This window comes from Taudactylus pleione, unplaced genomic scaffold (genome assembly GCF_031769625.1).
Source record: "Taudactylus pleione unplaced genomic scaffold, aTauple2 ptg000019l, whole genome shotgun sequence".
NCBI classification, from domain to species: Eukaryota; Metazoa; Chordata; class Amphibia; order Anura; family Myobatrachidae; genus Taudactylus; species Taudactylus pleione.
The window spans coordinates 39,541,471-39,685,649 of record NW_028284421.1 but is presented as its reverse complement, the minus strand read 5'-3'; the positions used below and the strand labels follow the sequence as shown (position 1 = coordinate 39,685,649).

General features: G+C 45.9%; 1 protein-coding gene across 1 annotated transcript; it reads left to right on the top strand.

Annotated features, from left to right (window-relative positions):
* The first annotated feature begins 41,175 nt into the window (after positions 1–41,175).
* MIOX (myo-inositol oxygenase) lies at positions 41,176–113,325 on the top strand. Its single transcript, XM_088444440.1, has 10 exons — positions 41,176–41,240; positions 43,457–43,513; positions 49,218–49,298; positions 82,402–82,564; positions 92,400–92,467; positions 93,305–93,414; positions 95,363–95,430; positions 106,219–106,268; positions 109,632–109,744; positions 112,552–113,325. The coding sequence occupies exons 1-10, from the start codon at positions 41,223–41,225 to the stop codon at positions 112,658–112,660; spliced, it is 837 nt and encodes a 278-aa protein (XP_088300566.1). The 5' UTR covers positions 41,176–41,222; the 3' UTR covers positions 112,661–113,325.
* Positions 113,326–144,179: the final 30,854 nt, after the last annotated feature.

Genomic DNA, 144,179 nt, shown 5'->3' with positions numbered 1-144,179 from the left:
TGAGATAGAGGATATCAAGATATAAGGGGCTGTTTTGATACACTCTTCCCATGGTGCATTACCTTTCAAGTAGCGGACCTTAAACCTTTCAGATGGGGCAAGCATAGTACATTAGTACAAACACTAATATTGTCATCAGTTTTTACAAGTTTTTGAGTGACAGATTTTGGCCTAAAACTTTTACATAACAATTACATAGTATTTGTTTTTCTTTTGGGTGTGGGGAGGGGGCTGATATCAAACTATACATTATCCACACTTTTCAGTCTACCTCAGGATGACGTAGTTAGAACCAGTTTTAACCAGCAGGGCCAAAATAGGGGAAAAATAAATTGACTAAAGGTGTTTGGGGAATTAAGTAACTCATGAGTGTTCAGGAACAAAGTCCCAGTTTTATGGACTGGTGGACAAAGTCCCCCATAAGCAGAAACTTTCTGCAGAATAGGAAACACAAATTTCACCTGAATTTTAAAACCATTTAATTATGAAATGCTAACTAGAGTCAACAATATACAAATTTGTCGTAATTTGTAACTTAATTACAAAATCAAGACATCCAAATGTGTTGGTGCCATCTCTTGTGAGAAGACACGTCTTATAGCATGCCACAAGTCAAGAGCAGACGGCCAGATCAGTCAGTCTTGATGGTCCAATATGTGAAGTTAAGTTAAGTTAGATTCAGTATGCCGTGGGGTTTATTGTGATGGCCTGGAGATGGAGAGATACTGTGGGGCTAAAGAGACACAAGAGGTCTGGAGTGACATGGGTTGGAGAGACATGTGGGTGAAGAGACACATGGAGACTGGAGCTGCAGAGACTCTGTGGAATGAGGCTAGAGAGGCACAGAGGAGCTGGAGAGGGAATAAGGCTGGGGAGACACAAGGGGGGGTATGAGACTGAAGAGAACTAGGGGGAAGTGGTTGGAGATTCTCCACAACTTGCAGGATTAGATGGAAAAGGCTCCGGGACCATTATCTTCTAAAGAAACATTACTGAAATTAGCAAATAAAGTTTTATAATATAAAATTGTTTTATTAGAGAAGTTCACATTTTGTCCTGCACCAAAACTTATGTTACTGTGTATTATCTGATATACAATGCTGACATTGGTTATATTCCTACCCTAAAAAGGCATCTTCCAGACCGTGTGATCTCCTATGTGAATAGTGAATACCGAACTGGTGACCATCTGCCCAGGGAGGAACAATTTCTTCAGAGGTTGTCCATTGCGGAGAAGATACATATAGGTATGAAGATTATCAAACAATTGGCCTGTACCTGCTAGGGACCCGGGTATGAGGGGTCCCCATAAAATATGGGTGTACCGGGCCTCTTGATTTCTGTTGCAATGTCAGCCATGCTGAGTTGCTAAAAGCAAGAAGTTTTTTGAGGTTATGTAATAGGTTCCGAGACTTCAGAACCGGTGTGATTTCTGTGAGTTTGCTAATTTTCAAGCGACAATCCGTTATATGGCTGGTCTTGTCATAAAACTGATTGCCATTTTAAATTTATTAGCAAACTTGACAAAATCATGCCGGTTCTGTAATCTCTGAACCTATTACATAAAGCCATTGATTTTTAAACTTTTATTTCAAGATCAGAGTTACTACAGACCTACACATGTCTCAGAAGTAATTATTTGAAGAAAATTTTTATATAATTGATAGGTTAACTTGTTTCTAAAATGGAAAATTAATCAAAATGTATCAATATTTTCAAGTAGTTAGATCACAGCAATATTGGAGCTTTCTTAAATGCTGTTAAAGGGATTATTTAGGTAAAAGCACAAACTAACTTGGTACTTACTGCTAGTAAGCAATTACAGATGTATCCTACACCTATCCTTTTTGTACTATAGCCACCATAGGTAGTGATTTTCTGGCCTTCGTACTGTTTCCTAAATTTAGCATCTTATTTGCATCAGAGCCCCTAGGAATTAGGATTATTGTTTTTTCTGCAAAGGAATTGGTACAAAGTCGCAGATTAAGGAAAACAATACTTATGGGTATATTTACTAAAGTGAGAGTTTTTAGAAAGGGAGATGTTGCCCATAACAACCAATCAGATTCTACTTAACATTTAACTAGCACCGTCTAGAAGATAATAGCTAGAATCAGATTGGTTGCTATGGGCATCATCTCCACTTCTAAAAACTCTCACTTTAGTAACTATACCCCTTGGAGTAAAGCATGACATGGCTCACTTGTATCAGACCTCCATCATTTACCTTTTTACACAGGTATCAGAGTCGCACACAACAACTGCAAGCTATGCCAGCACCAGTGTTCAGGGTACCAGTACACTGTAAATTTGTTGAATTAGCAATGTAACTTAGGATGCATATTTTGTCAAACAGTCTGTGGTGAGATGCATGGCGTGGCTTAGTCGCAATGTCTGTGGTAAACTGGCTATTTGGGTGGATTTGAGGATAGGTGTATGTGGACATATTTGTAATAACGAAAATAGCAATTGTCACCCCTATTGTACAAAGCTCTGAGATATGGTGAATAAGTGGTTCCTCTATAGTTACGTTTTCCTTAAATCAGTCTCCTTGCTGCCTAGTACATAGAAGACATCACCGTAGTCTGAACTACAATTAACATCCTATCCACAGGACAGTGTAGAGACAATTCTCCAAGCACAGAAAGATGAGGTATGGAAACTTCTACCAGGAGTGCTAAAAGCACTGTTTTATTACCATAAGTGGAGTTTCGGGTGCAAGGCCCCACTTGGGGGACCATTGTTAGTGATGATGGTGTTGGATGGGAATTTAGTCCTGTTCACCCATTTATAGCCCCAACTATGATGGATTATTGGTGTCAGTCACACCACCTTCCTAAACTGGTCACACCTTCCTAACTGCACACACAGCACCAGATTTTGCCCAGGATGCCTTTGCAGCCTAAAGGTGCCTGACAGAAGCAACCACAATGAGGCCCAAGGTTGGTCTTGTCCAGTCTGGCCCTAATCAGGAGTGCAACTAGATATTTGGGGGGAGGGACATTATATTATATAATTATATTATAGGAGGGCTCAAGGAATCTAGGTAGGGACAACCTACTGCCTTTTAGCTGTGGCACTTTACCTATGGGAACAGATAGCGTGACTCAAACAGTGTTTTTCCCTGGGTGGGATGCATCAAGCATCGCTCATCCTACTTATGATCGCATGCATACTTACGTTTAGGAAAGGACAGCTCTTCCAATAAAAGCTGTCATTTGCGGTGCAGGGACGTCCAGGTTTACGCCATTTGGCCAGTGCATGCTTGAGCCACGGGGGACTCTGGGAGGGATCCTATTGGATCCCTCTCTGGGAAGTTTCCTGTTAACAAGCCAATAAGCTTCTATTATACAATCCATCTATGGATGGCATTGCCCATCAGGTCCAAGCTGTTGGTGCATATGGAAAATGCAGTCAAACCCCTGAAAATGACATTTCAAGGGTTTCACCGCATTTTTAGCTTTGAAGCATCATCTAAAGTTGTAAAAGTTTATGCAAGCACTATAGGATAGTAGCTTACATACACTAGACAAGTCTTCAGATACTTATTTTATACATTTATGATTTCTACTCAGTAATTAGCTGTTCCCTGGGTATTACTAGCAATCTGCATTGTCATTTGGTTGGAGTACACAGAAATTTGTTTCAGGTTCAACATTACAGAAAAGAAAGGACAGAATATATATTTGGCACAAATCAGATTAATGGAAACAACATCCTGCTGCTATATTTTCATCTTGTCTAACAGAGAATAATATTACTCATATCTTATAATGCTTAAGATGAGTGTGGAATAATAGATTGTCATTGTCTAGAATAGATTGACAGTCAAGAGGTCGGCACCAGATGGTCGACAGGCTATATGTCAACATGGTCTAAAGGTCGACAGGGACAAAAGTTTGACTGTCAACAGTCCAGAAGGTCAAAAGGGTTAAAAGGTAGACAGGTTCAAATGGTCAACACAAAAATGGTGAACACTTTTTTTAGTAATTTAACCCTAAACCTAACAATAACCTTCGTGCTTATTCCTAAACCTCCCCCTAGTGCCTAAACCTAATTTTAGCCTAACATTAACCCTCCCCCATAGTGCCTAACCCTAACCGTCCCCTCTGGCTGCCTAGCCCTCCCCCAAGTGCCTAACCCTCACCCTAACCTTAAAAATGTTGAAAAACCATGGAAAAACATGTCGTCCATTTTGTGTGTTGACCATTTGAACCTGTCAACATTTTAACCCTGTCAACCTTATACACTGTCCACCATCTGTCAGTTGACTATTTGTCTTCTTGTCCCTGTCGACTTTTCGCACATATCGACCTATTGCATGTCGACCAACTGGTGTCAACCTATTGACTGTCGATCTTCCATCCAGATACCCTTAAGATCATGTTAGCATATTACGTTATAAGAGCTCCAACTGCAGTAACTTTTACCTAATTATAACTTCAGCATTACCCATGTCTGTTGGCTTATTAATGATAGCCGCAGCATTATTCATTTTAGATAGTACAGGAAATATAGGTGATTATGAATCTGCGCAAGGTCCTGAAATTAAATTAAACACATTTGCTTTGGATGATGAGACTTGAGCATGCATTTCTTCTGTAATTGCAGTTCTACACCTACTGTATGATATGGCATTGATCATTTAGGACTTCTTTTATGTTACATTAAATTCTGCATCTGCCAGAATTTTGAGTGATAAAACAGCAGAATCATTGACTCCAATTTTTCTCACGAATCGCTCCCCCCATAGGCATAGGAGACTGCTCCGGCTGCTTTATCAGCAGCCACGAGCAGTCTCCCAGTGCAGCCCAGCACACAGCAGCATGTGCTGTGCTGCTGTGACTTAAGAGGAGGGGGAGCGGTGTCGGACCCGGGCCCCCGCCGGGCCCCTGCAGCAAGCACGGGGCCGGGTAATTTGTACCCGCTTCCCCCCCTCTCGGCGCCCGTGCCCAGGTCCGGGCTGGCTGGAGGGCCCTGGCGAGTCTGACTCCAACCTCCTCCTCCCTGTCCCTGACAGCTGAGCAGCCCAGCACACGTTGTTGTGTGCTGGGCTGCAAAGGGAGACTGCTTGCTGTTGTAGCAGCAGTCTCCTCTGCATGTGGGGGGGGAGCAATCATCCTGCGCTATGCTGGATATGCACTGGGCTGAGGGGCTCACAGCTCCCCCGTCCCCAGCGTGTGGCGCTGAAGCAATGTTTTGTTTTTTTCTTAAGGGGGCGTGGCCACACCTCCAGCAATTAGGCCGTGCTCCCCTTCACCCGGGCCCCCCTCTGCACCCTTGTGTATCTGAACAGTTCCAGGGCTTGATTCAGACCCGCTTGCCAGCGGCCGCTCGTTCGCTCTGAGCGATGGTCGCACAACTGCACATGCATATAAGGTGCAGTGCGCATGCGCAAACTAGTGTCTGCGATGTGAACACGTCCGCTCGTAGTACACAGACTGGATGCTACTTTGAGTGACAGATTGCGCCGTTTGTGGGTGGTAACGGGAAGGTGCTTGTGAACGCGGGAGTGGTGCTGCGAATGCAGGCGTGTCTGACCGTCAGAATGGAGTTTAATGGGTGTGCATAATTAGCAAAATAGCGTAATTGAACACGTGACTTGGTTGGTTTTACCCTGAACTGCTCGCAGTGCTTGCTGGAGGGTAGGGTCTACCTCAAGCGCTGCGAGCAGCTCCGATGGCTCCTGATTAATCCTAAATTTCCTGGAGATGACGTGTGTTGCGAGTGTCAAGGGGGTGTCTTTAAACTGCCGTCGCTTTCTTAGACATAGAGGCGTCCTTACATCGCAAAGAGCGAGCGCATGATTTGCCTAGACGGCCCCTTTTTGACAGCGAGCGGACGCAACTTGCGAGCGGGTCTGAATCAGGCCCCCAGTTCGTACATTCCAATTCCAAGTCTGGTAATCAATTCTCCTTTTCCATCTCACACTCCAGCCTAGTTTTACCACAGAGACTTGTTATTATCTGCCTCTATCAGTTCCAGCCAATAATTCCATTCATCGGTCCCATCCAATATATTCACCATCAGTCTCAAACCGATCCAGTACTTAAATTCATCATCATCATCAGCTTCAAAAAGAACCAGTTCTTCAAATCATCAACACCGGTCTCAAAACGAACAAGTTCTTCAATTCATCAAAATCAGTCTCAAACCGATCCAGTTCCTCAATTCATCAACATCTGTCTCAAACCACTCCAGTTCCTCAATTCATCAACATCGGTCTCAAATCGATTCAGTTTTTCAATTCATCAACATCGGTCTCAAATCGATTCAGTTTTTCAATTCAGCATCACCGGTCTCAAACCAGCACTACTCATCAATTCAGCATCATCTATCTCAATCTGATTCTGCTAATCTTTCCAGTATCATGATCTCCAGTTCTCATTCCAACCTGCTGTCCATTACTGTCCTTGCCTTCTGGCTCATCATCCTCTACAGTTCATCTACCTCTTCACAGTAAGAGGAAGTCCTGGCTCAAGCCACCCAGCTTCATCCACGCCTCCCAAGTCTCCGCTTCAGCTTCCCATGCCTGTTCTGACCAATCCCAAACCTCAGGAGTGATACACTACCAACCAGTGGCAGATAAAGAGGTGGGGCTGCAATGCAGTTCAAACTTCAAATAGGGGAGCCACACCTACTGCCAGTGAGTCCCGGCCAGCGATGCTTGGCAGTGTTTGGGGTGGCAGTTGGTGTGGCTCCCCTATTTGAATTTTGGGCTGTGCTGCAGCCCCACCTCTGGAGCCACCACTGATACCAACACCCCAGTCCTAGCAGCAATCACACACACTACCTGTAAACTACGTTCACTACTAATGTCTCAGCACCACCACACACACTCTGCTCCATCTGCATTCACTTCCAACACCCCAGCAGCACCCAGTCACATACTGTCAGGGTCTTCCGTTCTTGCTATTTGCTGCTCCCACAGCAAAAGCAGTGGCAGCAGGTCCCGCGTGTGTAAATACCCAACAAAGGAGGGAGGGGCCATGCGATCCAGCCTCTGCCCTGCCCCTTTTATGTACATTGGTGCTGTTACCTTGCTGGAAATGCATCCCTAGAAACCGGACTCCATGGCGGGGGCCCTGGAAGAGGGAGGACTGCCTCACATGCCCCCTGGATTCCCTGCTTATTCCTGCTCTAGGGCACATAAAGTGGAACCTAGAACAGTGTAGGAGGTGCCCCCCTCAGGGCTGGAGCCTGGAGGCGACCGCCTTCCATTGTCTCCTGTATTTACGCCTCTGCCTAGCATCAACTCTTTTAATAAAATGCATGTTTCCATTTGTCTCCTAAAATACTACTTGGTTTAGTTTTATTTATGGCTTATATAAATCCTGAGAGTAAAGCAGAATTCATGATTGCCTTTATTACATCAAGCTTTTGATTACATTGTTTGTAGCATCCTGAGAACCTATAAAATAATGGGATGAAAATTAAACACAAAGACAGCCAGCACTAAGCGGCTGCAGAAAGAAAAGTGAAGCCTTCTGTGTAGAAGAAATGGTTGAGTGACCCTCTGTGATGCAAGCAATATCCCTAAACATGGATGATCTTCGAAATCTTATTTCTGTACTGCTCCACAAAGCGAGGTGTACAATGTGCCTGTTCTGTACTAGTAACACCTACACTCTGCCCATCTCCTCCCCTCTTCCTGCACACACTACTGCTCCTACACAAATGTGTCAACTTGTAAACCTATGCAGGCTGGTGGAAATAAAGATGCACTTACAATAGAGGTTAATTGTTAAATATACTCCCTCAATTATGGTATGCCACTAACCCTAGTTTCACACAGCACAGCAGACTCGGCCTGATTCACTACTGATCGCAACTGAGATTGCAATAGCGATTACACACGCAGTTTAACTGAGATAGTATGCTAATCCATTGCGACCACTATGCTGCCGTAGCACTACATTAGGACGCCCACTTTACCTTATACACATACGTAATGTTTAGCAAGACTGCAAAAACATTGGTACAATCGAGTACCATCGCAACCTTATGTACACTTGCATAAGCTCTGACCTTACTCAGAAACTATTCCACCCATACTATCAGGCCTCAGGCTGTATAGGGCATCGCAGTGGATAATTTATGCACCTCTCTGCAACGGCTCCTGGTCATCTCTTCTGCTGGACACACTGCTGCCGGCAGTGGCGTATTAAGAGAGACGGGGGCTTGTGTCTCCGTTCAGGGCCTCCTCCTCTCTCTCTGGCGACTGGCAGTGCACATGGTGCAGCTCTGCAGCAGTAGACTCTGGGCACTAGTCTGTGCTCAGAGTCTACTGTGTATGCGCAGTTCACAGGGAAAATGGTGTGGTAGCCAGTTTCTCAGCGATTTCCCCACCGCGTATGCGCAAAATGCTGTGAAAATGGCCACGGTGGCCATTTTCAAGACGATTTTTACATTGCTGGTAGTGCCCACATGGTACTCTGGAGAGGTAAGTAATGCACCCATTATAGATCTTCCTCTGTATGTTGGTACATTGATACCCGGCTCTCCTTCCCTCCAAAGCTAATATTCTACTTCCTCATGCCTGCCTCCAAATGAAAAGAATCTTCTGTCATTTTAGCGCTGCACAGTGGGGATGGGGCTACGGGATAGCAGCATGCAATTAGTGAGGCTCCTGACATCACGGTTGTACCACTCGGCATGAAGAATTGTTGCCGACTCAAACTTAAACAAATATGAAAATGTGAGACTGAAATATATATTAGCAAATACTGATAGCTAAAATAGGCTGTTGCAATTGCTATCATGTATGACCACATCTGACACTACCCAACAGGGACATAACGAGAGAGTTGCGGATATTGGGCCTGATTCAGACCCACTCGCGAGCGGCTGTCCGCTCGCAAGTGGGTCGATGTTATGGACTGAGCATGCGCATGACGGAGGGAGCTCCGTCGTGCGCATGCGCCAGACGCGATGAGCGAAGGAAAGTCCTTCGCTCGTTGTGTCCGATCAAAGGGGGCGTGCTGTCAATGTTGATTGACAGCACGCCCCCTTTGGTGGGCGTGCCGGGGGCGTGCCTCCCTGACGGGGAACGCCTCCCGTCAAAAGCCGGCCCACTGACATCACTAGCGATGTCAGTGGGAGTGATTTTGGCTCTGATAGAGCCAAAATCACTCCAGAGCTTGCGGTTGAAAACCTCAACCGCAGGCTCCGGCTCGCAATTTCGATGGTCGCGATGGTCTCGACCATCGCGGCCATCACAATGCACGCTCGTATAGCCTGTGGGTGGTGACCCACAGCTATACGAGCGTCCAGGAGGACGCTCCATTTTCATGGAGCCCGGCCCTCATTCAGAGCGTGCGCTCTGCTCAGAGTGTACGGCTCTGAATGAGGGCCATTGTTGCTGCCCAGTGCAAAGGGCCATGGAGGCACCAAAGCTGTCACTGCTCCTATTTGCCCAGCCCTACATTAGGTGACACATAACTGTGCTCCACCTTTTACCCATTCTGACTTTTAAATGTCACGTCAGTCAGTGGAGGAGTGGGGAGCACTGACAGCGCTGCATAGCCGACACACAGTGGAGAGGAGTTGGGAGCACTGGCAGCACTGCAGAGCTGACACACAGTGGAGAGGAGTTGGGAGCACTGGCAGCACTGCATAGCCGACACACAGTGGAGAGGAGTTGGGAGCACTGGCAGCACTGCATAGCCGACACACAGTGGAGAGGAGTTGGGAGCACTGGCAGCACTGCAGAGCTGACACACAGTGGAAAGGAAAATGAAAAGGAGAAACTGGTGAAACAAAAAAGTCAGGAGAGAAGCTGAGAGGGGTCAAAAGATAAATAAACTACAGTGGTTAAAGAGATCAGGTAGGTGAGTTAAGGATTATATTTAGTTTTGTATGTAAGGAAATGTTGACGGTGTATATTTAAGGTAGAGATTGTGGTTTGTTTTTTTCTGAAAACTGAACACACCCGAACTTAGGGTTTCCAAGTGAAAATGAGTCCTGACTCGGTTCTACTCACCAACTTCAGATCTCAAAATAAGGCAAACGCCATTTTCTCAGAAATCTCAGATCTCATGCGTTTTTGGATTGCATATGAGAGTCCTTCCATTGTTATCAAGTGCCATGAGAGTGTAGAAGGAGGCTGTGGGCTGTAGGTGCTCATAGCAAAACGTCATTAGTATGCAATTAGGACACTATAGTGGGTAGGAAGGGTGACTGCAGGCATCTTTGTATGTGAGTTTGTCAGACACACTAGCTAGCAACTGCAATTCAGTGCTCTACAAAATGGAAACAGGCTACTATGTGGTGCTTCAAATAGGCTCTTGTGTATGATTGTTTGTTAATAAGTGCACTTTTTTCCACATGGATATCTGTCTATCTATCACCTGCAGTCTGCACCGTATATTACTGTACTTACTGAGTGCAGTGGTATCCCAGTAATATTTACCCCAAAATAATTATTGCAAAGAAGTAATCTTCTAATCCTTGTGTGTAAAAAATATTACCACTCTTTAATAAATAAATTTATAATTTGTATAGTGTGTTTTTGAGATGCAGCGTATTTTACTGTACTTAGTGGGTGCTGCCCTACCCCCATTAGCTGCACAGCAAAAATCATAAGTGGAAAAAAATAATAATTGTTTTGCAGTCTTTTAATAAAACTGCATGGTAAAAGTTACAGTCTCTCCTTTCCATATCTCATTGTACGTTCACTTGGTGTTGTGGCAGTTAAGTTTCTTTACTCCTGTCATGGTGTAAAAAATAAAACCAATCATGGATCAGTCAATAAAAGAGCATGAGCAATCCAGTACTAGTGCTGCCAGGCATAGTACTTCTTCAATATTTACAAAAGGGGCTTAAGGGGAAAGAAGCTATAAAAGCAAATCTAAGCAGTATTTCCAAATCGTAAAGGAAAAATGTAAAGCCAAAAACTTAAAATTGCCAACATGACATACACAACATGCAGTGACAAGGAAAGGCATGAACCATGGCTTTTCTTTGCCAGTGTTGGTCCTGCTACTGCTGTTTTATGCATTAAAATGCCTATTGCAAAAAACTGGGTACAAACACAATCAGTCATCTTCTGTAACCTTGCATGTCTCACCTTTGAAACAGGCAAAATAACACTAAAGCTGAAGAACAAACTGTGGTTCTCATTCATACCTGGTCGCAAGCGCTGAGCGCTCGCAACCGGGTCGATGTTAAGGCCCTGTGCACGCGCAGCGGCTGCACTGTGCGCGCGCAAGACTCAGAGCAAGAGAGAAATTCTCTCGCTCCGGAGCTCACTACAAAAGGGGCAGCTGTCGATGTTGATGGACAGCTCGCCCCGTTTTGTAGGTAGGGCGGGGAGGTGGCTACACAAACGGAGGCATTCCTGATGGAACGCCTGCCATTTTGTGGGCGGCCGCACTGACATCAGCAGTGATGTCAATGGGGAGCTTTCTGCTTGATCAGAGCAGGAAGCTCCCTGGTGCTTGCGGTTGCCGAGACCCAACCTTAGGGTCTCGTCGCAAGCCCCGATGGTCGCGATGGTCTTGACCATCGCGAACATCACCCTGGTTGGTCGCTGAAGCTGTGGGTGGTAACCCACAGCTTAGCTAGCGACCAGGAGGCCGCACTAAAAAAAACAAGCAGCTGCCCTCATTCAGAATGAGCGCTCACTTCTTGCGAGCTCCTCTGAATGAGGGCCTGTGTGCACAAATTTCAAAAGTCCCTAAGGAGAATCTAAGGGTGTCTATGAGTGCTATGTGTGGGTCTCACATTTCTGACTCTGGGCCTGATTCAGCAGCATACGCAAATGCAACTATGTACACAGATCGGCCGATTGCTGAGTACTGCGCATGCACTGCACTGCTCGTCCACTGCAATCGCACTGTAATTACGCACACACACAGTAATCTACCGCAGAGTGAGTGATGGCTGTGAGCGCTTGAGGGTTGTGACGGGGAAATGAATACAGAAATGCAGTAGTGGTAAAAGCAATGATGATGACATAGAAATGGTGAATACTACTGGGCAAATGCAACTGGATGAGGGAGATATTTGTGTTTCTGACGCTAATAAGGATGATGATGATGATGATGAATGTTTTGAGTAAGAAGAAGTTGATAAAATTTAGAAGAAGGATGTTGTTTCAAAGTAAGTCAGCCACCAGTGGCAGCAGTACTTGCCAGTGATAAGAAGAAGGATGTTGTCATGCCTGGGCATAACACCATAACAGCCACCTTTTTTGTGTGGAATAATTTTTCCCAAAATCCTGACTACATTTGTCAAGCCATCTGTACCATTTGTGAGGCCAAAGTAGAAGTAGGGGCATTAACCACCTAGAAAATTACATTGTACTGTGGACAAGCGGTACTGATCAAACTAAAAATTACATGACTGTGACAGCACACTGGGTAGGTGTATCACCAGCAGCAGCAGTATCTAATCCACAACAACAGCTCATTCACAAGCAAGCTAGGGTACTCTCTGTATCACCGGCTTCACATAGAGGCATACCAGTGTTAATCTGATGAAAAAACTCAAAGATTTTGTAGCAAAATGGCTTACCCCGCCAAGGCTCTCCCCAGGAATTGTCATTTCTGTACCATGTTTTTTGCACACAATAAACTTGGTGGTTCTGATTTTTTAAAAAACTGTCAGTTGTGTGCAGCACATGCTGACTGTAACCCCAAAAAATTCTGCCCATTTTCGGAATTCGACCGCATGTAGAAGATTGCAGATACTGCAAAAACAGTATAATATGCCATGCCACCAACTGAAGCAAGAGGTAGAAACCAAGTGGAATTTCACCCTTTATATGCTTCAGCTTCTGAAGGAAAAGCAACAAGCAATTCAAGCATACATAAGAAACCATGAGATAGGGAGAGGGAGTGTATGTTACCTTAGTCCAGCACAGTGGAGAATACACTCCGTTTTATGCAAGCTACTGAAACCATTTGAAATTGTAACCATGGAATTCAGATACTGTCAGCCTGAGTCAGGTCATACCCTTAATCAAACAACTGAAAAAGCAGCTAGAGAAACTAAAGAAGGAGATGAAACTAAGCAATTCTGCCAAGTAGGATGGACTTTTAGATCAAGTTTTCTTTTCACTTCACTGGGAACAAAGGGTTTGCAACATCTTGCATTTGGATTAGTACATTCTGGCAACCATACTTGATCCTAGGTTTAAGTCACATGTAATGTCTTTCTTTCCAACTGTCACAGATTTTTAAAGATGCAAAGTGCTACTGGTGGGCAGCTCAAGTGCACATGATACAACATATCCTGCTTCAGTTTCTCCTGCAAATGCTGCAGCCAGGAAAAAATTTACCATTTCCAAAACACTCACTGGTGATGATGACGAGTCAACTCAATGCACATTATGACATCTGATCAGGCTTAAAAGAATTGGTCACAATTATTGACACCTCTACCATTACTCAATCTGATACAGTAAGCATTAGTAGAATGGTGGAGGATTATTTAATGATAATGTACAAATAAGCATGTCAGATACAGGGGAATTGAGAGCTGGGCCCTTGCCCAGGGGAAAGGGGTGTGGCCTAACTGCAGGATGCATGCAACACCCCCTGAGTAAAAAAATCTTTTTGCGGAGTGGCGCTGCATGCTGGGGAAGGGAGCACTGTGAGCCCTCAGCCCAGCGCAAATCCAGGGAGGGGCATGATCAGCGTGATTGCCCCCCCACAGGCAGAGGAGACTGCTGATGCTGTGAGCAGTCCCCCACTGCTGACAGGTAAGAGGGAGGGGGGGCAGCATCAGACCCTTCCAACAAGCCCGGGTAATTAGTACCCACTCCCCCTCTCTCAGCGCCCCTCGTCAGACAGTCTATTTGAATACTGGGAGGAAGCAAAGAGGCAATTTGGAGTCCCATGTACAAACATTTACTGAAGCTGCTCTCCCTCCAGTGTGTACTCCAAATGATTGTTTAGCACAGCCAGGAACCTTGTGATTCGGTGTAGGAGGCTACTACCAAAAATGTGGAAAAACTGATGTTCACAAATATGAACTACAAATTCTATGGGGAAGACCTTTAATAACAAAGTACAGGAAATTCATAACGGTGGATTCCAGTGGAGATCAGGACCAGTTCTAGCCCAAGTGGAGCCCAGGGCACCCCTGCCCCCCCAACAATAAAAGAACATATCGCAGGACAGTGCTTTCAGTATATCAGTTAATATGTGTATTATGTATTTTATCACACTGGTCCCTTCAACACACTGATACCAAAGTAACTTCAATCACATTTCTTCCCGATTCTAGTGTTTGGTCTGAGCATCAACTGAACCACTATTCTGTATGCTTGTATGTATTGAGTTATTGCCACATGACTAGCTAATCAAATGTTTGCATTAAGAAGCAGGTGTACTGATGTAATTAGTAAGGTGGACACTGAGTCTGTGTTTACAGCAGAACATTGTGCAGGGCTTGTTTATTGAACAAAGTTACAAATGTATTTTAATAATTAATTCAAATGGAAAACTGTCTGGAGGTAGTGACTCTGCACTACTGTATTAGAATGAATGCAGAGTGATGTTTTCTCTGTCCATTTTAAGGAACTACAGGTTGAGTCTCCCATATCCAAAATGCTTGGGACCAGGGGTATTTTGGATAACGGAATATTCCGTATTTTGGAATAATTGCATATCATAATGAAATAGCTTGGGAATGGGACCCCAATATACACACAGAATGCATATATGTGTTATATGCACCTTATACACATAGCCTGCAGCTCATTTTATACAATATTTTCAATAATTTTGTGGCTCAAGCAAAGTTTGTGTACATACATGAAATCATTTTATGTTTCATTTACACCCTATACACACAGCCTGAAGGTAATTTTATACCATATTTTTAATAATTTGTGCCATAGACAAAGTTTGTGTACATTGAACCATCAAAAATCAAAGGTTTTATTATCTCAGTCATGACAAAATTATTCTGTAATTCGGAATATTCCGTATTTCGGAATATTTGGATATGGGAGACTCAACCTGTATTTATTTGCATTTGGAGACTTGGATAGTAGCTTCTCCTTTTATCTATGCTGAAGAATGTGTCATTTATATGGCTCGAGGGTTTTGAATTTTACTCCAATAAAATCAGTGTAGGCTATTAAATAGACACAAATGTGTGAAGTCATTGCAAGGCCACTAGCACCATGGGCGAGAATTTTTGTAAAGCCCAAACCCCCCCTCCCCCTTAATCCAGCTGCATCCCCTTCACACACACACATTAATCCCCACAGGAATTATGCCACAGTGCCTCATTTTTATGCCACACAGTACCCCATTATTATGTCGCACAAAGAGCTGATGATATAAACGATTGTAAGTCCCCTGCCTACCCCCCATTTCTCACTATGTTTCCTAGATGTCTTATATTCATTTAAACTACCGTGTGTTTGCACCACTGCTCTGTCGCTTAGTTTAGCCAGCCAGCTCACTGCAGCCTTTGGCCAATATTATTGAAAACAATATTGTGAGTTGTGAGGTGGTCAAAATTTAGTAGAAATTGCAGGAAATTAATGTTATTGATGTTACTAATACTGTAGGAACAAAAATAGGTCCAAATTATATGAGTTTAGCTATTTTTGTAAATTTTAAAGAAATCCAAAATGAAAACATTTCAGGATGGTCTTGCCAAAACCAAAACACGATGAAAATTTAGAACCAAGACCAATACACAGGGGTCTGCACACATCTCTACTTTAAAGTTATGTCAACAATCCTCATTGAAGCAGACTTCAGTGACGACTCCTAACTTCATTTGTCGGGAGTCTGTAAATGTGCACATACGCTGGATTTGCAGTCCCTAGGTAATATTCGCCACTGGTAGACTGCCTTACAAAGATGACTCATGTTATATCAACCAAACTACTGAATTTGTAAAATATGTAGACTTCATGGCATTCCCAATGAGATTTCTGCATTTTAATTCACCTCCACATTTTGAAACAATATCTACACTGCTTTTGGAGTGAATATTAATCTCTCTTATCCTTTCCATCCACAGTAAAATGTGCAAACAGAAAGCACTAACCAGACTCTTGAACAAGATAAATGATGTTTTACTAGATGATCGGAAGGACCCTTTACCCTCTGCTGAATTCACTTATAACAACTCTGCACACAACTCTATTTCCTAAAGTCCTCTCATTGCCAATTTATTAAACCATTTAAGATTTTATCTCATACTAGCTGATGTGCTCAGTTTCACCTGGGTAGACCTTAGATATTTATTATTTCCATTTCCTTCATCCCATTTTAACTTAACTTATATGCTTAGTTCATTTTATGCCTCTGGGGTAAATAAGCATGGAAGTATCCATTGAAATTAATTAAGTTTTTTAAACTTTCTTTTAATTTTGGAATTTGCTGCAGACACACCTCTGGAGTCGCCACTCATCCCAGACAATGAGCTTACAGTCTCGCAGCACTTGGGCCATGTTGCTTTGTCACCCAATCACCTTGGTCGAGAGAAAACATTTTACCCCTATTCATCCCCTTAGGAGTTGAATTTTGAAAAATACCTGCTTAGTGGGTGCTTAGGTCATGGAAGGCATATACAGTACTCTCCAAAATTCATGTTTCTAGGTCCAGGGGTTTGGGCAGGGCGTTGATGAGTCAAACAGTCAGGACATTGCATAGGGGGAGAAAACATTTTGCCCCTTTTCACCCCCATAGGAGTCACATTTTTAAAAATCCCTTCTTAGTGGGTGCTTAGGACATGGAAGGAATATACTCCCTGAATTTCATGTTTCTAGGTCCAGGGGTTTAGGCTGGGCATTGATGAGTCAGGACATTTGTTTTTATATAATAAGATTAACCAAATTGCTTTCATCTTATAGCTTTCACATTTTGCTGCTTATACCATTTCACAATAGTCCCTTTCTGGGTTCAACTTTAACTCAACCATCAGGAGTCAATCTTGAAATGGAAGAACTATTTATTGTGGATGTTAATCTGTGTCTAATAAATTGTATTGTGTTGTCTACCAGCGCTACACTTCCTTAACACATAAACAATTATGTTACTAGGATGCACACAATTTGGAGATAGAATATGTCATGATTGGGCTACAGTCAGAACTCCATCCAAGTTGGATTAGTGCTTTGCAAATAACTGTTAAGGTTACCTAAGGTACCCCGTGTAAACCCCTAGAACTCAATGGACGAGCTCTTCCACCACTAACAACCGCCCGCTGTTCCCATAGAACTAATTACATTCACCGGTACTTAGGCAGCCACCTTGACTTAAACTCGGGGTAGTAGAGGTTTACACAGATCCCCTTAGAAGACCGGAGTAAATGTGACACAGCTAAAGAACCGATGATCTAAGCACAGTAAATCCAGCCAATGGAGCAGCTAGAGAGCCGGAGATGCGGCTTTGTGCTGGTGGTGTGGCTAGAGAGCTAGTGGTGTGATGCAGCTTCGGGAGCCGAAAGTGCAGCTGAGTGCAATTATTGTGGTTTGAGAGCAGGTAAAGCGATGCGGCTTTGAGAGCCGGAAGAGCGGCTGAGTGCTGGTGGTGTGGTTTGAGACCCGGAGATGTGATGTTGCCTTGAGAGCCAGAGGTGTGGAGAAATGCCGGTGGTGTGGCTTGAGAGCCGGTATTGTGATGTGGCTTTGATAGCTGGAGGTGCAGCTGAGTGACGGTGGTGTGGCTTGAGAGCCGGAGATGTGATGCGGCCTTGAGAGCCAGAGGTGTGGAGAAATGCCGGTGATGTGGCTTGAGAGTTGGTGATGTGATGTGGCTTTGAGAGCCGGAGGTGCGGCTGAGTCCTGGTGGTGTGGCTTGAGAGCCGGAGATGTGATGCAGCCTTGAGAGCTGGAGGTGTGGAAAAATGCCAGTATGTGGCTTGAGAGCCGGTGATGTGATGCGGCTATGAGTGCTGGAAGTGCAGCTGAGTGACGGTGGTGTGGCTTGAGAGCCGGAGATGTGATGCGACCTTGAGAGCCAGAGGTGTGGAGAAATGTCGGTGATGTGGCTTGAGAGTCGGTGATGTGATGTGGCTTTGAGAGCCGGAGGTGCGGCTGAGTCCTGGTGGTGTGGCTTGAGAGCCGGAGATGTGATGCATCCTTGAGAGCCGGAGGTGTGGGAAAATGCTGGTGATGTGGCTTGAGAGCCGGTGATGTGATGTGGCTTTGAGAGCCGGAGGTGCGGTTGAGTGCCGGTGGTGTGGCTTGAGAGCTAGTGATGTGATGTGGCTTTGAGAGCCAGAGGTGCGGCTGAATGTCGGTGGTGAGTCTTGAGAGCTGTTGTGCGGGTTGAGAGCCAGGAAGGCAATGTGAAAGCTGGAAAGAGGGAGTCCACTTAAAATACCAGGTTCTGGGACACTCATAGACCATGCAGCAAGGCCGGGTGATAATCACAGATAACGCTGAATCTAGCAACAGAAACCAGAAAGGCACCCATGGAGACGCTATAGCCGACAAAGCCATGAGGACACTGCTTGGTATAAAAAGGATGAGGAACCAATCATATTAATGGACGGTCGTCCTATGTTCCCGTCGTCCAGCGTCCAGGTTGCCTAGAAACCGTTAGTGCAGTTTGCACATGGAAGGCGGATGTAGTGGATGCGATGTCTGCAGTGCCTGAGAGTGACAAGTCTTGCCGGCGACTTGTAACAATAACCCTAACAACAAAATACAACTCATCTGCCACCACCAAGGAATTAGTGTAGGAAGAACCTCCTCCCTTTGGTTCCGATCACAGTATATATGCCTTAAAAATCAGTAGCATGTGCCTCACAAGGCCGTAGGACTATGACCACAGAATATTAGAACTAGAAATGTAGTTTTAATCCAAGAATACTTCAAAGCTTATAGGTACAAAAAAAGAGTTACAAATATTGAGACAATTATTAAAAGTACACAAAGATTACAGACAATTTCAAAGAAAATAAAAAATGGTAAAACAAAGTTCAGATATCACCTTCGGAATTAAACTTCAAATGGAGTAAGGTCTCTCCTAAAGGAATTGGTGCATCCCAGCCAGTGTGGCTACCTTAAAATATTGAACGACTGCTGTCCAATTTGCTGGGCTAATATGCCCATTCTGTCATGCATTCTATCTCACAAAAATGGATTCTGAACTTCATAGCACATGGGAGAGGAGACAACAACAACTGAGATTTAATTACCTCCCTGGTGTGATGGCCAGACCCTGTTCTCATAACTCAGTTCCTGTCCAGCAAATGGAGATGACAGTGGGCAGCGTGAATAGGACATGGTCTGGCCTACTGCGGAGATAGGCTTAGATTTCAGACAACCTACAAGTGTGAATTCCTATTTCCCGTTTGGCCCCTTGTGGTGCTAATTACACAACTTACACAATACACGGCACACAGGACGTTTGGTCAGCTCTCAGTCACATCCTCTTAAACTTAATTTGTTTTTGCATAAATGTAAACATTCCAGCCTGCTGGGGATTTTGTATAGCTGAACATACAAATCTTGTGGTTAGCTAATCCAAATTAAACATATATACAGTGGATCACATAGAAGTAATAAGAATGATGAAACCACAATAGCGCTAGTTACAAGAAAGTGATGAAAAATTCACACATGAAGGGAAGGAATACTTCACTTCCCGTTCAGTCGTAGCAGGATTGACTGGTGGGTCTGATATTCTTTTCATGTCAATCCACAAGAAGGTACGAAGCAAGGTTAGATGGGGAGGACAGTTTATCCATCTAACCTTGCTTCGTACCTTCTTGGGGATTGACATGAAGAGAACATCAGACCCACCAGTCAGTCCTGCTATGACTGAAGGGGAAGTGAAGTATTTTTTTCCCTTCATGTGTGAATTTTTCATCACTTTCTTGTCACTAGTGCTACTGGGTTGTCATCATTTTTATTACTTCTGTTTTACACAGGTGTTATAGGGTGAAACCATAGATTACCCAACTGCAGCTGTCACAGTGTCAATGCGCCCAGGTTGTGGCATAATATTTACCTTTTAAGTGGATCACATAGTTTATAACACATACTGTTACTAATATCATAGTTAATAAGTCAAGCCGATATGAAATGGGCTTTATCACTACAGAATACAAAATCAATTTTGTTGTATATTTTTAATGCAGATGTGATAAATATTTTTCACACAAATTTGCAAAGCGAAGAAGAATATAAATTTACTAAAACCCTCTTGCCAGGAGACGGGCTCCGATAAGAGCCTGCCCCGGTGAAGAACTGGACACAGTGTATTGCTATCGCACATCTTCCTAGTTTAGATCCCCGGCGCACATTGCCAACAGTAAAGCATCCTGAGACCATTCATTTGTGGGGTTGCTTCTCAGCTAAGGGAGTGGGCTCACTCACAATTTTGCCTAAGAACACAGCCATGAATAAAGAATGGTACCAAAACATCCTCCAACAGCAACTTCTCCAAACCATCCAAGAACAGTTTGGTGACAAACAATGCCTTTCCAGCATGATGGAGCACCTTGCTATAAGGCAAAAGTGATAACTAAGTGGCTCGGGGAACAAAACATCGCAATTTTGAGTCCATGGCCAGGAAACTCCCCAGACCTTAATCCCATTGTGAACTTGTGGTCAATCCTCAAGAGGTGGATGGACAAACAAAAACCCACAAATACTCATAAACTCCAAGCATTGATTAGGCAAGAATGGGCGGCCATCAGTCAGTATGTGGCCCAGAAGTTGATAGACAGCATGCCAAGGTGAACTGCAGAGGCCCTGAAAAAGAAGAGTCAACACTGTAAATATTGACTCTTTGAATAAACTTAATGTAATTGTCAATAAAAGCCATTGACATTTATAAAATGCTTGTCATTTTACTTCAGTATACCATAGTAACATCTGACAAAAAGGTCTAAAACACTGAGGGGCCTATTCATCAACACTAAAATAACGTTTTTAAGGACATTTTCCTTAATTAACGTTATTTTAGTATTCATGAAGATACTTAGCACAGGAGATAACACTGATATCTCCTTGCTAAGTCCCCCTGCGTTAATTTCACACTCCCCATACATTAGTATGGGGATATGGAAATTATGGTATTCATCAAATTCCGAAAATTATGTATTTTCGGAATTTGATTTAGTTACTATTCGCCACTGTGAGGTGGCGAATAGCAGGTAACACTTACCTGCTTACAGCTGTGCAGGTCCCCCGACATCTCCCTCCGGCACTCTGGTGCGTCCTCTGGCTCCGTCTGCTATGCGGTCATGTGGTCTACCAGCAGAACACAATAAAATTTAGAAAAAAAATATATATATCTTTTTTTCTAAACAGTACTGTGTGCTGCAGGGAGACCACATGACCGCATAGCAGACGGAGCCGGAGGCTGCTGCGCGGGCAGGTAAGTGATGAACGGGGGGGAGGTGAGCGGGGGGGGGGAGGTGAGTGGAGGGGGGGACACAAACTTACTGCATCTGTAGGCAGTGCTGTGCATGCGCTGGTTTTACAGATGTAACCATGCATGCTCAGCACTGCCTACAGATGCGATAAGTTAGAGCAGGCAGGGATAACTATCTATTTCCTGAAAAGCTGTCATCGCAAAAATGACAGCTTTTTGGAAGATAGTTATAGGGAGAAGGAATGATGAATTCCTCCGGTAATTAGGTAGAACTCCATGCGAGTTCTAAACCTAATTACCTCCAGGGAAAGTTTAGTTATGATGAATAGGCCCCAGAATCCGCAAACTTTGTGAAAATCAATACTTGTTATTCTCAAAACTTTTTGCCATGGTTGTAGTATGTTAATCAAGAAAATTAATATCAATTTTGTACAATCCTCAACGTAATATAAACATTAAAAAGTAGAAATGTGATACATGTAATAAAAACATTTAATAATGTCATTCTACTCTTATCTCTGCTACTTACAGTAATTTAAAATACCTGACATACCTGATGTTTCAACTAGTTCATGGTGCAATTGCAGAAGGAAAACTGCTAATCTTTCCTTGCACCTCTATGGAGTGTGATAAAAAATGAATGTTCCTTTCTGGATGACCTGCGTTATATGAATGACCTTGCAGATAACTGAATCTCCCCATAAAAATGATACAGAATGAGGAAGCCCAAATTTAAACAACAAATACATTTTTGTTGTTGTGTAGTCACTGGTTGGTCAGAAATGACACTGCAACAGTATGAACAGTATATGCATGTCCTCACTGAATTTAGCTTTTGTGCGAACACCTCATTGCTACTCAGTTACTCCCATTCAGCTGCAAGCGAAATGCGGCTGATATACCTACAACTCTGAATCACTCATAAATGCGTGTGCCTGGCTCTGGTGCATGCGCAGTTGATAATAATCGTGAGATCCATCTGCAAAATGCACTTGTGTGCATCTCTGAATCAGACCCAAAGATGTCATATTGTTCACTTATAGCTCAGAAAGTCCAAGTTAGGGATCAATCCAATTAACTCGCTCCCGCACGCACTGGAGGTGAGTTGTCATTGCACAGGCATGTAAACGTCGGCAACAGAACTCGCCCTCTTGTGGTCCTATCTCGTCCCAGATAGGTGGAGCTGTGAACAAAAATCTGCCAATCCAGCGGTATCGTAAGTGCGGGCATATAGCTGTGCTTACTCTGGAGGCGAGACATCACAGCTAATAGCAGAGCCGTAGCTAGACTTTTTGGTGCCCTGTGCCACAGAGAGAGCATTGGCGCCCTCCCCATTTTTTAAACAGGGACATAAGATAGTGCACCTGAAAAAGGGCATTGGCCTCATGGGAAGGGCCAGGGAAGAGATAGGGGAGGCCAGGAGATGCTGGGGCTACAAGTGAGAATGATAATAAACAGGAAAAGTGACAGGCCCAAATAGCGCCCCCTGCCCTGCAGTGCCCTGTGCGTTGGCACTGATCGCACTACCCTAGTTACGGCCCTGGCTAATAGGATTGAGCCCTTAATATGCATGTGAAGGATTATTAAAATATGATGGTGAAATCTATGGACATCTACAATGAGTTAATGCAAAAAGCCACAACTTGATGCCCACAACCTGATGCATATCAACATCACATTGACATTATCAGAAATGCTATTCTGCAATGATACAGTGACTCAGATTTAAAATGATTTATAGCACCATCCATCTGTCTGGGAGCTCAGTAAGGGGCAGGAAGATTTTGCACAACTCATATATTAAAACAAACAAGTACAAAACAAATAAGTACATGGCCAGACATTTGCCTGATGTCTCGTGTTCTTTCAGAGTATTGATATATCTATATATTTGTTAATGTAACAAGATACTTTTAAAACCAGAATAACATTATTTTCAAAAACTTACTAAAATTAAAAAGTGTTGTTAAGACAAATAAACTCTTGTAATGACCTCATCATCAATTTCCCAAGTGCTACAGTGTTCATGATGAATCTGTGCTCTCCCAAACAACCAGCACACAGAAGAGCCGTGCAATGTGTACAACACAACTGGCAGATGGGGTCACCAGATGACAACATTTTCTCTTCTTGCAAAAGCAGATTTAAATAAAGTCTCTGTAGGATGATCAGGCCAATGAACCTTACAACAACATTTGACTAATCCGGTGGGAATCTACCATACTGGCCAACCCTATAATAATCATTATCCTTATTACAGAAACATTTTTTCCTTATTATATCTGTAGTAGCCATTTCATTGTGACCAATATACTTGATATTTCTGACTCATGTTCTATCTTCCTTTTCTGCCTGATCCTTTGCACAAATATATACAGTATATTACATTATTGATTCATGTACATTTAGTTTTTCCTTATGTGTACTAGGTAAGCAAAAAAAATTAACCATTATACCAGGGCTAGATTAAGGGTCACATGGACCCTTACCCTAACCCATCCCTTCCGCAGCCTAACCCTAACTATCCCATCCCGCAGCCTAACTCTAACCTTCCCCTCCCGCAACCTAACCCTAACCCTAATACTTACCTTCAGAATCTGTTGGGATTGTGACCCTGGGGATGCCACTGTCAGTATGGTGACTGTCGGCATCCTGACACTTGGGATCCTCACTTCATCCCCATCTACACTATAAGCCCCAATTTCTCACAAAATACATAGCAGTAGATACATTTCATCAGTTTGTGAGGACAATAGAAATACTATTTTAATACTTATAATTTATGGCCAATCGTGTGGCCAGCTGAATGATGATGGGCCTATTTTTATGCCGAGGCCTGGAGTTGTGGTTCCATCCGCCCCATTGTTAATATGGCACTGTATTGAACTACATAAAGGGTGTGTGAAAGTGCAAAACCACATTTCTTTTTTATGTGCACAAGAGCACTTACATTCTAGCCGGATACTGATTGAAGGTGTTTTTACATTGGTCGAAGTGTTGATTGTCTAACATTTTGTTTTGGTTTGTATCATGCTATATGTTATTTGTTTTTTTATTGCAATTGTGTAAACTTTATGTCCAGTTATGTTTGTACTGTATCTGTACTCTGTAAAATGTTGCAGAGCCCTTTGGTGCCCCTATGAACAAAGGGCACCAGTCCTGAAGGGGACATCTCTACTCCGTTGTCCCAGCCAGCTTCCTCTGTCACCTAATTAGTGCCCGCAGTTGCCACTACCCCCTAATTAGTGCACACAGTTGCTCCTGCAGTCGCTGGGCACAGTGCAACTGCTTGCCAGGTAGTCAGCCGCTGAGTGACCCAGTGGTGGCGGCTGCAGACGGTGGGAACCATCATTGTGTTTGCATCAGTACGAAGTACCACCGACTCCATTTTCTGGAATCAGAGGTGACATCACGGAGGGATGAGCCAAGCTGCTGCAGGAGCTTAGGGCTCCTGCAGCAACAGGGACAAAGGAGCCGAGGCAGAAATCCCCCTTAAAAACATCCAGAACCCCCTCGTACAAATGTCCAGAAGCCCCTCTGACAAATGCCCCACCCTCACACTGTTCGCATGGGGCTGCGACAGAAAGTAGTATGTGTGTGTGTGTGTGTATATATATATATATAATTATAAACCCCTCCCCTGCCAAATCCTTCATTTGCCCCTGGAGCCAGATCCGTCACTCTGGGAGACAGAGCCTCCTTTTGGACAGGTGCCATTGGAGGTGTTAAAAATGTTTTAAAGTTACCTTGGGGGGATGATATATTTATGCAAGGGGGGGGGTTGTTTTTTTTCTGGGGGGTGTTTTAATAGTTTTTGTGGAGGGGTGATGTATTAATGTTGTGTGTGTTTGTGTGGGGAAGTATTAATATTGTGTGTGTAGGGGGGTTGTATTCATATTATCTGTGTTAAATGTGGGTCACTGTTGATGATTTCTGCAATATATGGCAGTTACTGCAACACTCTGCATTACATTGTAGACAGAAAGGAGAGATTCCGCACAGAACTATGTTCAATATGTACCAACCATATCTTATTTTATTAACACATATTGTTACAATATATTTTTGTTGGTTGTGGTCCCAAAGCCCCCAAAAAATGTACCATCAAGGAAAACAAGAAAAGAAAGTAGGGCTTGTCGTTGGGGTACTCTTTAACATAAATTCATATATACTCTAGAATAAAATATAACTTTGAATGTATAGTATAATTAAAATTTGTCTTGGGGGGCACCCACAATACACATAAATGTCAAACAAACAATTAAATAGTAGTATACAATATATGAAAATTATATTGGATCTAGATGTTAACAAAATAGGATATGGTTGGTACATATTGAACATCCTTTCTGTCTACAATGAGTATACCATGCTGATTTGATTTTCAGTTTCTGATTCCAGCACGAACTTTATATAACATATCATATAACGATTTGAGCTACTGAGAGGGCTTTCCCTTACAAAAACACACACATAATAGGTACATTTACGAATTTCCATTGCCTACGAAATGAATGCAGTAATGGTAAGGTGAACAAGCCACCACGTGTGACGAAACGCACGTCCCGCTGTTCTGTTTTCGGGCTCCGGCCAGTGCACAGACCGGACTCCTGCTGCAGTAATCCTGGTAGAGTATGTACATTTATAATTATTGACAGGCCGCTATGTCTGGTCAGCTGCGGTGTTCCGCAATATTGGAGGATGTTCTCATTAGGGAACACATAGCAACATTGTGCTTTGCTTACTGCTGTGATTGCACTGCATACTCCTTAAGAAGACATGGTCAGAGAGCACCGCTAGTCTTTGTTCAACTGTTTGACTTGATGGTTTTTCTCTACATGTGGATATATTACTGTTATATATTATCTGTGATAGGCCTCCAAACATCTATTTCAAGCCACATATACATGTAATTCTACAAATCATTGTGGTCAGACAAATACTGGTAGATGGAATAATTATTTCTTGCTGATATTTCTAATATATTTGTACATGGTGTATTTGAGAAGACTTGCCCCACACAGCATGTATACAACAAATGTACACAAATTAAATAATCTCTTTTACCTATAATATGCTATAACTGATCCATAAAGTTGTTTTTGTTGACCTAAGAAATTTAGCGTGAGAGACACATATATATCGATTGAGCACTATCTGATCACAGACTATAGTGACAGAATTGCATTGTGTCTATTTATTTTCCATCAAGATGGTATATGATTTTTGATAAATATAGGCCAATGCACTTCATATGATATCTCTTTACCACTGTGTTGTAATTATGTGAACACCAATTGAATACTGTATGTATAGAGATATCAAATTACCTATGCGGTCTCCATCATTGTGTAAGATTACGTTGTCTATGCTGTCACCATCAGGTGGTCAGATGTTGAAACTAAACACTATTATAAATTTAAAAGCCATGCAGAATACTGTGACATGCCATATATCGGTAATTAAAAATCCGATATTTATGGCTTGATTAATGTTGTGACATTTCATAAGTGTAAACAAATAAAGTACACTTATGCATTACTTTTTGTGAATTGCATTTTATTAGTCTCAAGCAGGAAGCTGGATGATCCATCAGCACATATATACAAGCGGCTGTGACTCAGAACAGTTCACTTTGCTTGGGATTGTGTAATACCCAGGTAAACGGTGGCAGAGTAATTTGAAATAGTAATGTTCTCACTTTACCTGGTAGTTGAATTTCTCCACCCGGCACAGGTTCTAATGTGCGATTCAGAGAGATAAGGAAGATGGGACTACATGAAAGGTATTTTTAACAGATGCCTTCATTGAAAGCTGGTTTATTTGAAGAAGATGTTTGTCTGTAAGAATCAGCAACTGTATACTCTATTTTGTTAATATGCAGATTTCAACATTATTCAATTACACTCTGTTAGTTTCAGAACAAAACATATACATACATCCTTGCATCAAAGATTAGTAGTGCAAATCAGATTCAGGGGTAAACAAATATCTTCTTATTCAAGAATAAGGCACTTTAGTAAATCACAGTAGCAATCACTTTTCAGACATTAGAAAATGTACATAAAAGAGTTCAAATAAGTGAAGCAAATAACCTCAGTTAAATATTTCCTATAAACATCACAGCACATTAAATGATTACAGTATACCTTATAGTATAAGTGCATTTATAACCAACTTTGCATAACTCAAAGAAATGTTTATCAAGAAGCTGAATGTTCCCATCAGGGCCAGATTAACAATGGGGCGGATGGAGCTACAGCTCCAGGCCTCCAAATAAAAATAGGCCCATCAACATGACAGAATGATTACCAGCTGCCTAACTGGCCATAAATTTTGAAAGAGAATTGCAGTTTCCAGAACACTATGGATTCCAATATATATATATATATATATATATATATATATATATATATATATATATATATATATATATATATATATATATATTATTCTTGTATTTGGTCAGTTACTACTGCAGTATTACAAATTGAACTAGATACCTTGCTGTAATATTTAATCAGAGTCACTATTTCAGTAAAGGAATATTGGCCTTTAATCCTGTGTAAGGTTGCTTGCTAATTATTAGGCTGTACTGTAAGGTCACTGCTGCTTCTCCCAGCCCAGTGTTTTACAACTATGGGGCATGTCCCTTGGCAACAGGGGTGATCAGAAGCAGAGGGGTGATTGTCTTACCCGAGTCCACAGACAGTCGCTGTATGGCTCCTGTTTGCAGCTTCACGGGACGGGCGGATGCCAGTCTTCCCAGCAGTTGCCTGGACCACCGCTACCCAGCGAGTCTCAGGGCTGCTTCGGCCACTTCTGCAGGTCTCATGCTGCAGGGATAGTGCTGCTGTGCTGTTGTTCTGGTGCAAGCGGCTGACGCTCTGTCTCCCGAGTCCTTGGTTCAGCTGCATACACGTCACTCACTGCTGATGCGGAAAGTACAGGCTTCACGCTGAGCTGCCGCCTTGGCTGTACACACCGGCCAATGGTTCACACAAACTCTCCTTCTCAGCACTCCTCGCTGATACACTCCATGCTGGATCTGCTCAGCTTCCAGCCTATGCAGCAGCTGTATATATCCCTTCTGCAGATCCAGGGTAACATTCTAAATCTGGGCTTCCCTTAGGGTACCCAATCAGCTGCAGGCAATGTGCAAGGTAACTGGCAACATTGTATTGACTGGAAGCCACATTAACCCTTGGTATTCCTGAGAGAGTAAAAAAGGCTGTGTTATCCCCTTTTCAGTCTTGGGGTTATTCCTGGGGGGTTACATCCCTCCGTGCTTTAAAGATGCATGTCCTTACGTGCATCTTTAAAGCACGTAAGCGTAACTTGCAAAGTCTCACATAAACAGTCTTTAGATTGTTAGCAATAATATCAAAAGCAGGGACAGAAATGAGGATCAAATTATTGGTCAATCAGTGCACACAGTATGGCAATAGTAAGAGAAAACAGCTTCAAACAAAATCGCATTTCAATAAATTGTGCTACAAATACATAATGTCAAGGCTATAACTTTAGTATCCTATGACAAATCAAACATAGGTAGGGTCACCCCTACTCAGTGGCATCACAAGGGGTTGTAGGCTGCTCCCGGGTGTCACACGCCGAGGGGTGACACCAAGGTGCAGACTGACACTCCCCCACACTGACAGGAGCCGGGTGCTGCACTGTAGTACTAAGTGCAGCACCCGGCTCCTGACACTGTGAGGGAGCCGGCACTGCAACACAATGCAGTCAGCACCCCCTGCTCCCCCTCCCAGTAATATTTAAAAAATGGGATGAGAGGGATCGGGCCGCGAGACCACGCCCCTGTCCCGTGAGGCCACACCCCTTTGCATGAGGCCACATCCCCTTTTTGGGGAGCACGCGCTCACAACATCCCTCCCCGCATCAGGTGACACCACGGGGAGGGACACAATTGCCCCTACTGAACACTCTATTGTCTACAGTGTACAAATGGAGCACCTCTGTTCCTTTTTCCTGACTTTCTTGTCATCGGTTGCAATAGTAAGACAAACTCTTCACCACTCATTGAGGTGTATTCGCTGTCTGGGTGATGCCGCTCTAGGAAAAGCCATTTTACTTCCTTGGTGTCCTTTTTCTGGTCAGCTGCACTTGAATCAGCCTGATTAAAGTCGGTCATATTAGAACCAATGTCCTCCATTCTAGCCTTACTCTCACATGCTGGATCTGGAGGAAGTTGCAGTCTGGTTACATCCTGCAGGGTCTGCTGCACTGTGTCACTTTGTTCCTCCACAGTTTGCACATCTATCGGTCCCAACAATTCACTTTCTTCTGGGACATCAAGATATCGTGTGCATTCATATGGTCGATATGAAAAGTATTGTGGGCAGCGACTCATTAGATAAGGTTGTGGTTGATGTACACTTACTGCCACATTTTCCACTTCCACGCGCTCCTCTCCACTTACCCAGTATTGGCAGTTTTGCTGGTAGTAGTGTGGAGGACCTCTGCGATGTGGATAGCACCAGTAATGCTTGTGATTTGCTGCATATCTGCTTCCTTTAACTGGAGCACCACAAGGACCAGCAACGTTTGTTGCCTGTAGACCTTTTTCCCCATTGATGACATCAAATTCCACAATTTCTCCATCTCCTAGGGTACGATGGTATTTTTTCGGGTTATTCTTTTGAATGGCTGTATAATGAACAAAAATATAATTCTTGGTGTCATCATGTTTTATGAATACATAGCCGTGTCGCACGTGGAACCATACGACTTTGCCCGAAACACTTCTTGCTATGGCTGACATAACATCGCTTGGAGGTGGTGTTCTCACAATTCCTATTTGATTCTATACTATTGAGCCCAGACTCACATCTCTCGGCTGCTGTTCTTCCATCTGTGGACCTATTCTGCTCGTCCCTCCTGAGGGCTGGTCCTTGGCCTCAGGACTTCTGTGTTTAAAGGCTCTCTCTGGGTGCAATAGCATTTGGTGTGACCGCATTGGTTACATCTTCTACAGATAGGTTGTCCTTGTGAATCAAAGCGATCGGTAGCTCTGCTCCCTTGACCCCGAGGCAGTTCCCACCAGTCATTGGCCATTTTCCTCTGTGTTCTCCATCTTGGCTCCGTCGAGTTCTGCGTTTGGGATTGTGATATGCTGCATACTTCTTTCCGCATCTCTGCCATCCCTACCATCAGCTTTTCCAGCTGCTTCATAAATGTTTGTATATGGTCGTTAGTTGGGATCTGTCCTCCTTGGATCACTGTGTCCTTCTTCCGCACCAGTTATTCTGTACTAGGTGCCATGGCCCCCTGTGAGTCGTCGCATTCTCTGAATTCTGGCACTTCAGGAAACTCTTCGTCCCGGTTGGTATTGGTGCCAAGTACTGTAATGGCTGCTTCCTTAAAGTCCCAGAAAGGTTGGTCTGGCATCTGCCTCTTTTATAAGCGTAGTTGCATTCAGACTCCTTCACCTAGTGCCCCTTCGACGAACCTGGTGGTAAGCATTTCATCTGGTTTTCACACCTCCTCTTTGTCGACTGCCTGTATTGTCTTTAAGATCTCCTGAAGGCTCAACGCGTAGTCTCATAGGGAATCCCCTGGTTTCTGTTTCCCTGCGTAGAATTTAATTTTAAGCTCTGGGATTGTTCGTGTTTCAAACATCGCTGATAGTCGTTCCAGCATTCTCGTTTTTTCCTCAGCTGGCCATGAGGTCACCTCCCTGAGTGCAGATCCCTTCAGTTGGCCTATCAGGATCTCAACTTGTTGTTGATCACCCAGGGGGTATAGTCAGAACACCGACTTGATTTTGCTCTGTAACTCAGTGAAGGTGTTCCCCTCGGACTTCAAGCCATCCCCGCTATATGTAGGCATCCAAGGGGCTCCAAAGTAGTATGGTAATGTTATCGGGTTACCTTGCACTGCTGGGGCCGGTGCTAGCACTGGCGCAGATGCTGGTGTTCCCCCTCTATTGTCACTGGCTGGCATGTCTCCCGCTGCTGGTTGTTCTTGCAACATTCTCGCCTAAGGTTTCGATCCTCTTCGGTATGATGCCAAATGTAATACCCAGGTAAATGATGTCAGAGTAATTTCAAACAGTAATGTTCTCACTTTACCTGGAAGTTGAATTTCTCCACCCGGTACATGTTCTAATGTGCAATTCAGAGAGATAAGGAAGATGGGACTACTGTTAGTTTCAGAACAAAACATATACATACATCCTTGCATCAAAAATCAGTAGTGCAAATCAGATTCAGGGGTAAACAAATATCTTCTCATTCAAGAATAAGGCACTTTAGTAAATCACAGTAGCAATCACTTTTCAGACATTAGAAAATGTACATAAAAGAGTTCAAATAAGTGAAGCAAATAACCTCAGTTAAATATTTCCTATAAACATCACAACACATTAAATGATTACAGTATACCTTATAGTATAAATGCGTTTATAACCAACTTTGCATAACTCAAAGAAATGTTTATCAAGAAGCTGAATGTTCCCATAAATTGAGTCCAGTAGTAATAAAATGTCTCTTGAATCTTCACTGTTCAGCACACAAAAGCAAAGGAAGTTGAGGATCCATTTCCAGAACAGTATGGATTACAATATATATATATATATATATATATATATATATATATGGTAAAGTGGTCTGTGGCAGGTACATTTGTCCCAGATTCCTGTCTTATGTGTTCTAAACCCCCAGGAGAAAGTCTGCAGTGTAGCAGGCTTGAGTCTCGGCTTTTTGAAAAGCCGGTTTGGGACCTGGGGGTTGTGGGTGAGAGGAGAGGGAGGGCTCCACCCATGGCCACTCCAGGTTTTGGTTCTCGCAGCCTGGTAACAGGCTTGTTAGGGTTCCCACCTGAGACACCATGTGGTTCTGCTATAGTTTCTGTGGGTTTGGTGCATGGTCTGATGTACGATGCAATATTGGGGAGAGACTTTGCTCACTTCTGGAAGTTGTGGGAAAGCCGTTTTGTTCCAGAGGTGAACAACCCCGATCCATTTGAGAAGGTTGTCGATGTAGTGGAGGAGGGAGTTTCTTTTGAGTCAGAGTTATTCCCTTTTTCTACTATGATTGGCGAACTAGAGAATGCGGAGCATGACGGTGGCCCGCCAACTGATGTGCCTCCCATTGAGGTGGGAAGTGTTGTTGGGCCAGGTGATCGTCTGCCTAATTTAGAGGTCAGAAGAGAGGTCTTTGCCGTGGAGCAGTTGAATGAGCCTACTTTGGTAAAAGCCAGGGAGAATGTAAAAGTAGTTGATGGTAAACCCGTAGACCCTGATAGTCCTTTGTCCTATCCCCACATGGCAATGTGGCAGGATTTGTTATATCAGGTGACTAAGAAGGGGGAAGATGTTGTGGAACAACTAATAGTTCCCAAAGCCTACAGAAGAACAGTGTTGGATCTGGCCCATGGTCATATAACGGCAGGCCATCTAGGGGTAGAGAAAACCACTGAGCGAATAATGCAGAGGTTTTTCTGGCCCGGGCTTCATAAAGAGGTATCTGACTTTTGCGCATCCTGCCCTGAGTATCAGTATCATGCTCCCAGGCCACATTTTAAGGGTCCACTAGTTCCATTGCCTATTATAGAGGTGCCGTTTGAAAGAATAGCAATGGATTTGGTTGGACCATTAATGAAGTCTGCCAGGGGACACCAGTATATTCTGGTCATAATGGATTACGCTACCAGGTACCCGGAAGCGATCCCGTTGCGCAATACGTCAACCAAGACCATTGCCAGAGAGCTAGTTCATGTCTTTAGCAGGCTGGGTATACCTAAGGAGATACTAACTGACCAGGGTACACCGTTTATGTCAAAAGTCATGAAAGAGTTATGCCGCCTGTTCAAAATCGAACAGTTAAGAACTTCGGTTTATCACCCCCAAACGGATGGGCTGGTCGAGAGGTTTAACAAGACGTTAAAACACATGCTTAGGAAAGTGGTCGACAAGGATGGTAGGGATTGGGATTACTTATTGCCGTATTTATTGTTGGCCATAAGAGAAGTTCCCCAGTCCTCCACCGGGTTTTCACCCTTCGACTTGTTGTATGAGAGACACCCAAGGGGGTTACTAGGCATTGCCAAAGAGACATGGGGGGGCAGTAAACGGTGATTGAGTATGTTTCTCAAATGCAGGAGAGAATTGCTGCGGTAGTGCCGATAGTGAGAGAGCACCTGGAACAGGCTCAACAGGCACAGCAGAGGGTATACAACCGCAATACTCGGTTACGCAGCTTTGCTCCTGGGGACAGAGTGTTAGTATTGGTTCCCACTGTGGAAAATAAACTTTTGGCTAAATGGCAAGGGCCCTTTGAAATCTTAGAAAGAGTGGGGCAGGTCAATTACAAAGTTTACCAGCCGGGGAAAAGAAAGCCGGAACAGATATACCATATAAATCTGTTAAAGCCCTGGAAAGATAGAACGGTACTGTCGGCCGTCCGAGCCCCTCCAGTAAATCCAGGGCCCTTAGTTCCCGAAGTGACAGTGGCAAAAACCCTGTCGGCAATTCAACAACAAGAGGTCAAGGAGTTTCTGATCAGCAATAGGGTGCTGTTCTCTGACGTACCTGGGAAAACCTCGGTCATTAAACAAGACATCATCACAGTTAGGGGTTTTTGAAGAATCACATAGTGAATGGTCAAGTCCCATTGTGTTGATTCCAAAGCCCGACGGGAGCATGCGTTTCTGCAATGACTTCCGAAAGTTGAACAGTTTTTCAAAATTTGATGCCTACCCAATGCACTGATTGAGAGACTAGGGACAGCAAGGTATTTAACCACTCTTGACCTAACCAAAGGGTTAACCGAGAGCGCCAAACAAAAGACAGCTTTTTCAGCGCCAGAGGGCTTGTTTCAGTACAAGATGTTGCCCTTCGGGCTACATGGGGCACCTGCTACCTTCCAAAGAATGATGGACAGGATTCTAAAGCCCCATAGACGGTATGCGGCTGCTTATCTGGATGACGTGGTCATTCATAGTCCTGATTGGCAGTCTCACTTACCCAGGGTACAAGCAGTGTTGGACTCCATCTATAAGGCAGGTTTGACAGCCAACCCAAAAAAGTGTTGTCTAGGCATGGAGGAAGTAAAATATCTGGGATACACCATTGGCAGAGGCCTGATAAAGCCTCAGCTCAATAAAGTTGATGCCATACAAAACTGGCCCAGGCCTCTGAATAAGAAGCAGGTGAGAGCCTTCTTGGGAATTACGGGGTACTACAGGAAGTTTATACCCAACTTTGCCACCATGGCAGTCCCACTGACTGACCTGACCAAAGGCAAACAAAAAGTCATGGTAGAATGGAGTCCTGAGGCAGAGAAAGCTTTTCAGGAGTTGAAAGTAGCGTTGTGTTCCCAACCAGTCCTGATGACTCCTAATTTTGAAAGGGAATTCATAGTACAAACCGATGCATCACAAGTAGGTATAGGAGCGGTCCTGTCCCAGAACAAGGAGGGTGAGGAACAGCCTATTTTCAATCTTAACAGAAAGTTGAATGTACATGAGAGAAACTATGCCACAGTGGAGAAGGAGGCGTTGGCCATAAAGTGGGCGTTAGAGGTTCAAATTGATCACTGCCCATGCCCCTTTGAAGTGGATGTCCGAAAATAAGGACAGTAATGCGAGAATTACGAAATGGTTCTTGGCGTTACAAACTTTTAAATTTGCAGTGGAACACAGGCCAGGAAGCCAGCTGGCCAATGCAGATGCGTTGTCACGCGTTCATTGTTTGGGGGCTTCAGTTGTTCCGCCCCACAGGTCGAAACAAAGGGGGGGGATATGTGATAGGATCACTGGTAAAGTGGTCTGTGGCAGGTACATTTGTCCCAGATTCCTGTCTTATGTGTTCTAAACCCCCAGGAGAAAGTCTGCAGTGTAGCAGGCTTGAGTCTCGGCTTTTTGAAAAGCCGGTTTGGGACCTGGGGGTTGTGGGTGAGAGGAGAGGGAGGGCTCCACCCATGGCCACTCCAGGTTTTGGTTCTCGCAGCCTGGTAACAGGCTTGTTAGGGTTCCCACCTGAGAGTGGCCAATATAAGCCTTGTGTGTTTAGGGCTGAGTGTCTCACCTGGGAGAGCAGGCAGGGAGTTTGCTCAGAGACACTTGAAAACCTAACTGTGAGTGTTGTGCTGTGCCTTTGTTGCTGGTGAGGGCATTAGGCCCTGCCAGGTTCTGGTAGTGAGGGAACCACCTGTGAAGTTAGTGCCCCAACAGGGCTAGGATTTATGTTTATGTTTTCTTTATGTTATTTCTGACATTGTACAATAAAGACTGGCGCCGACCAGCTTGTACTCGCATCCAGACTGGTGTGCTGCTTCCCTGCTGCTGTGTGTGTGTGTAAGGAAGGAGACCTCTACCCAGGAGAGGGACCCCTAATCTGACTGTGTCACAATATATATATATTATAGATTATATATAGATTATTCTTGTATTTGATCAGTCACTACTGTAGTATTACAATGGAACTAATATTTAATCACAGTCACTACTGCAGTAATGGAATACTAGCCTTTAATCCTGTATAATGTTGCTTGGTAATTATCAGGCTGTAATGTAAGGTCACTGCTGCTTATCCCAGCCCAGTGTTTTACAACTATGGGGCATGTCCCTTGGCAACAGGGGTGATCACAAGCAGAGGGGTGATTGTCTTACCCGTGTCCACAGATGGTCGCTGTATGCTCCTGTTTGCAGCTTCACGGGATGGGCGGATGCCAGTCTTCTCAGCAGTTGCCTGGACCACCACTACCCAGTGAGTCTCAGAGCTGAATTTGCTGCTATTATTTATAATATTCTATTCATTGATTAGCACCCAGTCTTTTTGTTTCTTTGTTTATAATAAATGAAGTACTCATTCAAGGAGAAGGAAGGCTCTGGCTATCCTGAAAGTTTAAATTGTCCCTGTAACTGCCTGCTCTGCATTTATTTATCTCACCTAAATAACCATGTCCTGCAAAACAAAATGTTGTGGTGTAAGCCCCAGGCACACATACCTCACCTATAATCTCTCACTTTGTAATGTCCCTGATCAGCCCAACTTCTCCCTTCAGCCCATGCAAGCTTTTGCACCTCTGCAAACACCAGCATTTTGGCCTGCATATCCATACATATATGCATAAACACTGTCAAGGTTGGACTGGCCCACAGGGGTACAGGGAAATCCCCGGGTGGGCCCACTGCCTGAGTACCCACCCCCTCCTCTCGGGATCAGGTTCCAGACTGTGCACTTTAATTATACATTATTCATATGTTACATTATATTGCACAGATCTATGGTGTATTTTCTACAATGCATTGCTGTTATTAGTCTCATACATTATCATGCATGCACTAGCAGTATTTACTTTACATATATTTTTAAAGGGGCCCAGACCATGCACTCTCTAATGGTTAGCCACACCCCCTCTGAAGGCTGGCAATACCATTAAGTATTGGCCCATATCACAACATTCCCCTGGTGGGCCCTATATGCCTCAGTCTGACACTGAACACTGGTACTTTTTACTTAGTCACAAGCAAATAATGTAATATATGCCCCATGTTCATGGAGACCGCCACTTGTGACATAAGCAATAACTGTCAATAATCTACTCCAAACCTGTGTTCTATTTATTTGTGTTGTGAAGGGGACCTCATTGTTACAGATAACAATGTTGATATCAGTTAATCAGACTTTCAGCTATAGAGTACAAAAAAATTTAAAATAATGTGTTGTTAACAAGAGAACATGCCAGACATTTTTTTCAAGCAAAATATATGTTTCTACTCTTGAAGTAGTAACAAGACAAAAAAATATGAAATGAAAATCACAGAATGATAGTGTCACAAACTGCTGCAGCTGCCGGGTCACTTACCTAGTTCCTAGCTCCATGATCTGACTCTGTGACAGACTCCCTCCAGCTGCAGCTTCTTGTCACCTCCTGCAGTCTCCCCAACTTCCATGTGCAGCATTCCCCCCAGTGCTGGCTGCTAGGTACAGCCATGTGTCAAAGCTGGATAATCAGCTGAGACAGAATCTGTTTACAATCGGAATCTGCGCGACGCCATCTCACGCATGGCGACAAGACTCCATCATAGAAATAGATCACACAACGCCATTTTGTTAAAACCACAGAGTAACAATCTTCCCCAGACACATACCGACAGTGTTTAACATACATAAAAAATGATTTATTATCATTAGAACACTTTTTAGTAATCCTTCCAGAAATCATGCCCTGATGTACACAAAGCCCATTCTGGGGACAACCTTGATACCAAAACAAACACAGTATCAGTTAGCAACTAGAAAAACAGCTTCCTGAGAAAAGGAATTAGAAAAGAACAATACACCAGAATACTGTGGGTGTTTTTGCATGTAAATGGAGAGACTCCACATGTGGACAGGTGTAGCTGTGGCAATTGTAATATGGCCCAGACACTTGAATTAAATCTGCTCTTTTTCAGACAGGCTGGCACCAACACGGTTGGGGGTCTCCACCCTGTTTTGAGAGTGAAGCTCACTGCCCATAACACATATGCATTGCAGTTTGAAAATGTTAGTAAGAAATTAGATTTTATATATATATATATATATATATATATATAAATATATATATTAAATCCATCATAAATAGAATCTCATGCATAAACACCGCACATTACGCACAGTTGCGCTGCTAACATGACGCACATTAGCGAATGCACAATATCCTGCATGCAAACGCTGTTTATTAGCTGCATGCGTGCACCTCTGCCCCAAATCAGATAAACCTAACTAGCGTCTTTTCCCATATCCCTAATACTTACATAATGCACACTCACATAAAAGGTTCCATAGCTTTAAAGTATAAGATCCAAGTTTTATTCATTTATTACAAATGCTGTGAAATAAAGACTATTTTGGTATCTAAGGTTTAATACGTGATAAGTAAGCCGTGTTTGGTATTATACTGATCTGCACTTTCTCAACAGCTTCCCGGTATCATCGGTGTGAAGATCGCAACATGCATTCTCAACTTATGGACCATAGAGATATAAAGCACCAAAATGTATTTTGTGAAACCAACAGCCTAGATTTGCATGCAGGGAGAATAGAGGAGGCAACAAGCTGTTAGAGGCTGTTCTGTGTCCATTTGAATCAACCTGTTAAATGCCCTGTAACAGATGCACCCGCACTGGGAACCAATGGGATCAGCAACAAACCTCTATTGTGTTGTCTGTTTCTGTGAGGGTATAAATGTGTGTGTTGTGACCCCAGTCTGGAGTCTTCTTGCTGATTGCTGATTGACGGAGGTTTCTTGCTGATGCCGGTATCTGGTCCAGAGCGCGTGCGTAATGTATAACTGTATCTTGGGTCTGTATAATTCTTTGCTCTAAATTGTACTTAGATCACAGCGTGTAACTGACTGTACTTTACTTGAATAATACTTTGTGCTTTGGAAACACATGTTCAAGGTCTAAAGTCTTGACTGCGTACGCAAATAGCATAAATTTTAGAGGTTTATAGGCAGGGTTTAGAAGGTATAGGTAGGTGCGTATAGAGGTTGAAATCCAGTATCCTTACATGACAATCTGAATCAGGTGACTGTTTATTCACCAACAGGAGACCAGTTTGCTGTCACCTGACATCTGCAGACAATCCCTGCTCTCCCAGGAGTATATAAGGATTATCTGAGCACTAAGCGCTTGCCAGTGCAATGTTGTCTTCAGCTCAGTTGTCGAAGCATTAGAGAGAGCTCCTGTGGATATTCTATCATACTCAGCCACTCCTGTGCAGATTTTCATCTCTAGAATGGGGGGGAAAAGGGAAATTTGGGAAAAAGGATTCTGCACAAGAGAAAAAGTAGAATAGAAATATAGATAACCAACTATAGATACAAATTACTGGAGAAAAACCTCCTGTTGAATTGAGATTGTTGGCGGTGCTCCCAAAAGTCAATTATTATAAACAGAAAAAATGTCCCTACACAGGCAGGTTAAGTGGACTCTTTTACTGGGGCACTCTTGAATAGTAGTTTGAAATGATATGATGAATAATGGATAAAATAACAATTTTAATTCACTTGTTAAAATATTGGTGCTAACAGCACTGGAAATACTGAATACCAAGACAAGACAAAAAGACGAACATAAACATATAACATATAATATAATAAATCCTGCCTGAAGTATCCAATCAATATTCTTATCGCAGGGAAAAAAGGTTAGGGCGAAAATATAGCCTATCTTTTTGAAGAGATGGTGAAGGCTGGCAGCCGCAGACAAGATAAGTGTGGAAAAACAATAAACACAAAGCAGGTATCCCTTACCAATGGTGACCACACATATCCCTGTTGTTTAACAATAAGCTTAGGTAGGAATGTAATCACATAATAAATCCACTTATTTCTAAATGATGGATAATAGTGCCTCTGTGTCTAAATATCATAAACCACAGTCAGATATTTATCAGGCTACTAATTGAGGCCTAGCATGCAGTCTGCAATCAGTGTAAAATGATTCTAGGCTTGGCACAAATGGATAACAGCTTTAAAGATCATCATTTGCTAGGTTTGTAAAGTACACATATTATACAAGTCTCAACCATTAACATTGAGATCACATTTATGCATGTCATCAGTGTAAATAATAAACACAAAGCAGGTATCTCTTACCCCTCTGTGTCTAATTGTCACAAAACACAGTTTAGGTGTTAGACAGGCTCCCTGTTAAAGCCTAGCATGCAATCTACAGTCAGTGTAAGAATGGTGCAGGACTTGACACAAATAGACAACAGTGTTGAAAATCATCAATTGCTTGTTCTGTGAAACACATAATACACAAGTCTCAACCTTTGATATTTCATCTCGCTGCACTACTGGCTCCAGTATCTGGTTCCATTCCAGAGATCCTATACAATTGGTTCAAATCTGATATCCTATACCATCGGTTCCAGTCCGATATCCTATACCATCGATTCCAGTCTGATATCTTATACCATCGGTTCTATACCAGTGTCGTCCAATCCGGTTTCTTCCCAGAGATTCAGTCTTCGGCTGCCAGTATAGGGAAACCCAAACAGAGGATCGCAACCTGCACGTCGTGCACAGCTAAGCCCAAACTCCCTTGCGGGGGTCCCTGGTGAAAACCACTGGTGTTAGACTCCACACCTCTGTTCTGGGTCTCAGCCAATTCCCCAGTACTGTTCAGCTTCATTCAGCTTCAGACTACATCTCATGAGCCGTAACTATATCAGACCAGCCAGTTTCCAGACATCCACTCCAGAACCCACTCCTACCAGAGACTTAAGTCTGGATCCACAGACAAATCCGAATATGACAGTGACGGATATAATAAAACCTGTCCCCATATTTGGTAGGATAAGATATTACGGTACACTATTTTTTCTGTATTGGCTTCTGTCTGTGTTGAATAGGCTGAAGAGGCATATGCCTATGGTGCAGTAATATTTGTGGGTGCAGGTCCAAGACTGGTGTAAAAGCAGGATGACTGCATCCTCATAATGAGGACTGCACCTTTCCACTATCAGCAAGGGTTCCCCATGGCTTGCTACATACATTTATGAACATCGGAGCTACCAGTGCTGTGTAGTTGCTGTGTAGTTGCCATGTGATTATACCAGGCTTACCATCATTGGATGTCAAAATATCTTGTATTGATACTGCTGTGTAAATCTGTTTCATGTTTATGCGGCAGTCATTTTTAATTGTAACAAGCGAGATATGAGGCACCTCATGACCGAGTAGAAGGTAATTTGTACACCATTGATCCAAGACGGCCTGTAAGAATCAGCAGAAACTCCTCTACCTCTGCCCTACTCTCTGGTTAACAAGTCACTAATTGATAGGCCACTGTCACTCTTACATAATCATACAGATAAATTACAACCACTCGCTCGCTCTTCCCCTGTGCATCTTGGTCTTCTCCTGGACTTTATTCCTCTCACAGGTAACCCTGAGGATGAAGGTACTTCATTTGGTAAGTATGAGTGTCACCTATATCTGCATAGAAAATGTGGTACTTTCAGGATTTCTCTTTACCCCAGTTCGATGTGCATAGCAGAATTACAGGCAGAGGTACTGTACCAAATATGAATGGTTTTTTTTTTGTAAGACATGGAAAAAGTACATTGATAATCCAGTAATAGATATACATTTAAAAGAATAAAAAAAAGTGAAAAAAAAAAAGTGAAATTAGACTACTTAAGCATGTTTAACTCATTTTAGGTTACTGTATGTTTCCAATTTTACTAGTGACATTGAGAAAATGGTGATAATATCCTCCAGCAACCAATCAATTAGACATTTTCTTTCATTATGTAACCTGCACTATGGCCCTGATTCAGAGGCGCACGCTATGAATCACGGCGTCTCTATTTTGTTTTTTGACCAGCCTCCAGGCCACTTGCACAGCTGTGGGTGATCACCCACAGCGTGTGCGTGCGACCTGGCGATGGGCGAGATTATCGCGACCATCGTGCTAGTGAGGAGACCCTGTGGTAGGGTCTCAGGTCTCGCAAACCCAAGTGGACTTCCTGCTCTAATAGAGCAGGAAGTCCACTACTGACATCACTAGATGTCTCTGTCTGATGACTGCAGGCAGCAATAGTATATACAATCGTTGACGTTGGTGTCCACAGATGAAAAGCGGCCCCACAGACCAATCGGCCCACTGGGAATCTTCCCGCTTAAGGAAACGGACAATCTGCAAAGTAGATTTCTGTAAGGGGAAATAAAGGATCAGTACGGTTCCAGCTGGAACACTCTACACTAGAACACAGAAGCCCTTTTAGAGTAGAATGGAAAATCATCATCAGCACTTTTGGCTTCAGATACAGGGGTCTATATACTAAACCTTGGAGAGAGATGGGGATAAATGCCAACCAGTCAGCTCCTAACTGTCACTTTACAGTTTGTGTTTGAAAAATTACAGTTATCTCTCTGCACTTTATCTCTCTCCAAGGCTTAGTATATAGACCCCCAGAATTTTCAATTATAGGTGCTTGCGCACTAGGTGGAAAACTGCAACCTTACACTATTAGCAGAGGGATAGCACCAGTGGCCTGGTGCTCAGAATCCATTAACAGGGTGCTGGCGTTCTGGGTTGGATGCACAGTGGATGTGTGAGTGGCGGTTAGCAAAACACAACAAGGCAATCCGAAACTAGGTGGAAGGTTTATTTAATCAAGTAGAAACAGGTGGCATTAGACACAGATTTTATCACAGGTACAGGTTGCAGATTTGGTGCCAGATAATGCCTGGAGCGTATAGGCAGGGGTACTGAGAGGAGGGGGGAGTGAGTCCGAATTGCCTGGGCTTGTTGGGGAGTCCGACGCCCCCCCTCTTACCTGTCAGCAGCCCAATACCCGCTGCTGTGTGCTGGGCTGCAGTAGGAGACTGCTCACTGCTACCGCTGAGCAGCAGCAAGAGTCTTCTCTCCTCTGCCTGTGGGGGGGGGAGCGATTGCACTGATCGCGCCCCCCCTGGATTTCCGCCGGGCTGAGGGGCTCACAGCGCCCCCCTCCCCAGTGTACAGCGCCGTGATAGAGTATTTTTTCCTTCTAAAGAAGCATGGCAGAGTATTGGGGCACACTGTAGAACCTTCTATGGCTTTGTGGAGTGGATAGTCTCAGTGGCGTGTCCTTACAACATGTTTTTACCTCTCCAGGAGAGGCCTATAGAGGGCTTTCAAGTGGGCAGTGATGGGCGGAGCCGAAGTATTAGTGTCATTAGTGATTCCACGAGTCACGCATGTTTAAATAGGGGGTGGGACCAAATTACGCAATTAGTTTGCGTGTGTATATATATATATATATATATATATATACACGAGTATCATAGAATTGGGTCACCCTATGTGTGGACAACGCATCGCCAGTAAGATTCTGCCAACTTCCTGGTGAACTGGGCAGGTTGCAGGAGAAGTGCCTACTCTTCCGAGGGTGCAGGGGCTACCCGAAATATCAGGAGCCTCCCGCAGGTACCGGGAGAGTAGGCAAGTATGGTGCAATTGTGTCACAATCATGTGAACACTTCTTATTACACTGCCACCGTGTAGGTGTAAAGAAAATATATATGTTCATGTTCAAACTTTTGGTACACATGTAAAATAACTGTAAATGAGTCCCAATGTGTATAAAATATGATGCATATGAATTATTTTCTGCATTGTCTTTAGTAATTATCTGTTTGCAGGATCCTTCCCTGACCTACCGTCCGGAGACTGAGGGTTACCAGTACAGAAATTATAAAGTGAGTATATTTTAAGACAAACAAACATGCTGAGGGATGAAAATAAGGCAGATGTCCGAGAAGAATTAAGATGTATATGGAAATAGAAGAGTGATCAGAGAGCCACAGAAAAATTACATATGGCCTCTTATGAAGGGCATTAAATTTACAAGGCAACACACTCGAGGGGGAGGGGATGGGTACGGGATGCCAGCAATAGGGATCCCGGCGGTCAAAATTCAGATGCTGGCATCCCGACAGGGTTAGGATACCGAAACCTGTCGGACGGTATCCTAACCACCCCTCTCCCTTCCCTAACCCTCCCTCCCCAATGACTGAACCTAACCTTCCCCAATAGTGCCTAAACCTAACCTCCCCCTCCCAGCACCCTAAACCTAATCCTCTGCCCCTAGTGCTTAATCCTAACCCCAACCCTCCCCCCAACCCCGTTACTTACCTTCATCCTTGTGTCCCAAGGGAAGGATGTATCAAAGCTTGGAAAGAGATAAAGTGGAGAGAGATAAAGCACTAACCAATCAGCTTCTAACTGTCAGTTTACAGGCTGTGTTTGAAAAATGACAGTTAGGAGCTGATTGGTTGGTGCTCTATCTCGCTCCACTTTATTTCTCCCCATGCTTTGATAAATCTCCCCCTATGGCTTTGTACTGGTGTATTTAGATGGTCTTCCCAACATACTTCAAAGTGGATGTCTATTCTCTACTCTTGATAGACACCTCTGCAAATTAGATGCGCAACTAAAGTGTAAACATCAAAACAATGTACAACCTCCTACCATATTACAGCCACCCATTTTATTAAATAAAACATTGGAATTTTCCTCTTAAAATACTGTTTAGTTTCTTCTTATTTCAATTTTGTCCTAAAATAATTACGAGAATAGCAAGACCAGGGCTGCTGCTAGGGTGTTTGGCGCTCTCCTGCAAACTATAAATTTGAACCCTCCCTCCCTTTTTAAAGGGACAGCATGCACCAAAGAGGTGTGGTCACACAAGTGGTGTGGGCATGCCCAATTTAAATTACTCCAAACTGCAGTACAATCTTATTCACATTACACTGCACGCAGTGCCCCTGATTTAAATTACACCACATAGTAGTGTCCTTATTCACGTTACGCCACACAGCAGTGGCTCTTATTCACATTATGTCACACAGTAGTACACCTTATACACGTTACGCCAAACAGTAGTGTCCCTTATACACATAATGATACACGGTAGTAGTGCCCCTTATACACATAATGCCACAGTAGTAGTGCCCCTTATACACATGCCAAGGTAGTAGGGCTCCTTATACACAATGTCCACAGTAGTGCCTCTTATACACATAATGTCCACAGTAGGGCCCCTTACACACAATGCCCACCGTAGTAGTACCCCTTATACACATAATGATCACAGTAGTGCCCCGTATACACATAATGTCCACAGTAGTGCCCCTTACACATAATAACCACACTAATAGTGCTCCTTATGTCCACTGTAGTAGTGCCCCTCATACATATTATGTCATCAGTAGTGCCCCTTATACACATAATGCCCACAGTAGTGCCCCTTATACACATAATGTCCACAGTAGTAGTGCCCCTTATACACATAATGCCCGCTGTAGTACCCCTTATACACATAATGTTCACAGTAGTAGTGCCACTTACATATAGTGCCCAAAATAGTGCTACTTCTAAGGCCTACAGTGGTAGTGCCCCTTACATGTAATGCCCATAGTAGTAGTGCCCCTTATATACATAATGCCCACAGTAGTAGTGCCCCTTACACATAATCCCTACAGTAATGCCATTTTCACATTAGGACACACAGACACAGCCAGGGCCGTAACAAGGGTGGTGTGGACGGTGCTGTTGCACAAAGCTCTGGATGACATGGGGCGGAACCAGCCGCCACCGCATTCTGTATTTTCCGGGCACAGCAGTGCGCACAAGCAGTTCCTTCCTGGCTCCTGCCCTGTGTGTTGAGAGAGGCATCATGACATCTCTTCCCACAGTGCAGCCTTCTCCTCCTACCTGTGCCGCATCCTTCTCCTCTCCGTGGAGTCTGTGCTGCCATCTCCTCCATCTGCCTGGTCACGGTGTGCCTTTGGCAGGGGCAGTTTTCATGCGGCCACAGGCCACGTATGTGCGGTCAATTTGGGTGATAAGTCCCAGTGTGGCACAGTAAAATGACTTTAGGATATGAGCTTAAATAAGCTGCTGGCACCTGCACAGCTTCTGAAGTGATTAACTTCCAGATGTACCGGCCTGAGCTTGCCTTTCATAGGACGCTGGTCACTGCACCTGCTCCCTGGTTCACATAAGCTCACAGACTCCTCCCTCATAACATGACTATGTTGACCAGCTGGACCAGAAACAGGGACCCATCCCTGCTGACATCTATAATGGTGGCTTCTGGTTGAGAGAATGTAAGTGCAAAGGGTAGGGAGAGAGGAAGCCTCTTAATTCAGTAGGGGGCAGGGCTATTTATTTATTAGTGTGGAGAAAGCTTTTCATTAAATGTAACAAGGGCATTTGCTGGTAATGAAGACATGAAGGTTTCGGGGGATGCAGGCATGAGGGTTCCAGGGACACAGACATAAGGGTCATAGGGGCAAGTGTTTCAATGTGGGTAAAAAAATGGGAGATGATGTTTTCTGAGATAATGTCTGGTTTCTATTTCGGTATTCATTATATTGGCAAGGACGTCTCTACATATAGGCTAAATGGGCAGCTGCCCGAGGGCCCCAGGATTCCAAGGGCCCATGGCCGATAGCAGGGTGGTAACTAAGGTGGTGCGGAACAGCCCACAGGGCGGAACAGGCCGCCCACCACAATGTTCCAAATGCAGCATGAAAGCCAGCGCAGGCTCAGTGTCAGGGGCGTATCTATAATGGGTGCAGGGTGTGCGGGGAACACGGGCCTCTGGGTCCAGGGTGGCCCCGCACCGCACACCCTGCACCTATAATAATACTTACCTCTCCAGAGTCCCACGTCGGTGCGGGTGTCTGGTGCTGTAAAACGACTGGAAAATGGCCACGGTGGCCATTTTCCCGTCGTTTGCGCATGCACAGTACAGGGAAAATGGCCACGGTGGCCATTTTCCCGGTGACCTTTGCATACACTATAGACTCTGGGCACACTCTAGTGCCCAGAGTCTATAACTCCGGCGCTGGCTGCGCACAGCTCAGTGCACTGCCGGCCTCCGTGTGGAGAGGAGCCGGCCCGTGTCGGAGACTGAACGCGGGGCCCTTCCTCTCTAGAAATGCCCCTGCTCAGTGTCTAACACTGGCCGTGCTGGCTGAGGGAAAGAGGGGAGGGCCGCACTACTGCTGTGCTGAGTGCTGTCATTCACACACACACTGCCACCAATGGGCTGCGGGGAGGATGGCTCTACTCCGGTCTGAGACTCCGCCCCTCCTCTGAGAAGCCCCTCCCCTTTCACTCCTCTACCCTCTGCATGTGCTTCTCCTCTTGTCTAGTCTCCCCACCCTATCCTCTCCTCTACCCTGCCTGTGTTCTGTCTCTCTCAACTCCCCTGGAGCTCCGCAGCCTGCAGAGAGAGCAAGCAGATGACTTCCTGCTCAGGTAAGTATATGGGGAGGTGTGGGGGGCATATTGATGCAGTCTGGGGGTGGGTGTATTAATGCTATCTAGGGGCAATGTTAATATTAATGGGATGGGTGTGTAATAATATGGGGGGTATATTACAGCTATCTGGGTAGTGGGTGAGAGTGTAGTAATATTATAGGGGGTATATTACAGGTAACTGGGTAGTGGGTGAGAGTGTAGTAATATTATAGGGGGTATATTACAGGTATCTGGATAGTGGGTGGGGGTGTGTGTAGTATAATATTAGAGAGGCATATTACTGCTATCTGGGTGGGGGTGTAGTAATATTATAGGGGTATATTACTGCTATCTGGGTAGTACGTGGGGGTGTAGTAATATTATAGGGGGTTTATTACTACTATCTGGGAGGTGGATGGGAGTGTAATAATATTATAGGGGGTATATTACTGCTATCTGGGTGGTGGATGGGGGTGTAATAATATTATAGGGGGTATATTACTGCTATCTGGGTGGTGGGGTGGGGGTGTAGTAATAATGCACCTGATTCAGAGGTGGATGGATCTGCAGTAGCAGCTGCAACAAATATATTTATGCTAATGCCCACAAGCACAAATACATCAATGTGCGTACAAAGACGCACCACCGATCAAACATCGTTTTTTTCCCTGTAAATGACTTTGGTTTTTCTGCCAATAGCCAATCACCCCCCGCTCCCCTCCCCCCGGCACAGCCTCCACCGATAGCACCAAATTGTCTAGTTATGGCTCTGGACACAGCACTGTACTTACCTTAAGCCCCAGTCCTGCGCCCACTGCAATCCGACAGCTCCTCAAGCTCGGCACTATGGGAGAGACTTCATGACGTCTCTCCCTACACACACTGTAGGAACTGGAAGGCAGAGCTCAGGAGAGAGCCCCAGCCTCTGGCTGCAGGGAAGGAGCCGCCACTAGTAACAAAATCTCAGCAGGTGCCTGGCAAATGGAGAAGACGGCGGTGCCTCTCCAGCACGACTCATCCCTGCATTGCAGAGCCCGCTTACCGCATCGCGCCAACACTGTTTTTAAAGTGACTTTTTACTTTGGAACATTGCACCTAGAAATGTACTTCTCCACTGAAATACAGTTGGAAGGGACAAAGTGTGTCCCATTTAAAGATTTGGCCAAGACTTTGAGTTATTCCCTTTCAGTAGCGCATGCAGGGGGGGTTCTGACTACCCAGAAACCACCCTGACAGAGGGGAGAGCAAGCACCACCATGTTATTAAGCCCCGCTCCCTCGCGCAAAATGCAGCGATTCGCTGGTCAATGGGGAGGCTGAGCCAATATGATGCAATAGAATTAGAACAGCATCATTTGGGTCCACCCCCTCCCAATTGACCCACGAATTGCGGCATTTTTCCGCAAGTGGGTGGGGTTTATTGACATGGTACCTGCGGCATGGTAAGTGTGTGTACATGTGTGTGTGTGTGTGTGATGTATGTGTGATATAATGTGTGTGTGTGTAATGTATGTGTGACATATATGTGTGTGTGTGTGTGTGTGTGTGTGTGTGTGTGTGTGTGTGTGTGTGTGTGTGTGTGTGTGTGTGTGTGTGTGTGTGTGTGTGTGTGTGTGTGTGTAATATATATATTTGATGCTGCTCCTCTGCAGTTTTGCCTTTCATAAATTAACTATGCAAGGAGAAATACAGGGCAACAAATCTGGTAAGAAACAATAAATCACAAAAGAAAAAAAAGATACAGGAAGGATAAAAGGTGGTATATTGTGTCAGGTGTTTCTTTATTGAAAGGGTGGGAGGTTTACAGTAGAAGGACATAGATCTTGTCTTAGTGGACCTTGGAGCACTACAATCCCTAAGATTATAATGTACTTTTTTTTGCATTGTAAATACTTCTCAATAAATATTAACTTAGAAAGTATAGAGTATAGGATTAGATATAAGAATTGCATCTAACAGGGAGATTAGAGGTAATGTTGGTAAAATGGAAAAAGAAGACAATTGGCATGTACATTCTATCAACATATGAAGTTTTGGTGAACTGACCTACACATATTGAGTTGAGGTTAGACTATAAGAGATAAAGTGGTTGAGAGGGCTAAAATTGTGGATACATATTGTGCATATTGTAATTTCAATCCACTTGTCCTAGGATGGCCCTCTGGTGGACAGAGTGAAATTGACCTACAGTCTTATGCATACCTACCAAACGGTGGAGTTTGTGAAAGAAAAGGTGAGATCAACCTCATGCTAACCACAAATACATGAATATACATGAATATATACAAAGTGTAGGGTTTATTTCATCACAAACAAACCATTAAGAAAACCATCAGCCTATTCCGAACCACTGTCTACGGGTTGAATTCAGGGCCCCATTTAACATCCGTCCTAAATACCAGTGGCATATTTCGTTTAGTATTGCAGTGATACAAATGAATATGTCACTGGTATTCATTATTACTTACACCGCTGGCGAGGTCCAGCGTAAGTCCTCCTCATCGGCGGAGTCCTACATTCACCTGCTGGCAGCCTATCGCTGCCAGTGACAGGCTACTCTGTCATGCGCATGCAGGACGGTCAGTCAGGCTGCGCATGTGCATGACTGATTACCCTACTGGGGATCCAGCAGTACCTGGAAGGCTTCACTGAGGCCGGAAAACTGCTGCCGTGTTCCCATTGCCGGCAATGGGGACCTCATCTCTCTCGCCTTCTAAAGATGGGGAGAACGATGCAGTGGCAAACAGCAGTAATCTTAGATTACAGCTATTTGTTACATAAAGTATGACATAACCCCTTTAGCAAATGCTAAATGGTGCCCTCAGTTCTTGCGAAAAGGCTGCCGCAATGTTCAGCTGTGCACGTCCAGAAGAATTACAATAGCCTAACCTCTCTCATTTTCCTACACTGCAATCTGGGGCGCAATGAAGAATTGGTGATGGTGGCTGGTTTTCCAACTGTCCCAATGACAGGGATGGGTATGGGATGCCGGCGCTCGGGATCCTGCCAATCAAAATCCCGACACCGTCATCACTACAGGGTTAGGATACCAACACCTGTCGGTAGGTATCCTAATTCTCCCCCTCTCCCTAACCTAACCCTCCTTCCCTGGTGCCTGAACCTAACCTCCCCCTCCCTATGGGCAACATCTCCACTTCTAAAAACCCACCTAAAGTCTGAGTACAGTATTATCTAATAACAGGATGTTCTTCTGAGGACCAGACATCATTTAAGAAGAATATTTATTATTAGGGGTTAACTTTCTGAAGACCAATTGACCTTTTCTGTATCACACAAACAGTTGAATGACATGGAAGTAGTAATTTATTAACTTAGGTATATGAAGTTCAACATAGCATAAACACTATTAAACGATCATTTGTAATGACCTGATCAATAAATGTGACACCTTCTCCTCCACGACACAAACAGAAAATATTATCACGCACCTTAAGTTGTCTTAGGACATGAAACTTGTAGCACATATCTCTGAATTGCTGCCATCACAAATTGTGGGGTCCGATACTGACAAAATAGGCAGCCCCCCGTGTTTCTTTAACTCCAACTCCGCAGTGTCTCTGAAGCTCCAGCTAGCCCCCTTTTGTCTCTTCAGTCAGCATAATTTCTGTCTCTCTAGCTAATACCCCTTCCGTCTCCCCAGCCAGCACCACTTCTGTCTCTCTAGCCAGTACTCCTTCTGTCTCTCCAGCCAGCACTCACATCCAGCTGCCTGCAGCCCACAGATATTTACTTTCTTTTGTGTCTTCTGGCTGCTCCTCTTTGCTCTGCGGCCGGCTCCTCAGTCAGTGGTGCGTAGTTCGTGATGTCATGACGTCAAGCGCGCCTTAGCTCAATTTTCAAAAACAAACTTTATTGTACTGCACAATCTTTATATGGACCCCACAGTAATGGATAGAATAGATCCATCTATAAGCGAAGGTTGCACCACTGCTTCCATGACCTCCAGGAATCTGCCACTGTGCAGCTCCCCAGGTATCGGCGGTAGGAGCCACTGGTCGACCCCCCCCTCTGTCCGGGCCCTGGACTCCAGTTCCAGCAGTCCCCCCCCCATGATGGCGGCCCTGAGACTCTGCATCATTCATAGTGCTAAAAATCTCCCCAGGTATCACAGTGTGAAATTAAAGTACAAAAAAGAGATCTGGATCAGTTACAAATGGATGGCACACCTAAAATTAGCAACAGATTTTACATTTTTATTAAATAATAATAATAAGGCCTGGTAATAACACAACCACATTCTATTTGCATTTCTTCCTTTTTTTGCTTAATTTGAATTCTCCAGTTTTCTATGAATACACAGCTTCTTTGACCCCTACATTTGTATTATTGCCTAGAACAATAAGTCGACGTCTGTGCTGCCTTTAGGCCTGATTCAAAGGTGCACGCAGTTCATGCACGTCTGCGATTTCTTACGGACTTGCAAGTGTGTGAAAATATGCAAATGTCAGCATGAAGACTGAGCAAACCCGCAACGCCCACTTTACATATCTGGGCAATGCTCAACTGTGCTGGTGGATCCCATCACTTCACCGTTAGCGCACCATCGGTCACAACGTAGACTCCTACAGTAGCCCCTGCCTGGCGCACAGCCTCCCTTGTAACTTTCTCAAATATGGCCACTGTGGCTACGGTTCTGCGAAAGAGAACACAGCCGCATGCCGAAAGTCGGCCATGAGACTCCCTTAACACTCCCATTCCACCTCCACTTTTTGCATTTACTTTAGGTCACCTCCCAGTCTCCACTCAGAAATGCCCGTAGATCACAGATGCCATCTCAAGTAATAGCAATGTTGTACGCAAATGGTTTGCGCGTGCACAGTAAGGGTTTTCTAGACTTTTTGCTCATGCGCAGTACCAAAAAAAATGGCTCAACTGCTTAAACATCGGTACTGCATACAGATCTGAATCAGACCCTTTATTTCAAGCATAATATATTTTAATTAAGTGATTTTGAATTATATTTATTTTTTCTTTACTGATCAAATAAGTGACTGATCTGGGATTTGTATGCATAATCTCTAGACTAGAGTTTGCTGACTATTGTGCATAAAACAAATAACATCCAGTGAGTCTCAGTTCTGTATTGGTGAAAATGCCTTTGTTAATTATAGAAGTCAGAAGAGGATAGCCTGACTGGTTAAAGTTGACAGGAAGATGATAGTACTGTAATTGAAATAACCATGTGTTACCATAGGCACAGGAACGGAGGGGGCGACTCGATCCCCCCTAAAACATTTGAGAGGCGCAAGTCAATGTACTGGGTTGCAGGATAATCCCCTTTCCGACTGCTCCACCTCCTCCCTCCACACAAAAGTTTTGCAGCACTGCTGCGCGCTGGCGAGGGGGGCACAGTGAGCCCCCTCAGCCTGGTGCATAACCAGCGGGGGGGCGCGATCGGCATGATCGCTACCCCCAATGACATCGGAGACTGCTGTGGCTGCTTCTTAGCAGACGCGGGCAGTCACCCAGTGCAGCCCAGCACACAGCAGCGTGTGCTGGTCTGCTGTGCTGTCAGAGTGGGGGGAGCGGTGCCGGGCCCCTCCAGCAGGCCTGGGCCCGGGTATTTAGTACCCGCTCCCCCCCCTCTCAGTGCCCCTGGCCACAGGTGAAATGCTATGCCCGCAAGCTACTCCCCTTGTTTTCATCATGCTCGGGGCATGCCCACTGCTCCTGGAGCTGATGGATATGCCCCCAGATCCTCTCTCCAGTAAATAAACACAGCATGTGAATAAGTAAATAAGTATTTTCTTACCTATTTGATTTCTCTGCAACAAGGAACCTCTGAAGAAATTGATCCTCCCTGGACAGGCAGTGTCTTCAGTCAGTATTCACTATTCATACAGGAGATCACATGGTCCGGAAGCTGTCTGTTAGCGTAGGAATAAAGCCAATGTCATCAACATGCAACAGAGGTTCTCGCCAGTACCATCCTCCTGTATCACGACAGCACCATCCCCCTGTCACTCTCCAATACCATCCGCCTTGGTATCTCCAATATATCCCGCTGTCCAGATCCAGTTCCTCTTTGCCCCCAAGGCCATCTCCTTTTTGCCCCAGCAGCACCATCTCCTCTGTGACCCCAGTGTCAATCCTCTCCCCAAATCACAGCATCCTCCCACAGCACAGCAAAACCCTCTCCCTTCACAGCACTCCTCACAGCTCCCTTCAGCACAGCCCTTCACACCACAGCCCCCCTCATCACTCTTCCCTTCATAGCACAGTCCTTCACAGCTCAGCCTTCTCAGTACAGCCCTTCACACCACAGCCCCCCTCAGCACAGTCAGGATGCAGTCAGGAAGCCGACGGTCGAAATGCTGACCGCCGGCTTCCCTACTGTGCAATCCCGACAGTGGACTAATGATAAGTGTCGAATCCTGATGCCTATCATTATCCCTAGGCCGGGAGCCCGATGCCCGATGCCCAGCATACCGAACGAAGGTAAGCGAGGGGGAGGGTTAGGTTAGGGCCTCCTGGGGGGACTTAGGGTTAGGCTAATAGAAGGGGGGTTAGGGTTAGGCACCCCCGGTGGGGAGGTTAGGGTTAGGCATCCCCCCGGGAGGCTTAGTGTCAGGGTTCAGCCTAGGATCGGCCTCTCTCACCTCCTTGCCGGCTTCTCCTGACTTCCCTGCGGTCAGACGTCTGGTGCAGTGATGGATGTGAGGCTGAGTATTCTGCCTTGGGTGCTTTTTGCAAGCTTTCATGGTCGGCTGTGTGTGCTGGGGATCGGAGTTCCCATCATGGGCGCCGCCATGACAGTTCCTCTCATGTGACAGTACTCCTAACCTATGGTAGCATGATTTCAGTCAGCTGATGCTGTGCTCCAGTAATCTGCTACCTGGGTATAAATCCGCCTCCAGAACTCCAGGAAGTTGCTGTTCAACTTCGTTATTCCAAGTGCCTGTGTTACTCCCACTGTTGCTCTCTGCTAAATCCTTCAGCGTGTTGCTTCAGCCTGCTCACAGTTTCCTGTATTAGCTTCCATGCTAAACCTTACTCTGAGACTTTAGCTTTCTCACAGTCCTTCGGTGTTTCATGTCCCTTCCCTGTGTGTCTTTGTATATGTGCTGCTAATTCTATTGCAGCTTTCCTGCGGCTATTACCCGTTATCACTGAAGTGTCAGATTACCTGCTGGTATTAATTAGCTCACAGCTGGACCCCCCAACACATGTCTGTGTCAATCTGCTCTGTGTCTTGTCAGTGCAAATCTGCACTTGCAGTTAGCACTCTCCCAGTGTATGCCTATCTTCTCTATATGTCTTGTCTGTGCAATCTGCACCTGCATATATAATTATTCCCAGTATTTTGCCTTTGCCCAGTACCAACATTTCTAGCTCTCCCAGTATTTGGCCTTTGTCCAGTACCACATTTCTAGCATTCCCAATATATTCATTGAGTCCACTCTACTCTTGTATGTGCAATCCCCAGTATATGTTTGTGTTTTCCTGCATATTTAGCAAACTCCAGTACCTGCCTGTGTCCACATCTCCCTGAGCTGCTGAGCTAGTCAGCTCCTGGATTTCTTAGTGATTCTTAGTACATTCTCAGTAATCTCAAGCAAGCCGGTGATCAGGATTTCTAACTGTGTTCCAGTGTATCTCCAGTGTTCTAGTAATAACTTAACGTAATATAGTTTCCGGTCTTCTGCCATTCCCAAGTACCTGTCCAGAGGGCCGCGACCTGCCCACTTGGTGCAGTGGAAAACCAAATCCCAATTGGAGGGGTCACTGGAGAAAACCACCAAGTGAGTTAGACTCCGCGCCTCTGGGCAGGTCTAGCCAAACCTGGGTTCGGCCGCAAATAGGAGACCTAGCCACAGTCACTCCAATAGTCACCTGAACCCCCCGGCTCACCGTCCTCCACAGAGGTCACTTTCACCAGATTGTGACAGTTTGAAAAGCCTAATATGCAAGCCGCCGGGTTCCAGGTTGAAGCAGGTTTTCAGGATTTACTCTTTCGTGTGTCTGCACAGGAGACAGCTTTGCAATCCGTCAGACAGCAGCTGCAAGAACTCTCTAGTCAAATGATGGTTATTCATTCAGTTCTAGCTGCTTTGCCCCCAGACACACCACAAGTTCTGCCAGTGAATTCTCCACAGTTTCGTTCCGAAGTTTCAATTACCCCTACAGATGAAAAATTTTCTGTGCAAGCTAGTGAACCTCTCAAGTGTCCTCTGGTTCCCCAATTTCCTGATATTCGTGACCCTGAACCTTTCAAGAGTTTCTGCTGGCTTCTAGAACAACTACAAAATCTCCGTCCCAAAATTTTTCAAGTTATTTCCAAGCTTTCTAGTGCTACTCCTGACTTGACTAACAGCTTTTCCAAGCAAACTAAAGTAAAGCATCAAAGTTACCTGCGCCCTAAACTTACTGAGGTTGAACGTCAGCGACGCCGGGAACTGCATCTGTGTTTATATTGCGGTTATGACGATCACTTTCTTAAGGACTGTACTCTGTGCCCACTGAGAAGTGGTGACAAGTGTGTGACTCCTAATGTCAATTCTCCCCATCATCCATCAGTGATTCCCGATTCTTCAGTTACAGATAAGGAGGTGATGTCCACTAAGCAAAAGAAAGTTCAAGTTTTCGATTGGGGCCCTGCTACAAGATGCTTCAACCCTCGTCTAAGAAATATTGGGAGGATATTTCAACCCTCTAAAGTCAGGGACACTACTCATTCCACTTCTACTGGTCACGGCCCGGATTCCATTTCCATCAGCCCCAGCCCAGATTCTGCCTGTTCCGGTCCCAGTCCGGATTCTGCTTTTCCCAATACGGGACTCCAGTCAGTAGCCCCAGGAGGGGTCTCAACTTCCTTACCCCAGCAGGGGGTCTCAAGTCTCACACCCCAGCAGGGGGTCTCAAGTCTCGCACCCCAAGAGGGGGTCTCAAGTTCCATGCCCCAGAAGGGGGCCTTCATTTCAAGTTTCATGCCCCAGGAGGGGGTTTCAAATCTCTCACCCCAGAAGGGGGTTACAAGTGTTGTACCCCAAGAGGGGGCTTTCATTTCAAGTTTCACGCCCCAGGGAGGGGTCTTCGTTTCGAGTTTCATGCCCCAGGAGGGGGCCTTAGTTTCAAGTTACACACCTCAAGAGGAGGCCTTCGTTTCGAGTTTCACGCCCCAGAAGGAGGCCTTCGTTTCAAGTGTTATACCCCAGGAGCGGACCGTAATTTCAAGTGTTACTCCCCAAGAAAGGGTCTCAAGTTTCATACCTCAAGAGGGGGTTCTGAGCCACTCACCCCAGGAGGAAGTCTGTGTTCTTGCATCCCAAAAGGGGGTTTCATATTGCGTACCCCGAAAGGTAAAGCCAAGTCAGCTTCACCAGAAGGGGGTTTTAGGTCCCATACTCCAACAGGGAGTGTCAAGTTCTGTACTCCAGGAGGGGGCCTTGAGTCTCTCACCCCAAAAGAAGGTTTCAAATCTTGTTTCCCAGGAAGGGGCCTCAAATGCTATCCCCCAGGAGGGTGTTTCTAGTGTTATACCCCAAGAAGGGATTTCAAGTGTCACGCCCCAAGAGGAAATCCTCATTTCAAGTTCTTTACTCCAGGAGGGGGTTTCAAGCCTCTTACCCAGAGAGAGGGTTCCTAGTGTCCTTCCCCTAGAGGGGACTTCAAGTGTCTCACCCCAGGATGGGGTTCCCAGTGTAATACCCTAGGAGGGGATTTCCAGTGTTACGTTTTAAGAGAAAGTTCTTGTTTCAAGTTCTTCACCCCAGGATGGGGTTCCCAGTGTTGTGCCCCAAGGGGGAATTTCAAGTGTTATTCTCCAAGATGGGACCTCAAGTGTCTCACCCCAGGATGGGATTCCAAGTGTTATACCTCAAGATGGGATTCCCAGTGTTATACCCCAGAAGGGGATTTCAAGTGCCTCATCCCAAGATGGGATTCCCAGTGTTAAACCCCAGGAGGGGATTTCAAGTGCCTCATCCCAAGATGGGGTTCCCAGTGTTATACCCCAGGAGGGGAATTCAAGTGCCTCATCCCAAGATGGGGTTCCCAGTGTTATACCCCAGGAGGGGATTTCAAGTGCCTCATCCCAAGATGGGATTCCCAGTGTTAAACCCCAAGAGGGGATTTCAAGTGCCTCATCCCAAGATGGGGTTCCCAGTGTTATACCCCAGGAGGGGAATTCAAGTGTCTTATCCCAGTATGGGGTTCCCAGTGTAATGCCCCAAGATGGGGTTCGTGGTGTTATTCCCCTGGAGGAGACTTCAAGTGTCTCACTCCAGGATGGGGTTCCCAGTGTCATTCCCCAGGAGGGGATTTCGAGTAGTATACTTCAAAGACCAACTTCCGCTAATTTGTCCATCCCAGTTATAAATTCTTCTGTTCCTATGTTCAGGGGATCTTCACAAGCCTCACGCTCTTTTGAATCGGAGTCTAGCGTTTTTGAACAGACTTCCCAGGAGATTGATAACCACTTGAAAAATTTGACTTTTGTGATCTCAGAGGTCCCTGGGCTTCTGGGGAATAAAGGACTCAAGTCTCCAGTTGAGGCAGTTGGAGGTAGAGTTGTGGAAAATCTTAGTAAAGAAACCAATGACCTCATCATGAGCCCCAACGGTGATAAATCTAAATGGAAAGTGGCAGAAAATCTTGGTGTCAAGGTCATCGACGAGGACCAATTGTTTGAATTAATGTATTCTTCGTCCAATGACGTAGTAGGTACTGACCATATAATCCCTGAGAATAACAAATTTTTAAATTCTGGTGCAGATAAAGAACATCAATTAATGCCAATTACATCTCCTGTTTATCAATCGATGGATCTCCAGTATAGTTCCATGTCCACTCCTAACTGTGTTTTGTCCATTCCAGTATGCTCAACTAAAGTGTCTGAGGTATCTTCAATTCCAAAAGAGAAAAGCCCTAAATCAAAGACCAAAGAAATTTCATGCTCACAACCAGTTCTCCTACCTTCCTCTGTGGATAAAACCAGTTCTTCAACTAAAGAACTTATCTCTGAGCAAAATTTTTTGGGAACAGATAATTGCCTGAAGGACTTGTCTTTTGTGATCTCGGGAGTCTTAGAATCTGTTGAGAATAATGAAGCCAAATCTTTAATAGAAACTTATGGAGGCAAAGTTTTTCAGAAACTCAGCAGTAAAATCAATTATCTTATTTTGGGCCGTGATGGTGGGAGATCCAGGCGAGCAAAAGCAAAAGATTTGGGGGTCAAAGTCATTAATGAGGATACATTTTTTGAATTGGTGGACATTTATTTCAGCAAACAGTTACTTCTTGAACAAGCCTTCTTATGTAGTATTCCAGTACTTCCAGTCTCTAAAAACGGATACGAAAGTTGGGTGGATATCTGAAAAGTTATTTTTTCTAGTCTGCTGGAACCCAGTTCTTATTGTGTCTTCAAGCAAGATTTTTTTTGTTGTTGATGTTTTCAAGTCGGATTTTCGAGTTTCCTGTGTTTTTCAAGCCTATTTTTTGTGTCTTTCTGAGGAGTTCCAGTTGAGCCTTTATGGGTGTTCAGTGCCCACCCTAAAAGGAGGGGGTACTGTCAGGGTTCAGCCTAGGATCGGCCTCTCTCACCTCCTTGCCAGCTTCCCCTGACTTCCTTGCGGTCAGACATCTGGTGCAGTGATGGATGTATTCTGCCTTAGGTGCTTTTTGCGAGCTTCCATGGTCGGCTGTGTGTGCTGGGGATCGGAGTTCCCATCATGGGTGCCGCCATGACAGTTCCTCTTATGTGACAGTACTCCTAACCTATGGTAGCATGATTTCAGTCAGCTGATGCTGTGCTCCAGTAATCTGCTACCCCTGGGTATAAATCCGCCTCCAGAACTCCAGGAAGTTGCTGTTCAACTTCGTTATTCCAAGTGCCTGTGTTACTCCCACTGTTGCTCTCTGCTAAATCCTTCAGCGTGTTGCTTCAGCCTGCTCACAGTTTCCCAGTTTCCTGTATTAGCTTCCATGCTAAACCTTACTCTGAGACTTTAGCTTTCTCACAGTCCATCAGTGTTTCATGTCCCTTCCCTGTGTGTCTTTGTATATGTGCTGCTAATTCTATTGCAGCTTTCCTGTGGCTATTACCCTGTATCACTGAAGTGTCAGATTACCTGCTGGTATTAATTAGCTCACAGCTGGACCCCCCAACACATGTCTGTGTCAATCTGCTCTGTGTCTTGTCAGTGCAAATCTGCACTGCACTAGGCATACACTCTCCCAGTGTATGCCTATCTTCTCTATATGTCTTGTCTGTGCAATCTGCACCTGCATATATAATTATTCCCAGTAGTTTGCCTTTGCCCAGTACCAGCATTTCTAGCTCTCCCAGTATTTGGCCTTTGTCCAGTACCACATTTCTAGCATTCCCAATATATTCATTGAGTCCACTCTACTCTTGTATGTGCAATCCCCAGTATATGTTTGTGTTTTCCTGCATATTTAGCAAACTCCAGTACCTGCCTGTGTCCACATCTCCCTGAGCTGCTGAGCTAGTCAGCTCCTGGATTTCTTAGTGATTCTTAGTACATTCTCAGTAATCTCATGCAAGCCAGTGATCAGGATTTCTAACTGTGTTCCAGTGTATCTCCAGTGTTCTAGTAATAACTTAACGTAATATAGTTTCCGGTCTTCTGCCATTCCCAGGTACCTGTCCAGAGGGCCACGACCTGCTCACTTGGTGCAGCGGAAAACCAAATCCCAATTGGAGGGGTCACTGTAAAAAACCACCAAGTGAGTTAGACTCCGCGCCCCTGGGCAGGTCTAGCCAAACCTGGGTTCGGCCACAAATAGGAGACCTAGCCACAGTCACTCCGATAGTCACCTGAACCCCCCGGCTCCACAGAGGATCACTTTCACCAGATTGTGACACTTAGGTTTAGGCTGCGGGGACAAGGGGGTTAGGTTTAGGCACTTCCAGGGGTGGGGAGGGGTGGGTGTTAGGGTTAGGCACTAGGGGGGAAGGTTAGGGTAAGGCACCCCTAAGGGAAGGTTAGGGTTAGGGGGGAGAGGGTTGGTTATACTTACCTTAATTACCTGTCGGGATCTTCACTGCTGCCGGTCTTCCATCTTCCGTGTCCCCCACAGACAGATCATATCCCCCTAGTTCAGCAGAATCCCTCTCCCCACACACGGATCATCTCCCTCTAGTTCAGCAGATCCCCCCTCCCCCACAGATCACCTCCCCCTATTTCAGCAGAACCCCCCTCCCCACAGACAGATCATCTCCCCCTAGTTCAGCAGAATCCCTCTCCCCCACAGACAGATCATCTCCCCCTAGTTCAGCAGAATCCCTCTCCCCCACAGACAGATCATCTCCCCCTAGTTCAGTAGAATTCCTTTCCCCCACAGACAGATCATCTCCTGACAGGCAGCCGGGCTGCCTGTGTATAACACACACAGTTCGTACAGGAACCAGGTGACGCGAATAGGGGGCGGGGCCTCAATTGAAAAGCGGCCCCACAAGCGATTGGCCCACCAGGATTTTTCCCGCAGAGAGTAATGGCCAATCCGCCCCTGCCAGTACACCTTTTATAAAATCAGGCCAGGCATGTGCACTATGGGCCTCATTCAGAGACGGATGCAATGCTGAAGTTTTTGCAAATGGAAATTTTTTCTGCTGAGCATGCATGTAAGTCACACTGCGCATGTGCCGCGATGGTCTTGTGATGGCTGTCGCAGTGAGGATTTATTTGCAGAGTGATTGACAGGCAGGTACCATTTTTCAGCTGTAATGGGGGTATTGAAAAAGATTCTAATCGAAACGCATTGGATATGGGGATATGTACTGCTTGGAGAACTGAATATTTTGGATTCCTTACATACTGGAGATATTTATGTGGCTATATGACTAATCTGTACAGCTATATTTAAGCCACTTATAAGATCTGTACCACAGTTATTTGGAGACCATTATTTGGGACTTGTTTTACTTGGATTTTTTAGAACTTTGTTCTAATTTTTATGTTTTACCTACTATATGGAGTAAATCATATTTTACCACAAATTAATATCATGAAGATCAAGTACGAGTTATTGAAGATCAATTAATTATGAAAGTTACCTTTATGTGAAAGATCAACATTTCTATTTTGTGCGTAGGGTACACATTATATTCAAGACATATTCTGTGTGTAAAGATAACTTTATGTGTATATAACTACACCTTTCAAAGTGAGTAGGATACGTTGCTGGATGGTCCACACCGGGTGTTGTTAATCACGCTGTGGGTGTCAAATATTGGGGGTTCCTGTGGTCAGCCGTCATTCTGCTGCCAGCTGCTGGGGAAAGAGGAGGGGGCATGTGTGCTTTCTCTTAATACACCCCTGCACGTAATTTATATTTATGGTCATGCTGGGGCAGTGATTTTGATAAAGGCTGTCCCACCCATGACTTTGCTCCAATAGAAGCTAATTCACTGATACCTTAAACAACTGCTTCTGCATAATTTTAACTTAATAAATAGGTCACCCGATCTGGCATGTCTTGTTAGCTGTATAATACTCTGAACAGTTCCAACCCGCTTATAGGGGTATATTTACTAAATTGCAGGTTTTTACAAGTGGAGTTGTTGTTCATCCTAACTGTGTGGCGTTTGTATATTCTCCCTGTGCTTGCGTGGGTTTTCTCAGGGTGCTACGGTTTCCTCCAACAGTCCAAAAATATACTGGTAGGCTAATTGGCTGCCATCAAAATTAACCCTAGTGTGTATGTGTGTGTGCATGTGGTATGGAATATAGATTGTATGCTCCCCTGGGGCAAGGACTAATGTGAATGGTAAAATATTCTCTGTAAAAGCGCTGTGGAATATGTGTGTGTTATATAAATAACTGGTAATAATAATAGCAACCAATCAGATTCTAGCTATTATCTTCTAGAAGGTGCTAGATGAATGATAAGTAGAATCTGAATGGTCGCTATGGACAACATCTCCACTTCTAAAAACCCGCACTTTAGTAAATATCTCTGTGCAGTATACTGTTCTGTAATCACCTAAAGTCTGAGTACAGTATTATCTAATAGCAGGATGTTCTTCTAAAGACCAGAGATTTAAGAAGAGTATTTATTATTAGGGGTTAAGGGGAAGATTTAATAAAGCTTGGAGAGAGAGAAAATTGGAGATAAATAGCACCAACCAATCAGCTTCTAACTGTCACTTTACAGGCTGTGTTTGAAAAATGACAGTTAGGCGCTGATTGGTTTGTGCTATTTATCTCCAATTTTATCTCCCTCCAAGCTTTATTAAATTCCCCCCTAACTTTCTGAAAACCAATTGACCTTTTCTGCATCACACAAACAGTTGAATGACATGGAAGTAGTAATTTATTAACTTTAGTATATGAAGTTCAACATAGCAGAAACACCTTTAAACGATCATTTGTAATGACCTGATCAATAAATAACTATGAGACACCTTCTCCTCCACAACACAGACAGAAAATATTATCACACACTTTAAGTTGCCTTAGGGGAGAGGAACCTTGTAGCACAGGACTCTGCAGGGCTGCCATCAGAAAATGTGGGGCCCAATACTGAACAAATAGGCAGCCCATGTGTTTCTTTAACTCCATCTCCACAGGGTCTCTGCAGCTCCAGCTAGCACCCTTTTGTATCACCAGCCAGCACCCCTTCTGTCTCCACAGCCATCACTCCTTCTGTCTCCCCAGCCAGCACCCCTACTGTCTCCCCAGTCAGCACCCCTTCTGTCTCCACAGCCAGCACCCCTTCTGCCTCCCCAGCCAGCACCCCTTCTGTCTCCACAGCCAGCACCCCTTCTGTCTCCACAGCTAGCACTCCTTCTGCCTCCCCAGCCAGCACCCCTTCTGTCTCCACAGCCAGCACCCCTTCTGTCTATCCAACCAGCACACCTTCTGTCTCCCCAGCCAGCACCCCATCTGTCTCCCCAGCCAGCACTCCTTCTGTCTGCCCAGCCAGCACCCCTTCTGTCTCCCCAGCCAGCACCCCATGTCTCCCCAGCCAGCACCCCTTCTGTCTATCCAGCCAGCACCCCTTCTGTCTCCACAGCCAGCACCCCTTCTGTCTCCCCAGCCAGCACCCCTTCTGTCTCCACAGCCAGCACCCCTTCTGTCTCCACAGCCAGCACACCTTCTGTCTCCACAGCCAGCACCCCTTCGATCTCCCCAGCCAGCACCCCTTCTGTCTCCCCAGCCAGCACCCCTTCTGTCTCCCCAGCCAGCACCCTTTCTGTCTATGCAGCCAGCACCCCTTCTGTCTCCCCGCCCAGCACCCCTTCTGTCTCCACAACCAGCACCCCTTCTGTCTCCTCAGCCAGCACACCTACTGTCTCCCCAGCCAGCACCCCTTCTTTCTCCACAGCCAGCACACCTTCTGTCTCCCCAGCCAGCACCCCTTCTGTCTATCCAGCCAGCACCCCTTCTGTCTCCTCAGCCAGCACACCTTCTGTCTCCTCAGCCAGCACCCCATCTTTCTCCACAGCCAGCACACCTTCTGTCTCCACAGCCAGCACCCCTTCTGTTTATCCAGCCAGCACCCCTTCTGTCTCCTCAGCCAGCACACCTTCTGTCTCCTCAGCCAGCACCCCTGTTTCCCCAGCCAGCACCCCTTCTGTCTCCTCAGCCAGCACCCCTTCTGCCTCCCCAGCCAGCACCCCTTCTGTCTCCCCAGCCAGCACCCCTTCTCTCCCCAGCCAGCACCCCTTGTGTCTCTCCAGCCAGCACCCCTTCTGTCTCCCCAGCCAGCACCCCTTGTGTCTCTCCAGCCAGCACCCCTTCTGTCTATACAGCCAGCACACCTTCTCTGTTTCCAATCAGATCCCCTTCTGCAGGTCCAGATTAAGGCTTGTGGGGGCCCTGTGGCAACTAAATTGCGGGGGCCCCACCAAACCACACAAAGCATAGCCCCCCTCACTGCCGCCACATGGAGCCTACCCCTTTACCCCCTCCCCCCCAATTACTTACCTTCTGGCTTTGTGTTGTGAATGAAGTAGCACAGTCAGCAATGCTGCATAGAGCACAGAGTGGCTCCTGAGGCCCGACATCATTGATCGGCGTCACGGACATGATGTGTCACCTGATGCTGATGAGGGGACTCGGGAGCCTCTCTGCTGCTGCATTCAGAATACTGGAGACCTGCTTCTCGGTGTGTCACACCAACCCTGTGTGAGCAGGGGCATATATAGGATTTTCTAGGTTGGGGGTGTTATATATATACGTGTGTGTTAAACACACACATATATAGAATATATATGTAGCAAATGTATATATTATATATATCATACACACTAACACACACATATGCAGTATACACATACTGCATGTGTATACTGCATAAGGTGCCTATACACGTAGCGATATTTTAAATGATTGCCCTATTCCGACACATCGTGCCGACAAATCGTGTGAAATATGCCCAAATTGTGAGTGTCCACTCACGATCACGATGCCGATGCGCATCCCCACAGGTCGTACATTGCATTTTCAGATCTGCCATGCTGTAGGGCAGATTTTCCAATCTCAGTCACGATACACTGGAATAGTTAGGAGGCATGATAGATCGTTTGTCACATTGGACAGTTTTTAACACCAAATCGTGCCCACGACTGCCGGGGAACTGCTGGGGAGAGTTCAAGGGGAAATCGGACACAATGGCAGATCGTGAGCACATCGCCAAGTGTGTAGGCACCTTAACACATACACAGTATACACACATACATGCACATATATACACACTAAATCATACACAGTATATACACACCAAAGGTGCATACACATGGTCAGACTTTATAGGACGATATAAATGATATTGTTTATCAATATATCATTCATATTGTCAATTTTTTGACCCCTTCCAACCCCCAAACGATGCACGATGCGCGGGCATGGATGGTCGATAACGATAACGACCATCGCCCGTGTATGGAGTCCAACATGGTCGATAGCGACCAGGTTACTATAGGGACCTGCAATCATTGATTGCGGGTCGTTATAGTTATTTGGGGGTTGGTGGTGTGCTGGATGATCAATATCAATCATCCAGCACATGCAGGACGATCAGACAACGATATCGTTATCGATGTCTGATCTGACCGTGTGTATGCACCATAACACATACTTTATATACAATAACACATATATAAATACACACTAACACATACATACCCAATAAATTAGTACACATACACTTACATTTTAATGCAGCAGCACCAGGATGATAATCACGAGCACCTCACCTCATTAGGCCCCGTATTGGCTCCACCCCCACTTCAGCCGGCAGAGGGCAGTGATGGGTGCCCAGGGGCTGGCTGGCAACTTTTAGCCTGGGGGGCAAATGCATGCAGGTGGCCCTGGCAGAGAAGTAGCGTGAAGCCATGGTGCCCGGAGCATGTGCGTGCTACGGCGCCCCCCCCCTCAAGTGTTCCAGGGAGGTGGCGGGTCCATATGGAATTAATGTAAAGTAAAAATAAAGATTAAGGGCAGCCCCTTGTAGTGGTGCCCATATGCAGTGCCCCAGGAGAGTTCCCCCTTATGCAGGCCTCCAGTAGTGCCCCCAGTAGTGCACCTAATACAATGCCTCCAGTAGTGGTCCCCCCTGTGCAGTGCCCCTTGTGCCCCCAGTTGTAAGCCTGTTATATAGTGCCCCCAGTAGTGGTCCCCCCTGTGCAGTGCCCCTTGTGCCCCCAGTAGTAAGCCTGTTATATAGTGCCCCCAGTAGTGGTCCCCCCTGTGCAGTGCCCCTTGTGCCCCCAGTAGTAAGCCTGTTATATAGTGCCCCCAGTAGTGGTCCCCCCTGTGCAGTGCCCCTTGTGCCCCCAGTAGTAAGCCCCTTATGCAGTGCCCCCAGTAGTAGTCTCCCCTTGTAGTGCTCCCAGTAGTGGTCTCCCCCTTGTAGTGCCCCCAGTAGTAGTCCCGCCCCTTGTAGTGCCCCCAGTAGTAGTCCCCCCCTTGTAGTGCCCCCCGCAGTAGTCCCCCCCTTGTTGTGCCCCCAGTAGTAGTCCTCCTTGTAGTGCCCAGTAGTGGTCTGCCCCTTGTAGTGCCCCCAGTAGTGCTCTCACCCTTTTAGTGCCCCCAGTAGTGCTCTCCCCCTTTTAGTGCCCCCAGTAGTGCTCTCACCCTTTTAGTGCCCCCAGTAGTGCTCTCCCCCTTGTAGTGCCACACGTAATGACAAAAAAAAAAACCATTTACCTGAATCCCCGCTCCCGCCGCCGCCATCCGCTCCTCCATTTGTCCTCCCGGGCCGCTCTGCATTATGGGAGAGACGTCATGACATCTCTCCCATTACCCACTGCAGGAGCCGGAAGATGGAGCGGCTCCTGCAGTGGGCGCAGCGGCAGTCAGTGAGAGTCTGACAGACTCTCATTGGCTGCCACTCAAAACAAACACACAGCTGCCGGCGCCGGCGGCTGTGTGTTTGTCAGTCACTGTGTAGCGCTGACCGAACTCCATCCGGTCAGCGCTACACGCGCGGTGCAGCCTTTGTCACAGAGACACAGACTGCCCGCGGCCCGCATGGCACTGCGGCCCGGGGGGCACATGGCACCCTGCCCCCCAGCCCAGCCTGCCACCGTCATGCCCCTTTGTGTGTGGGGGCCCCGGATGACTGCCCCTGTCACCACCCCTTAATCCAGCCCTACCCTTCTGTCTCTTCAACCAGCACCCTGTCTCTTCAGCCAGCACTCACATCCAGCCCCATGCAGCCCACAGATATCTACTTTCTTTTGTATTTTCTGGCTGCTCCTCTTTGCTCTGCGGCCGGCTCCTCAGTGAGTGGTGCGTTGTGCATGGTCAAGATGTCACACAGGTCTTGTCTCAATTTAAAAAACAAACTTTATTGTACTGCACAAACTTTATATGGACCTCACAGTAATGGATAGAATAGATCCATCTATAAACGCTGCCTGCACCACTGCTTCCATGACCTCCAGAAGTCCACCACTGTGCAGCTCTCAAGGTATCGGTTGTAGGAGCCAGTGGTGGATCCCCCTCTCTGTCCAGGGCCTGGAATCCAGTTCCAGCAGACCTCCCCATGATGGCGGCCCTGGGACTCTGCATCATTCATAGTGCTAAAAATCTCCCCAGGTATCACAGTGTGAAATTAAAGTACAAAAAAAGAGATTTGGATCAGTTACAAATGGATGGCACACCCAAAATTAGCAACAGATTTTACATTTTTATTAAATAATAATAATAAGGCCTGGTAATAACACTACCACATTCTGTTTGCATTTCTTCCTTTTTTTGCTTAATTTGAATTCTCCAGTTTTCTATGAATACACAGCTTCTTTGACCCCTACATTTGTATTATTGCCTAGAACAATAAGTCAACATTGGTACTGCCTTTAGGCCTGATTCAGAGGAGCACGCAGTTCATGCACGCCTGCAATTTCTTACGGACTCGCAACTGTGCGAAAATATGCAAATATAAGCATGAACACTCCTCTTGTGTTATTCTGAGCAACAGACTGAGCAAACCCTGCAACGCCCACTTTACATATCTGAGCAATGCTCAGCTGTGCTGGTGGATCCCATCACTTCACTGTTAATGCACCATCGGTCACAACGTGGACTCCTACAGTAGCCCCTGCCTGGCGCACAGCCTCCCTTGCAACTTTCTTAAAATATAGCCCATGGATCACAGATGCCATCTCAAGTAATAGCAATGTTGTATGCAAATGGTTTACACGTGCACAGTAAGGGTTTTCTAGACTTTTTGCACATGCGCAGTAGCAAAAACATGCCTCAACTGCATAAACATCTGTAGTGCATGCAGATCTGAATCAGACACTTTATTTTAAGCATAATATATGTTAATTAAGTGATTTTGAATTATATTTCTTTTTTCTTTACTGATCAAATAAGTGACTGATCTGGGATTTTTATGCATAATCGCTAGACTGTAGTTTGCCGACAATTGTGCATAAAACAAACAACATCCAGTGAGTCTCAGTTCTGTATTTGTAACACCCTAATTACTCAGTTTCAGCTTAGTAATGTCTTTGAGGGTAATTTACCACTTTACGTGAATCTCTCTCTCAGGAACACTTCTGTAGCTGCTTCTCTTGTTCGTTAATAGAAACGTAACCAGACAGTTACTCAGTATCTCACGCCAATATGTACCAAACAAATGGAATTTTTATTAACAGTTGTACAGTGACAATACAAACACTGTAAATCATAATTCTAACAATTTTATTTCCCTCAATATATTACAAGGGTAAATTACATACAGCAACAATGCAATGTTAATGAATGACACGAGAACAGGTAGTATTTTATTTTACTGGAACTGCGTCAACTCCGTGACTGTTTGTCTGTAAAAAAAGCAGGTTAAATCATTACAGTAAATAGATACTAACATATTTTATCTAACTGTCCTATGAACTACAACAGATACACTGGATAAACGATAAAGAAACTTTAAGAGATCAAGTCAATACAATTCACAAATTGCTGGTCAGCACGCTCTGTATATGTGGTGCACAATTGTTGACTTGGCAAACCTAATCTCCTCTGGACAGCGTAGATAACAATAAATATTTTAGCTTATTAAATCCTGTTACTGTATATTCACTGGCGCAGTTTCCTGTCTCTCCTTATAAGCATGTACTATTTAGTGAAGCACGGTTTGATCCTGTCCTGTGCTGGCCACCAGATGGAAGGGATGTGGCAACATTTGTAACATTAGCCTGTAAATATTCCAAAGAGAGCAACCTAGTTGCTGATTGTTTCCATTTATGACAGTTTCTATCCTTTTGTACAGTGGGTGATGCTAATGCTACCTAATGTATAATGAGTACTGTAATATAATTCACTTACAACAGTAGATAAAGCAGTTTTTTACTGCTAAATAAATGATGTTGCTCCTATAAGGATTTGAGGAATCAGTGTAGGGGTACCCTGTATGTAAAGGGCTGCTTCTAATAACGGGGTCACCTGTCAACTTTCACTATCTGAATATGATTGCAGCGTTGAACAGTTATTTTGCTGGTTAAATCAACAAGTTAGCTGAAAGAAGGGTTATAGCTGGACTTTTTAAGTCTGTTGGCTGCTCCTACTGTTTAGCTTTCTTGACTGCGGGGTCGCTACACTGGCGCTATCAGATACAATGATGTGGAGAATCTGTAAGTCCCTTGCATAGTTAGCTATGTGTGCTATTGCAGGCTGTCAGCTGGGTGACACTGCAGTAATGCGGAGCGCTACTTGTGCTAGTTATTGGTTCCAGACCTCTCCAGCAGTGGCGATGACAATCTCTCTCACTAGGGCAATCACTGCCCCTTCCAGCCAGCTCCTCTGTTCAGGTCCCAGCCTCCTTGCTTGGTCGCCGGCCCTGACAGCCTCTTGGCCAGGCAAATCCGCTTCCGCCTTCGGTGCTGCTAAGGACTTGGGGTACCACATATTGGTGAAAATGCCTTTGTTAATTATAGAAGTCAGAAGAGTATAGCCAGACTGGTTCAAGTTGGCAGGAAGATGATAGTACTGTTACTGAAATAACCATGTGTTACCATAGGCACCAGAACGGAGGGAGTCACTCGACCCCTCCTAAAACATTTGAGAGGTGCAAGTCAATGTACTGGGTTGCAGGATAATCCAATTTCTGGCTGCTCCACCTCTACCCTCCACACAGCCCTTTTCTGTCTGCCTCCCCCCCCCCTATACCTAGCTTCGACCCCTTGCAGTATGTGGCTAATAACTGTGGGCTGGCCCAGGGGCATTTCTAATGAGGAGGGGGCCCATGTGCAGTCTCCGTCACGGGTCCCCTCCTCTCACCGTTCGGCAGCCAGCAGCGCTCTGAGCTGTGCGCAGCCAGCACCGGAGTTATAGACTTTGGGCACTAGAGTGTGTCCAGAGTCTATAGCGCATGCACAAGTCACCAGGAAAATGGCCGTGGCGGCAATTTCCCTGTACTGCGCATGCGCAAACGATGGGAAAATGGCCACTGTGGCCATTTTCCAGATGTTTTTACTACGCCGGTCTCCGGGTCTGGCACTAAACTAGCTACAGATAAGAGGTGGTAGGGTACAACTGTGAAGATCCACTACAATACCATCTTCTCTCTATTTTATTCATCTTATTTGTGGTTATGCCTTTAATTTAATTTAAGAACTTTTCTATGGCACCTGCTCAGTGGCGTAACTAGGGGGGGTCGGGCAGGGTGCGTGCCCTGGGCACTGTGGGACCGGCGGCGGGGGGGGCGCCACCAGCCACGGTCTGGCCCGCCCTAGTTGGCCACCAGTGTAGCGCTGACCGCAATGAGTGCGGTCAGCGCTACACATTTACACAGGACCGGCGCTAGGCTTCCAGCACCGGTCCTGTGCTGCACGCCTGAGCCCGTTCCCTCCCCCTGAGTGCTTGCCCAATAGCGCCAGGAGGTGGGCTCAGGCTGTGCATAACACACGCATCGCCGCCAGCGCTGGCGGCGATGCGTGTGTTAGACAGCAGCCAATGAGAGTCAGATAGACTCTCATTGACTGCTGCAGCACCCACTGCAAGAGCCGGACTTCCGTCCGGCTCCTGCAGTGGGTAATGGGACAGACGTCATGACGTCTGTCCCAGTATGCTGAGCGCGCCAGCCCAGGAGGACTGGCGGGCGGCGACGGGAGCGGCGTCGCGGACTGGAGGAGCAGCAGCAGCAGCGTGGATTCAGGTAAGTATGTTTTTATATATATATATATTTTTAAAAACCTGTCAGCACTACTGGGGGCACAACGGGGGAGGCTACCACTGGGGGGACCTCTACTGGGGTGGCGGCACAACGGGGGGGGCTACTACTACTGGGGGCACCATTATTAGGAGGACCTTTACTGGGGGGGGCTATTACAGGGGGCACTTAATCGGGAGGGGGAACCTCAACTGGGGACCACTTCTTGGAGGGGGGAACTACTACTGGGGTCATTATAAAAGGGGCCTACTACTAGGGGCACTGCACTGGGGGGACCACAACTGGGGGCAATAACAGGAAGGACCACTACAGGGACCACTGGATAGGGGGGTCACTACTGGGGGCACTGCATGGGAGGGGGGGACTACTGCTGGGGGCACTATATAAGGGGCTTACTGCTAGGGGCACTGTGGGGACCACTACTTAAAGGGGCACTAGATAGGGGGGATCACCACTGGGTGCCTGCATAAGGGGGACCACTACTGGGAAACCTGCATGGGGGGGACTACTGCTGGGGGCACTATATAAAGGGCACTGCATAGGGGGGACAACTACTGGGGGCACTATATAAAGGGCACTGCATAAGGGGATACCACTACTGGGTGCACTGCATTGTGGGGACTGCTACTGGGGGCACTGCATAAGGGGGAACACTACATAGGGCACTGCATTTGGGGGGACCACTACTGGGGGCAGAGTAAGGGGAACTAATTGTGGGCTGTATAAGGGGGACCACTACTGGGGATACTGTATAAGGGGCACTACTATGGGCCTGCATAAGAGGGACCACAACTGCATACTGGGGGTACTGTATAAGGGGTGCTACTGGGGTTAAGGTGCATATGGATGGGAATGTTCAGCGTGAAAATAAAGGGGTGTGTCATGTTGACACGCCCCATTTTTAAGTGACCACGCCTATTTTTTTTCCGCACGTGCCTTCGGCGCGCGCACATATCGGGGTGGTGGTGGTGGGTGGCTCCCTTTTCAAATTTGCCCTGGGCTCCAAATATCCTTGTTACGCCACTGCACCTGCTAAAGGTTTAGGGCCAAATGTAATAGGGTGAGAGTTTAGAAAAGTGAGAGTTTCTGACACTTTTTAAACTTTGCAAATGTAATAGAGTCCAAAAACAAAGTAACAGAGCGAACTCACATGTTTTTTTAGACTTAAAAAACTCTCACGATTTAAAATCTCATTCAGATGTTTTCCCATATTGAAGATAAAACTCAACCAATGTGAGAGTTTACTGCTAAACTCTAACATTTTCTAAACTCTCACCCTATACATTTGGCCCTTAGTGTCTCACATTATTTTGCAGTTGTGATGTTTTATATTTAATTTAAAACTATGTTTCAGGATTCTACAAACTACTGTAGATGTAATGACAAATTGCTGTGACTTATTATAGTCAGTGTGTCAGTATAAATAGAGTGGCATATAATGGAATAATACATTTTACTACACTTTTGTGCAGAGACTATACATTGTAGTAAGAGAAGGTGACATTATGCAATGGGTGGTATAAGCAGCTGTTCCCACGATTAGTAACACTACTACAGAAGTAGCAGCGTAACTTACCTCCCCTGTGGCTAGCGGTCACGCATGCAAAGCCACTGGGGATCCGTCTGATCCCTCTTCACATTCCCGGAACTCTTTCTCATAGGAAGGAGCGGGGCTCTTACAACAAGTGCCATTTGAAGATGGAGTTTGTTGTCGCAAGCAAACTCCAAAAGCTTTACGTTTTCGGAGTTTGCTGAATATCACGTTGTCCTATCAGACCACTGATGATGAATGGCCAATTACCTAAAATATTACAAATGCATTTCCGCATGTGTAATGGGCCATTTAGTGTTGATGAATGGACCCCCTAAAGTCTGAGTACAGTATTATCTAATAACAGGATGTTCTTCTGAGGACCGGACATCATTTAAGAAGAGCATTTATTATTAGGGGTTAACTTTTTGAAGACCAATTGACCTTTTCTGCATCACACAAAAAGTTGAATGACATGGAAGTAGTAATTTATTAACTTAAGTATATGAAGTTCAACATAGCAGAAACATTATTAAACAATCATTTGTAATGACCTGATCAATAAATAACTATGTGACACCTTCTCCTCCACAACACAAACAGAAAACATTATCACACACTTTAAGTTGTCTTACAGGCAGGGGCGTAACTAGGTATTTGAAGGCCCCATAGCAAAAGTTTGTAAGGGCTCCTATGTACTACGCAATGGTAAAAAATGTATATAACATATGTAACTCTGACAAACCCTCAGGTTACTCAGAATGGCTGGAAATTTCAGCATGCCCAAAAATCAGGCCGACTCCCCATTTTCTGGGCTCCTGTCTGTCAACGTCTTGTCACCACCCCCAAAATGCCAGCAGTATGTCAATCATGATGCGTTTTTTGGGACACTGTAAGCGACATCGTAGTCCCAGATCTGCACATGTGCAGTGCGGTATGTGCAGATCTTAAAATATGGGAGATGTATGTAAACCATAGGGTTTGCGTACATCTCTGAAATAGGCCCTATAATGTATCTGTAGGATAAAGCAACTGATGATTAATGAACTTGTCTTTGGTTGAACTAAATATGTCACAAAGATTATAATAAAAATGTCAATGAAATAGGATCCAGTTTACTAAAAGTGTAAGGGTCTAGCTACAGATAAGAGGTGGTAGGGCACCATCAACATGACAGCTATAGACAGCAGAGGGATATGTTCAGTATCCCGATACAGGGGATGCTGGCACTTAAAATCCCAGCGGCCGAATCCCAACACCTGTCAGAATCCCGGCGCTGGCACCCTTCCGCCGGCCTCCCGAAGGCAAGTAACGTGGTTGGCAGGAGGGTTAGGGGTTAGCGGGAGGGTTAGGGTTAGACACTAGGGGTGAGGGATAGGTTTAGGGTGCAGGGAAGGTTAGGTTTAGGCACTAGGGGGAGAGATTAGGTTCAGGTACAGGGGTGGGAGGGTCAGGGTTAGGGTAGGGAGAGGAGGAGGGAAATAATACTTCCTGACAGGTGTCGGTATCTTAACCCCATCGGATGCTGGCATCTGGATTTTGACCAACGGGATCCCGAGCGACGGCATCCCGTACCCATCCCGACAGGAGGTGGCGTTGCACCATGAACACTGACAACTGCAAAATCTTTTCCACTTACTGCAATCAGCAGTAATGGGGTGCATGAGCAAAGATAGAAAAGTGTTTGGTGCTTCTTGTTTTGTTTGACAGCTTATTGACTTTTGTTTAACCTTTCATGATTCTACATTCTCCAACCCATTGAATTTGGGTTTGTCTATCATGTCTCTCCTGGTAGCAACAAGGACTGTGTCAGGGAAATGGAACCAGTCCACTGTGTTCAGTTGGTCAGTGCCCAGATCAATGCAATCAAGACGTTTGTGGGATTTACCAACTATTAGAGATTGTATCTGCAATTTCTCTAGAGATTTAATCACTATAACTGCATTGACCAAACATGGACTAAACAAACATTTGGCACCTATTAATGTCATTTCACTTCATCAGGCTTCAGTAATTTGAGGTTGACAAATCCGAGAGTATACTAATGACATGTCCTTCTTTAAAGAGATGAACTACTACTGTACATTGGCCCTGATTCAGAGTCGAACGCTCTGACCAGAGCGCTTGCTCTGAATCAGGGCCCACCTCCATAAATATGGAGCATCCTCCTGGACGCTTGTATAGCTGTGGGTCACCACCCACAGCCTATACGAGCGTGCAGGATGATGGTCGCGATGGTCTTGACCATCGCGACCATCGCCAGTGCGAGCAGAAGAATGAGGTTGAGTTTCTCAACCCCAAGGCCAGGAGTGATTTTGGCTCTATCAGAGCCAAAATCACCACTGACATCACTAGTGATGTCAGTGGGGCCGGCTTCTGACGGTAGGCGTTCCCTTGGGAACGCCTCCGTCTGGCTGGCACGCCCCCGGCACGCACACCAAAGGGGGCGTGCTGTCAATCAACATCGACAGCACGCCCCCTTTGATCAGACACAACGAGCGAAGGAAAGTCCTTCGCTCGTCGCGTCTCGCGCATGCGCATGACGGAGCTCCCTCCGTCGTGCGCATGCACAGTGCACACCATCGAACCCACTTGCGAGCGGACAGCTGCTCGCGAGTGGGTCTGAATGAGGCCCATAATGGACAGGTATTCCTGGTCGTCACTATGGCCCTCTCTGTGAGAAGGCACCTTCTGAAGGGCACCAGGTTGCATCTCTTTATCTTCACTGACCATAAGAATCATGGCCCCTATTTAACATCGAAGGCAAATACCATATATTTACCAATACTTACCCCTCCGGCGAGGTCCTGTGAACTATTCGTCCTCGTGAGGTCCTCCGCTGGGCTGCTGGCAGCCTAACACTGAAAGATGGTGCCAGCTGCAACTAACTTATTTTCACATAAAAACAGTAATGATCAAGCAGTTCATGGCAAAAAAAAAGATCTCACTTCCTCTGAGTCATTGTGTTCTGTGATTTATGATTTCAATAGGTTTTAAGGGGCTTTTTTATAAAAGTAAATTTTGAGGTAAGGGCTTGATTTAGAGATGCACGCTAAGTGCATGCAATGCCAATAGTCACACAGTTGGCCGATGTTAGAAGTACTGTGCATGCCACGAGTCACACAGTAACCATGTGTCCTGAAGGTTACCACTGGGAGCCGCAGAACAAGTTTGGTCGCAAGATCCAAGGATTTCAGTGGGAGTTCCTGGGAAGTAACAGAAGGGTGGTTATGCAGATTTGGGCGCTGACACAGGACACCATGGGCCTGATTCAGAGCCGTTCGCTATTTGCGGTCGTTCGTTCAAAAACAAGGGGTGGCTATTCAAATGATCCGTTCGCAAATTGCAGTCTGTTCACACCTCTAACATACGCTCGTTTATTTGTTAAAAACGCCCCCTGGCCGCTCGCACCATACGTCATGTCCGCTATTTATTAGATTAATCGAGTACATCGACCAGCGTATGAACTGCTCGCTATTCTTGTGGTTGGTTTTTGCTACCACAATTTTGCGAACAGTTCTGGCTTAAAAAAAACCCAGTGACGTGGTCAATGACGCTGCTGTTTTAAATATGCACACCCATAAAACGCCCGTTTTGACCTTTAAGCACGCCTGCGTTCTGATTTCCACTCCCCGTTTTCAAGCACCTTCCCCTGTTACCACCCACATACGCCTCATTCTGTCACTCAAAATAGCAGGCACTCGCTATATTGCGTACAAATGATTTTCGGCCGCACTGACTGGTTCGCGCATGCGTACTAAAAACCGTACGCATGCGCAGATGTGCGAACATCGCTCGGAACGAGCGTACTGCCGCTAGCGAGTGGCTCTGAATGAGGGCCCATGTTCAGACAGAGAGAGTGTACCAGCAGTAGGGCTGGTGCAAGCTTCGATGGTGCAGTGATGGTGCAGTGATGGTGGGCCTAAAGATGCTCTAAGACGGATTAGTGCCGCTGCAAGTGGGCATCTCAGTAAGTTAAGAATCGGCCTCGGCATTAACATAAAGATGCAGACACTGCTGTGAAAAAAGATGCAGCCGCGTCCACCTCGGAGTCAGAAATAACGTTTTCAGAATATTTCCACATCTTATAATATCAGGGCCACTTTAAAAGAGATTACGCTGTAGATTTTACACAAAAGCAGTCTTTAGTGCTTTCTATTGGGACTGCAACAATGCCCTATTTAACAAGCTTTGAAAGGTTAACTTTTTGGAGCCAACACCCATATACTGTTATCTCCTTCTATCCCTCCCCAGTACACAAGAAGTTCCTCCGCTCTCTCCTTTTGTAAAATCAGGCCAGGCATGTGAACTATGGGCCTCATTCGGAGACGGACACAATGCTGATGTTTTCACACAAGGATAATTCTACCTACTGTGCGTGCATATAAGTCACACTGTGTATGTGCCACAATGGTCTTGTGATGGCTGTCACAGTGAGGATTTATTCGCAAAGTGATTGACGGACAGGTACTATTTTTTGGCAGTAACAGGGGTCTTGGGAACACAAACACAGATGCATTGCAACTGTTTTGGGAGCGTGTCTGAGACTGCAATCCTGTACACAGTAGATAATGCTCCAGCAGCCATAGGGTTTGACCGATGATCAACCAATATTTGTCCGATGGTTATGTCTTTGTACACTAGTGGCGGAGTTGAGATGCAGTTTTGGGCGCCCATGGGCAGCCTCCGGGGCACTAAACTACTCTTCCAAGCATCCAGAAGAGCCACCCAAGATTTGGAGCCTTGCGGACATTCCTGGAGGGTAGGCAAGTATGCAAGGATATCTTGATAAATTGGCCGAAACCGTCTTCTCTAATCGCATTTAATAGTGTTGATTGGAGATCTTATATGTTGGTGCAATTTTGCAAATATTGTTAAGAAGGTCCTTAAGTATCTTAATAGGTGAGTGTTTATTAAACAAACATTTTAGTCATATAACCTTATAGCCGCTACATTATAAATTATTTGGATCCTGGAACATGTGCGCCCATACATTGTACAAATACTTCCTACAGGAAATTGTAACCTAAATTATTTTGGAAAGGGAATTCCAAGGATCATTACACTGTGTTTGGCGTCAAAACACAAGTACAGTAACCTCCTACTGTATATAAGACACAGTTGCTATGCACAATAGTCCTCTGTACTAATTTGTTCCTAGGACCTCTGCTGGGTAAATACTGTAATTCCTTACTGTGGCTATGCCAAAACAAAAGAAAAGATTCTAATGCACACTGCTAAAATGATATCGATATCAGGCTTCTGATTAAATGGTCACAGACTGGCATAAAGCTGCACTACCACATACGAAAATACTTTTACTAACATGCCCCTACCCCTAGCCAGTGCCTCAGGGCCTGCTACATGCAGAGATTTTCTGTAATATAAAACCATACAATTAATGTAGTTTTCCACTTTAAAATGATAGAGTAGGTATGTGTGTAAGTGGGGCATAAGTCAAACTCTTCAAAGAAGGAACAGAGGAGTGAGTGGATTGATGCATGTCTCAAACCCAAAGGGCACATTTCTTGAAAGATGAGTGCACTACTTCCTATCCCTCCATAAAGGCTTCATTTTGTTCTAAGATGGCCATCGAGATTACTACTGAGAATGTTCATGGGGCTGTCTTGTTCTTTACTGTGAAGAGTGACTTGGTGGGAGACAGTAGTCTACTGCTTAGCTCATATAAGAGACCTGGTTAATACCTGCATTTAATGCTGTTTCAGCATCCTCCACCACTATCTGCAGGCAACATACACTCAACAGCTGGTGAGTTATATGAGAACCCCGCTCCACTCCATCACCAGTGTGCATGTAACAGTGAGTACCGCTGTACCTACTATCTATCAATAAACCAACAGCACTGGTTAAGTAACTGGGCTGGTCATAGTTTCAGTCATCCGCTGGTGTGTGATTACACAACACTGTAATATCATAATTTCCAACAACATTAGTAAAATTATTTCAATAGGTAGTGGTGCAACTTTAAGAAGCTGGCTGAGATTGTGTATCAGATCTATGCTTCTCTTCGCACTGTAACAGGGTTACCTGAAGTCTCCAGCAGAGATTCTGAGTGCAAATCAGCATCACACATTGCAAGTGGTGAGAGTCCCAGGAGTGGGACCACAAATAACATACTAGTCTTAGATACAGTAAGGGATATATTTACTAAAGTGTAGGTTTTTAGAAGTGGAGATGTTGTACATAGCACCAATTAGATTCTAGCTATTATCTTCTAGAAGGTGCTAGTTAAATGATAAGTAGAATCTGATTGGTTGCTATGGGCAACATCTCCATTTCTAAAAACCTGCACTTTAGTAAATATACCCCTAAGACTGAGAAAGGGGGCAGGATATACTAAAGGAAAAATGTGGTAAAAACCCCGTTTTCTGAGGTTTTACCGCATTTCCATATGTACTAAGCCCCGCCAACCCTTTTTTTTGGCGCGGAGGGCAACGCCAGAAAAATCTGGCGTTACCACATAGAAGCCTATGGGCTTCTTACTGGACCCCGCACCTGACGCTTCGCCACCGCCTCGCAGCCCCGCCGTCGCCCAGCGCTGGCCCCCACTCACCCGCTGTCCATGATCGCTGGCTTGCGCTCCTCCTGGGTCCTCCGTCTCCTCCTCCTCCTAATCTTCCGGGTGCAGGGAGGAGGAGGAGCCCGGGGCTTCCTGCACATGGGACCAGCAAGAAGCTCCCGGGGCTCGGAGGGGACGGGGTCCCACAGAGACCCCGTCACCAGGCATCGGCTGCTTCGCAAAGGGCAGCTCTTATCACAAGAGCTGACCTTTGCTATACTAATCGCATATGTTAGTACATATGCGATTAGTAAGGTTGCGGTGACTGGTGGAATGGTCACGGCAACCTTAGTACATCCCGCCCAGGCTGTGCTAAATAACCCTGAAATGTGAAAATCCCTTTATGGTCCTTAATACTCATTGTCACAATAGTATATTGACAGTTTGCTGAATGAACCCCTCTTATCCTCCACACTGATGGAGACCAGAAGAAAATAAAATTAAATTATCTTCCTGAGCTCAATGATGTGGATCGGAAATTAATGGTATGAATGGGGAGAGTAAATTTAAGTCCCTCTTTCTCCGCAACAGAACATAAAAAAATGGGGGTGTCCTTGTTGAAGTTATTGCTTGGTGATCAGTGCGATCACAAGGCATAATTTCTATACCACAGACAAATCATGGAGTCCAGGGATGGGGAAGGTCTCCACGTGTGACGAAATGCGTTAAGGACTCCACCTCTCCCGCTACCTGCGAATTAAGGGCCTGATTCAGAGCCGTTCGCTATTTGTGGTTGTTCGTTCAAAAACAAGGGGTGGCTATTCAAATGATCAGTTCGCAAATTGCAGTCTGTTCACACCTCTAAGTCTGAATGAGCGAGCAAAACATACGCTCGTTTATTTGTTAAAAACGCCCCCTGGCCGCACGCACCATACGTCATGTCCGCTATTTATTAGATTAATCGAGTACATCGACCAGCGTATGAACTGCTCGCTATTCTTGTGGTTGGTTTTTGCTACCACAATCTTGCGAGCAGTTCTGGCTATAAAATAACCCAGTGACGTGGTCAATGACGCTGCTGTATTAATTATGCACACCCATAAAATGCCCGTTTTGACCTTTAAGCACGCCTGCGTTCGGATCTCCACTCCCCATTTTCAAGCACCTTCCCCTGTTACCACCCACATACGCCTCATTCTGTCACTCAAAATAGCAGGCACTCGCTATATTGCGTACAAATGATTTTCGGCCGCACTGACTGGTTCGCGCATGCGTACTATAAACCGTACGCATGCGCAGATGTGCGAACATCGCTCGGAACGAGCGTACTGCCGCTAGCGAGTGGCTCTGAATGAGGGCCTAAGTCTGGCGGTCTTTAAGAACATAGGCTTGCCGTCTCCAGGATCAACGCAGCCCATCCTGCCATTGCAAACCAGCGTACAGTCTTGCTGGCTCCGGAAGGAGGTTTTTGCCACCTGCAGGTGGGCAGCTTTGCGGGCTCTGAGGACGCTCGGATTATTTAATTACCAGCCGCCATTTGCTCGTCCTGGTTCCTCTTGGAATGTTGCTCCTGGACCGCAGATAACACTTGCTTTTTTAACTAATTACTTTTTACTTTTGGATCAACAGATGACCGTTTGATCCACCTCAGGTTAATTAAGAACTTTTAATATCTCATATCCTTGGACGGACGTTACTATCCGTTGGATTACAAGCAGGTTTTTTATATATAGGAAGCATATATTGGAGAGTTTTTTTCTTGATGTGTAATCTCTGACTATTATCCACCTCGGCAGAGTTACTATATTGATACTTTAGAATCAAATCATTGAGACATGGTTTCTTTTTTATTGTGTTTAGTAACATTGGTGTATTATTAACATTTTAACTGATATTTATTTAGTAAATCCTATTTTACATGAATTAGTATTGTCGTTTTTCAATTGCGCAGTTCTGGGTGAGTTAAGTGGTTAAAATTTAGAACCTCAGCAGAAGGTTCAGGACACTGCAGCGGTTGAATTAATGAGGCATTAGGTCTATAGCGCCTTGCCATTGTTTTTTGCAAACACTGAGATGCCCACTGTCAGTGTCCGTACACGCAGTAATAAATATTGGTGTGTCCTTGGATGCCACCATCAGTCGCACCATCGAATCTTGCATCAGTCCTATGGCAGGTGCATTTTCTCCATCCATGTATGGCCTCCTATGTGAGTGGTTGAGCAACCACTTTCACTGAAACACAATCACAGCACTACCATAACACGCCCATAAGAGGACCATCTCCATGCGTGCGTTAAGGCACCACCCTGTCACCATCCAGGAACACCCACTACATTTTCAATACACTTCTCCCTCCGTGCTCCTGAAATTAGAATTGCGACTCTGCATGGACACAATCGGGTGCATGCATGGGGCACCTTATGCTGAGTACACACTAGACGAAATGCTGTCCGATCCGGCGGACCGTAACGACATATCTGCCACATTGTCTAGTGTGTACCCGCTATGTTGCTAACGATGCGTGCATCCTCTGCCGACCCTGCATGCAGTTCCAACGGGGGATATCGTTAGCGAGGGCCATGCTGCCAAATACATGTACCTTTAGACACATGCACAGTAGCAAAATAATTGCTCCACTGCGTCAGACATGGGCAGTCCATCTCTGAATCAGGCCCTTAATCTGTTAAACTGGTCATACACTATACAATATTCTGTCAGATATCTGTCCAATCTGGCTGGTTGGAATGAAACCTGGTAATGTATGGGAACAGATGACAATCGTCCATTTGCTCACAAACACTGGAAAATAGCCAAAAATGGTTGTTCAGACAAATCGGTTAAAAAACACAGTTTAACCAATTTGAACAATTTTTATGTCCTTTTTTCAGTGTTTAAAACCATATGATCGACTGTCATTTGCTCCCATACATCACCAGGTTTTCATTCCAACCAGCCAGACTGGACAGATATCTGACAGATAATTGTATAGTGGATGCCCAGCATTAGACCAACAAGTCCTATCATAGTTTTGAACTAAAATACTCTATCATATTTTTCCTAAACTTAGGAAGTGTTTTAATTTAAAATATTATGGTGTTTATTTAAAATGACTGAAATTTGCCTTCGATTCACTTTCTTGAAATTGAATTTAAAAAAAAAAAAAAGACTTTTATAGGCATTGTGATTACATTTTATTTTACATGTTAGAATGAGCACAAAGACTAATGACATTTTCAAAAAATGTTAAGTCTTCTGAGAAAAACAAGTTGCAGTATAATATGTGTGGGTACTGCATCAGTGATATTGATGCTAGCATGTGACAAGTGCAAACATCAACAAATTACCCTGAACGCAGGGGTGAGAAAATCTTCAGCAGCGAAGAGGTTATTTACAGTACATGTATGTTAGAGCATGAATAAAGTTTTGTAATTGAAAAATAAAGTCTCAGGTTTTAAGAGAAAAAAAGTGTACTTAAATGTAATGAAATTGATGCCAAGCAATGTGTGGGTCCCAGTATACATATGGGTGTGGCAGTCTGGTTTACCATTAATGATTGGGACAACTGCAAAGTAATAGTCCACTACTTTCCCAGTATAGTTTTTTGCTCTTTCCGTTAAAACATTGAGGTATATTGGTAGTGGGCACTCATCTTTACTAGGCCTATTGTCATTTCAGCATGCATACTGGGGTTCTTGTACACACAAAAAGATGAGTGTGATGGAAGCCCTCGGTTTGCTGGATTGTCTGGTGGATGAATCAGATCCTGATGTGGACTTCCCAAACTCCTTCCATGCTTACCAAACAGCAGAGGGCATCCGCAAGGCTCACCCAGACAATGGTATGTGCCAGCTTCCAAGAATTACTTGTCAAATATCACAAAATGTAACTAAACCTAAAACACATACAAATATCAGTAGCTTGTAATGCAGAATGCATATTATATGCACAAACGTGGGAATTCCCCCAAATATCAGGCGCTTAGCTAAATAAATTAAAATCAATCACCAGCTGCAGTAACCTAATGAGCCTGTGTGAATGTACATAGAAAGATCAAGAAAAATTGCACTGCGCTTATCACCACCCATTAGAACTTGGCATGGCAGAAAATAAAGACTATCAATGCACCTTTAAATTAAATAATAAATGTTTTAATATAACAAATTGGGATAGTATTATATCATTAAACATAAATACATAATAATTAGCATGTGCACATGACTGTTAGTTCTCACATTGTTTGTATTGGTCTTTCTGTTAATTAGCCAATAAAATAAACAATAAATGTCCACATAAAGGAGAAAAAGAATTAGGAGTATGGGGTCTATTTAATAAGCAGTGTTAGGAGAAGTGAAAAGTGAAGAGTGAAAAGTGATAAGGTGCCAGCCAATCAGCTCCTACCTGCCATCTCACAGGCTGTGTTTGAAAAATGACAGTTGGGAGCTGATTGGCTGGTACCTTAACACTTTTCACTCTTCACTTTTCACTTCTCCTAACACTGTTAAGTAAATAGACCCCTATGTCTTATCAGTGATGTTCTGGCTAAAAATGTTCATCTCCTAAAAGACCAGTCCTGTACTGGATGTAGTCATTATCCCGACTGTTGGCATGCCAGCGCTCAAAATGGCAGTGCCGGGATCCCGACACCATTCAGAATCCCGGGACCGGCATCCCGACAGTAAGAATTGGGGTAAAGGGAAATGTTAAGGTTAGGTACCAGGGGGGAGGGTTAGGACTAGGCACTAGGGAGCAAGGGTTATGTTTTGGCTACGGGGGGAGGCTAGGTTTAGGCTTCGCGGAGGGAGGGTTAGGGGTAGGGCAACATACCTACCTTCATCTGTCGGCATTGTGACCCAGTTGGGATTCTGACCACAAGGATCCCGAGCGCAAGCATCCTGTACTCAACCCGTCCCGGACATGGGTCTTACCGCTCCTAAGACACGTTGTTATATAGATATAAATATAAGAGGCTCCCAATGCAGATGTCTATTTCAGTGGCACCAGGGTATTCTTGTTAAACCGCTGCTGTATTCAAAAGATTGCACACAGGCAATATCCACTGCAGCTGCTCTGGAATGTCCCTGCCACACCTGCAATACATTACGGAGCTTGGTGCATATGTGGTAAGTGACCAAAGCTCAGAACATCACTTTCAGAGGTTTGACCGCAAAATATGGATCGATGCATCCCGCCCAATATATTGTCTACATTATGTCTATATTATGTCCCTGTCGACATTTTGATTGCGCATATATTGTCTACATATAGTCCATGTCGATATTTTAATTTTTTACATAACCCTGTTATTATATACCTGACATTATGGTGTCTATATGATTGTCTATATTTTGAATGTCTAAATAATAGACCACACCCAGGTTCTAAAATCTGCCGCTTCTGATTGTGTTTATGTTCAAAATTGTTCAAAATTGTAAAGGGCAATACTAGGAAAACACAGCTAGTATAAATATTGCTCTTTTAGATTTCGGGGATAAACAAAATCAGAAGCGCCAGGTGTTATAACCCAACACTTAAATAAACCCCTAGGTCTCTCTCTGCATCGGGACAAGTAATTTTAAAATTCAGCTATCCCAGTCAGTTTCTGTGGGGGACATATACCTATCTATATATTTGCGGGCATGTTTCTACTACCTACTACCCAATCTAGGACAACCAATTACTTTCATTACTCCCAGATGGTGAGTCCCTCCTATTGTAAAGAACATTTTCATGCATGATTTATTGATTAATACTGTGCTTACTGTACCTTGAAAGTTCTTCTAAACTGGATTGTACTTTAATGAAACCCTTATGGGTAGGACATTTTTAACTCATTGAACTAATTAATATTGGTATTTTTAATAACATTTTTCTCCTTTTGTTTAGTTAGCAGTTTATTTATCATATTATAGGCCTGCTTCAGAGGTGCACGCTATTGATACCGCATGCAGCCGGCTGATGTTTACAGTCTCATCAGTGTCCTGATGGTTACCACCGAAAGCAACGAATGTGGCAATTTCAGTGGGCATTTCGAAGTGTTAACAGGAGGGTGGCTAGCCAGTGTGTCACGGTTAGCACTGATTTCAGCAGTCATGCTAATTTTTTTTATTGAAGCATCACATCTGTAAGAATATGAAGCAAAACAGTGATACATAGCAAAAAAGTCCACATAAAGGAAAGGGAAATCGAAAAACACATCATTCAGATAGTCAACAAATAGAATGCTGAATGTCAGCAAAAATGTGATTTTGACAATTAGATAAAATAATATACAGTTAAAATAAAAAGTTATACCTGAACATATAATGCAGGAAATCTAATTTCTCATCTAATCCCCCACCTGCCCCAAGGAGGTTCCCACTTTGCATAAGCCACTCCACTGACCATATTAGGGCAGGATAGGCTATCTCACGTTGGAGGTACCAAGGGGTATGATGTGATCAACAATGTTTGATGATGGTGCAACCGTTGTGCGGCCGATGGTGCGCCCTAATATGCAAAGTGGCATATTAGTGCCACAGCCAGTGGGTATCTCTGTACAAATCCCATTGGTTGCAGCATTAGCTTTAAGATGCAGTCGCACCTCTGAAATAGGCCCTATGTGTTGTATGTAATTTTATTAGCTTTAATTAAATTATTGTTTTTTCACTAGACAGTCATACACTGATTTTTTTTTTTAATTGTAGGTTTCTGGTTCAGTTTTTGCACTGTAGTCCCAATTATTTGTCCAGAAAGCAGCAGCAGCCAGATGCTACTGTCAGTGAGGAGGACGGGCCATGCATAGAGACAAGGGAGGCAGGAACCATGCAGCCTATTGCTGTAGTGCACGACCCTTGGGAGGGGAAACTGTATGCTGACCACCTCCTCCCTCCCTGCTCATCCCGTTCTCCAGAATCTCAGCTGCGGTTTACCGCTGGCGCCCACTCTCTGTTATCCTGGGCATGTGCCCCATCTGACACCCCCCTTTCTGGACGTGGGCTATGTTACATCCTGCAAACTGAACATTTTAAACCTTTACAAAAATATTTTTTCTTCTTCCTACTTCATGGCAGCCATTACTTGTGGGTTTACATCTCATCCTCCTATTCTTAGACAGGAAGTTTTTTCCCCCTTGGGTTTACTCCTCCCCTTCCTCTTTAGTCTTTTTTCCTGCCTCCTAGTACAGACAGTGTAGGGAAGTTTGTTGTTTTATCAATGCAGAGTACTTACTTCACTGACTACCCAGTATATACGCCTCATGGAGCCGTGATCTGGAAGGGGGCCAGCACCCTAGGGAGAGGCTGATGTGTGCTGCAGAATTACGGGCCCCTGTGTTGTACCCAATTTCGTTATGCCGCTAGCGCTACTCACTGTGTCTTCTGGTACCAGCAACTGTCCTGTCTCCTTGTGAGATTTGGGGGGCGGAAGCGCTGGAGATGGTTGTGGTAGGCAGCTATGCAGGAAACAGCTGGCAGTGGGCAGAGGTGCCTGTGACTCGGCCATTCCCACAGTTCTGTGCATGGACGGTCTGAACATATGTCTGTCCCAGGTCTGAGCACAAAGTGTAATGGAGTTGCTTTGCCCTCCACAAAAGTCTGAACTGGAGTGATCCTGTGTCTAGCAACATGGATAAGAGCCTCCCCAAAAAGCCTGTATGTGCCCAGAAGAGGTAAGTCCTTATAGAGGGCACTATTACTATGTGATGCTAGTTAGGGTGACATTTTCTATCTATTCTGCTTTGTGCTCCAGCTTGGGATCCAGGAAGAAGATTTGAAGATAACCTTTCTCTGGTAATCAGGATTCTAAAGTTGGCCACACATCTGAAGATTATCTGTCCAACCAGCCAACTAGATGCTCGGTTGGAATGAAAATCTGGTAAGGTATGAAAGCAAATGACAATCACAAATTTGCTCCCAAACGCTGGAAAATGGACCAAAACTGTTGTTTGAACAAATTGTTTAGATCAAACATTTAACAAACTTGTCTGAACGACCATTTTCATCAGTTTTCTGGCATTTAGGAGCATATTGCTAATCATCATTTACTCCCATACGTTACCAGATTTTCATTCCAACCAATCAACTAGGTGCCTGGTTGGACAGATAATATTTAGATGTGTGGCCAGCTTAAGCGTTTCAGTGATTGCCAGAGAGAGCTACACCTGTTGTTAATCAATCTACAGCTGCAGAACTTAATGGATTGGATGAAGAAATCCTTTAAGGTCCCCATACATCAGCAATTGATTGCAGCAATTCTGCAATTTGCTATCGATTGAAAAAGGGAAAGATTTTTATACACAATCGATTGCAAATTGCCTTTAGTTGCAGAGATCTAAAAAAAATCTTGGTCACAAACTAGTTTGGATTTTGACTGATTCTTTTTTTGCCATAATTTATGCTTGAAAAGGTGGTGCAAAATAGCTCTAGTGAGGAATCTGGTGTTAGAATATTTAACTTGGATCTTCTGGATACTCTGCTAAAAAGTGTATATAAATCAAATTATAATGAAACTGTGAAGATGTGCAATATTAACTGTTTGAAGACAGGTATGGGAGAAGTAGATATTTCTCGGTGCATAAAGATTATGAAGGAGATTATATATAAAGAATGTCTATAACATCTGGGTATCCTTTAATGACGATCAGTTTATAACTTGGTGTGCTGTTCCTAAGATTGATGCAGCAGTTTCTGAAATTGTATCTAAACTACCATTCCTCTTGAAGATGGGGCTGTTGTAAGAGAGAGTATGGATAAAAGGATGGGAAGCTCCATAAAAAAAATGACATAGCTCTGCAGCAGTCTCTAAAATCTGATGTTGTGATAGCCTTGGTCTCTAGAACTTTAATAATCTGGACATCTGTTATCAACACAGACTTGGAAGAGAAAATTGTAAGTCAATGTTTACAAAGAAGTCTCTCTATAATGTATAGGGCTATGAAATATCTGTGTTAAGCCTCACTTGACATATTATAATTCTCTGCAAAATCTATGGCTGCAGGAGTGATGGTGAGAATGACTCTATGGCTATATTCTTGTGTAGCTGCTATACAAAAAAAAAAAAAAAAAACTTGTTTCTTTACCCTATGTAGGTTCCTTGCTTTTTGGTGATAAATCAGAAGCTCGTATCCTTAGCCAGAGCCGTAGCTAGACTTTTTGGTGCCCTGTGCCAGAAAGAGCATTGGCGCCCCCCTCATTTTTCAAAGGGACATAATACACCCAAAAAAGCGCCATGGCTTCATGGGGAAGGGCCAGAGAAGAGATAGGAGAGGCCAAGAGATCCTGGGGATGAAATAAGAGGAAACTACAAACAAGAATGATAATAAACAGAAATTTGACAGGCCCAAACAGTGCCCCCTCTCCTGTGGTGCCATTTGCGATGGCACAGGCCGCACTACCCTAGCTACGGCCCTGTCCTTAGCCATCTCCTAAACAACAGTTTAAGGATGCAAGAAGTTATAGTCCTGGGCTGCAATATAGTAGCAGATATTCTGCAGGAATGTCAAGGCCTTTTGTCAGGCTCATTGGAGAAACAATCCGAGGCAATGACTATATCGGATCCCTAACACACTTGTCAAATAAAGTTGTACTGCAGAGGGCAGACTTTTAAACATTTGCCATCCGGTGTAGAATTACTATTCAGGACGAATAGGTTCTGGATGTAGTGTCTCAGGGGTATCAGATAGAATTTTCAGAAATCACACAAAAAAAAAAAAACATTTAGTGGAATCAAGAGTTACAGTGGTGACTTGGAAGTTAAGACTCTGCAAAACAATTTGGAGAAAATGCTGAAATTAAAAATCCATAGAATTTTCCATTTTTGGAAGGAAAGGAAATGTATCTATTCTCCTGAAGGAAAACCTTCAGGAGGATTCAGAACAATTCTGGATCTGGACAATTTAACAAATTTATTAAGATGAAGAAATTTCATATGGAAACATTGAAATCCATTCTGACGGGCACAAGACAGGAGGACTTTCTTATGTCAATAGATCTAAAGGATGCCTATTTCCATGTTACAGTCAACAGAAAACATCAAAAGTTGTTGAGATTTTGCTTCCCAGGGAAAACACCTTCAATTAAAGTTTCTTCCTTTTGGTCTGGCAACATCCCCGAATATGTTTACAAAAGTCCTGGTGACTTTTATAGCTCATTTGAGAAGACAATAGCAATCTGGCCGTATTTAGACGATCTGCTAATGGATGGAAATTCAGAGGAAATGGTACAAAAGGCAGTAGACAGAACAATAGAATTCCTTCAATGTCATGTTGGCTTATAAACTGGGCTTAAAGCCAGTTGGATCTAACACAGCAAATATAATATAATTCCTGGGTGTGCAGGTAGACACTCTTGTAATTGCATTATCAGACAAATGTTACAAATAAATGTAAAAAAGATTAACCTCTTTGATTCATTTATGCGACACAATATCGTTGCGCCTTGGATCAAGTTTATTGGCAATGATGTCTTCTGCCATAGACATAATCCCTTGGGCAAAATTGCGGATTGAAGGTTGCAGTGGAACCTATTCAGTACAGCAGACGGGTTTCCTCTGTCCTATCAAAGAAGCATACATCAAAACACAAGAGATTCTCTATCTTGGTGAACAAGTACAGATCTAAAACTCCAGAATAACACCATCATCCGAAAATCAGTTTTTTAGTTTTAACCACAGATGCAAGCTTAACAAGGTGAGGAGTGCACCTGCTGCAATCAAGTCAGCAAGGAGTCTGGACTACTCAAGAGAAAAGGACGGCTTCAAACCAGATGGAAATGAGGGCAGTTTGGAATGAAACTGAAGTTGTCTGGAGGTAAATCTGTAAATTACCATAGGATAGAAGAAGCAATAAATTGTTTCCGAAATCAGTTGCCAGTAGTTGCTTATCTGAACCATCAAGGTGCCACCAGATGTCAACTTCTAATGGTAGAGGTGTCAGGAATTCTGGAAATGGCAGAAGAACACCTCAATGCCTTGTCGGCTCGTCACATACCAGGGAAAGACAACGTTGTAGCAGATTTCCTCAGCAGGCACCAGATATTACCGGGGCACAAGTATGCCAGAACATGCTAGTAAAGTTGGTCACCCTCAAGAAGATTTGATGGCAACACATCAAATGCCAAGCTACTACTCTTCTTTTCCAGATACCATACCATATGCTGAGAGCAAGTGAAATAGATACATTTCCCTAGTATGGAACCTCAAACTGGGATATGTGTTCCCGCTGTTTCCAATGATTGCCCGTGGAAAAGATCAGAGAAGATCGAGTGGAGGTGATAACAATTCCTCCTTATTGGCCAAGAAGAGTATGGTTTCCAATGGTGGTGAGAATAGCGGTGGGAGACTCTTGGATTCTGCTGATCACACCAGAGCTGTTGCATCAGGGTCCATTGTTCCATCTGAATCTCCAAAGCCTTAATTTAACGGTGTGGAAATTGAACGGAAACTACGAAGACAGAGAGAACTGTCTGAACAAGTGGTACAATTTCTCATGAAAGCAAGAAAGGAAGTATCTTCAGATATCTATTACAGAATCTGGTACATTTGCACTCTGGGCAGGTTTCAGATTTGATGCCATGAAGGCTGACACGCCACAAGTGTTGCAGTATCTGCATGATGGATTTGAAAAAGGTTTAGTGACTTCAACCATTACAGTACAAATGGCAGCAGTAAGTGTGTTGCTGGATAGAATATTATCTGAGGAGAATCTTATAAAATTTTCTGTCAAGCAATGAAAAGGATACGGCCTCAAATTAGGTCTGTCTTACCCCCATGGAATGTGAATCTAATTCTTTATGCATTCATTTTATCTCCATTTGAACCATTACATGAGATCCCTTTAGAATTTTTATCCTGAAAGGTTATCTTTTTACCCACTATAACTTCAGCAAAAAGTGTTAGTGAACTACAAACATCATGGGCAGAAGAGCCCTATTTAAATATATTGCCAGACAAAGTCGTTCAGAGAACAACCCCAAGTTTTTTGCCAAAGGTAATATCAACATTTCATTTAAATCAAGAAATTATTTTGCCTTCATTTTTTCCACAGCCGAAGGATGAGAAGGAGGAGAGATTGTATAGGCTGGACTCATTGCCAGCAATCTCTGTCTATTTGGTTAGAGTTAAAGAGTTTTGGAAAATAAATAATTTGTTATCCTACATACAGGTGTAAGAAAAGGTGGGGCACCCATGAAACAGACAATAGCGAATTGGAACAAACAGCTAATCACGTTTGTATATGAGGAGAATGGTCGTAGAGAATATTAAGGCACACTTAACCAGGGCAATGGCGACTTCGTGAGCTAGGAAGGCTCAACCATCTGGGAAAGACATTTGTGCAGTGGCTTCTTGGTCATCTGTTCATACTTTCTCTTCAGACAGAGCCGTAACTAGACTTTTTGGTGCCCTGGGACAGAAAGAGCATTGGTAGACCCCCTGAAGTTTAGATGTGACTGAAGGTGCTTGGGGATTTGGCCAGATGGAGTGGGAGTCAGCCAGGGCGGTCAGGAGATGCCGGAGATAAAATAAGAGGACGCTACAAGTGAGAATGATTATAAACAGAAAATTGACAGGCCCAACAGCACCTCCTGCCCTGCGGTGCCCTGTGTCATGGCACATGTCGCACCACCCTAGTTATGGCCCTGGTTTCAGATGCCCACTTTGGAAGTCATGTCCTTAAAGGTGCAATGGCATAAATAAACATAATCATTAAGCATGAACATTTCTGTTGGACTATTTTATCATTCCTCCCTATATTATGCTTTGGTATATCCCACAAGTAATGGCTGCCATGAAGTAGGAAGAAGAAAACAACAAATTATATTTACCTGATAATTTGGTTTCTTTGAAATACGTCATGGCAGCCTTTAGTATGCCCTCCCTAAGTGTGTTTTTTACCCAGGTACAGAATATGAGGAGACACTCAAAAGACTAATGCTGCCCATCCACTAGCAGACCATAGAAATGACAGCACGATTACAACATTGTAATCGTGCTGTCATTTCTATGTCTGTGATGTGCCTACACTGGATGAGCAATTGTTCAGTGCAGGCTCATCAATCATCTGGCAACATGCTGAACCTGATGTTATTGTCAGGTTGACCAGCATGTTTGCCCGATGATTGATGTCGGAAACGACCAGCGGGCTCGCGCATCGCTGCTCGTTTCCGACTTTAAAGTGCCCGATTTGCAGACAATTTGCAAGCGAATGCACGATAACGAAGTCGTTATTGTGCAATCGCCTGTCAAGGAGGAAGGGGAGGAGTGATCCTTTATACCCCAAGTGGGTGGTTCCAAGGTGAGAAAAAACTTCCTAACTAACAATAGGAGAATGGGATGTAATCCCACAAGAAATGGCTGCCATGAAGTATCTAGAAGAAATGAAATTATCAGGTAAATATAATTTGCTGCTATTTATTAATTGTCCTACACCTGGCTTACACACAAACTGTTTCCCTCATACACTGGGTAATAACAGACAGAGGTAAGAGGGCCTGCTCGCAAGCCAGATTGCAAAGTTCATGGTGGGCTGTAAGATCCAGTCGTACATGATATGCATGAACCCTCTTTTTCACTACCAATTGCTTGGGGATGCTGTAAAATCATTTCCTGTCACAGATGTCAGTTTTCTAAGTCTGCTCACATTATGCATCCTGTGCTCTTGCCTTTTTACACTCATACATTAATGCATTCTCTTCCTTCAGACTGGTTCCAGTTGGTTGGTTTGCTGCATGATATTGGAAAAATACTGGCCCTGGAAAATGAGCCTCAGGTACCTCATATAATCAGTGAAACGGGATCCAGTTAAGATGCCGGCGGACGGGATGCCGGACGTCAGGATACTGACGCCGGAATCCCGACGCCCGTCAGAATGGGATCAAGATACCGACGTCGGCATCCCAAAGGTAAGTATGCGGGTTAGGTTTAGGTTTATGGACTTGTCGGGGTGGGTTAGGCACTGAATGGGGAGGGTTGGGGTTAGGCTGTGTGTAGGGGGGTATAGGGTAGGCACCGCCTGGGGAAGTTTAGGGTGCGGGAAGGGGGGGTTAGGTTTAGGCACCACCGCGGGGGAAGTTAGGGTTAGGCACCATCGAGGGGGAGGTTAGGGTTAGGCACCACCAGAGAAGGGTTAGGGTTAGGGGGGAGAGGGGAAGGGTTAGGTTACTTACTGGCCCCTGTCGGGATCTTCACTATCGGGATGCCGCTGTCGGTCTTCTGACATCCCGTCCGCCGGTAAATCATACTTATTCCAGTAAAACATATGTTATATGATGATTACAGTGGCATGTAAAACAGTACCGTCAGGGTTATATAGAAAAGCATGTTGAATCTATTGCTGGCTGGAATGACAGGCTTTGCTTGCAGGCGGCCTTGTGTGTAGTTAGTTACGTCTTCAGCATTATTCAATCAAAGTTCTGTGTTTATCTGTTCATTATTTGTTAATACGCGTATCTTAGACAAACAGCTGCAATGCGAATGTAACACTACATAAATGGACTATGTCTAGTGGCAGTGGGCATGGCTCTTTAGCTATATAATATAGAAGTGATCTTGGTTAGGATGACATTACAATGTCCTGAGTAGCAGGCATTATCATTTTTCTTTGCAGTGGGCTGTTGTTGGCGACACTTTTCCAGTTGGATGCAAGTTTCAGAAATCCATTGTATTTGGGGACACAACATTTACAGACAATCCAGACACAAAGCACCCAGTATACAGGTGAGGAACTATTGTAGTATTATATGTACACACAACAGGGCCGGATTAAGGACAGGGCGACAGGGGCGGTCGTCCTGGTGCCCCCACACATAGGGGGCCCCCACACACTGCTACCCATCCCCATAATAAACAATTTTTAAAAATCTTTTAATGGTGCCGAGGCCCGCAATTAGGCCCCGCCCCTCCCGTGATTTGGCTCCGCCCCCCCTTTCAAACTGACCAGGCTACCTCCTTTATCGGCTCCTCTGCTCCTGTCCTTTCTTCTCCGCGAACACACAAGGTGGCCGGGGCCCGGGATCTGCTTCCTCTGCTCTGTCAGTGGATGCAGTGAACACCATGGAGGGAGCACAAGCAGTACACTGCAGCTGGAAGGTAGGGGGGTGCCTGGGTGCTGGTAGTGTAGGAGGGGTGCGTTTTTAGTGTAGTTGGGGGGGTGTCTGTGTTTTTAGTGTAGGAGGTGGTGTCTGCTGGTAGTGTACTAGGGGGTGACTGGGTGCTGGTAGTGTAGTAGTAGGGGGTGTCTGTGTGTATTTAGTGTAGGAGGGGGTGTCTGGGTGCTGGTAGTATAGTGGGGGGGTGTCTGTGTGTTTTTAGTGTAGGAGGGGGTGTCTGGGTGCTGGTAGTGTAGTAGAGGGTGACTGGGTGCTGGTAGTGTAGTAGTAGGGGGTGTCTGCGTGTTTTTAGTGTAGGAGGGGCGTGTCTGGGTGTTGGTAGTGCAGTAGTGCGCATTATATATATATATATATATATGTATATATATATATATATATATATGTATGTATATATATATATATATATATATATATAGCCATCACTCTGGCACTCACGGGTTCCACAGGTAACTGAGCCGGGTGCCCTCCACAGTCGGCCTCTAACAGCAGGGCAAACTGAACATATTGAACGTAGGTCGGCACTCCGTAATAAACATGTCCAAAACAGAAGGTAGCTTTGCAACGTTTCAGCGCTTTATTCCGCGCTTCCGTCAAGCATACAAGACAAACGGGTTTGTCTTGTATGCTTGACGAAAGCGCGGAATAAAGCGCTGAAACGTTGCAAAACTACCTTTTGTTTTTGGACATGTTTATTACGGAGTGCCGCCCTGCGTTCAATATATTATATATATGCAAATGGATATGTGTTGATTGGAATTTGAGTTGCTGGCACCAGGGTACTTTTAACTCTATCTAAGGGAGTGCCGACCTAATGGAACTTGATATATATATATATATTATGATTTTCAACTTTTATTGATAGGGGCCCCCACATGTTTGTTGCCCAGGGGCCCCCACAGACCTTAATCCGGCCCCGACACACAACCTATTGTGTACCAATTGTACCACGGCGTGTTCTCATTTTTCTGTCTCTTTCCTCCCAGAACTCTCTAATCTATACTATTTTAGCCACTTCCAGTGACTGTTAAGCTGCCCACACACATAGCGATATTTTACCCGATCTGGCAGATTCCGACACATTGGAACGACAGATCGTGTAAAATATGGCCAAAATCCTGAGTAAATCGTGAGTCCCCACTCACGATCACGATGCGATGCGCGTCCCCGCTGGTCGCACATCGCATAGTCAGATCTGCCGTGCAGTAGGGCAGATCTGACAATCTAGGACACGATGCACTCTAAAAAGTCTGGATGCAGGAGAGATCGTATGAAGATTGGACACCAAATCGTGTGCAGATCATGTGCAGAGCTGCTGGGGAGAGTTACAAGGGAAATTGTACATATCGGCTGATCGTGAACACATCGCTATGTCTGTGTCTTTACATATATTATTAGATCCAGGATAGATTGTCCCATTTGCCCAAAAGCAGCAAAGAAAAACTCACTCAGTATTGTACTAAATAGCTCCAGAATTAATGTATGAAAGTATGAGACATTTCCTACTATTTAGAAACTAGGTATTCTGAAAGACTAATTGTATTGTTTTCTTTACACAGCACAGAATATGGAATCTACAAGCCTAACTGTGGTCTAGAAAATGTTCTCATGTCCTGGGGCCATGATGGTAAGATACACCTATGCAGTGTCAGACTGGGACATGAAGGGCCCACAGGGGGAATGCAATGGTAGGGGCCCACTGAAGGGAGGCAGTGCAAAGCTAAAGGGGTGTGGCCTACTAGCAGAGGAGCATAAGTAAAATAAAAAAATGCACATGTCCAGAGCCAAATTAAAAATAAAACAATAACAATAATAACTCTGAATCTGGTATTCTAGTTATAGTTTAAAAGCAGGTAAGTAATAATTTTACGTTCAGTCTCCAGAAGGCATAGGGTTTAGAAGCTGTAGCTCTAGTCATCTTGGGCTACCTTGGGTACAGCTATCAGCATTGTAAAGTCTGAAATATATGTACGGTGAGAGAAAAAAACATTATTAGTCCCATTACATTAAGGTGCCAGCGCCTGCTGCACTTTGTGCCACAGTGCTCACCATATAATGCAGACAGTTGTCGCAATTCTCACTATATAATGCAGTGTCGCAGTGCTCACCATATACGTAATATATGGTGTCACAGTGCCCACCAAATAATGCAGACTGCCGCAGTGCCACCATATAATGCAGAGAGTGTCGTAGTGCCCACCATTTAATGCAAAGTGTCACAAACTACCATATAATGCAGAGAGTGTCATAGTGCCTGCCATATAATGCAGAGACTGCCACAGTGCCCACAATATAATGCAGAGAGTGCCGCTGTGCTCACCATATAATGCAGAGTGTCGCAGTGTCCACCATATACGTAATATACAGTGTCACAGTGCCCACCAAATAATGCAGAGACTGCCGCAGTGCCCACCATATAATGCAGACAGTTGTCGCAATTCTCACTATATAATGCAGAGTGTGTCACATTACTCACTATATAATGCAGAGTGTCGCAATGCCCATCATATAATGCAGAGTGTCACAGTACCCACAATATACGTATTATAGAGTGCCGCAGTGCCCACCATATAATGCAGTGTCGCAATGCCCACCATATAATGCAGAGTGTCGCAATGCCCACCATATACATAATATAGAGTGCCGCAGTGCCCACCATATAATGCAGAGAGTGTCGCAGTGCCCATCATATAATGCAGAGTGTCGCAGTGCCCGCCATATAAGTAATATAGAGTGCCGCAGTGCCCAATATATACATAATAAAGAGTGCCGTAGTGCCCACCATATAATGCAGAGAATGTCGCAATGCCCACCATATAATGCAGACTGTCACAGTACCCACCATATACGTAATATAGAACACCTCAGTGCCCACCATATAATGCAGAGAGTGTCGCAGTGCCCATCATATACATAATAGAGTGCCACAGTGCCCACCATATAATGCAGAGAGTGTCGCAGTGCCCGCCATATAAGTAATATAGAGTGCCGCAGTGCCCGCCATATACATAATATAGAGTGCTGCAGTGCCCACCATATAATGCAGTGTCGCAGTGCCCATCATATAATGCAGAGAGTGTCACAATGCCCGCCATATAATAGAGTGTTGCAGTACCCACCATATACGTAATATAGAGTGCCGCAGAGCCCACCCTATAATGCAGAGAGTGCCGCAGTGCCCACCATTAATGCAGAGAGTGTCACAGTTCTCACCATATAATGCAGAGAGTGCTGCAGTGACTGCCATATAATAGAGATAGTGCCGCAGTGACCACCATGTAATACAGAGAGTGCCACGGTGACTACCATATAATACAGAGAGTGCCGCAGTGACTGCCATATAATACAGAGTGCAGCAGTGCCCACCATCTAATGCAGAGAGTGTCGCATTGCCCACTATAAAATGCAGAGTATTGCAGTGCCCACCATATAATGCAGAGTGTGTCGCAGTGCCCACCATATAATACAGTGTTGCAGTGATCACCATACAGAGTGCCACAATACCCACCATATATAGTAAAGTGTCACAGTGCTCACCATCATATAATGCAGAGTGCTGCAGTGACTGCCATGTAATAGAGCATACTGCAGTCACCACCATGTAATACAGAGAGTGCTGCAGTGACCTCCATGTAATACAGAGAGTGCCGCAGTGACCACCATGTAATGCAGAGAGTACCGCAGTGACCGCCATATAATACAGAGAGTGTCGCGGTGACCACCATATATTTACAGAGTGCAGAGAGTGTTGTAGTGCCCGCATATACTGCAGAGAGTGCCACAGTGACTGCCATGTAATAATGAGTGCCACGGTGACTACCATACAATACAGAAAGTGCCGCAGTGACCACCATATAATGCAGAGAGTGTCACATTGATCACTATAAAATGCAGAGTATTGCAGTGCCCACCATATAATGCAGAGAGTGTCACAGTGCCCACCATATAATACAGAGTGATGTAGAGATCACCATACAAAACACAGAGTGCCACAGTCACTGCCATATAATACAGAGTGCCGCAAAGCCCCCCATATAATGTAGAAAGTGTCACAGTGCTCACCATATAATGCAGAGAATGTCGCATTGACCACAATATAATGCAGAGAATGTCGCATTGACCATCATATAATGCAGAGAGTGCCGCAGTGGCCGCCATGAAATACAGAGAGTGCCGCAGTGACCTCCATATAATACAGAGAGTGCAGTGACCTCCATATAATACAGAGTGCGCTGCAGTGACTGCCGTATATTTACAGAGTGCCGCAGTGACCGCCATATAGTAGTGTCGCAGTGCGCATGATATAATACAGAGAGCATCAGTGACCCACATATAACACAAATATGAATACACCCTTTACACACATAATATTAATACACCCACTCCGACACACAAACACAATGTTAATACACAACCATAAACAATATTAAAACAGAGCATCCCCCAGAAAAAAAACAAATCCATCCCTAAAACACTAAAACATTTTTCACACCACTAGTTACACTTACCTGCCCAGATGGAGGATATGTCTCTCAGTGATGGATGGACCTGGATCCTATGTTCTGTGCTTATGCATTGAGTGCCAGCAGCAGCCTGGGTTCCTTCCCCCGCTGGCTGCGTGTGACATCACAGGGGTAAATGGTCAGACTCTAGTTTACCTGGGTAGTGGGCGGAGCTTCGGCCGGCCACGGGTGGTTGGAGCTTCATTGGCCGTGGGCGGGTCTGGAGCTTCACTCACCCATTTTGTTAACCAGGCCCTGATGGCAGTGATCCCCCCCTTTGTGGCCTCTAAGCCCCGCCCCCTCACAGAAAGGGGCATGATCACAATCTACTAGGGCCTCCCAGGGAATTACCCGATTCCCCGGCAGCCCAGCTCGAGCCTGCACTTAGGCAGTTGGGGCCCCATAGCAAAAGTATGTAAGGGCCCCCTTGTATCACCCAATGGTGAAAAATGTATGAATAACACATGTAAAGGTGCCCATCCACTAGGCAATTTATGTGAGTGATTGAACGATATTGTCTGAATGACTGACAAACGACTGCACGATTACAATGTCGTAATCATGCAGTCGTTTTCATGTCTAGTAGTGTATGGGCACCTTAGCTCTGAGCCTCTAAACAGTTGCACCCCTTGCACCTATGGTAGTTACGCCCATGCACCTACGTTTCCAAGAGAATTTTATTGGTAAAAGCATATCTCCACTGAGCCAGGTATTCTCATTGGAGAATGGTGCAGTGCCTCTCACAGCCTGTAGGTATTTGTAATTAGACAATTACAACTTCATTGCATATTAAATACTAGATGCACTATTCTCTAGTGCAACTGCAGTGAAACGTCTGCTTTATGTTACTAGTTAGGTTATATTGATCATCCACTCACAACCAGAGCTTTGTAATCAAGAGGTGGAATGTAATTAAACTAGATATAATTATGAAACTGTAGTGTGTTTTTGTTTTTACTGTTTAATAAAGGGACAGAGTGAATATGTACAACGGGCTTCATTCAGAGACAGATGCAGATCATACAGTCGCTGCATCATTGTACTTAGCCATAATATACTAAAGCCACTGGTGGCGTCTTGTGTAAATTGATAGCTTCTCTGACCCGTTACTGCTTCCGTGGACGCAGCATCGGATCATCTGCGTGAACATCGGTCATCTGAGTAACCCTCAGGTTACTCAGGATGCCCGGGAAATACATGCTGCTGCAGCCAATGATGCAGCCACTGGATTCAGCACACCCAGGAAACAGGGTTGTCACATCCCCATTTCTATAACGCTGCCTATTGCCGCCCTCAAATGTCAGCAGCATGTCAGTCATGCTGCAGCGTTTGTGCACTACGAGCAACATCGCAGCCCCGGATCTGCACATGTGCAGGTCTAAAAACATCGGAGATGTAGGTAAACATTGGTGTTATGTACATCTCTGAAATTGGCCCAGTGTACCCCCCAAACCTGAGCTTTTACCAAAATATCCAATGATATTTCTATGTTAATTGTTATTTTAAAGTATATGAAATGTTGAAAAATATCATATGGCACTGTATATACATTATATCCAAATTAACTACCCCTAATTATTATTATTATTATTATTATTACTATTGTACTACTAATATTTTCTTAGTTTAATTCCATTAATTAAAATATTTCTACTTAGAATTTCTACTTCAGGGTCCATAGGGTTCCACAGGATACCTTGAGGGTATAGGTGTGACGTCAGTCGCTGGGCACCATAGAGTTAAGCTTTTCAGCCTCCCAGGATGCACTAGGGTCCCCCTCCTATACCCCGCCCCCGAGCCAAGGCACCTCAGTTTAGTTTGGTGCCCGGCCGGCGTCGGGTGCACCTGTTGGAGTGGGGGCTAGAAGAGCCCCTGAAGCTTTCTTCAGTGCAGCTGTGGCTGCACATCTGGATGTACAGCATGGACAGTCAGTCCTGACGTCCATGCTGTCTTCCCTACACCCCCGCCGGTACCAGAACGCCGGTACCGATCCGGGGATGCTGGTGAGCATCTGGGGTCACAGCTAGTGGTGACCCCAGATGTTCCGGACCATGGCCGGATCCAAGGGGGACAAAGGTAAGCAGCGGGGTCCCGCGGTGGGTCCCCGCTGGTCACATGGTCCTAAGTCCCCAGGCAGGGGGCTCCCTGGGGACTGGCTGCAGCGTGGAGCCAGGCGACCAACCTACGCTTTCCACTACCCCCTGGGACAGCGGACCGCAGCAGAGCGAAAGCGCTGCGGCGTCCCAGGGGTTAAATGCATGCCAGGGGAGCGCGCCTTCCCTGTCTCACAGCCGGCGCCTCCCCCGCTGCACACAGCCCTCTCTGCATGCTGCCGACTGGTCCTGTGGCAGCGCTCCTCCCCCAGGCCAGCCTCCTCTCTGCTCCTCGGCGGCCATCTTCTCCAGAACGCATGGTGAACACTGCTGGAAGCGCTGGACGGAAGCATCGTGGTCTGGGTCCCCCCGCATACCTCTCCTCCGCTGTGGCTCAGGTCTGTGTATGCAGCGCTGTGTCCTACCAGGCCCTGTGTCTGTGTAGTTGAGTGATCAGCGCTGTTAGTGCAGGAATTGTTATTTCTCTGCATTGTATGTGACTGTGCTAGCGCTGCCTGTAACTTTTCTTCTCTAAACTGTCAGCTTTATTACTGTCCCTGTTCTTTCTGCTAAAGCCCTTGCGGTGCGGTGCTGCAGGGTGGTCTCTCGCCTATTTAATACTTAATTGGTGAGAGAGGTCACATACGTGGTGCCATCATGTCTGAAAGTGATTTTCCCCTCCGGTTACAGTGTACCACGTGCAAAGTACTGTTAGCGGAGGGGGAGGGTAGCGCGGAGGGCCTTTGCCGGCAGTGTTTGTCCATGGCGCGGCCTATTACGGTTACAGCACCGGTACAGGAGCCGCCCTGGGCTTGTTTCGCTCAGGCGTTAACAGCTTTAGTGGGCCAGTTAGCTCCGCAGCCCGCGTTTACTCCGATGGGTTTGTCCCAGCAGTCTGTGGTGTCGTCACCCATGCAGGGGTTCCCACGACAATTGGTGGTACCCCACAGTCTCCCTATTTCCCCGCTCCCGGGTTCTCAGGAGCCAGCGTGGGTTAACTCCCTGACGAGTTCTGTACAGCACTTGTCGGATGTGTTGCAAGGGGATTCTGTGATGCGGCCTCATAAAAGGCCGGTGGCGTCTCTGTCCGCTCCTTATGAGGATGACGAAGGGACGTCTGATGATGGGGAGATTCTGGATCCTTACGATCAGGAACCTCTCCATACTAAGGACGCTGATGCTAAGTCCAAAGTATATATTCCTGGACTTATTCGGGCAGTCCGCACAGCCTTGGTGATTGAGGACGAAGTTCCCCCAGCGGCTAAATCTAAGTATGCCTTTTTCAAAGATGTGAAGGGCGATGCCACAGTCTTTCCTCTTTCGGGTCAGTTGGTGGACCATTTAGAGGAGGCGTGGAAACAGCCTGGCAAGCGATACCAGCCGCAGAGACGCCTGGCGGTGGCTTATCCGTTCGCGGATAATTATTTTGCTAAGTGGGAATCCCCTCCACAGGTGGATTCTCACGTGACCCGTCTTGTCCGTAGTGCCACATTGCCGATGCCATCCATGTCCTCCCTTAAGGATGCTACGGACCGCAAGGTAGAAATCTGCCTGAAGTCCGCTTATTCCCTTGCAGGGGGGGCAGCACGGCCGGCTATGGCCATTTGCTGGGTTGCCAGAGCGATGGAGCGCTGGGCGGATTCATTAGAGGCTTCTTTTGAATCCGACTGTCCGGCCGAACAGGCGGAGTTGATTGGCAATCTCCGTGATTCGGCCACCTACATCAACGAGGCGGCTCTAGACATTAGTATTCTGGTGTCTAGAATTTCTTCAGCAGCGGAAGCTGCTCGTCGCACCTTGTGGCTGCGATCCTGGAAGGCGGACGCAGATTCCATGAAAGGTCTGGAAGCGTTGCCGTTTACCGGAGAAGTTCTCTTCGGTCCGGATCTGGATAAGATTGTGGCCACGCTGGCGGCAGCCAAATCTGCTTGTCTCCCGTCGGCCGCTGCTCCTTCTGGTTCTGGACCATCGTCCTTTCGGTCATCTAGGGCCCAGGGCAGGCCCAAACCACAGTCGTTTCCTCGACAGGCTGGCCCTAAGAAATCGGTCAAGCCCCGGAAGCAGGCATGGAGTACCAGACGTCCGGCCCCCAAGCCAGATGACAAGCCTGCGGCCTGACGGTCCGGGCCTCCCTTTGGGGGATCCCAGGGTGGGAGGCCGCCTGCTACAGTTTGCCCAGTGTTGGTCGACCACTATGACAGACACTTGGGTTCTGGAGGTGGTTTCCCACGGATACGCCCTCTCCTTCCGGCACAGATCCCCGGCTCGCTTCTTCACCACGGGTCTACCATCAGACCGGAACAAGGCTACGGAGCTGCGGAAGGTATTGCACACTATGCTCCAGGCTGGAGTTATAGTGCCTGTTCCATTCTCCCAGAGGGGCCAGGGTTTCTATTCAAATCTATTTTGGTACAGAAACCCAATGGGTCATATCGTCCGATTCTCAACCTCAAAGCACTCAACAAGTCTTTGCGGGTCCCGAAGTTTCGGATGGAGACCCTACGGTCCATCATTCTGGCGCTGGAACCTGGGGACTACATGGTGTCATTGGACATACAGGACGCTTACCTGCATGTCCCTATTCTTTTGCGCCATCAACAGTTCCTCAGGTTTGCAATCCGCAGCGACCACTTCCAGTTTCGGGCGTTACCTTTTGGCCTGGCAACAGCACCACGTGTTTTCACCAAGGTGATGGCGGTCATGGCGGCTTCTCTGCGGCTGCAGTGAGACCGCATGTTGCCGTATTTGGATGACCTGTTATTGGTGGCAGGATCTCCAGAGCTCCTGTTACGCCACTTGGACCTGACCATTGCACTGCTGCAACGGCACGGCTGGCTAATCAACTGGCAGAAGTCCACTCTAATCCCGTCTCGGAGGATTCTGCATCTTGGAGCCTTATTGGACTCGGGACAGCAAAGGATCTTCGTGACGGAGGACAAGATCTCTGCTTTACAGTCAAGGGTGCGCAGTTGCCTGCACAGCCGCCGGGTGTCCTTACACTCGGCGATGAGGTTACTGGGCTCCATGGTGTCGGTGTTCGACATGGTGGAATACGCCCAGTTTCACTCCAGACCTCTGCAGCACCTGATCCTGTCCAAGTGGAACGGGCTGCCTCAGTCTCTGAAGTCCCAGACGATTGTGCTCACCCCGGAGGTTCGCCTGTCCCTTGCGTGGTGGTTACAGACGATCCACCTCAACAAGGGACGTCCGTTCTGGGTTCCAAATTGGGTCCTGTTGACAACGGACGCCAGTCTTCGGGGCTGGGGAGCAGTTTCGGGTCCACACTTGTTCCAGGGCAGGTGGACGCCGACAGAAGCGGAGCTTCCAATAAATATCTTGGAACTCCGTGCGGTCTTCAATGCTCTCCAGCAGGCACAGCGGTTTCTCCAGGGTCGCCCGGTGCAGGTCCAGTCGGACAACGCTACCACCGTGGCCTACATAAACAGGCAAGGAGGAACTCGCAGTCGGGCGGCTCTCGTAGAGGTCTCTCGGATCCTGGTTTGGGCGGAGCGCAATCTTCCGGCCATATCAGCGGTCTTCATCCCGGGAGTGCTCAATTGGGAGGCGGACTTTCTAAGTCGCCAAGACGTTCATCCGGGGGAATGGTCCCTGCACCCGGACGTTTTTCAACTACTGGTGGACAGGTGGGGTCTTCCAGAAATCGACCTCATGGCGTCCCGGCACAACAACAAGTTGCCGGTGTACGGGTCTCGCACAAGAGACGAAGGGGCGTCTCTGGTGGATGCTCTGTCCGTCCGGTGGACGTTCCGGTTCGCATACCTGTTCCCTCCGGTCTCCCTTCTTCCACGGGTAATCCGGAAATTCAAACAGGAAGGAGGGACGCTCCTGTTGATAGCTCCCGCGTGGCCCAGACGGCACTGGTTCTCAGACCTTCAGGGTCTGTCCGTGGACATTCCTCTGCGGTTGCCGCTACGACCGGACCTTCTGTCTCAGGGTCCTTGCCTTCACCCGGACCTGACTCGGCTGTCTTTGACGGCGTGGCTGTTGAGACAGCCATGCTGAGGTCCCGGGGGTTTTCCAGCTCTGTGGTGCGTACCATGTTACGAGCTCGGAAACCGTCTTCCGCGAGGATATACCATCGCGTGTGGCATACGTTCTTCCAGTGGTGTCGACCGAGAGGTTATGCACCGCGGGAGTTTCGTCTGTCTCGGATTCTCGCCTTCCTGCAAGCGGGACTAGATCATGGGCTTCGCCTTGCTTCTTTGAAGGTACAGGTTTCGGCCCTATCTGTCTGGTTTCACCGTAGGATTGCTACAATCCCGGATGTGCGCACCTTTATGCAGGGTGTTCTCCGCATTCAGCCGCCCTTTGTTCCACCTGTGGCGCCTTGGGATTTGGCTGTGGTCCTGAGGGCTCTCCAAGGACCGCCGTTTGAACCACTGGGCTCAGTGGATCTTAAATGGCTAACAGCTAAGACTGTTTTCCTTCTTGCCATTGCTTCGGCCAGACGTGTTTCTGAGGTAAGGGCTCTTTCTTGTAGACCCCCTTTCTTGGTTTTTCATGGGAACAGGGCAGTGCTCCGCACTCGGCCCGAGTTTCTTCCCAAAATTCTTTCCCAGTTTCATGTTAACGAGGAAATAGTTGTTCCGGCCTTTAACTCACCGGGTCTTTCCGTGGGTGAGGCCTCTTTGGATGTTGTGCGGGCCTTAAGGACTTATGTTGACCGCACTTCTTCGTTTAGGAAGTCGGACGCTTTGTTTGTCCTCTATGGCTTCTGTAAAAAGGGTTGGCCTGCTTCAAAGCAAACTTTGGCAGCCTGGATCCGTATGGCTATTTCTGAAGCTTATCTTCATGAAGGCCTACCGGTCCCACCTTCTCTGAAGGCTCATTCCACTAGGTCTGTGGGTCCTTCGTGGGCAGCTCGACGTGGTGACTCGGCAGTTCAGATCTGCAAGGCTGCTACGTGGTCCTCTGTCCATACCTACGTGAGGTATTACAGGTTTGACACCTTCGCCTCTCAGGATGCTTCCTTCGGGCAGCGGATTCTCCTTTCTGCACAGGAGCGTCCTCACCCTTAAAGGATACTGCTTTGGGACATCCCCAAGGTATCCTGTGGATACCCTATGGACCCTGAAGTAGAAAATATGAGATATGGTAAGAACTTACCCTTGTTATCTCTATTTCTACGAAGTCCATAGGGTTCCACAGGACTCCCGCCCTGTCGCACCTGTGCTGCAGATGGGCTTTGCTCTGGTCACCGGTTTTCCGTCTCCCTCTGGTGAGAATGTGATTCTTGTATGTGTCCAGATCTTTTTTCTCTCTCTTCCTTTTCCTCCTCCGGCCTATGGCTTGATAACCAACTGAGGTGCCTTGGCTTGGGGGCGGGGTATAGGAGGGGGACCCTAGTGCATCCTGGGAGGCTGAAAAGCTTAACTCTATGGTGCCCAGCGACTGACATCACACCTATACCCTCAAGGTATCCTGTGGAACCCTATGGACTTCGTAGAAATAGAGATAACAAGGGTAAGTTCTTACCGTATCTCATATTATTTAACTGAGAGCGCTGTATAAAAACTCCATTCAGAAAACAAGTTATATTATAATGCTCTCTGTAATTGCTTAGCACAGAGGTTCCCAAACGCGGTCACCAAGGCTCCCCAACAGTTCAGGTTTTAGAGATATCCATGGTTGTGCACAGGTGGCTTTATTAGTCCCTCAGTCAATTTGATTTAACCAACTGTGCTCAACCATGGATATCTCTAAAACCTGAACTGTTGGGGAGCCTTGAGAACCGCATTTGGGAACCTCTGCCTTAGCATGTCTTTCTGTGCTTTTTTAAAATATTTTTCTTGGCTTTAGAATACCTGTATAAAGTGCTGAAGTTTAATCAGTGCAGCATCCCAGAGGAGGTAAGAGTGTCACACCCTTATTTCTGTCTTGTGTGTTGCTCTACTGCACAGGTTCTCAAACTCAGTACTCAGGACCCCAAACAGTGCATGTTTTCCAGGTCTCCTCACAGAATCGCAAGTGAAATAATTAGCTCCACCTGTGGATCTTTTAAAATATGTCAGTGAGTAATGAATACACCTGTGCACCTACTGGGTGACCTGCAAAATGTGAATTGTGTGGGGTCCTGAGGACAGAGGGCCTGATTCAGACCCGCTCGCTCTGACAGAGCGCTCGCTCTGAATCAGGGCTGGGCTTTTTTTTTTTTTTTTTAGAACGGCCTCTTGGCCGCTCGCATAGCTGTGGGTGACCAAGTGGCCATAATGATGGTCGCGATGGTCCAGACCATCGCGATCATCGGGCTTGCGACGAGACCCTTGTAACAGAGCCGGAATCTCTCCACTGACATCACGAGTGATGTCAGTGGGGCCGCCCCCAAAAGGCAAGCGTTCCCTCAGGAACGCCTCCGATTGGGCAGCCACCCCCCCGGCCCGCCCACCAAAGGGGGCGAGCTGTCACTCAACATCGACAGCTCGCCCCCTGTGGTGCGAGACCCGGAGTGACGGATTGCCCGTCGCTAGCCGGGTCTCGCGCATGCGCACGACGGAGCTGGCTCCGTCGTGCTCATGCACTGTGGGCCACCATCGACCCGGTTGCGAGCGCTCAGCGCTTGCGACCGGGTCTGAATCAGGCCCAGAGTTTGAGAACCACTGCTCTACTGTATTATGGAATGTGCATAAAAAAATAACCCAACTAAACAAAATGACATTATTTGCAAAATGTAGGCTATGTTTCCTATTTTTGGGAAATTGATAAACTGGACAACTGGATTGCAATTGATAGTTTGCACATGCGCACTTCGATGCATGCGCAGAACGCAACAATCGACCGATTGAGTGCGTATTAGCAAATGCATTCCTTGCTGAGTCAGGCCCTGAGGCAGTTACTGTAACTCAGGCAGTAAGTTTTGTGGTGAAATCTATGGAGTAAATGAAAATGCTTGTTTTCTTATTACAAAGGTGTTTTCTACCCTTGTTATATATAATAAAAACAGAGGTTTTTTTTTTTTTTTCATTTAATGACCTTTGTATAGAACATGTCAGTTACTATGGCTGCAAAAAGCAGCCGAATGCGCAAATATAAAGATGGCTGCATAACTGTGGCTGTATGTGTGTATTGGAGTTGTATGCATCTTTTGATAACATACATACAGCGCATATGTAGGGCCTGATTCAGATTTGGGAATAGAGTAAGATAGAGCAAGTAACTGTACACCTTGGTAAAACCATGCTGCACTGCAGGTGGGGCAGATGTATAATGTGTAGAGAGAATTAGATTTGGGAGGGGTGTGTCCAACTGACATCTAAATTGCAGGGTAAAAATAAAGTTGTCCAGCATTTGTGGGCTACATGCAAAAGCAGCCAGTATTTACCCTGTATGCAAAAACAATGTATGCATTTGCACCCCTTGCATTGCAACATGGTTTGGTGCACAGTTACTTGCTATTTCTTACTCTATTACCAACTCTGAATCAGGACCATACTTCATAGCAAAGATGTGGCTGTCAGCATAATTAATATGGACATTAACACCAAGGGGTATCTCTATTAACATGTGGTTTGTTAAAGCCACTGATCATCGACGGCTTTGATCGATAATTATAAAACGGCAACGGAAATAAATTCTAAACAAGCCTGTTTTAGAATCAGTAGAAGTTGCTGATGAATTGCAACTTTAACAAACTGATCCTTAGTATATCTACCCCCAAGCATTTTGGACATGCAAGATGCACATACTAAAGGGAATACGTAGGTCAAACTGAATGCAAGGGGTGTGGAGAGACCGTGTCTTCATGCCCTTATCTATGTACTCAACTTTGATTGTGCATTGGCCTGCAAAACGTAGATACACAGATCTATTAACAGACACATTTTGGAAATGGAACTTCGGCCAAAAATAAATCAGAGCTGGCACTTGTATAAAGTGCTTTACATACAAAATGTATTAGTTTTCCTGCGTGAATGAGCACTGTAATATTTGGAGCTTGTGAGACAAAGTAAACTGTCACAGGAAGCTAATAGTGGGATCTAACACAATATCCAAAAAGTTAAGTGCTCTTAAATGTTGATCTAATCTTTCTCCCTTTTACAGTATATACTAACAATGGTAACTTTGGCTCATGTACGCTTAGTGGCTTAAAGGTGCAATCAGTATTCAATAAGCCATTACCTGGTCCTATGACCAAAGGGCCAGCTACTTAAAGCCTGATGTGCTATCTTCTCCCTGTGCTATCTGAGAAGGGGGTGCCTGTGTATGAGATATGAGACATTGTGGTATGAGACACCAGTGGATAGAGTAGGGTTCTTTGCACTATGCACCTTTATACATTTCCTTTGCCTTAGCCTTTTGGCCCATGCAAAGGCAATTTTTTTATGTGGCCGGCTGAAAGTAGGGTTCTGAATGACACAATTGTGTGTGTGATTTTTGAGTGGTTTGTGTGCAACCCTAAAGGACTAGCCATCTCCCCATATGGTTAGAGTCTCTAACCATTTTTGTTTTTGAGGGGGGGGAACTGAAGGTCTACTGTAGTTCCACAATGGAAGCATTTGGCTGACCTCGGGCATAGAGAATTCCTAAGTCTTGCAGTGGAGGTGAGTCTGAAGATCTCTGACCCTCAAGGGACCCCATTTATTTGAAATCAAAGGAGCCTCCCCCAGCTTTAGCGAAGGTACCCTGAAGACTGGTATCCCCCTAACATATGACTACTGGGGATGAGGTGGAAAGGCGCCCTTTCCCTTTAAAGAAGGGTCCAAAGTCCCAAATCCAAGTGCTGTTACTGCAGAGCAAAGGGTAATAGGAGAATGCACCTCGGACTTTTATTTGAAAAAAAATAAAAACAGTGGTGACTTTGTGGTTGCCCGGTGAGTGGCATAATAGTAAGAATAAAGGCTTTTAAAATATGTGCAATTTGTAGATTTTTAATTTTACACAACTTAATCAAACACAGATACCTGCTTTAAGAACATCAGTAAAGTCATCAGTATGTATCTCTGGACAGAAAATATCACAGGAATACTAGGGCCAATTACATCTGAAGACAATAACCTATTTGCATATATTTTGACTGTGGGATGAAACTAATGCAAACCATACAAAATGCCACACAGATAGTGCTTGAGCTGGCATTGAACCCAAAGCCCCAGTGTTATAAGACTTAGTGCACATACAGTATGTATATGTAGTATGTTAGTACATAATCCCCATTGTGTTGTTGATTAAAATATTTACAGCTCTGAAATTACTGTTTTCTGATGCTTGTATTTCAGGGTATGTACATGATCAGATTCCACTCATTTTACCCCTGGCACACAGGAGGGGATTACAAACACCTTTGTAATGAGAAAGACCTTAAGATGTTGCCCTGGGTTCGAGAGTTCAAGTGAGTATTAAAGACTTGGCATGCTTCTTTTTTCCTGCCCCTTCTTGTGCAAGAAAAGACTAAAAGTGGGTACACATACTACACACACTGGCGATCTGCAGATATATCTATCAGGTGTGTACCCACTTTTAGTCTTTTCTTGCGTCTCTTCAGCATTTCAATGTTTTATTTATGTGAAGGGAATCGGACGTGCAGCACACAAATCATGATTTTTCAATCATTTTGGTCTCCTCGTTTAATGAAACCCTTAAAATAACACAAGTGTTTTCCTTCAACCAATGCAGAATTTTTAGCTCTGCGTTCATAAAGCTTGTAAACTTCATGACCCAATAATAATTGCCGGATTAGTTAGACATGTATTACTCTCCAGGTCCCAAGACATCTGGCCCGAAATAGTAAAATATTTCAACAGTCCATAATGAATCCCTTGAACACTCATTTTCCTAGGAAAGAGGCCAACCTTCCTTTGTTCCATCAAATGACTCCTGCTAGATCTTTTACTGGCCACGTGCACTATTGTTTTAGAAGGCTGACCTGACATTGTGGCATATGTGGCATTATCATTCACAGTCAAAATATGAACAGATCTTGATAAGCAGGATGAAAAGTAAACACATCTCCCAACCAGGTCTGTGCAAATTGTCCCTCCATATGTCTGGACAATTAATAACAAATCACCTGTCCAACCCACTGTGGGTGGCCAGCATTAGTCTTTGTACCTCAAAAGTTCTAAGAAGCCAACAAATAAATCACCTTTTGGCAGGATTTGGCAGACTAGTTATATAAGCGCTATATTAACCTGCATCAGTTCCTTTGATAAAGAGATTTTATCCCCCTGGCACACACACTAAACAGCTGTGCTTAATGATAAATTGCAAAAATTAACAGAAAACAAAGAAAAAACAGTCTTGGTCAAAGAGAATAACAAGTAATTGAATGATAAAGAGAAGACTGTGCCACATTATCAGACGGAATCACGTACTTTGATTATGGAGAGAACCCCTGTAGTCCAGCTCTGTTTGTCATTATTCTTGTTTAGTCTTCTGGTAATAATCTTTCAGAGAAAGATTGGAAATGAGAGGGCAGAGCTAATTTTGATTAAAAAAAACACACTAGCATTTTGGGATGGTTATCATTCCTTTGTTTTGGTAACCCTGATAACATACTTTCCTCTTGCATCAGTGTTCAAAGCGAATGTTTTAGGTTCACCCAAAATTAGGTTTCAGCTTCACAGCCATTGAATATTGATACATGGACAAATGATAGAAGACATTTCACTCCTTAACTAAACTGGGGTGCTTTTAATCCTCCAGGGTTAATCTGCAGCAACATCTGTGGAGGAAATCCATGTACAGTCAATTAATCGAGAGGGCACTCACCAACTTTAAAACTTATTTTAATTGATTATCTTGTTACAATGACACTCCTAGTATATAGTGGATAGTACATGCCAAAAGTGGTCCAAGGAAGGACAACTGGTGAACCGGTGACAGGGTCATGGATGCCCAAGGACCATTGATGCGCGTGGAAAGCGAAGGGTAGCCTGTCTGGTCTTATCCTACAGAAGAGCTACTGTAGCACAAATTCTGAAAAAGTTAATGCTGGCTATGATAGAAAGGTGTCAGAACACACAGTGCATCACAGCTTGCTGCGTAGTTGCAGACCAGTCAGAGTGCCCTTGGTAACCTGGTTCCCTGCCGAAAGCACCTACAATGACACGTGAGCATCAGAACTGGACCATGGAGCAATTGAAGAAGGTGACCTGGTCTGATGAATCACTTTTTCTTTTACATCATGTGGATGACGAGGTGCGCGTGTCTTTTATCTGGGGAACAGACGGGTGTTACTTTGACATGTACCACCTACCTAAACATTGATGCAAGACCAAGTACATCCCTTCATAGCAACAGTATTCCCTGATGGCAGTGGCTTTTATCAGCAGGATAACACACCCTGCCACGCTACAAAAATTGTTCAGGAATGGTTTGAGGAACATCACAAAGAGTTAAAGATGTTGATTTGGCCTCCAAATTCCACAGATCTCAGTCCAATCGAGCATCTTTGGGATGTGCTGGGAAACCAAGTCCGAGCCATGGACGCCCCACCTTGCAACTTACAGGACTTAAATGTATTGGTGCCAGACACCACAGGACACCTTCAGAGGTCTTGTGCAGACCTTGCCTCGATGGGTCAGAGATATTTTGGAGGCACAAAAGGGAACTACACAGCTCTGCGCAGTATGCCAGCCCTGGGCATGCCGGACAGAGCCACAATTGCAGGGTCAAGGCCACAGCGAAGTCTGAACTACTTGCCTAGGCTTATCGAACTATGCCATTAAACCGGGACACTCATGAAGTACACAGGTTTTGTGGTTGACTGACTTCAAGCCTGCATTTCACCTGGTTTTAATCAGCCACAGAACCTGTGTTATTAATGTGTCCCTGTTTAAAGGGATAGTATGGCAAACCTATACTTGCACGAGAGGAGGATCAGATCACTTCCAGTATTGAGATAATGCTGCTCCTGTAGTAGATATGAGAATATGGCAAATTTCGTATTTATTATTGGATTGGAATGAAGGAGGGAAATGGTGCAAAAGGGCTATTTCAGGAAGTCAGGGTAAAGATATTGCAGAACATTTGTTCGTTTTTAATTATATATTATATTTAATTTATTTATAAATCATTTCAGATCTCTCCCACTTGATCTAATGAGATAAGTACGATCATTTGACTAACTGTCACATGCATTGACATCCTAGAGTCACATATACATACACACACTTTTAATTGTGTATTTTTCTACAGTAAATTTGACCTCTACACAAAGACAGAAGAGATGCCAGATGTGGAGAACCTGCAGAAATATTACAAGGACCTGATAGACAAGTATTGCCCAGGAGTATTGTGCTGGTGATATTTTGGGTTCAGACATATTTCACATGCTTTTGATCCACTTCAAATTCTGTAAATTTGCCAACACTCTGATATAATTAGTTTATTATATGCTGACAATATATTATGTGTATTAAGGTATTACATATAATTGCTAATATCTAAGTAAGGTGAATTGCAATAAAATATATAAAGCATATGCAAGTGCAAGTAAAACTGGAAAAATCTATGTCAGATCAGATATTTGTTATAATTCTGTTATAATGGTCTGTTTTTCTTTATTTTAGCTGTTAGATGTTTGCTTGTTTTTATGTAACTTGCCAAGACCAAACTACAGGAATTACTGACTGAAAATAAAAACTTCAGCATCCTATCAGATGTTTTTTTTTATCTTCAGTTTCATTTTAGTGGAAACTTGCCTATCATATGCTAGTACTACTCTCTAGTGGATTTAACTGGAATTGTTAGTCTCTACTGTTGCCCACATATGCTGGAAGGGAGGTCCAAAAAGTAGGCAAGAATGACGGCCAGCTCCATTTTATATTCTTAGCAAATTATATTATAATGGACTAATGGGCCTGGTCATTCTAATTGTGTCATTTACCCAGACCACAATCCCCTGACATGTGCGCACTCCTAACACTTATATATTTTACTTTTCTTGATCATCCAAGAAAACATATAAAAGAGGAGCAAAATAAATTAAATTTGTTCATACAATTGGCATGGCTTCTGATTGGGTTTCTCTTTATACATTAGTACTAGTATTTTAGTCAAGTATATTGGTGTGATTATACAATGTAATATCACCTCCATTTGTGTTTTTATTTATTTTTTATTTTATTTTATTGTAGAACCTCACAGCAAAACTTTAGAGAGTGAAATATTATAAAACACAATCACAATAAACAGTGTGTTACAGAAACTGAGAGATATGTCATATAGCATATTATAATCGAGGAGCAATTGCATTAATGATAGGTAACAACAAAATGAAACAGAACTCAGAGAGATGAAAAGGAAGGAAGGAAAGTCAGAGGGGAAAGAAAAAAGTGTGTGTGTGTGTGGGGGGGGATTTGGGGTGTGGTTCGAGCTGACACACCAATCTAACAACGACACATTACTTGTCAATCACAGTTGCGATCAAGGGAAGCACCCACTGCTGGTGTTCCGGGAGTGATAATATGCAAATGCTAGCATCAGCCTTCCCCTTGTCTGCTAGTGTGCGCCTGAATGTGTAACAGTGGTGTCACCAGGGTTGTCACCCAGTGCGCCACTGATGAATCTTCGCATGCACAAAAGGGGGCATGGCATCATGTGCGCGATGGCACACATCCTGGTGTATGACATTTTGGGGGTGTGACTGGGCAGACTCTTCCAAAGCCCAGATGCACCTCTGCTATTTTTGTGTCACCCCTCGAATGGTGACATCCAGTGCGGTCAACACCCCCTAGTGACACCACTGCAAGCCCTGAGACACCATCTTTCAGCGTGCATGCTGTAACACCACTACTGGTGCATCATCACATGCACTAGTCTAAACATGGCTTCTGTAGAAGCAGCTATTCATATGGGAACGCAGTCACTTTCACTGACATGCCCACGACACTCCCATGAGACGTATTTTTATGTGTTCACTTCATATCACCTCCCAGTCACTGCCCAGGAACACCCATTGTGTCAGGATGCGGCCTGGGATCGGCCTCTACTCACCGCAGCACCTCTAAGATATATGTATATTTCTACTTCAGGGTCCATAGGGTATCCACAGGATACCTTGGGGTATAGGTGTGACGTCAGTCGCAGGGCACCAAAGAGTTAAGCTTTCAGCCTCCCAGGATGCACTAGGTCCCCCTCCTATACCCCGCCCCCGGGCCAAGGCACCTCAGTTTAGTTTGGTGCCCGGCCGGAGTCGGGTGCACCTGTTGGAGTGGGGGCTAGAAGAGCCCCTGAAGCTTATTCTTCATGCAGCTGTGGCTGCACATCTGGATGAACAGCATGGACAGTCAGTCCTGACGTCCATGCTGTCTTCCCTACACCCCGCCGGTACCAGAACGCCGGTACTGATCCGGGGATGCTGGTGGGCGTCTGGGGTCACAGCTAGCGGTGACCCCAGATGCTCCGGACCATGGCCGGATTCAAGGGGGACAGAGGTAAGCAGCGGGGTCCCGCGGTGGGTCCCCGCTGATCACATGGTCCTAAGTCCCCAGGCAGGGGGCTCCCTGGGGACTGGCTGCAGCGTGGAGCCAGGCGACCAACCTGCGCTTCCACTACCCCCTGGGACAGCGGACCGCAGCAGAGCGGTAGCGCTGCGGCGTCCCAGGGGTTAAATGCATGCCAGGGGAGCGCGCCTTCCCTGTCTCACAGCCGGCGCCTCCCCCGCTGCACACAGCCCTCTCTGCATGCTGCCGACTGGTCCTGTGGCAGCGCTCCTCCCCCAGGCCAGCCTCCTCTCTGCTCCTCGGCGGCCATCTTCTCCAGAACGCATGGTGAACGCTGCTGGAAGCGCTGGACGGAAGCATCGTGGTCTGGGTCCCCCCGCATACCTCTCCTCCGCTGTGGTCAGGTCTGTGTATGCAGCGCTGTGTCCTACCAGGCCCTGTGTCTGTGTAGTTGAGTGATCAGCGCTGTTAGTGCAGGAATTGTTATTTTTCTGCATTGTATGTGACTGTGCTAGCGCTGCTGCCTGTAATCTTTTCTTCTCTAAACTGTCAGCTTTATTACTGTCCCTGTTCTTTCTGCTAAAGCCCTTGTGGTGCGGTGCTGCAGGGTGGTCTCTCGCCTATTTAATACTTAATTGGTGAGAGAGGTCACATACGTGGTGCCATCATGTCTGAAAGTGATTTTCCCCTCCGGCTACAGTGTACCACGTGCAAAGTACCGTTAGCGGAGGGGGAGGGTAGCGCGGAGGGCCTTTGCCGGCATTGTTTGTCCATGGCGCGGCCTATTACGGTTACAGCACCGGTACAGGAGCCGCCCTGGGCTTGTTTCGCTCAGGCGTTAACAGCTTTAGTGGGCCAGTTAGCTCCGCAGCCCGCGTTTACTCCGATGGGTTTGTCCCAGCAGTCTGTGGTGTCATCACCCATGCAGGGGTTCCCACGACAATTGGTGGTACCCCACAGTCTCCCTATTTCCCCGCTCCCGGGTTCTCAGGAGCCAGCGTGGGTTAACTCCCTGACAAGTTCTGTACAGCACTTGTCGGATGTGTTGCAAGGGGAGTCTGTGATGCGGTCTCATAAAAGGCCGGTGGCGTCTCTGTCCGCTCCTTATGAGGATGACGAAGGGACGTCTGATGATGGGGAGATTCTAGATCCTTACGATCAGGAACCTCTCCATACTAAGGACGCTGATGCTAAGTCCAAAGTATATATTCCTGGACTTATTCGGGCGGTCCGCACAGCCTTGGTGATTGAGGACGAAGTTCCCCCAGCGGCTAAATCTAAGTATGCCTTTTTCAAAGATGTGAAGGGCGATGCCACAGTCTTTCCTCTTTCGGGTCAGTTGGTGGACCATTTAGAGGAGGCGTGGAAACAACCTGGCAAAAGATACCAGCCGCAGAGACGCCTGGCGGTGGCTTATCCGTTCGCGGATAATTATTTTGCTAAGTGGGAATCCCCTCCACAGGTGGATTCTCACGTGACCCGTCTTGTCCGTAGTGCCACATTGCCGATGCCATCCATGTCCTCCCTTAAGGATGCTACGGACCGCAAGGTAGAAATCTGCCTGAAGTCCGCTTATTCCCTTGCAGGGGGGGCAGCACGGCCGGCTATGGCCATTTGCTGGGTTGCCAGAGCGATGGAGCGCTGGGCGGATTCATTAGAAGCTTCTTTTGAATCCGACTGTCCGGCCGATCAGGCGGAGTTGATTGGCAATCTCCGTGATTCGGCCACCTACATCAACGAGGCGGCTCTAGACATTAGTACTCTGGTGTCTAGAATTTCTTCAGCAGCGGTAGCTGCTCGTCGCACCTTGTGGCTGCGATCCTGGAAGGCGGACGCAGATTCCAAGAAAGGTCTGGAAGCGTTGCCGTTTACCGGAGAAGTTCTCTTCGGTCCGGATCTGGATAAGATTGTGGCCACGCTGGCGGCAGCCAAATCTGCCTGTCTCCCGTCGGCCGCTGCTCCTTCTGGTTCGGGACCATCGTCCTTTCGGTCATCTAGGGCCCAGGGCAGGCCCAAACCACAGTCGTTTCCTCGACAGGCTGGCCCTAAGAAATCGGTCAAGCCCCGGAAGCAGGCATGGAGTACCAGACGTCCGGCCCCCAAGCCAGATGACAAGCCTGCGGCCTGACGGTCCGGGCCTCCCTTTGGGGGATCCCAGGGTGGGAGGCCGCCTGCTACAGTTCGCCCAGTGTTGGACGACCACTACGACAGACACTTGGGTTCTGGAGGTGGTTTCCCACGGATACGCCCTCTCCTTCCGGCACAGACCCCCGGCTCGCTTCTTCACCACGGGTCTCCCATCAGACCGGAACAAGGCTACGGAGCTGCGGAAGGTATTGCACACTATGCTCCAGGCTGGAGTTATAGTGGTGGTTCCATTCTCCCAGAGGGGCCAGGGTTTCTATTCAAATCTATTTTTGGTACAGAAACCCAATGGGTCATATCGTCCGATACTCAACCTCAAAGCACTCAACAAGTCTTTGCGGGTCCCGAAGTTTCGGATGGAGACCCTACGGTCCATCATTCTGGCGCTGGAACCTGGGGACTACTTGGTGTCATTGGACATACAGGACGCTTACCTGCATGTCCCTATTCTTTGGCGCCATCAACAGTTCCTCAGGTTTGCAATCAGCAGCGACCACTTCCAGTTTCGGGCGTTACCTTTTGGCCTGGCAACAGCACCACGTGTTTTCACCAAGGTGATGGCGGTCATGGCGGCTTCTCTGCGGCTGCAGGGAGTCCGCATGTTGCCGTGTGGCATACGTTCTTCCAGTGGTGTCGACCGAGAGGTTATGCACCGCGGGAGTTTCGTCTGTCTCGGATTCTCGCCTTCCTGCAAGCGGGACTAGATCATGGGCTTCGCCTTGCTTCTTTGAAGGTACAGGTTTCGGCCCTATCTGTCTGGTTTCACCGTAGGATTGCTACAATCCCGGATGTGCGCACCTTTATGCAGGGTGTTCTCCGCATTCAGCCGCCCTTTGTTCCACCTGTGGCGCCTTGGGATTTGGCTGTGGTCCTGAGGGCTCTCCAAGGACCGCTGTTTGAACCACTGGGCTCAGTGGATCTTAAATGGCTAACAGCTAAGACTGTTTTCCTTCTGGCCATTGCTTCGGCCAGACGTGTTTCTGAGTTAGGGGCTCTTTCTTGTAGACCCCCTTTCTTGGTTTTTTATGGGAACAGGGCAGTGCTCCGCACTCGGCCCGAGTTTCTTCCCAAAGTTATTTCCCAGTTTCATATTAACGAGGAAATAGTTGTTCCGGCCTTTAACTCACCGGGTCTTTCCGTGGGTGAGGCCTCTTTGGATGTTGTGCGGGCCTTAAGGACTTATGTTGACCGCACTTCTTCGTTTAGGAAGTCGGACGCTTTGTTTGTCCTCTTTGGCTTCCGTAAAAAGGGTTGGCCTGCTTCAAAGCAAACTTTGGCAGCCTGGATCCGTATGGCTATTTCTGAAGCTTATCTTCATGAAGGCCTACCGGTCCCTCCTTCTCTGAAGGCTCATTCCACTAGGTCTGTGGGTCCTTCGTGGGCAGCTCGACGTGGTGCCTCGGCAGTTCAGATCTGCAAGGCTGCTACGTGGTCTTCTGTCCATACCTTCGTGAGGTATTACAGGTTTGACACCTTCGCCTCTCAGGATGCTTCCTTCGGGCGGCGGATTCTCCTTTCTGCACAGGAGCGTCCCCACCCTTAAAGGATACTGCTTTGGGACATCCCCAAGGTATCCTGTGGATACCCTATGGACCCTGAAGTAGAAAATATGAGATATGGTAAGAACTTACCCTTGTTATCTCTATTTCTACGAAGTCCATAGGGTTCCACAGGACTCCCGCCCTGTCGCACCTGTGCTGCAGATGGGCTTTGCTCTGGTCACCGGTTTTCCGTCTCCCTCTGGTGAGAATGTGATTCTTGTATGTGTCCAGATCTTTGTTCTCTCTCTTCCTTCTCCTCCTCCGGCCTATGGCTTGGTAACTAACTGAGGTGCCTTGGCCCGGGGGCGGGGTATAGGAGGGGGACCTAGTGCATCCTGGGAGGCTGAAAGCTTAACTCTTTGGTGCCCTGCGACTGACGTCACACCTATACCCCAAGGTATCCTGTGGAACCCTATGGACTTCGTAGAAATAGAGATAACAAGGGTAAGTTCTTACCATATCTCATATTATTTGTACAAACAATTCTATTGAAAACTATAACATTAGAGTTATTGGATCAAAGATAAATAATTTTTCTCTGCAAAATGGAAATGAACAATTAACACATTTTATACTGGTGCGAGACCAAAAAGTATATAATAAAATGTAAGCACTTTATTAAGGTGATCAGTTGAGAACTGATTCCAACTTTTATTGTTCCTTTTTGAATTAATACCTTTTTTGTGCTCAGATGAACAATTAAATTATACCTTTGGTTTTTATAGTGTATATATGTATGTACGTACGCATGCACGTACGTATGTGTGTGTATATATATATATATATAGATATATATATATATCACTCTTGCCGACAATCAGTTCCCTCCAACCGGGAAGGAGCCGATTGTCGGCTAACAGCCGGGGGCGTGCCCGGCCATTGACATCACATTGGGGGTGGAGCCAGGGGCCGCGTGATCGCGTCATCGTGGCCCCGCCACCTCTTCACAATGCCGTTATTTTCAGCATTGTGAAGCAGGGGGCAGGGCCACGATGACGCAATTCAGCGTTAATCGCGTCACTGCCCCCCCCCCGCTGTGTTTTTTTTTTAGTTTATTCTGGGGGGAGGTCGGGAGGGTTGCTGGCTGCCAGGAGGCTTGCCTGGCTTCCAGGGGGGGCCAGGAGCGGCACCCGAAATTCGGGACGCTCCAGGCCAAATCGGGAGGGTAGGCAAGCCTGATATATATATATATATGTATATAGATATATATATATATAGATATATATATATATATATATATATATAGATATATATATATGAAATGTATATATGAAATGTATAGTCAGCTTACCAATTACCATGCTTGGTAAAGAACAGTGGATTAGGCTTAGGAAACAGACGTTTTCATTCTTCCATTGCCATTTGTGAACACCTTTTTGAGATATTATGTACAGTACTAGCAATCAAATATGTCCTGGCTGAAATGTCCTACCACATAAACATGATAAGAGGACAATAAATATTCACACGACAGCGTATAAGTTAGGTCCAGTAACTCTGCATGTGTGTGTAACCTTTAAGAATTGTTTGAGTTTCCATTGTCTACGCAAACTGCAAAAACTAATTTGTCAAAGATTTATCCGCTACCTGAATTATGCAGAAAGATAACTACAGTAGCTGTGTCTAGAATCACATACACAAGCACATGCACACACAACCACAATACTGTGCATGATACAATGAGGTGCAATCTGAAGGTGCATACACACACAACGATTTTTTTAATGATTATCGGTAACAATATTGTTTATCTTTCAATCGTTGAAAAAATCGTTCACTTTCTAAGTTAAAACGATGAACGATTATCGTTCATGCGCGTTCACATTTGTAGTTCAGTTAGACTGACCAACTCAACAATTTTCATTAATGGAATATGCAAAAATCGTTTGTAGTTCAAAAAAATCATTCATTATACTTTAAAAAATCTGACAGATAATCTGACAGAAAATCGTTCATAAATTCGTTGGTAACAAAATCATTGTGTGTGTATGCACCTTTAAGGAGCATACACACTAGACGATATGCTCCCTGCGCGATATTGTCTAGTGTGTCCCTGGCAGGGTGTGCTCAATGTCGTTCATGAAATTGAGCACACCCGCTGAACGATAACATTAACGATATCGTTCAACGCCCGGGTCTCTCCCCCATTCCCCAACATGCAGTAACCTGACGATATCGTCAGGTTGGCCTGCATGTTTACCCGATGAATGACAATGACGAATGACCCGCGGGAATGCGCATCGTTATCGTTCATCGTTTTGGTGTAAAGAATGGACAATATAGTGAACGATAACGATATCGTTCAGTCATCCACTTTAATCGCCCAGTGTGTACGCACCTTTACTGTTACTTGGGGCATTTAGATTTCATACTCAAACCTTATTGTATATAGGGGAGAAACATGGGCTCTGTGTAGTGTCAGAGTTTACATGAAGTCAGGGCATTTTTGTGGGGGGAAGTAATACTGCCACCTTTTTTGTTATTGTTGTAATCTTTAATTAAGAAAGTTACTGTGAAACACTTTACAGGTTGATTGATGCCAAACGCCTGGACTATTCTATCCAGCGATTTGTACATTTTTATGCCCACAATTGGAGCACAAACTTCAGGACAAGTTTTTGCTGTTCTTTGTATTTTAACCACTTAACCAACTAATATTTTTTCCAAAAATGTCCCCAATTTGTTTTTATTTGATCAGATTATGTAAATATTTAAACCTGATTCAGTATAATTTAATTAACAGATATGCAGAGTTATTAATGAAACTATATCGAATGAGGGTTAAATAACTATTATGAACATAATTTGATCATTTAAAAAATATGAGATATGGTAAGAACTTACCCTTGTTATCTCTATTTCTACGAAGTCCATAGGGTTCCACAGGATACCTTGGGTATAGGTGTGACGTCAGTCATCGGGCACCAAAGAGTTAAGCTTTCAGCCTCCCAGGATACACTAGGTCCCCCTCCTATACCCCGCCCCCGAGCCAAGGCATCTCAGTTAGTTACCAAGCCATAGGCCGGAGGAGGAGAAGGAAGAGAGAGAACAAAGATCTGGACACATACAAGAATCACATTCTCACCAGAGGGAGACGGAAAACCGGTGACCAGAGCAAAGCCCATCTGCAGCACAGGTGCGACAGGGCGGGAGTCCTGTGGAACCCTATGGACTTCGTAGAAATAGAGATAACAAGGGTAAGTTCTTACCATATCTCATATTTTCTACTTCAGGGTCCATAGGGTATCCACAGGATACCTTGGGGATGTCCCAAAGCAGTATCCTTTAAGGGTGGGGACGCTCCTGTGCAGAAAGGAGAATCCGCCGCCCGAAGGAAGCATCCTGAGAGGCGAAGGTGTAAACCCTGTAATACCTCACAAAGGTATGGACAGAGGACCACGTAGCAGCCTTGCAGATCTGGACTGCAGAGGCACCACGTCGAGCTGCCCACGAAGGACCCACAGACCTAGTGGAATGAGCCTTCACAGAAGGAGGAACTGGCAGGCCTTCATGAAGATAAGCTTCAGAAATAGCCATACGGATCCAGGCTGCCAAAGTTTGCTTTGAAGCAGGCCAACCCTTTTTACGGAAGCCATAGAGGACAAACAAAGCGTCCGACTTCCTAAACGAAGAAGTGCGGTCAACATAAGTCCTTAAGGCCCGCACAACATCCAAAGAGGCCTCACCCACGGAAAGACCCGGTGAGTTAAAGGCCGGAACAACGATTTCCTCGTTAACATGAAACTGGGAAACAACTTTGGGAAGAAACTCGGGCCGAGTGCTTAGCACTGCCCTGTTCCCATGAAAAACCAAGAAAGGGGGTCTACAAGAAAGAGCCCTAACTCAGAAACACGTCTGGCCGAAGCAATAGCCAGAAGGAAAACAGTCTTAGCTGTTAGCCATTTAAGATCCACTGAGCCCAGTGGTTCAAACGGCGGTCCTTGGAGAGCCCTCAGGACCACAGCCAAATCCCAAGGCACCACAGGTGGAACAAAGGGCGGCTGAATGCGGACAACACCTTGCATAAAGGTGCGCACATCCGGGATTGTAGCAATCCTACGGTGAAACCAAACAGACAGGGCCAAAACCTGTACCTTCAAAGAAGCAAGGCGAAGCCCATGATCTAGTCCCGCTTGTAGGAAGTCGAGAATCCGAGACAGACTAAACTCCCTCGGTGCATAACCTCTCGGTTGACACCACTGGAAGAACGTATGCCACACGCGATGGTATATCCTCGCGGAAGACGGTTTCCGAGCTCGCAACATGGTACGCACCACAGAGCTGGAAAACCCCCGGGACCTCAGCATGGCCGTCTCAACAGCCACGCCGTCAAAGACAGCCGAGTCAGGTCCGGGTGAAGACAAGGACCCTGAGACAGAAGGTCCAGTGGTAGCGGCAACCGCAGAGGACTGACCACGGACAGACCCTGAAGGTCTGAGAACCAGTGCCGTCTGGGCCACGCGGGAGCTATCAACAGGAGCGTCCCTCCTTCCTGTTTGAATTTCCGGATTACCCGTGGAAGAAGGGAGACCGGAGGGAACAGGTATGCGAACCGGAACGTCCACCGGACGGACAGAGCATCCACCAGAGACGCCCCTTCGTCTCTTGTGCGAGACCCGTACACCGGTAACTTGTTGTTGTGCCGGGACGCCATGAGGTCGATCTCTGGAAGACCCCACCTGTCCACCAGTAGTTGAAAAACGACCGGGTGCAGGGACCATTCCCCCGGATGAACGTCCTGGCGACTTAGAAAGTCCGCCTCCCAATTTAGCACTCCCGGGATGAAGACCGCTGATATGGCCGGAAGATTGCGCTCCGCCCAAACCAGGATCCGAGAGACCTCTATGAGAGCCGCCCGACTGCGGGTTCCTCCTTGCCTGTTTATGTAGGCCACGGTGGTAGCGTTGTCCGACTGGACCTGTACCGGGTGACCCTGGAGAAACCGATGTGCCTGCTGGAGAGCATTGAAGACCGCACGGATTTCCAAGATATTTATGGAAAGCTCCGCTTCTGTCGGCGTCCACCTGCCCTGGAACAAGTGTGGACCCAAAACCGCTCCCCAGCCCTGAAGACTGGCGTCCGTTGTCAACAGGACCCAGAACGGACGTCCCTTGTTGAGGTGGGTCGTCTGTAACCACCAAGCAAGGGACAGGCGAACTTCCGGGGTGAGCACAATCGTCTGGGACTTCAGAGACTGAGGCAGCCCGTTCCACTTGGACAGGATCAGGTGCTGCAGAGGTCTGGAGTGAAACTGGGCGTATTCCACCATGTCGAACACCGACACCATGGAGCCCAGTAACCTCATCGCCGGGTGTAGGGACACCCGGCTGCTGTGCAGACAACTGCGCACCCTTGACTGTAAAACAGAGATCTTGTCCTCCGTCACGAAGATCCTTTGCTGTCCCGAGTCCAATAAGGCTCCAAGATGCAGAATCCTCTGAGACGGGATTAGAGTGGACTTCTGCCAGTTGATTAGCCAGCCGTGCTGTTGCAGCAGTGCAATGGTCAGGTCCAAGTGGCGTAACAGGAGCTCTGGAGATCCTGCCACCAATAACAGGTCGTCCAAGTACGGCAACATGCGGACTCCCTGCAGCCGCAGAGAAACCGCCATGACCGCCATTACCTTGGTGAAAACCTGTGGTGCTGTCGCCAGGCCAAAAGGTAACGCCCGAAACTGGAAGTGGTCGCTGCGGATTGCAAACCTGAGGAACTGTTGATGGCGCAAAAGAATAGGGACATGCAGGTAAGCGTCCTGTATGTCCAATGACACCATGTAGTCCCCAGGTTCCAGCGCCAGAATGATGGACCGTAGGGTCTCCATCCGAAACTTCGGAACCCGCAAAGACTTGTTGAGTGCTTTGAGGTTGAGAATCGGACGATACGACCCATTGGGTTTCTGTACCAAAAAAAGATTTGAATAGAAACCCTGGCCCCTCTGGAAGAATGGAACAGGCACTATAACTCCAGCCTGGAGCATAGTGTGCAATACCTTCCGCAGCTCCGTAGCCTTGTTCCGGTCTGATGGTAGACCCGTGGTGAAGAATCGAGCCGAGGGTCTGTGCCGGAAGGAGAGGGCGTACCCGTGGGAGACCACCTCCAGAACCCAAGTATCTGTCGTAGTGGTCGACCAACACTGGGCGAACTGCAGCAGGCGGCCTCCCACCCTGGGATCCCCCAAAGGGAGGCCCGGACCGTCAGGCCGCAGGCTTGTCATCTGGCTTGGGGGCCGGACATCTGGTACTCCATGTCTGCTTCCGGGGCTTGACCGATTTCTTAGGGCCAGCCTGTCGAGGAATCGACTGTGGTTTGGGCCTGCCCTGGGCCCTAGATGACCGAAAGGACGATGGTCCAGAACCAGAAGGAGCAGCGGCCGACGGGAGACAAGCCTATTTGGCTGCCGCCAGCGTGGCCACAATCTTATCCAGATCCGGACCGAAGAGAACTTCTCCGGTAAACGGCAACGCCTCCAGACCCTTTTTGGAATCTGCGTCCACCTTCCAGGATCGCAGCCACAAGGTGCGACGAGCAGCTACCGCTGCTGAAGAAATCCTAGACACCAGAGTACTAATGTCTAGGGCCGCCTCGTTGATGTAGGTGGCCGAATCACGGAGATTGCCAATCAACTCTGACTGTTCGGCCAGACAGTCGGAATCAAAAGAAGCCTCTAATGAATCCGCCCAGCGCTCCATCGCTCTGGCAACCCAGCAAATGGCCATAGCCGGCCGTGCTGCCCCCCCCCCGCAAGGGAATAAGCGGACTTCAGGCAGATCTCCACTTTGCGGTCCGTAGCATCCTTAAGGGAGGACATGGATGGCATCGGCAATGTGGCACTACGGACAAGACTGGTCACGTGAGAATCCACCTGTGGAGGGGATTCCCACTTAGCAAAATAATTATCCGCGAACGGATAAGCCACCGCCAGGCGTCTCTGCGGCTGGTATCTTTTGCCAGGCTGTTTCCACGCCTCCTCTAAATGGTCCACCAACTGACCCAAAAGAGGAAAGACTGTGGCATCGCCCTTCACATCTTTGAAAAAGGCATACTTAGATTTAGCCGCTGGGGGAACTTCGTCCTCAATCACCAAGGCTGTGCGGACCGCCCGAATAAGTCCAGGAATATATACTTTGGACTTAGCATCAGCGTCCTTAGCATGGAGAGGTTCCTGATCGTAAGGATCCAGAATCTCCCCATCATCAGACGTCCCCTCGTCATCCTCATAAGGAGCCGACAGAGACGCCACCGGCCGTTTATGCGGCCGCATCACAGACTCCCCTTGCAACACATCCGACAAGTGCTGTACAGAACTCGTCAGGGAGTTAACCCACGCTGGCTCCTGAGAAACCGGGAGCGGGGAAATAGGGAGACTGTGGGGTACCACCAATTGTCGTGGGAAACCCTGCATGGGTGACGACACCACTGACTGCTGGGACAAACCCATCGGTGTAAACGCGGGCTGCGGAGCTAACTGGCCCACTAAGGCTGTAAGCGCTTGAGCGAAACAAGCCCAGGGCGGCTCCTGTATCGGTGCAGTAACCGTAAGAGGCCGCGCCATAGACAAACACTGCCGGCAGAGGCCCTCCGCGCTACCCTCCCCCTCCGCTAACGGTACTTTACACGTAGTACACTGTAGCCGGAGGGGAAAATCACTTTCAGACATGATGGCACCACGTATGTGACCCCTCTCACCAATTATATATTTAAGAGGCGAGAGACCACCCTGCAGCACCGCACCGCAAGGGCTTAGCAGAAAAAACAGGGACAGTATAAAGCTGACAGTTTAGAAAAAAAAAGTTACAGGCAGCAGCGCTAGCACAGTCACATACAATGCAGAGAAATAACAATTCCTGCACTAACAGCGCTGATCACTCAACTACACAGACACAGGGCCTGGTAGGACACAGCGCTGCATACACAGACCTGACCACAGCGGAGGAGAGGTATGCGGGGGGACCCAGACCACGATGCTTCCAATGCAGGCTTCCAGCAGCGTTCACCATGCTTCAGAAAAGATGGCCACCGAGGAGCAGAGAGAAGGCTGCCCTGGGGGAGGAGCGCTGACACAGGGCCAGTCATCACAGTGCAGAGAGGGCTGTGTGCAGCGGGGGAGGCGCCGGCTGTGAGACAGGGAAGGCGCGCTCCCCTGGCATGCATTTAACCCCTGGGACGCCGCAGCGCTACCGCTCTGCTGCGGTCCGCTGTCCCAGGGGGTAGTGGAAGCGCAGGTTGGTCGCCTGGCTCCACGCTGCAGCCAGTCCCCAGGGAGCCCCCTGCCTGGGGACTTAGGACCATGTGATCAGCGGGGACCCCCCGCGGGACCCCGCTGCTTACCTCTGTCCCCCTTGAATCCGGCCATGGTCCGGAACATCTGGGGTCACCGCTAGCTGTGACCCCAGATGTCCACCAGCATCCCCGGATCAGTACCGGCGTTCTGGTACCGGCGGGGTGTAGGGAAGACAGCATGGACGTCAGGACTGACTGTCCATGCTGTTCATCCAGATGTGCAGCCACAGCTGCATGAAGAAAAAGCTTCAGGGGCTCTTCTAAGCCCCCCTCTAGCAGGTGCCTCCGACTACGGCCGGGCACCAAACGAAACTGAGATGCCTTGGCTCGGGGGCGGGGTATAGGAGGGGGACCTAGTGCATCCTGGGAGGCTGAAAGCTTAACTCTTTGGTGCCCGATGACTGACGTCACACCTATACCCAAGGTATCCTGTGGATACCCTATGGACCCTGAAGCCCTGAAGTAGAAAATCAATAATTTAGAGCACAGGTTCCAAATACTTCATGTTTTCCAGATCTCCTCACAAAATCACAAGTGAAATAATTAGCTCCACCTGTGGATCTTTTATAGTGTGGGAGTGAGTAATGAATACACCTGTGCACCTGCTGGGTGACCTGGAAAACGTGACCTGTGTGGGGTCCTGAGGACCCAGTTTGAGAACCACTGATTTAGGGGACAAGACTATGATAAAGTCCCGGTGTTTTGCGGGACGAAACAAGCTGACGTCATCACCCAGGCATCTGAGGTTTCCTCACAGCACTAAACAACTTGCCGTTTGGCACTCTGGACGATTTCTACAAAGTAACCACTTATTCCTGGAGTTTACTGCTAGCCGATACACGGCAACCGCCCTACAGGCAGCTCTGGTCTCCCGCTGCACGGCAGTTGGCTTCATTCAGCCGCGGCTTTACAGCAAATAGACAAGCTGAGCCAGGACGGACAACAGTGTGGACACAGCCATCCAGGGGTTGAGGTATATATTTTTCCCCCTTTCCACCTTTTATTCTCCAGCGTGACTTTACTTCACACTGGGACGCCAGTAGTGAATGTAATATAAGCAGCAGAACTAAGCTGTTTAGATCATCTCATCATTGGGATCCAATTGTTACTTCTAAAGCCACATTGCTACATCAGTGGCATTTTTAGAACGTTATGCTGTGGAACCTCAGATAAATGTTATCTATTTAAACTCATACAGCAATGCATTATAGCTAAAGAGTTACTTACTCACTACAGTTATCTACAGGATTTATCCTTTCATGTGCACATGATTGTAATTTTGTTGTTTTATATGTGGATTATATTGTATTTATTAAAATATAAATTTTATTTTACATCAAGCCTCCTGTTTATTAACAGACAGCAAACCCGATATAGATATTTATATTTTAATTTACTAGAAATGCTTAGCGCAGTAAAGATCTGTTTCTTTTTTTTAACCTAAACCTAACACTCCCTCCCCGGTGCATAAATCTAACATCCCCCTAGTGCCTAACCCTAACCGCGGTCCCTACCCCTCTCTCCCTGGTGCCTAACCCTAACCTCCCCCCCTAGTGCCTAAACCTAATCTATCCCTCTCTGCAACCTAAACCTAACACTACCCCCTAATGCCTAACCCTAACTCTCCGCCTAATGCCTAACCCTAGCCGCGGTCCATAACCCTCCACTTAAAGCCCGATACTTACCTTCGGGATGCCGGCAGATGGGATACTGGTGCCGGAATCCCGACGCTGCCAAGATTTTGGCGCCAGTGTCATCATGGGGTTGGGTATGAGATCCAGGTGGTCGGGATGCCGCTGGTCAAAATACTGATAGCAGCATCCCGACAGTCAGAATCCCGACACCCATAAGGAAAGAAGGTAAGATTAACCCTTAGCTAATTTGTTAGTACTTTATCTCTCTCCAATCTTTGATAAATCTCCCCCTTATGCTGGGCATACACTTCCAGATAAAATGCCAATCAGACAGACAGATATTTTATCTGGCAGCCCGACATCCTGCAGATATTGCGGGCATACACTGTGAGATATCTCTCAGTGTATTGGCCTCGATATATGCGCTCCGCCCCCTGGGAAGGAGACATTTCTCCGTTCCTTTCCTGTAAATGAACAGGGGAAATGTCTGTCAGTCGGCCGTGGTTGGGGATACACTGCGGCTGACATTTAACATACAGAATATAGCATCGGACAGGCATGCTGGACGATCCGGCATGCCCGCCCGATCGATATTTTACCCTCGGTCACCCACACACAGTACAATTATCAGGGCGATCCGCTAATATCAGACGGATCGCCCCAATAATTGCATAGTGTATACCTAGCATTAGGGAGTAAGAAGATTGTCCTAAAAAAATCCTCATGAAAAATGGGTATTTATTTCCAGAAGAGAAGGTTATTATTTATTTATTCCTGATCAGTGTCGAAGACGTAATCTCCCCAGTGCACTGTCAACTGCATGTTTTTTTCAGTTACTGCAATCAACACTTTTCTAGAGTAAATTGTTTTTATTAAATAACAATAGTAAATCATTACAAACATAAGAAAAATAGAAAAGGAAAACCATTTCAAAATTGGTAGTACAAAATGAATCTGCAAACTAAAATTTCAGTCAGATCCTAAAAATTCTAAATTTCCTGAGCAGAGTATAAAAAACCTCTATAAACAAAATCACATATTAAAACATTAATTAAATACTATAACATATAGGGGAAAAACAAAACAATTAGGTAAAAAAATCAAAAGAAAAAAAAAAGGGGGGGGGGAAAAGAGGAGTGGAAAGAAAAAAGTTGCTGCATGATTGGAGTGTAGATCAACAACAAGACCACAACAATTTTAATAATATATATCAGCTCCACTAGGTCACATAGGACTCAGGTAGGGAGATACTGATGTGCCCAGCTATAACGTGGCATCACAGCGTTTTCTCTCACGCCACGCATGGCGCGCCACACACCACGCCATGAGTCGCGCCACAAAGAAAGTTTAGTAATGAAAAAAGTCATTACGTGTAATACAACATTTTGCCCACCAGATGTCACTTTTCCTAAACTACATAGCGCATGCGTCTGATTTCATTACGTGTAATACAACATTTTGCCCACCAGGTGTCACTTTTCCTAAACTACATAGCGCATGCGTGTGATTTCATTACGTGTAATACAACATTTTGCCCACCAGGTGTCACTTTTCCTAAACTACATAGCGCATGCGCGTGATTTCCAATGTACCGTACGGTATGTTCTGTATCACCGCCCGATGATTGTTTGACAGAAGCGGTGATTTGGTACACTATACAGTATTACAGCATTTTCCACATGGAATCAGGAATGTACGGTATAATAAAGCAGTAGAAGAATGTCTAATCCAGTTTGAAATCATTAAGCTCTGTATTACCCACCGACTGTGCGGTTGAAATCATACTGTGTTTGCGCAAATGTAAATACTGTCGGCACTGTCCCAGACTTAGACATTAGACTTTACAAACTACAGAAGTCTAGTAATGGGTGAAGCGTGTGGCCTAGCGGTCTAATGCCTAGTCTCACTGCTCCTCCCCTCTTCTTGTTCCGTGGGTTCGAGACCTTGAAAATACAGTATGTTTTTCTTATTTATTTTTAAAATCTTCACTTAAAATATTCAGTATTAATACAGTACATGTGGAGCGCATGCCTGCCCAGTGCTTCGGGAGTCAAACAGTGAAAATAGGATTTTTATTATTGTACATACAGTACTGTACCTTAGAATGCAAACTTGCGTCAATGCCGGCGCTGACATAAACGTGGACATTATAATGATTTATTATGACCATCAAGTGGCAATGGGCCTTGTTAAAGAGGCTGGTTTCTGTATAACAAACTGACTGTGCGTTTAAACCGCAAAATTGCGTCAATGTCCGCGCATGCCCAGTGGTCGGGTTTCAATCACAATGGAATGTGTGCCGCATGTCCAGTGGAGCCAAGCCATACATTAGGTAGCGCTATGCCATGGCGCATGCCCAGTTGTCTGTATTGCTAACAGTACTGTTGAATTTTCACACTTGTGCCATTCTGCACTGTCCGAGACTTACCGCACAGTATACACAATAGTAAATTCATGACTTCATAAGGTGCTACAGTAGTACAGTAGCATCACCAATGTCATAAGTTTGTCATAAGTTTGCGATGCAACGCTATTTTGCGCTTCAAACGCACAGTTAGCTTTGAACACAGAGCGCTCTCTCACAGTCGGAAACCACTCTCAGACACAGTCCAAGGGACATAGCCATAGTGCGTAAGGCTCAGACCGCATCTACGTTGTCGCATGTTTGCGTTTTGGGCACACAGTTTGTGATACAGAGCCCTGTCTCTCATTCTAGACAGTAGATTCACTAGAAGTTTCTGCAGTTATGAAATCACTATTCTGTGGTACTAAATTCAACGCCACCGTCAGTTTTTAATATTCAGTACAGGCACATTCATAGCGGCACACTAGTTGTCCTAGCAGACGGGGTATGGTGTCCATAGCAATGGTCACAATTCGTAGCATTTTTCAGCACACTAGGGCAGAGCTGACTGCTTACAGTAAATGGATTAACAAAGCTTCCTTTATTATGGTAAGGTGAGGCTCTTGCTTGCTTTGGGGGAAGGGACCTGATGCGCACTGTGTATGACTCTCGGCCCCACTGGGCATGCGCCAGAAATCCCATCGCAACCCTCCTACTGGGCATGCGCCCGCCAGAGATGGAAATTCAACAGCATACAGTACTGTACCGACTGCAGGAATACAGCCAACTGCGCATGCTCATTGATGGCATAGCGCTACATGGCGTATGGCTTGGCGCCACAGATCCCATTGTACCCCCCTCCATTTCTAATCCATCGCAGATGGCTGACAGCCACCATAGCACCAACCATGTAATACAGAGAGTTCTCTCTCATACAGATCCCTCTACTACCGTACTTAGTGTGCAAGGTTGGAGCAGCATCACCAATGTCATAAGTTTGCGATGCAACGCTATTTTGCGCTTCAAACGCACAGTCAGCTTTGAACACAGAGCGCTCTCTCACAGTCGGAAACCACTCTCAGACACAGTCCAAGGGACATAGCCATAGTGCGTAAGGCTGAGACCGGCTCTACGTTGTCGCATGTTTGCGTCTTGGCACTACAGATCCCATCGTAAACCCTCCACTGGGCATGCGCATGAAATCCCATTGCAACCCCTCGAAGCAGACAGCCACCACAGCGCAGACATTGACGAAAGTTTTGCACTATTTAAACACACAATCAGTTTGTAATGTCTTACTTTTAAGCAGCCTTTTAAACAACAACACTACAGTATTACAGTACAGTATAACACTACTAAAGTAGTTTCACTATAGTGTCCAGAGCAGACAGTGACAATAAAAAAAAATATACGGTACGGTATATTCTTTTCCAGGGATCACCTAACCACTAGCCCACACGACAGCTACAGTGAACCGCACAGAGCGGCCTCATCCTTGTGCACTCCTCCCGCTGCTGTTTTTAATAAAAAAATAAATAAAATTGTCATACTGTAATTCATCCCATCTCAGTGAAAGCTGTGCGTGCATCTCATTAATCTACAGTATCGGTTATACCGTGACAACAACTCAGGCAACTTCTCTACTATTCAGTTACTGCACCGTACCGTATGTACAATACAGTATGTGCAGTGATTTGCATCCTGTTATAAGATCTCACTGTACGGTACAGTACTATATATATGTATATTATGTGACATTAAAAATACAGTATGGGTTGTGCGTACATGCAAATGCTGTGAATGTGATATCCATCCAATTTACTGTAAGTTTAACAGTATGGCATTCAGTACAAATTACAACAGTGGAGCACTCGCCACCCAGCGGTTAAGCACTGTATTACATGCAATTACAAAAGTGGAGCACTTGCCACCCAGCGGTTAAGCACTGTATTACATGCCGTAGCATATCCTTCGTTGAAGAATACCACGGTATTCCACAAGTCCATGGCGCGACTCAGAGGCCTGCACGCCACGCCACAAGTCCATGGCGCGACTCACGCCACGCCATGAGCAACAAAATAGCTGGGCAGATCTGTACATATAACTTACACAGGTGTAGGTCGGCTAGAGAGAATGGTTTTATATGACACAGAGTTTCGAGTTAAATTAACACAGAGATATTTTAAATGGGTTGCATGCCAAGCACAGGGGAATGATAATTTGAGAACGGCTACCATCTGTGGAGGGGCAGTAATGTTTAGAGCAACAGATTTCAAGTAATTAATTTTAAAGTAAGAAAGGTCCCCAAAGGTCTTAAACTCTTCTAATAAATTTGGAAGTGAAACTATAGGGTTCGCGATTGTGGCCAGCAAGTCGTCGGCAAATAGAGCTAATTTATATTCCTCCCTGCCCACCTTGAAACCCGATATATCAGAGTTTAAGCGTATGTATCGTGCCAGGGCCTCCATACAAAGCACGAAAATCAGGGGAAATAATGAGCAGCCCTATCTAGTTCCATTTGTTATGGGGAAAAAATTTGAAAGGGAGCCGTTAATTCTGATTCTCGCAGATGGAGACCTATATAAGGCAAGGATACGTTGAAGACAAACAGGACCCAATCCCAATTGCCTCAAAACTCCCGTCATAAAGTCCCAATCAACGCGATCGAACGCCTGCTCGGCGTCGGTAGTCAACAGAATAGCTGGGGTATCAGTCGAGGAAATGTGGTGAATAAGAGCTATTAGTTTGGAGGTATTATCTCTGGCCTCGCATCCCGGGACAAACCCCTCCTGGTCGCTATGAATGAGGAGAGGCAGAGAGTGTTTCAATCTGTTTGCGAGAAGCTTTGCGAATAGTTTAACGTCAACGTTAAGAAGGGAAATTGGTCGATAACTGGGGCAGAGACGAAGGGTCTTTACCTTCTTTAGGAATTACTGTGACATGGGCTTCCATAGATTGTTTTGAAAATGGTGAATTGTCTGAGATATTGTTAAAAGCTTTCAGGAGCAAGGGGGCTAGTTTGTCCCGGAAGGCCTTATAGTAATTAATGGTAAAGCCATCGGGGCCAGGGCTCTTACCAGAAGGGGTAGACGATGACATCTTCCAGTTCCCGTAAGGAAAAAGGTGTCTCTAATTCATCTGTGACCAAGGTGTCGAGTTTGGGAAAACTAACTTTGGATAGATAAGTGTCGATAGCTCGGTGTTTCCCGTCCACATTAGGGAAAGCCGCGGAAACTGGTAGATTATAAAGCGAGGAATAATACAAACAGAAGGCTTCTGCAATTGAAGTGGTATCATGAAGGGTCTGACCCCCTCTATTTTTGACAGAAGAGATAAAGGAGCGCATTCTGTGGGTTCTAAGAGCACATGCCAACATTTTCCCGGGTTTATTACCCCAGTGAAAATAGCGACTCCTACATTTCCAAAAAGAATATCTAACTTTTCCAGTAAAAGTTTATTTAAGGCAGAGCGAGTTTGAGTAAGTTCTATAAGAACAGCAGGGGACAGGGAGGATTTATGAACAGATTCCAATTTATGAATTTTTTGCAATAGGGAGTCTGTTTGGCCGAGACGTTGTTTCTTTAAAAAAGAGCCTAATTGGATACATTTTCCCCTCAGGACACACTTATGCGCCTCCCATATGGTAAGATTAGAGGTATCAGGGTTATCATTACATTCAATATAGGCGTCTAGTGCCTCTAAAAGCTGCGATCTACAATAATCATCAGTCAGCAATGATTCATTGAAACGCCATGTTCTAAAGAGAGGGCTAGAGGGGACGAGAGAAAGGTCACCACTTATAGGGGAGTGATCTGACCATGTAGTTACGCCTATCGAGGTAGCTTGGACCAGATGGAGGTGACGATGGCCAATAAATATATAGTCAATTCTAGAGTAAGATTGGTGGCAGCTAGAATAATGGGAGTAATCTCTGTCAGAGGGGTGAAACAACCTCCAGATATCAGACAGCTGGTGAGCATGCAGCAAGCGCCTTACCTTTCTCAACGATTGGTATGGGATGGAGGCGGAACTGGTTGAGGTATCTTGAGAGGGGTCAAGTGCCCAGTTGAAATCACCCCCGACTAAGAGTTCCCTGCTAAAGCTCATCCACCCTGTCCAGAACCCTCTCGAGGTAGGAAGGTTGACTATGATTAGGGGCGTAAATATTGACAAAAGTAAAGAGATGGTTGAAAATGGAACATCTGACCAATAAACCCCTCCCCTCCTCCAGGCAGTGTACTTCCTGGTTCACAATTGGCAAATGTCTAGCAAATAAAATGGCGACACCTTTAGATTAGATAAGGAGAAATTTTTATAAAATGCAATAGGGTACCAGTAATTAATTAGCCTCACAGGAGTAGAAGAGTGGCAAAAATGTGTCTCCTATACAAGAACCACATCAGCACCTTCAGAATGAAAGGATCGAAGGGCTTGGGCTCATTTCTCAGGGACATTCAATCCTCTTGCGTTAATGGATACTATACGGAATGGAGCAGCCATGGGGAAGAATAACTAGGCGCAAATTGAGTATCAAAAGGCACAGGGCCTGATTCAGAGCCGGACGCTCTGAACGAGCGCCCGCTCTGAATCAGGGCGTTTTTTTTTTTTTTTTTGGTGCGTCCTCCTGGACGCTCGCATAGCTGTGGGTTACTACCCACAGCTTATGCGAGCATCCATGATGATGGTCGCGATGGTCAAGACCATCGCGACCATCGGGCTTGCGATGAGACCCTGCGGTAGGGTCTCGCTGCCGCAAGTCCAGGAGTGCTTTTGGCTCTATCAGAGCCAAAAGCACTCCCACTGACATCACTAGTGATGTCAGTGGGGCTGGACCCAGGCGGTAGGCGCTCCCATGGGAACGCCTCCTCTGGGCAGCCACGCCCCGGCGCGCCCACCAAAGAGGGCGTGCTGTCACTCACCATCGACAGCACGCCCCCTTTGGTGCGAGACCCCGAGTGACGGCTTCCCCGTCGCTCGCCGGGTCTCGCGCATGCGCATGACGGAGCAGCCTCCGTCGTGAGCATGCGCATTTGGGTACCATCGACCCGCTTGCGAGCGTCCTGCGCTCGCGAGCGGGTCTGAATGAGACCCTTAGTTTGGAGCAGCAGAAACAATAATAGCAACAGAAAATAAAAAATAAAAATGAAAAAAAAAGGGAACGGAACAAAAGAAGAGGAAGGGGAAAAACAATAGCAGAAATATAAACCAATCACATACATACACAATGTGGCAATATATAGCGCCAAAAAAACGCTACCGGACAAAAGGAGAACCATCGGGCTCCCATGTCATGGGGAAAAATTTAGCGGCAGGGGGCACACAGGGGGGGGTAGCGACCCTAACATCCTAAATGTGAAAAAAAAAAAAAAACAGAAATAAAAACTTGAAAAATATACAGTATATCATTCCGACATTGTATAAAGATAGAGAAATTCAACATAAGTTTCCAGTAAAGGGAAAAATATAGGGAGGGAAAACCAATTCCTAACTTCTTCCAAAGGAAGAGAAACAATGAAAGTCGAATACACAGATATTCAACATTAGAAATGCAAGAGTAAACGGGTAGGGGATGCAATCGGGAAGCCGGCTGACGTAAGCCCGACAGCCGGCTTCCCGACTGCATTATCACGGCGAGGGTTAAATGACATCTAGACGCCTGTCATTTTTCAGACACCGGGAGACCGGCACCTGGCATCCTGATCGAAGGGAAGCCGGGCGCCGCGAGCGGACAGCCGCGCGGGGGGGGGGGGAGGGTTAGGTTTAGGGCTCCCAGGGGGGACTTAGGGTTAGGCACCACCCCGGGAGGGTTAGGCTAGGGGGAGGGAGGGTTAGGCACCCCCGGGGTGAGGTTAGGGTTAGGCACCCCCGGGGGGGGGTAGGGTTAGGCATTTAGAGGGGGGAGGTTAGGGTTAGGCACCCCTATGGAGGGTTAGGGTTAGGTTAGTAGATACTTACCTTAGGACGATCAGGATTTCCAGCGCTGTTGGGCTTCCACTGTCGGGCTGTGCTGTTTTGTCAGGCTGCCGCTGCCGGGCTTCAAACTCCCGGCCAGCCGGCCGCCGGGATATCATACCGATTCCAATGGGTAGAACAGGATAATTTGATTATCCGGCTTCAGGTGGGATCATTGTTGGTTGTAGATAAATTTCCTTTAGCTTTCTTCTGTTGCTTCTGTACGGTATGCCATTGAGCTCTCTTTGGCCGACCTTGAGTAATCAGAGATGGTGACAGAAAGGCTTGCCAATCTGGGAGAGCAGCAGGATCTATGCCCAAAGATGAGCAGAAATCTGGTAAATCCAGAGTCATTTTAAGAGACACAGATTTGCAAGCATGAGATACTTGGAGAGAAAAAGGAAAACCCCATCTGTATTTAAGATCATGTTTACGGAGAGATCCTGTTAAGGGCTTCACCAATCGACGTTGTTGAAGGGTACGCCAGGAAAGGTTTGGAAATATCTGCAAGTTCGTATCATTAAACTCCACTCCCTCTAGGGTACGGACTTTATGAAGTATATCCTCCTTCTGTGAGAAATAATGAAGTCTACATATAACATCTCTCGGGTGTTCAGACGCCAGGCCCCTAGGACGCAGTTCTCTATGTGCCTGGTCAAACTCAATAGATTCACTGGAGTCCAGGTCAAGTAGTTCTCCAAAGATTTTGTTCAAGGCATCGAGCAGGCCAGAAGGTGGAACATCCTCTGGAAGACCTCTGACCCGTATGTTGTTTCTGCTCCCTCTGTTATCAAGGTCATCAAATTTAGATTGAAAGAGCTGCATGGTAGAGGACTGTTGGTAGACCAAGGTGTGAAGATGGGACAGTTGGTCGTCAACGGTATCTATTTCTTCTTCAAGAACCACTACTCGGGATCCTAGCTGTTTGACGTCTTCCTGCACTATGGAAATTTGCGTTTGGAATGAGTCCTGAATTCTTGACTCTAGCGCCTGAATGTCCTGTTTGGAGGGAAGTGACCTGACATGAGTCAGGACTTCTGTAATTTCGCCCTGTAGTTGTGACATCTGAACTTGGAAGTCACTGGGAGGGGAGGATTGAGCCATATTAATTGGAGTTGTGGGGATCGATTCCAAAGGCAATGTAAAAGAGTTGGCGGACTGGGATATAGAAAGATATGAGCGGAGATTTGTTTGGGAGGGATTAGGGCGTGGCGTCCTGGTATCCTTTTTCTGTGCATCTTTTTTTGGTTTTCCCATTAGGAAGAGGCGGAAATGGATACTGCACGTTAATATATCATCGTAATTGAGTGGATGGTAAGGGTCACAGTCCCCTGAGGATATGGTTACATAGCAAGCATGGAGCAGATGCCAAGAGTTAACATTTTACATAGTGAAACTCTTTTTTGACCACCAGGGGGAGCCAGAACCACATAAATGGAGATATCAGCCTTATAATTCAAGAGCCAGGTATAAATACAGTATGGGACCAGGTATGAGTAATTGTGTCTAGATCAGTAGAAGGTAAAATTGGAGATGCTGGAAACAGAGTCACTCACTGTGTATTAGGATAGCATGTCTGCAGATAAGACACAGGCCACCAAAGCATGAGGGTCTTCTCTCAGGGGTCCAGAATCCAAGGGTCCTCCCTCTGGATATGGGTGACCTCCACTGGATACCCCCTTCAGATGAGTGAGAAGAGCAGGAGGGTAGGGCAGCATTGCAACTTTATATGAGAGCAGCAGTGTCCGTCCCCACATCAGCCAGCACTATCTGGTGTGGGAAGGGATCAGGCAGCAGCCTCCGGTAATATCTGTGCAGCAGTGGGGGGGGGGGGGAGCAGCCGACTCCATCAGAGACTGTGAGGCAGGCGGGTACCGCAGAGTTATCTGGTGCCGGCGGGCAGTCCCCAGCTGTAGGTGGAGTGGTGGGGGGACAATCGGTGGCTGCCGGTAAGGTCAGTGCGGTAGTGAGGGGGAGCGGATGACTCCGCCAAGGAGTGCAAGGTGGGCGGGAGCCGTGGGTGAATCCGGCGTCGGCACGGAGTCCCCAGTTGTAAGTAGTGTGGAGAGGGGTTAAGCGGCAGCCACCGGTAGGATCTGTGCGACAGTGGGGGGGAGCCAAAGACGGCAAGGCGGGTGGGTGCCGCAATAAATTGAGTCTCCGGCTTGAGAACGGAGACTAGGCCACAGTCTGTTGGGGCAGTCACCACTCACCCCCTCCACTCCGAAACTGCGTCTTTCCGCCGGTAAAGGGTTCCAGTAAGAGCAGTTATTTTCCAAACCAGGGGGCAAAAAGTGGGCTTTTATAAGGGTGGACACGACGGAGCTTTTCAGCAAGATGTCTGCTCCTGCTGCTTGCTCAATCAACAGTTTTCTAAAGTTCAAGTCAATTAGGATGAAGGGGTTTATTTACTAAACAGTGGATTCTCAAAGCCACCAATTGGCTGCTGGATGTTAAATGGCAATAGCAGATAAATGGGGGATACATTCAGTATCCCAGGCACAGGGGATGCCGCCATTTAGAATACCGCCACCTGCCAGACCGCCGGCATCCCAAAGGTAAGTAGCGGGGTTGGGGTGAGGGTTAGGCACTAAAGGTAGGGTTAGGGTTAAGCACTAGGGGGGAGGGTTAGGTTTAGGGTATGGGGAGGTTAGATTTAGGCACTAGGGGGTGAGGTTAGGGTCAGGCACCTGGGAGGAAGGATTAGGGTAGGGAGAGGGGGAGTTTTAGGATACCTACCAACAGGTGTCGATATCTGAACCCTGTCAGGATGCTGGCATCAGGATTTTGACCGCCAGGATCCCGGGGGCCGACATCCCGTACCAGTCCCGATAAATGGTATTAGAAGTAATTAGTGATGACATGGGGAACTCGTCAGGGCAGGGCTGTTTCTATAATGGGTGCAAGGTGTGCGGGGTCCACACCGCACACCATGCACCCATATTTTTGATAACGTTGGAGCCGGTATCTGCACTGTAAAAATCGCCTGGAAAATGGCCATTGCTGCCTTTTTTTTCCGGCGTTTTGCACATGTGCAGTAGGGAAGACACCGGGAAAATAGCTGTGGCGCCATTTTCCCCATGCCCAGAGTCTACCACTGCGCTCTGTGCAACTCTTGAGCCTGTCTCAGGATACTTTATTAATTTTGATAAATCTTTGGCCTTATACCTGAAACATGGGTCACCCATCTTGGACAAAGCAGTAACCACTAAAATTGACAACTTCCATATCTGGGTGTTATCCTTCCTAAAATATTCACAACCTATACAGGTTTATTATTGGAAACATTTTATCCACATTCACTGCCCAATTGGAAAGATGAGCCATCTCCAGTCATCCTATTTAGGTAGGGCTAATCTCTTGCATATGGTTTACTTTCCGAAACTTTTTACCCCCTTCAGGTACTCCCTATTCTTTTATCTAGGACAGATCACCTATCAATCACTCCTCTGTTTCATAACTTTATTTGGAAAAACAAACGAGTGAGGATTGGTTTGATTAAGTTATGTCAACCTAAATATAATTTTCCAGACATATTGCAATATAATTTTGTGGCTTTGTTTTGTTATTTAAAGGACTGGTTGATGGTTCACCAAATTTATACTATTACATCATTGGAACAAAATTTTTTCTTACACAAGACAGATCGAGACAGCCCCTCGAGACATGTCCTTGATAATCGCCTTCTTATGACAACGAGAAAAATATGGTTGTTATTACGACAAATTTTAAATTGAACCCATCCTATTCTATACATTTGCCTTTTTTGCAAAATTAAAATTTTCAAAATGACCAGGCATCACAATTTTTCCAAATGGGATGCAGAAGGCCTTCATACAGTGGATTAACTTATTGATCCCGACTCCCATAAGTCATTGTCTCATTCTGAAGCCGTGGTTAAATTCCCTTTTATAGATATTTTTGTTTTTTCTTTTCTAAAGCCTTAGCATTATGTAGAGAAGGTTTCTAAATCAATCCCGACCGAGGACTGGGGCAACCCCCTGGACGAATTTTATACAATCTCCTTTATCTAGAGGAACTCTCTCTTCATATTGTGTATAGCAGTCTTTCCATGTGTTAAAGCAAAACAGTTTTTTTTTTTTTTTTACTCACAAAAGGCTAAGGTAGCTATCAGAGGCATAACTAGGGTTTTTGGCGTCCAGGGCAAATTGAAAAACGGCACCCCTCCATCCCCCCCAAAAAAATTATGTTAAAGCATGATAGAAATTAGTGTTCACTGCAGACTGGGGCATATTGTACAGAGAGGCAGGGGCGTTTAAAGAGAGGAGGGGGTCCATGTGCAGCCTCCGCTTGGGCCTCCTCCTCTTAGTCAGCACACTGAGCGCAGTAGATTCTGGTTTCATGCCAGAATCTACTGTGAATGCTCGGGTCTCCAGGAAAATGGCGCCTGCACCTTCTTCTTGGGGACATCTTTCCTGTGCATGTGCGAATCACAGAGAAAATGGCCACCGGAATTCTGCGGAAAAGTAAGTATAATTAACTATGGGTGCAGGGTGTGGGACCCAGGGGCCCATGTGCACCACCCACCTTGCATTCATTATAAAGACACCCCTTCAGGGAGCAGCGCAGTGACTGACATATCGTACAGAGAGCATCGCAGTGACTGACATATCGTACAGAGAACATCGCAGTGCCTGCTGTATCGTACAAGGAGCATTGCATCGATTGATATTGTACAGAGAGCATCGCAGCGAATGACATATCATACAAAGAACGTCCCAGAGTTTGCCATATCGTACAGGGAGCATCGCAGCGACTGACATTCACAGAGAGCATAGCAGTGACTGCCATATCGTACAGAGAGCATGGCAGTGACTGACATATCCTATAGAGAGCATTGCGGTAACTGACAAATCATACAGAGCATCGCATCGCAGTGAATGACTGATATATCGTACAGAGAGTATGGCAGTGAGCGACTGACATCGCATGGCAGTGACTTACCTATCCTACAGAGAGCATAGCAGCGAATGACATATTGTACAGAGAGCATCGCAGCAACTGACATATCCTACAGCGAGCATCGCAGCAACTGACATATCCTACAGCAAGCATGGCAGTGACCGACATATTGTACAGAGAGCATGGAAGAGCGACTGACATATTGTACAGAGAGCATGGCAGTGACTGACATATCTTACAGAGAGCATCACAATGACTGACATATCGTAGAGAGAACATCGCAGTGCCTGCCATATCGTACGAGGAGCATTGCATTGATTGACATTGTACAGAGGGCCTGATTCAGACCCGCTCGTGAGCGGGTCGATGGTGTGCTCCGCGTGCGCAAGCCCCGGAGCGAGAGAGAAATTCTCTCGCTCCGTGGCTCACTACAAAAGGGGCGGCTGTCGATGTTCATCAACAGCTCGCCCCGTTTTGTAGGCGTGGTGGGGGGTGGCTTCAAAATTGGATGCGTTCCCATGAGAACGCCTGCCGTTTGTGGGTGGCCCCACTGACATCACCAGTGATGTCAGTGGGAGAGCTTCCGGCTTTATTAGAGCCAGAAGCTCTCTGGGGTTTGCAGCCACAAGACCCTACTACAAGGGTCTCGTCGCAAGCCCGATGGTCGCGATGGTCTTGACCATCGCGACGATCATCCTGACTGCTCGCAATAGCTGTGAGTGGTCACCCACAGCTATGTGAGCGGCCAGGAGGCTGCACAAAAAAAAAAAACGCCAAAATTCAGAGCGAGCGCTCTTTCAGAGCGTCCATCTCTGAATCAGGGCCAGAGACGATCGCAGCGAATGACATATCATACAAAGAACATCCCAGAGTTTGCCATATCGTACACGGAGCATCGCAGCGACTGACATTCACAGAGAGCATCGCAGTTACTGGCAAATTGTACTGAGAGCTTTGCATCGCAGTGAGTGACTGACATCATACAGAGAGCATCGCAGTGACTGACATATCGTACAGAGAGCATGGCGGTGACTGACATATCGTACAGAGAGCATCGTAGTGACTGACACATCGTACAGAGAGCATCGTAGTGACTGACACATCGTACAGAGAGCATCACAATGACTACCATATCGTATAGAGAACATGGCAGTGACTGAGATATATACCGTACAGAGGGCCTGATTCAGACCCGCTCGCGAGCGCTGAGCACTCGCAAGCGGGTCGATGGTGCCCTAGTGCGCATGCGCACGACGGAGGGAGCTCCGTTGTGCGCATGCGCGAGACCCGGATAGCGACAGCCAAGCTGTCGCTCCGGGTCTCGCACCAAAGTGGGCGTGCTGTCATTGTTAAGTGACAGCACGCCCCCTTTGGTGGGCGTGCCGAGGGCGTGGCTGCCAGACGGAGGCATTCCCATGAGAACGCCTACCGTCTGGGTCCGGCCCCACTGACATCACTAGTGATGTCAGTGGGAGTGATTTTGGCTCTGATAGAGCCAAAATCACTCTAGGGCTTGCGGTCACCGAGACCTTACAGCAGGGTCTCGTCGCAAGCCCGATGGTCGCGATGGTCTTGACCATCGCGACCATCATCATGGACGCTCGCATAAGCTGTGGGTGGTAACCCACAGCTATGCGAGCGTCCAGGAGGACGCACCAAAAAAGAAAAAAAAAAAAGCCCTGATTCAGAGCGGGCGCTCGTTCAGAGCGTCCGGCTCTGAATCAGGCCCAGAGAGCATGGCAGTAACTGACACATCCTACAGAAAGCATCGCAGTTACTGGCAAATCGTACAGAAAGCATTGCATCTCAGTGAGAGACTGACATATCCTACAGAAAGCATCAATGTGACTGACATCCTACAGAGAGCATTGTAGTGACTGACATACAGAGAGCATGGCAGTGAGAGATTGACATACAGTGCATCCGGAAAGTATTCACAGCGTTTCACTTTTCCACATTTTGTTATGTTAGAGCCTCATTCCAAAATGGAATAAATAAATTTTTGTCTTCAAAATTCTACACACAATACCCCATAATGACAATGTATAAAAAGTTTTCTTTGAGATTTTTGCAAATTTAATTAAAAAAATAAATAACATGTACAAAAGCATTAACAGCCTTTGCTCAATACTTTGTAGATGCACCTTTGGCAGCAATTACAGCCTCAAGTCTTTTTGAATATGATGCCAAAAGCTTGGCACACCTATCTTTGGGCAGTTTCGCCCATTCCTCTTTGCAGCACCTCTCAAGCTCCATCAGGTTGGATGGGAAGAGTCAGTGCACAGCCATTTTCAGATCTCTCCAGAGATGTTCAAACAGATTCAAGTCTGGGCTCTGGCACGGCCACTCAAGGACATTCACAGAGTTGTCCTGAAGCCACTCCTTTGATATCTTGGCTGTGTGCTTAGGGTCGTTGTCCTGTTGAAAGATGAACCGTCACCCCAGTCTGAGGTCAAGAGAGCTCTGGAGCAGGTTTTCATCCAGGATGTCTCTGTACATTGCTGCATTCATCTTCCTCTCTATCCTGACTAGTCTCCCAGTTCCTGCCGCTGAATAACAT

What these genes read in the sequence shown, in the direction of transcription:
- MIOX (XM_088444440.1), top strand. An exon ending in ACCAGTACAGAAATTATAAA is followed by an intron (nt 43,514 to 49,217) that starts GTGAGTATATTT and finishes CACTTGTCCTAG; the next exon opens with GATGGCCCTCTGGTGGACAG. An exon ending in CCCTGGGTTCGAGAGTTCAA is followed by an intron (nt 109,745 to 112,551) that starts GTGAGTATTAAA and finishes ATTTTTCTACAG; the next exon opens with TAAATTTGACCTCTACACAA.